Genomic DNA, 102,523 nt, shown 5'->3' on the forward strand with positions numbered 1-102,523 from the left:
GCGTAATAACACAATTAACGTGGTAGTTGGCGCGTAGTAACAAAAATGACGTGGTAGTTGGCGCATAGTAACACCAAATGATGTGGTAGTTGGCGCGTAGTAACACAAATGACGTGGTAATTGGCGCGTAGTAACACCAAATGACGTGGTAGTTGGCGCGTAGTAACACAAATGACGTGGTAGTTGGCGCGTAGTAACACAAATGACGTGGTAGTTGGCGCGTAGTAACACAAATAACGTGGTAGTTGGCGCGTAGTAACACAAATGACGTTTTTTTTGGCGCGTAGTAGGCCTAACACAAATGACGTGGTAGTTGGCGCCTTGTAACACAAAGGACGTGGTAGTTAGAGCGTAGTAACACAAATGACGTGGTGTAGTAACACAAATGACGTAATAAAGACGTAGTGAAAATACCCATGCAATAATTGTCCTTGCAGGGGAACACGATTATTCTGCTCGCAGTTATCAGACGATTTATAAATTTAAAAGTAAATGCAACTAAAAGGAAGAAAGAACGAATGAGGTAAGACATGGAAATTGTTATTTTAGTTGTTGTAGTAGGGGTAGGGCTATGACGTACAAACAAATATGTAGGTACACGTTTACTGCGGTTTCTATGTGGAGATGTTCATGATGTAATGAATGTGAAAACTACAAGCTGGCTATTTTCCTTTTTATTCATATTTTTACAGAACCAGTATTCGTGCAGTGTTGTTGATGCTACCCTTGATGGGACTGACCTGGATATTTGGCTTGGTGGCGTCTTTTGATGATACACATTTCTTTGCATACGTATTCGTCATCTTTAACTCGTCACAAGTAAGCCTTACCCTGACCACCAAATAAAATATTAACAACTGAGCCCGCAACTGAGTATGACGTTTTTACTTGCAGTTTGACTTTTTTGCGTTTTTAGCACTTAAACACAATAAAAAAATTTAATCACAATTTTGTCTTTATAGGGAGTATTCATTTTTTGCCAACTTATTCTGCTGAATGATGAGGTTTGTAGTTTTTATACGATTAATAATAATAAATATTATTTACGACGGCAATAATTGAGAAAATTAAACTTAATAAATGTATGTATTATTTTATCATTTTGTTTTCACAATTTCAGATCCGGAGAATGTTTAATCAGAGATACACGAGGCGAAACGTAACAAGCACGTCACAATTGAGTAAAAGTGAACGAAAACACGTTAATCATGTGCGGCTACACAATTATTTCAAACCATTACGACTATTGCTGAGTATAAAGCTCTGTCTACACTATCAAACTTTATGTGACAAAAATATTTGTGCCCATATATGGACATGATGATGTCATCACTACCATATTTAAGCGTATCACTACGATATTTGGGCACGTCACACTTTTTTTTGTCACATAAATTAGTTTGATAGTGTAGACAGAGCTAGCATTATATACTGACTTGCCATCAAATAACATTTACTAATTTCTTCTTTCAGATTTGTTTGAAGAAACAGTTAAATGAAGGTAGGCTTGCGCATTTTTTCCTTAAGCTTGGTTCCAACTAGGACGTAACGCAAGGACGTACGCGCAGCGCAAGCAATTTGACCAATCACAAGCAATGGATTCGAAAAGTCGCTTGTAATTGGTCAACTAGCCTGCGTTGCGTCCTAGTGGGAACCAAGCTTTAGTGATCAATGAAACAACGTCACATAGTACGAGTAATCAATGCTAACTAATTTAAAAACTACTTAGTTTGCATGGAAGAGCAGAAGACAGGGTCCGTTCGTGTAAATAAAGCCTTACTCTCACATTAAGCTTGATTCCCACTAGGAGGCATGGATGCAACGCAAGGACGTAAACGGGCAGTAATTTGACCAATCATGTCGCAATAGATTTCTTTTTTTTTTATAAACATATTTCTACTGGATGACAATATCAACGTTGTCCCACAAAGGGGACATTGTTGTTTTTCAAAAAGTCCAGCATAAAACCTAACAACATACATGATTATATTCATTCATTCATTCATTCATTCATTTTATTTATACAAAGCAAATTTCAAAATATGTTGACAAAGTATGAATCAAGTTAATATAAATGCATTGTATCTGGAGAAAACACAAATAAGCTCAAAGAGCTTTACGACAGGTTCCACCAAGAAAAAAGTTGTATAAAAAAAAAATTGGATCAACTGTTCATAGACAGAGACAAACAGGGGTTACAGACGGTACATACACTACGCAAGAGACCAAGTATAGACAAAGACAAGACAAACAAACAAATAAATAAATAAGGGTAAAAGAGGTGTTTGAAATAGGTCAAAATTTGGGTGAAATATTAAGTTTGTTTGTATTTTGATATTAGGTATTTTTTGTATTTTGATTTAAATATGATGAAACTATAATCAAATAAAGACTTGTTAAGGGAGTTCCATAGTAAGGGGCCTGTGTGGATAATTGAATTTCGGGAAGAGTTTCGATTTAGGTTAGATTGGACGTATTTGTTTGAATTTCGGGTATTATATTTGTGAAGCTCGTTATTTTTTTGAAAAAAATCTTTTTAAGGTATTAGGAAGTGTGTTATTGGAAAGTCGATACATGAAAAGGGCTGTCTGTAATTTGTTTATGTCAAAGATATTTAGGGTGTTTAGATCATGGAAAAGCGGTTTAGTATGTGAGAGATAATTTGATTGGGTACATATACGGACTGCCTTCTTTTGGAGTTTGAATAGTCTGTCAAGTTTAGTTGTTTCAGTACTAAGCCATGGACAAAGAGTTTGATGCGTTGAATCTGTTGCTGCCCAGACAGTGTTACAATAGAAGAGGTGAGGCAAGATGAGTGTATTGTACAAAGAAGTGATGATTTTAGGAGGTAATGTAGATTTCAGTTTATTTAGTACACCAATGGTTTTGGAGATATTATTGGAGATTTGAGCTATATGAAGCTTCCAGTTTAATTTGTTGTCTATTTGAACACCAAGAAATGATGTGCTTTCAACTTGTTTGATAGGGGTGTGATCGATGTATATATTTGCATTCGGATTGTTATTAGTTTTTTTGTTAGTGGAGAAGTGAATGTAGTTTGTTTTACTGATGTTAAGGGATAACTTATTTAGTTTGAACCAGTTTGAAACATTGCTGATTTCATTGTTGAAGGTTCTTGTTAGAGTGTTGAAATCAGGATGGGAAAGGAAGATATTGGTATCATCAGCAAATTGAACATATTAAAAAGAGTTTGAAGCATGGATTAAGTCATTAACATAGATTAAGAAGAGAAGGGGGCCCAGAATGGATCCTTGAGGAACGCCGCATGTAACAGGAAGGAGTTCAGAAAAGTGGGAGTTATAGGAAGTAAATTGCGTTCTATTATTCAGGTAGTTCGTAAGAAGAGAAAGTGGTATGCCTCGGATGCCATAATATTTAAGTTTAGATAGGAGGATTGTATGGTCAATTGTATCGAATGCCTTAGACAGATCAAGAAATAAGCCAATGGTGTGGTAGTTTTTAGACAAAGCGGAAGAAATTGTGTTTTGGGTATCTAAAAGTGCAAGTTCAGTAGAATGATTAGGCCTGAAGCCGTATTGATTGCTTTGAAGAATGTTGTGAGAAGAGAGGAAGTTGTAGAGTCTGTTATAAATTAGCCGTTCAAGAATTTTAGAAAAACAAGATAATAAAGATATTGGACGGTAGTTGGCAAAATAATGGGGATCGTCCTTTTTGAAGATTGGAATGACTTTGGCAGTTTTAAGAGATGACGGAAATGTACCAGAAGACAAAGAAAGATTGAAAATATGAGAGAGGGGTTTGATAATGAAAGGAGCAATATCTTTGATAACTTTGGGATCGATGTCATCAGGACCGGGGCTTTTTCCGTTTTTAAATTTGGAAGTGATTTCAACAATTTCTTTACAAGATGTAGGTGAGAAAAAGATTGAGTTCTTAATTGGGTTCTTAAGATAGTTTGAAAAGTTACCAGAGTGAGCATGAATATTATATGAAATATATTATATAATACATCGTTTTTTAAAAATAGTAAAAAATGTTAAAATAGATCAAAAGAACAGTCGCTTGCGTTGCGTCTACGTGTAGTTGCGTTGCGTCTACGTGTAGTTGCGTTGCGTCTACGTGTAGTTGCGTTGCGTCTACGTGTAGTTGTGTTGCGTCTACGTGTAGTTGCGTTGCGTCTACGTGTAGTTGCGTTGTGTCAAAGTGGGAACCAAGCTTTATGACACATGCTGTCTGAATACCGTAACATATTCGCAATTTCTTCCTCATTATAGGTAATCTACAAGAGGCATGGTGAAAGTTTCAGATATGGACATTGGATAATCTTTTGCTGTGACTTTCGCCGTTTTTCTGACCGATCATTTGTCCACAACGTGACATGAATGAAAGTGGATGCTTTAAATCTATATAGTTTGTTGTATTGTATATTAGAATCCTGTAATGTAACACATGTATGTGGAGATGATTTTAACAGAAGTTTATTATTAAAACATTGCAAATATGTTATCTATACTGTATTAAGCTCTGTCTACACTCAAACTAGTTTGACAACAAAAAAAGTGCCCAAATATGGTAGTAATATGACATCATCAGACAAAGCTTTAAACCAAAGGCTATATAGCTGATATATCGTTGATTTGTAATCTTATTAAATGTTAGTATTATCGTATTATAGTAATTATGTGTGTGATATATAGAATAAATACAATTCCATTGTATTCACTGCATACTGTTGATTTGTTTATTTTATCATAAGATTTCCAAAACAAAATTATCGTTGTGTATTAGGCCTCAAACTTTATGTGACAAAAAAAATGTGATGTGCCCATATTTGGACATGATGATGGCATATCACTACCATATTTGGGCATATCACTACCATATTTGGGCACTTCACACTTTTTTTTGTCAAACTAGTTTGATAGTGTGAACAGAGCTTTAGATTGCCAATATTTCAAAATATTAAAACCATTGTGGTGTATTCACATTTACAAGTAGCCAGTATGGGCTGTCCTGTGTTTGTATCTGTGCAACACTGTACAAATTTATTATTAAAGAGACAATTATATGATATAATTCTTTTTTATTATCACTGTGTAATTATATTGATGAAAATACAAACATGTTACATTCTCATTAAATTAATTTAACATTAGGTAATGTACACATAAATATACCAAACTATGTCTACATTAACACCAACAAATATCTATTTGTTTATACTGTTAAGAACTAGGTTTGTACAAATGCATGGATAAAAGAAAATTGTCTTTTTTAATTACCTATATACACATTCCAAACTAAAACAACTTTCCGTCTCTTTTGCGATAATTTGTGCATTTATAATTTCATATAATTATGTTGAATTACAATGGTAATTCAAACTGAACGTCTACTGCCGCTTCTTTTGCTAACTCAACAATTGCAGACAACTTGACCACCTACAAAACAAGATCGAGATACTGAGCAAAACCAGAGGAAAATGTTTTCACTAAAATAACAAGATAAATGTATTCACAAACAGAAATTATTATATACATGACATACACTATGTTTAGCCGTCTGGAGAGTCCAAATAAGCCTCAAAGAGATTTGAGACTGGTTCCACCAGGGAGAAAAAGAAAGTTTAGATTGAGCTTTATAGACAGAAACAGATTGGAGTTACAGATGATACATATAATACAGAGATAAAGTATGGACAGATGATACATACAACATCACAATTTGTATAGAGTATTATTCTAAAACACACATAACCAAGTTTCTCTTCAATTAAATTTATCCTCATGATGGATCTTCTCTGGGCCTTTTGACAACCATGAGTTTTACTCAAGATCTCTCTACACTATCAAACTTCATGTGACAAAAAAATGAGATGCGACCATAATGATATTATATCACTTCCAAATTTGGGCACATCACATTTTTTTGTCAAACTAGTTTTGATAGTGTAAACAGAGCTTGATTCAAGAGCAAGATGTTTAGGGCTTTGTAACTCACCATTTTAGCTGCCTCATCAAGGTCATTACAGGCAATAATTCTCATATCACTAGCTGCTATTAGTGCTTTAGCATCTTCAACCTGTGTTCCTATATAAATACAATAAACACATTCAACAGTAGAAGCAAACAAAAGTAAGCTAGCACCAGACAGAATGGCTTTAAAGAAGATACGAAGACTCCAATGACAGTTGGAATTCACCAATCACACTTCAGGCAAAAGGAAATTTATCCCATCTATGTAATTACAGTACCACAAGAGAAATTCATAACTATTATATTAATTTAGTATATCATCTTCTAAATGATATCTTTGATTGTATTCAAATGGTATTTTTGTTAATGTTCTATTGGTTTAATAAATGTTAACAACTCAAATCAAGATACAGTGTGATACAGTGTGATATTAATGAATACTTAAGTAAATGACTTACTTACCTTGTAACCTACATACAATTGGTATTTTAAGACTAAGATCACTGGCAGCTGCTATGATACCTTGAGCAATCACATCACACCGCATAATGCCACCAAATATGTTAACCAATATTGCATTCACCTTCAAAACAAACAAACTCATTTAGTAAGTATGGTAGTGATGTGCCCAAATATGGTAGTGATATGCCCAAATATGGTAGTGTTATGACATCATCATGTCCCATATACGGGCACATCACATGCAAACATGGCAAGCTGTACATTTGACTTATATATATGAAACAATTAAATAAGCTTGGGAATGAGATCAGATGTTACGGTAGATTTTTTACTTTCAGTCATTAGTACTTGCATGCCATTTCGCTTGCCCAATTACTTTACGCTTTGTGATGGAATAGATGCTAGCTTAAATGTTTCTTTTTTGGCAGGGCATATTGGCTAACAATAAATTTAGTCATGGTGATAGATCATTTCTTACATTTGGATCTGATGTAATGAGTTTAAAAGCTTCTTTTACTTGGTCTTTAGTTGCACCTCCTCCAACATCTAAGAAGTTAGCTGGTGAACCTTTGTTAAGTTTGATAATATCCATAGTAGACATAGCCAAACCAGCACCATTCACTGCAAATAGTAAGTCCATACTTAGTAGAGGTTTTGACAATGTTGAGGAATTATGACCATTAAATTCATTCATTCATGTTTATATGACGGCCCCAGGATTATCAGCATATGCTATTTAGTGTTACCTTCTTTAAATAAGGTTTAATAAAAATTAAAATAAATTCATCTAATTATTTTTTCTTTTTAGCATGATAACATATACATCTACAGCAAATGAAAAAGATTAATCTAAAAAATCGTTGTACAGATAAAAAACAAAAAAAGTTAAAAAAAATATATAGTTAAAACAAGAAGGCATTCCACTGTACTGTGCATTTTTGACACAATATAAATGACAGATGTTTTATGTGACACTTACCTAGACAACCTATTGTTCCATCAAGTTGAATGTAGTTCAGATTTGATTTTGATGCTTCTACTTCTCGTGGATCTTCTTGAGTATTGTCTCTCAATTTATGAATATCTTTTTGTCTGTATGACGCATTGTCATCAAAGTTGATTTTACAGTCCATGCATATAACTGAAGAAAGAACCATTTTAATTGATAATCAAGTTAAAACAGATAAGAAAAGAGAACATACATTCATACTACACAGAAACAGTGCTTAAACTCTGTCTACACTATCAAACTAGTTTGACAAAAAAAGTGCGATGTGCCCAAATATGGTAGTGATATGATATCATCATGTCCATATTATGGGCACATCACATTTTTGTCACATAAAGTTTGATAGTGTAGACAGCATTATATCAGATAAAAAGAGATCATACATTCATAATACACCGCAACAGTTTAGTAAAACAAATATTGGAATCTTGTGGCCAGTGGGACCAGTATTAGTTATAGTATGTACAGTAGTAATTCAATTGAAACCTACCTTTGCCTGTATTATCCTCAGCAAGTGGGTTAATCTCCAACATTGTTGCATCGTATTTTATGAGAAGATTATACAGTTTAATAAAGGTATCAGCAGCCTACAAACAAATTAAGTATTTTTGTCATAATCCCAAAATACTATTTCATAGCAGGGTATAGCTTTGTCTACACCATCAAAGTAGTTTGACAAAAAAAGTGTGATGTGCCCAAATATGGTAGTAATAATATGTTTAAATATATAAGTGATATTTTTCAATTCAATTCAAGTTAACATTTATTTCTTTCAAAACAAAATAATATGACATCATCGTGTCCATATTATCTGCACATCACATTTTGTTGTCCCATCAAGTTTGATAGTGTAGACAAAGCTTTAGAACAACTACTGTATTTCAGTCAAATAATAACAATTATACATTACAACATACTTACATCTTCAATACATGCTCCTGAAAAACCTATTCTTTTTGCTACATCTATTGCTACTTCTTTTGATAATCCTAGGAATAATACAAGTGTGCAAAGTGTTAAATTCTACCCTACATTTCCATTGGACTCTAATTTCAAATTATTTACTAATCAGCAGAATGCAGAGAGGGATGAAAACATAGCTTAATATCTGATTGAATGTCAGAATGAATATTAGTAAATACTGTAGATGCAACAGCCTACCTTCATTGATATCAATTCCTTGTTTAACAATAGAATCTGGACTTTCTTGAGCTATTTCTTCAATATTAACTCCTCCTTCTGAACTTGCAATAATTACGGGACCCTACAATAGCAAATAGATATACTGTAATGTTAACTTTTATTACAGCTAGAAGATGAAATGTAGATTTACACCAACTATATTATAAAATAGAAGATCTTGAAAAACATTTAAAAGTAGATGAGAATAATGTTCTGAAAGATTATGAATGTAGTCTATAAACAATCAAACATAGGAACTCAACATTTACAACTCAAACCTACCATATATGATCTATTTAATGTTAGGTGTGAATGCATACTTACCATATATGATCTATCTAATGTTAGGTGTGAATGCATACTTACCATATATGATCTATCTAATGTTAGGTGTGAATGCATACTTACCATATATGATCTATTTAATGTTAGGTGTGAATGCATACTTACCATATATGATCTATTTAATGTTAGGTGTGAATGCATACTTACCATATATGATCTATTTAATGTTAGGTGTGAATGCATACTTACCATATATGATCTATCTAATGTTAGGTGTGAATGCATACTTACCATATATGATCTATTTAATGTTAGGTGTGAATGCATACTTACCATATATGACCTATCTAATGTTAGGTGTGAATGCATACTTACCATATATGACCTATTTAATGTTAGGTGTGAATGCATACTTACCATATATGATCTATCTAATGTTAGGTGTGAATGCATACTTACCATATATGATCTATCTAATGTTAGGTGTGAATGCATACTTACCATATATGATCTATCTAATGTTAGGTGTGAATGCATACTTACCATATATGATCTATCTAATGTTATTGCAAAGTAATATTCACGTCTTGAATACATTCGTTCACACACTAAAACCTGAAATAACAAATAAACTATTATATATTAGCTATCACTGTAGATGAATTATTTACAGAAATTATACAGAGATTTACTACTTACTACTACTTTTAATAACTTACAGAATTGCATGGCCTGCCAATAGCTCCGGTTTGCTTCGTTATTAACTTGTTTCCAATCATCTGAGATGCTAATTCACGTACTTCTGTTGGGCTACACAAAGATTATTTAATAATAACATCTTCAAAATATTTTTTAGAGTTGGAAAATATAAATCACTATTGGATTTAATTTTGTAATTCCAGAAATACCAATTAACTCATTGTTGTAGTATTGATTAAAAAAATGTTGTATAGGTATTATGAACAAAAATACATACGAGAAAGCTAATTTAACACCTCCTTTAAGACCACTCTCAAAGTAACCTTTGCCCCTTCCACCAGCCAGTACTTGTGCTTTGACCACTACATCATTCCCTCCTGTACAAAATAAAAAAATACACATAAAGTTGCAGATCTTAAATACTGTAGATATATTTATTTATTTTCATAACTACGCCGCTTCTAGAGCTCTGTCTACTACACTATCAAACTTTATGTGATAAAAAATGTCATGTCATATCACTACCATGTAAACATACCACTATCATGTAAACATATCACTATCATACTTGGGCACATCATTTTTTTTTGTAACACTAGTTTGATAGTGTAAACAGAGCTTTACAATATAATTTTGACACCAAACATCGTAAACCTTCTTACCAAGATCTGTTGCTGCTTGAAATGCCTCATCTGGTGTCATAGCAACCTTTGACCCAGGGATTGAGACACCTGCTTCTTGCAGTAGGTTGAAACTTAGGTACTCATGAAGCGATAAATGTCTACGCTGCTGTTGTCCACACAGAAACCCATTACCAATGGCTGCAGCGACCTAGGAAAGACAAAGTAAAATGTACAAACGATATAAATTCAATGTCAACTGAATGATTACTCAACAAGAATATGTTTGGTCTATCATCCCTGGTCTATTGCTAATTTTTTTTTCTAATATTAACATTAATTTTAAAGAAATTTATTTAATTAATAATAATATTAATAAATCCAAAGGCAAATTACTGACAAAATTCAGTGGCTGGATCTCAATGGAGATACAAAAAAAAGCTAGGCCTAAATCAAAACGATAAAGTAAACAGCCAGAAAAGTTAGCAGAGCTTTCGGGCAACACTGGCCTACTAGTACTATAGACTAGGCCTAGCCCTTTATCAGAAATTAATAAAAATAAATAATAAATTAATGTGATAAAAATATAAAATAGATAGTAGGCCTATATTGTTTGTCATCACTATTTCAATAAATAGAACTTGAGCCTACCTAATACTGGCTGGTTGTTGCGTGTCCAAATGTGCACTTTCTTAACTTATGTCATAATGACAGGCTAGGCCTAGGCCTCCCTACGCACTTTCTACTTCTCGCGACCGGAGCGAATCCCGTTGTCAGCCAGCTACGATTTGCGGTCATATTAATTTAGGTTAGTATGCCTAGGCCTAGACACTATTTTCACTAAATTTTGTAAAAATAAAATGCAAGAATATTTCCAAAATAATCCTATAATCAGTAAATCATAATCTTACCTTTGTATGATGCTGTAATCCCTGTTTTGCAGCAATCAATCTGCTCCCGAGTCGACATATTGAAGAAGCCATTTTGAATGTTAAGAATGTTTTATCCTCATTCTATAACTTTTAAATGTTAACTGTTTATTTCAGCTAATAAAAAAATATAATACTTTACTTATATATAAAAAAAAACCTAATAACATTTTTCAAGTTTAATTAGTTGTGTATTCAATATTAGAAAAATACAATTTAGAGCAATAAATGATTCATAATTTCAAAGCTAGTTTAAACTTTCAACTCTATGTTTATTTCCGGTCGCCAATTACAAATTCCAGGTACCGAAATTAATTGTCTTCGACTTCTTTTTGTCATGTAAATAAGCACATTTCGTCAGTATTCTGAGTTGTATGAGGTAGATAAGTATTCTATTAAAAACCACGCATTATAAGATTTTAAAAATAATGTGTCTGTAAAATTTATGCCTATTTTTATATCGAGGCCCACGTCGTTGACAATTTTGTTGTTGACTGTCTGTCTCATCATAAGCTCAACTCCATCAGACGTTCTCTCTGTTGACTGTCAAAAATGAGGAATTGATGTAGGCCTAGAGGCTAAACCATGAGTAATAATACGTCGGGGGAGGGCTAATACATTTAGGCCTACTTGTAGCCATGAAGACAGTAGCTCGACCTATAGTATTTGGTTATCATTATGAATACTGATGAGTGATGTTGAGATGATGTGAAAATTAAATAAAAATAAATTTCATTTTATTTTAATGATTTACACTACAGTATTAATAAATATTATATTTTAGGCTATATTAGGCCTATTGCTATATATTTATAAATTTTCTTGCAGGTTTACAAAAATGGCTCATTATTATTGTTAATGAATAATTAATTTCATTTTTAATATTGATAGTATATATAATAAATAATATATTAATTTAATACGTATCATGCCATGGCAATACTCATTCATTTGGTTAATTTTGTTTTTATTTTAATTTTTAATATTTCCAATGCCTTGCCATGTTCTTTATAAAGTATGCTCAGTTACTGATAAGTGTTATATTGGCAATGTGTATAAAATTATACTTCTAATTCTAAATACTAATGATTCTTTTATTTAACTTGAACTTTTCTATTAATATTATTGTTTCTTTTTAAGGAAGTGCACTTGTTGTTTACCATTGTAAACTTATATTGAATCAATGTTATAGTACAAACAAAATTAAATTTTATTTTTTCAGATGATTGCCAAAAATTGGTTTTAATGTTGTGTTTTTCAATCATGAGGTAGAAACAAAAATCATGGGAAAATTAAAGCCACTTCTACGTCTAAAAATCGATGAACTATTTCTACGGTGGTTGAGTGAAGCGGACACGCAAGAAACCTTGCGTGAAAACCTATCACTCATCAAAAAGGGAGAAAACATAGACTACATTCCGTCGTCAGCATTTCAGTATAAGAGCCATGGTAGCCCTGCATCACCCTTACTCAGGGTCTCATCACCAACAACTCCTCCTTGTTCACCAATTCCAAACAGTACTCCAAGTCCTCGGAGACGAAGCACTAACAAACTGTCAACATCATTATCCAAGTCACTCACTGCTAAGGTAAGTAACAAACCACACATTGTATTAATTCTAGTATAGTAATAACCTAACATGATGGTATGAAATTAATACTTATTTTATTAATGCTGCAACAAATCTATGTATTGAAAATGAAAGATGATTGTTGTGCTGTTTACATCCAATCTTGTGTTCATAGAAAATTATTAAAACAGTATTTTGTTTAAATATTAGACTGACTAATTTGAAGGAAATAATTGTAACCCCTAACATAATAATAGAACATTCCAAAATATTTGACCAATCATTAGACAGTATTTAGTGACTTAATTCAATATAACTAATGTAATTTACTAATAGCTCATTTTCTTGAATCGTATTAAATACATAGGAATTTATATAATTATTACTTTGTTCAACCCTAGATAGTTTATTTGGCACTAGATGTTGCATACTCTGGTATACAGTACAATAGTGCCACACATTTGTGAAATTCAAGCTTATTAATTAAAGTTAGTAAGCATTTAATGATTGTTGAGTTATTTGCATTCGTTGATATAAATAAGATATTAAGTTTTCGTGCTAAGTGCTAAGATTAAACTTGCTTCGTCTTTTCAGGCTTGACCCTAAAGAGTTTGATATTGCTCTTTAATTGGCATGATAGGAATTTTACTAGCTTGCAGGCATGTTCTAATCTAGCTCAAATTCCTCAGGCGGCGGTCTTACTTTAAAACAGTTTATATTTATCACCTGCCACAATATTAAACACATAAACGACCAAGTAAATCATTTATTGTAAAAGATGTTCTGTTTATGCTTGTATAAATAAAAGATATTTGACATTTTTAGGATTTCAAGAGAAATGATATTTGATAATGTAATCCATGCTCCATTCCCTACAAATTAAATTCAAGCTAAATTATGACACAAAATCACCAATATTAAATTATTATTATGCTATCTGAGTATAATCCCACCACTAATTTTTTTTCTCTAAATTTCATACTCAGGTCCCCCTGTGGTCTCCCTACTTGACCATACGGACATTTTTTTTTCTTTTTGTAAGATTATTTTGGTAAACTAAATATCGAAAAATGGTTTTTCCTTTTTTCTTGGAAAAACCAGTCACTGCAACATTTTGTTTGTTCTCTCATAGATACTGTACTTAAATAAACGTTATGTTGCTAGTTAAAGATGTATTGTTTCCTGTTTCCACGGAGACAACTTTCAATTACAGTATTTGTCACATGACCCAAAAAGTTGATTGAGGTCAAAGTGATTAACATTCTTACTCACTAACATTACCACATACTGTACTGATCCTACACTCAAATAGCCTCCAATAGTATTAATAATAATAATAATCACTGAACATTATGCACCATTTTTATTACAATTTTTTTTTTTAATATAACACATTAGAGACACTGTTTAATTTTCTATTTATTCAATACTATACTTTGATTAAAATATTGTTAGCAGAATTTCTGGGGATAATTTTATGACACAATAAAGATAATAACAATAATTTGATATCGTGCAATATTAGATAATTGACTGTCTGTCACTGTTATTATTTGATAAATTAGGCTACCACATGCGGAGACAACTGTTAGTTAAAATCTATTAATGACCCGATTTTAAATAGACTATGAAATGAAAGATGATGATGTTACAAATGGTAACCAGATCTAATCACCGACTTCTGTCATAGGCCTCTCATCATGCTTGCTTCCTTATAAGGGCATGCCATCTAGGCCTATACTGTAGCTTTAGCAAGCAGAGTGGATCAGTCCAAATGGTAAATTTTAAGGCCATTGAGATCTTATGAATCAAGTGAAACAGCTGGTACATGAGGCCTACAAAGAGGCATACTGTTAGTATCAGAAGGGAGGACATACTTCAATCATTGATATTTTGTTTTTTTATTGTTGTTGAATCAAAAGTGAATTTGTATTATATTGATGGTGACTACATGGGTACTGCATCAATTAACGTTAACTGTTAGCAACAATGTTTATAATTTTCCAGAGAAGCAAAGACGATTTTGTTGATTTTTTTCTGCAATAGAAAGCTTTTCAATTGATTTGATGTCATCAGCGATGATTGATGTTTTTATTTGTGGTTTTGTACAATGTTGGACTCCAATCCAGGATGTAATTTGTCATGTATGTAAGGTGATGAAATGATTGACACATGGTGTGACTGTTTAGATTCTAAGGAATCACCAATCAATGATTGCATACGCTGTTTATTAGTTGTATGAACTCTTACAATACAAACACTAAATGTAGCTGTTACTCAAAGAACTTGAAATATTTTTTGCAGGCATTTTGTGTCAAAGACTAAAGCCCACTTTGTGTTTCATGTTTCAATTTTGTCCTACACATCGTTATTGCATAAACTAATTGTATCAACGTCATTATGCATTTTAATACCCTACAAACATGTCAACTGTATTGCTGTTATTCTTATAGAATTTTAAAGTTTTTTAATTTGTTTTGTCATTAACATTGTTTTTCTTGATTGTTAATTGTGGTTTTTGCTGCAACCGGACTATTAGTTATTGAACAATAAATAGTCGTTTTCAACGTGTAATTGTGGTGTTTTGTAAATGCCAGCCATTCTTAATATGCAGACATGTCCTCAGCCAGCACCATATCACCTTGTATTTTCATCTCGCAACATTAATGAGAGTTTTTTCATCGATCAACGACCGGTTCGTATTGTTCACCATTTTCATAAGACTTGTCCGTTTCAGAAGCAAGACTCGTCTGGCAAGCCGTGTGACGCCGTTCATTTCGGATTCTGTTCTGATGTTTTTACTTCCAAAGATTTAATTCTGGATGTTAATCAAAATTGTATCATTAGTAAATCTAATAACAATATCAAGGTAGGCATTCATCAAATTTATGATCATGACACAGATGTAGCTCGAGAAATTTAGGGGTGGGTGGCACAATTCAAAACATAAAAAGATAACCTTTCAGCAAGAATTTGAATAGGTCCCCAGCCACACAGTAGTTACATCATTGCATGAGTTTAAATTAGCTTAGTTTTTTCTAACTTATTTAAATGCAATTGATTTTGTAACTGTAGACATCCATTTCTGAAATAAAAGTAAAATGAATGAATGAATTAACTAATTATTAAAGCCCAGTGTACTTTTTGCTTAGCAAAATTTATATAAGATAAGATAAGATAAATCTTTATTGTCATGAACACAACCAGGCGAACATGAAATTGGTTTTCCTTGATGCTTAAAAACACATACAATATATAAAACATTAAAAATATCAATACAATACATTAAAACTATATACAGTAGTAAACAAACTATCTTTGAAATGTTGAGTTGGAAACATGAATAGAGTTGTGGACAAAGAACAGCCTATAGAAAAACAAGAAAAATAGTTCAATAATAACGTCATAAATAACAGTTAACACAAAGAAAATTTTGTATTATTTATAGTAACATGGTCCGAAATATCAACATGTAAATGGCAATATATTTACTTAAGTTATATACAAGTGCTTTTATTATAAAAGTTTTTCAAAGCCAACTACTTCATTAATAATATCATCACATGTAGTGATGTGATGAGTAATGTAATTGTCATGTATGTAGTAAGCCTTTACAAAAGACAAGTTGTAACTCATTAAATATTTATCAAAGAATTTCTCGTGTGAATAGGAATGTTGCTCTCAACATCACAAAGTATGATAGTTAAGTTGTGATACTACATTTTAGAAATTTTTTGTTTTTCTTATTTATTTTTAAACATTTTGATTATTATATTAATAAAAAAAATTATCTTTTGTGTATGGTATTTGTAGTAAATACTATTATTCGGGAAAATCCTGCAATTGTAAGTAATTCTTAATAATAAACAGAATGGTTATAATAATAATGTCCTTGTATGGAGGATAAAAACATGGTACTGTAATATTAGTGACCAGGCACATGGACTAATGTTTTCTAAGTTGAAACTTAAAAAAGATGGTATAATTAGTTCCATGTAATGACTTATTAAGTGATTACAACAAGGTAAGCCACCAGTAGTGACTTATGTGTACATGTGGGATATGAAGGTCAACAAACTTTACAAGGGTTTTATTCCCAGTGTGATCTTATCTGGTGCAATAAGTACCATCCTACCAAACTTAAGAAAGTTAGTGGACAATTAAATGTTCTATCCAAATTCATTAATCTGTAATTGTATTTTTTGCTAGTAGTAAAACCTTAAATTGATAGTAGGAACCAACCGACCAAATTTGAATATGGATATATCTATAAAAAATGTGATGTGCCCAAATATGGTAGTGATATACCCAAATATGGTAGTGATATGACATCATGTTCATATATGGGCACATCACATTTTTTTGTTATAATAAAGTTTGATAGTATAGACAGAGCTTAAGATTTAAGTTTCTAGACACCCTTTAGGAACAATGGGAAGAGATTTGGTTGATACTGTATGTACAAATAAGGAGTGAAATTGCCTGTGCTCCGTCTACAGATCCATACAGCTTAAATCATTTCCTGACAGACACTGTGTGTAACTCTGAGACACACATGGCACCTATTCACTAAATCTCAATGTTGTGATTTTAAACATTTTAAAAAACCTCAAATATATTTTTTTTCTGGGGTTTGAATGGGCCAAGAATTAATTTGTTTACCTATCTCTCATACTGTATGTGTACTGAGTAAATTGTATTGTATTGAAACAGTAATGTTTATTACATGAAAAAAAAGGGTAGCAATCAGATTAAATGCATTTCTAATTAATAATTCTAAAATATAATTGAAAACTTCTTATACAACATATCCTGCAAATAAACTATAATTAGTCCGTGCGAGTTTAAAGTTTAAAGCCAAAAATTCTGTAATATTTATAATTATTAGATATGAATATTCTCATTCATCCAGTTAGTACTAAGTCCAGTGGATTACATTAATATCAAAACAAAAATAAATGTTATGTCATCTATTTTTTTTTTAGCTTTTTGAAGATCGTAAAGCAGCTGAGAGTAACCGGCAACCAGTAAACGTTCCACAGTTTTACTTTCCGTACGGCCGACCGGTTGACGCGGGGGTAAATGAAAAGGTGTTGGAAAAAGTGTCAGAGGTTTTTAGATCATTACAAGTTATTAGAAAACATGAAATGGATGAGTTAACATTGGTATGTTGGTAGGCCTACATTTTCACTTTTATTATAGTTATGCAATTATGGAATTGTGGCTTGGTGGTTATGATGTTTGGCTACCAATCCAATGGTCCTGGGGTCAAGTCCTGTCATGTGTCAGGATTTTTTTCTTTCTAATGACAAGAAACTCCACACCCAAAGACTTGTAATAAGACTTTGTTTATGTAGAGCATCTTGTGTATATGTTTGTATATGACCCAAGATTACCACCGTTAAGAAGGATAGTGAATAAATTTGCTTATGGTTATCCTTGCCTAAATATATTTTTTTAAAGTCAAATTCTAAAGTTTGAGACAGATTTTTTGAATGCTACGACAAAACTGATTTATTTGTAAGGATACATGCATTCAGTTTGCTTTATTGATTTAAAATATTTTTTGTTTTATCGTGTGAATAAAAAATACAAATACAGAAATCATCAGAAGTCATTGACCTCATATTTATTACTACAGTATCATTCATTACAGGCATGTGGCTGCCCTAAATACTGGAGGATGGCCCTCTATCACGCAGCTGGAGGAAAGGATGATGTACCCCTTACACAAGAAATGTTTGTAACAATGTGGCAGAGGTTTGTAATACATTCTTTAATGTACAGTATATTCATTTTTTCAACCAATTGCAGCACCTTTCGATTGCATAAAGTTAAGCTCTGTCTATATTATCAAACTAGTTTGACAAAATAGTGTGATGTGCCCAAATATAGTAGTGATATGACATCACCACATCCATATATGGGCACATCACATTTTTTGTTACATAAAGTTTGATAGTATAGACAGAGCTTTAGAAACTATTTTATTATTTATTTATTAATTATCAATCAACATCATCTTTCTGAATCATCTTTTATTGAGTCTGAACTTAACATTGAAATTTGTTTTTATATTTCTTTTTCCCATTTGTGCATTTAAAAGTTGACCTCTAATTGACCTTATCAGTTTCTGAGCCATCTTTTATATTTATTGCATCTGAACTTAACATTATTTTTTGTAATTTCTCTTACAGAGTGATTTCTGAATGCCATGACGATAGTTCAAGATTATTTCGTCTTTTAGTCAAACCCAAGTGCAATTACATATCAGCTGAAGACTGGTACCCAATGATTCAGGTAAATATTTAAGAATACCCCTTGATACCGGTCTCAATTACATATCAGCTGAGGACTGGTACCCAATGATTCAGGTAAATATTTAAGAATACCCCTTGATACCGGTCTCAATTACATATCAGCTGAGGACTGGTACCCAATGATTCAGGTAAATATTTAAGAATACCCCTTGATACCGGTCTCAATTACATATCAGCTGAGGACTGGTACCCAATGATTCAGGTAAAGAACACCCCTTGATACCGGTCTCAATTACATATCAGCTGATGACTGGTACCCAATGATTCAGGTAAAGAATACCCCTTGATACCGGTCTCAATTACATATCAGCTGAGGACTGGTACCCAATGATTCAGGTAAATATTTAAGAATACCCCTTGATACCGGTCTCAATTACATATCAGCTGAGGACTGGTACCCAATGATTCAGGTAAATATTTAAGAAAACCCCTTGATACCGGTCTCAATTACATATCAGCTGAGGACTGGTACCCAATGATTCAGGTAAAGAACACCCCTTGATACTGGTCTCAATTCAATCACCCCATCGGTAAACAACTCCTTCCAGTTTGTTTGAACCGACCTTTGACCAAAGTTGTTTTAGTGGTCTGTAAAGGAGACTTCATCATTTTTGTCACAGAAGTCTGAATGTGGTTTTAGTTTAAAAGTCATTTAACGTCACTTAAGTGACCAATGTAATGTCATTACCATTGTCATCATCATTTATAATCATCATAATATTTATCATCTTTTATTCTGTTCGTTATCATCAATTACCATTCCATTTTTTGTGAATTTTAAAGAATCAAAAGTACATAAGTGTAGAGTAATAAGTTACTACCGTATATCCTCTGGTATAATCCCACGCCTCTAGAACATGAATTAAATTACTACCGTATATCCTCTGGTATAATCCCACGCCTCTAGAACATGAATTAAATTACTACCGTATATCCTCTGGTATAATCCCACGCCTCTAGAACATGAATTAAATTACTACCGTATATCCTCTGGTATAATCCCACGCCTCTAGAACATGAAGTATACCAGGGAAAGCCTGGTTCAATAAAAAAATTATTGGTAAAGCATTTCTTGTAAAAACTCATATGAACTATCTAGAGAGTGGCCTACATCCAGACCAAAAGTGAATACTGGGACTATACCCACCCAGGGATATGCCTGTTTTTGAAATCAGACATAAAGTAGGGGGTGGGATTATACCTGAGGATATACGGTATTAGCCAATCATTTGCTTTGTTTTGCAGGATGTGGTAAATTCTCATCCTGGATTGTCATTCCTGCAGGATGCTCCTGAATTCCATTCTCGTTATATCCACACGGTAAGTCGAACATTTCTTCCCGTCCTTCCAGATTTTCTAGGATTTGTTTTTGTGTGTCTCACTCTCAATCCTTTATTCAATTTTTATTTTAATCTCAATGCGATTACGATACAAATTAAAATATAAAAAACAACAAAATAAGCAATTATAATGTTCACAAATGTTTATTCAGTTTTGAAAGAATATAAAACATAATTCTTTGGAAGATAAACATTTTTACAGGTAAAAAATGTGATAAAATACTAAAATGCTTGCTGCCCTCTATCGCAACTAATAAATCATTTGGAGGAAATAAATCAGAACATCTACTTGGCAGACATTGTCAAGTTTCGTTTATTTACTTGAAAAACGTAAGAAAATTAGATTATATAAATAAATTGTTAAATACAAAAACTCATCCAGCCAATGGATTGTTTAATAATTTATAGTTTAGAGTTATTTTAAAAGTTTTTTTATAGAGATATCTTGGTCTTTTAGAGTAAAGGTACAAAATAATTCATAATTAAGTGTTATCAAGCAACAAGACCGTTTTTGATATTTAAAAAAACATTATTAGTGCTTGGTGTTAAAATATGTAGGTACCAGGTGTACATTACTATTATAAAATCATTTTTTATAAATTTACTTTTTTTTGATTAATTAAAATAAATATTAAGAAGAATTAAGTGGCAAATTGATTGGTTAGTACGTAGTAATACATATGATTTACATATTGCATTTTATCAATGTTACTTGGAAAAAATTCATCATTTAAAGTGTTTAAACTTTGACCTTTCCACCATTGTTACCGCCCTCATGGACATCCGTATCCTCTGCTTGTTTGTCATCTTCAGGATGAATGGTCTCTGTTGGCAAATCTGTTGAAAGCTCAATGATCACTTCAACCACATCTTCTTCAGCTATCTCTTCCTCTGCTATCTCTTCCTCTGTTTCTTCCACTACCTCCTCGATGACCTCTTCAACGACTTCTTCAACAATTTCTTCAACCATTCCTTCCAGAGCTTCCTCCACTGCCGCTTCAACAGCTTCTTTTACTTGGTCAACGACCTCATCAACGATTCTTTCCTCGATCTCTTCTACCATTGTCGTGGCATCAGTGCTTGAGATTTCAATTTCTTCAGTTTCTTCTGTAGTGGATACCTGATCAATCTCTTCCTCTTCTAATTGTGTAGCTGTTTCTGGTTTTGTTTCTTCACTGTCTGATGTACTTAACAGCAAAGATGTGCGAGGGCGAATCATTTTGTCTTGTGTGGCATCTTCCTGCTCTTCTTCAGATGATGACTCTGAGCTAGATTCTGGTGATGCAATTGTAGCTGTCACATCTTCTGTGTCAACTTCTTCCGACGACTCTTCCGATGATGATGATTCTGAGCTAGATTCTGTTGCTGCAATTGTAGCTGCTGTAGCATCCTTTGTTTCAATCTCCTCTGACTCTTCTGAGCTAGACTCTGTTGATGTGATTGCTGCTGTACCTTCCTTTGTTTCAATCTCCTCTGACTCTTCTGAGCTAGATTCTGTTGATGTGATTGCTGCTGTACCTTCCTTTGTGTCAATCTCCTCTACCTCTTCCTCTGAGCTTGATTCCATTGGTGCATTTGTTGAGTCTTCTACCTCTAGGACCACGGTGACCATTTCTTCCACTTCAGTCATTGTCACTACTTGTTCATTGTGTTCGATTTCAAGCTCGTCGCCTTGTCCTTCCACTATTGCTAGCGTTTCATATTCGTCTGCAGCTAATGTTTCACCAGTTGGTACAGGTAAGCCTCTTGCCACAAACAACAGGCAATTGCTGACGACTATTAACCAAAATGTATTCATGTTTAGAAATCTGCACAAAATTTAAAAAAATAAAAAGTTAATTTATGCTGCAATTCCTTTTGTAAGTAATATTTTAAAGAAATAATAATCTATGATTCATGAATCTAAAACCCTGCCTACACTATCATACTTTATGTGATAAAAAATGGACATAATGTTATATTTGGGCATATTATAATACCATATTTTGGCACATCATACTTGTTTTGTCAAACTAGTTTTATAGTGTGGACAGAGATTTAAGTGTATTTTAATACTGCCCTCTATAGTTTGTCTTATGGAAACTTAACTTAATAAATATAATTCTGATTGGGAACTTGTTTGTGTTCAAAAGAAAATCTATTGAAACTTTTAATTTAAACATGGTCAGGTGATTAGGTCAAATATAAGTCAACAAAGGTCAGGAAATTGACCTGCCTGCCAAACCAATAAACTGAGTTGTTAATTACATGGCTGCACCTTTCATTTTATTGACCTAATTACAAGTTGACTTCTTTGGAAAAACAATTAAAAGGCAGGTGTTAATACAGTAGATGTAAATAATGTCAACAGGTGTTAATAGATGTAAATTAAGCTGTCTGTCTGTCAGGATATTGAAATAATGAGTAGGAGGTTTGCTTTGAACAGAAAACAAAGTTCTGAATTATGAATTCTCTTAATTTGTAAAATTTGTTATTTCACAGCGAAATAACTTGCCAATTACAGGATATATAAACTATTTTATGATTTATCATGCTTTTAAAGGCCAGGTGCGGGCAAAACATTTCTAGTGATCATACATTCCAATAATTATCGATCTATAGTTTCCCCTATGTTTCATAATTTTTGGGATTTTATTTGTGTTACACGAGCTTGTTGAAAATAAGCACTTTCTTATCAGTGGGGGGATAGTTCAAATTACACAGTAAAATCTCTATTCTTTTGTACACAAATTTTGTAAATAGAGAGGCATTAATAAAGCTATGAAAAATAAACGGTGTGGTAAAAAATGTTATCAGATGACTAAATATAGGTAATATAACTTGAATATTACATTTCTGATATTTTTATTCAACTTCAGCTTTTTATTTTCATGCTATAGCAAAAATTATCCACCGTATATCCATCATCTTTTTTCACCGTCTAGGGAGTCAACAGACATGTTATTACATTAGGTTAACTACCTAACTACTGAAAAAAAGTCTTTCTGGTTTTTATGGAAGAATTTTGCCAAATTTTGTATTTGACCATATTAAGGGAAATTCATGTTTTTTCGTCTCGATTTCTGTTACAAATATTTGATTTATGTACAATAAACCAAATATTATATTTAAAATTCATGCCTGTAGCTTAGCTTTAAAGTCTTATTTGATACCAAAAGATTTACTATTTAGATTTTGTTGTTTTTATATTATTCTACCTTCTGTTGCTATTAGCTCATATTTGTTATTGTGCCTTTGTGAGTAGCCTCTCATTGAAATATTGAATACAAAATTTAAGGCTTAGGGAGTGGAGTTGAAAGAGCTGTGAGTTGGTACTACGGTCAGGACCTGAGATTGGAAGGCAAGCACATTAACCACCAAACTATATTGTAAATGTTATATACAGTATGATACCAGAGGTCAAACATGATACCTAAAGGTTAACATTAATGTGTCAAATGAACTGATGAAAGGATTTAATCAATTATAGAAAGTGTTGATGCATCATGTTTTAAATTAGCATAATCAGCTGGTAGCTCCATGTACTATGGTGATAATTAGACCACCTAAGGTCCAAGCTAAACCTATCTAAATAAACACATGTAGTTAATACTCAAGAATTGACATACCATGTCTATTCCTACATACATGATCATGTATGATTAACAATAGAATCAAAACAATGCTCGCATTGTCATATTATTTATTAAGAATTTTAAGGGGTCATGTCAAAATTAAAAGTTACTACTATATTTTGTTTAATTCTTTAACCTGTTTATGAAGTTATTTAGCAAGTGTTTTTTGGATATACACTGTGTACATACAGTGGCGTAACGGCTATGAGCACTTACTGGCTACACCCAGGGACACTGTGTACATACAGTGGCGTAACTGCTATGAGCACTTACTGGCTACACCCATGTACACTGTGTACATACAGTGGCGTAACTGCTATGAGCACTTACTGGCTACACCCAGGTACACTGTGTACATATACAGTGGCGTAACTGCTATGAGCACTTACTGGCTACACCCAGGTACACTGTGTACATACAGTGGCGTAACTGCTATGAGCACTTACTGGCTACACCCAGGTACACTGTGTACATATACAGTGGCGTAACTGCTGTGAGCACTTACTGGCTACACCCAGGTACACTGTGTACATATACAGTGGCGTAACTGCTATGAGCACTTACTGGCTACACCCAGGTACACTGTGTACATATACAGTGGCGTAACTGCTATGAGCACTTACTGGCTACACCCAGGTACACTGTGTACATATACAGTGGCGTAACTGCTATGAGCACTTACTGGCTACACCCAGGTACACTGTGTACATATACAGTGGCGTAACTGCTATGAGCACTTACTGGCTACACCCAGGTACACTGTGTACATATACAGTGGCGTAACTGCTATGAGCACTTACTGGCTACACCCAGGTACACTGTGTACATACAGTGGCGTAACTGCTATGAGCACTTACTGGCTACACCCAGGGGCCCTGGAGCTTATGGGAGCCCCTGAGCAGTGCCCAGAGAAAAAAAAAAGCATTAACTTATGACGAAAAAATTTCATTATGGGGAAATCATAATAAAATCATGTGTTAAAGCTTCAAATTATTAACTTGTGTCGATTGTGTGTTGATAAATAGGTAAATGTTAAATCAATTTAGGAGAACGTTTTTAGTCATCCTCCAAAAAAAATGGGTGTAGACCTGCCTGCAGGCTTCTGTATTAAGTTACCTTTAAACAGTGGCTACTGTATACCTACACTTTACAGTATTTATTTACAGTAATTCAAATACTAGGATATCCCTTGAATGATATCAGATAAAAGTAAAACAAGGGTAACTCCAAATTAAGAGTTGGAAGAAAGTTTGACTAATTGAAGAAAAATTTGATAAATTTTCAAACTCATCAGATTCTTGAACAATGAAAATAAAACTTTAAATTCTCGATTGTGTTCTGTCTAATAGTTGTACTTGTATACCCTTTTATTTTTTTTAATTGCTGCGAAAAGATTTTTTTAGATGCTACACTTTTCCTTGACAACTAAATAATTTAATACTAAAGAAACTAACACTGTAGTGGTAATGTTATATACATGTTGTAGCAGGGAATTGGTTGCAGTTCAACTATTACACAAAAAATATTGAAAAGAAAACAGCCTTATTTTTTAGTCAAAAGTTTAGTAGTATATTTATCTAATTTTTTTTTCAAGCAAAGTCATTAAAAAAATATATTAATACAAACAAAAATAAATACAAAATACAGCATTTAAATAAATATCTTATTATTTACTACTACTATTACTAAGCATTCAAATATAAATATCTTATAATAATATAGTAATATAATTTGTATAGCGCCTTTCCAAATTGATCAAGGCGCTTCACATTCTAATGCCTAGGGAAGTAAGTTTTAAGACCTTTCTTAAATAGATTTATCGACTTTAGTTCCCTTAAGTCTATTGGCAGAGGGTTCCAGATACAGAATTTAAAAACATAATAAAATTATTAAAACATGAATATAAATACTGTACACAATTTTAATACATGTCTTATCTACTATACAATATTATTACATGGCATAAATAATAGTGTATTTCTTACCTGTGATAAATGTGAGATCCAACAGTTGGAAGAAGTGGACCAGTTAACAACTAACAGATGAATGAATTGAGAATGAGTGACAAACAGAGAACAAACAGCCTTATAGCTTACCCTAGACCGTCCCAAGGCCAATGAAAACCAATCAGATTGCATTTTTAGCTTTCTCTTCCAAATCTACTAATTGGAAACTTTCTTTGAGTTTACCAAAAAGTTAATGTTAACCTAATCCCACCCATTTAGTTCATCAACCAATCAGATGATGTGCTTAGTACATTTTAAGTGACTTTTAACCAATCAGATGCTGTGCTTAGTAAATTTTAAGTGACGTTTAACCAATCAGATTCATTTAGTTGGATTGTGTTACCTGATTTGAATTATGATACCATACTGATAATTATTTATTATTTAAGATAAGATATATTTTACAACAATGTTTTTTGCTAAAATTTAATCTTTGTTTTGCCTCAAAAGTTGAATATCTTTATGTGAATTTGCATTGTATATTGTTTCATAATTTTATTATGTGATAGAATTTCAGGGTGGACTTTATCAATAGACATAATACTAGTACTGACTGATATGGTTTAATATTTTGTATATTTTACAATTTTTTTCATGACAAAATGCACGTACTGTAGTTGTTACACTTTCTTATTTCTATCTTGTGATAAATGATGTGTGTCCTTCAGAAAAGAAACTATACTGTAATATCAGACGGCCTAAATTATGTTCGATTCATTATCAATATCAGGGACCTAAAAATTGTGAAATTAAGTGCTGCTCAATTTTTTTCAAATTTAGGGTGTCCGTTCGATCTTTTTTAAAGCTAAGAGAGTAGTTTCTGAACACTCTGGTCTTTATTTGAAGTCCTTTTTACTTTTTTAAAAATTTATTTATTTTTTTATTTATTCAATTTCTGCCATATACAATACATAGAAAAAACAAAACAAATATAAAAGGCAAGGAAAGACCAAACAGATGCTAAACACCTATGAACTTAAAAGCAAGTGCTTATGCCCCTCTGGATGTTTCTTCTCATGTTTTTAAGGCAACGAAATTGGTTTCTGGACATATGGTCTTCAATTGGAGTCGTTTTGAAAAGTGTGTCTTTTACAAGAATACAGTGGTATCTGTATGTGATTGGTTGCTGATATTGATCTGTCTAAAGCCTTTTAGGAAGATAACAAACAAGTTAAACCATTGTATATCCTTGTCTTCAGAGGCACGGTTTGTTTCTTCCTCTCACTAGAACCATTCTGTAACTAATTCTACAACGTTTAAATGGTTTACTTCTTGACTGCCTCAGGTGTCTCTTAGGGATTTTAACAAACGAAACAGAATGCTTAATAAAGTTAGCAGCGAGTTCAGATGGTATTATGATGAGAAGGGCGCTTAGAATTGAATTTTAAATAATGATACAATCTGGGTTGTTGTCATTTCTGTTGTTTAAATGTTCTAAGGCGTTTGATCCGTTGATATAGTTCTTTCCGACCGATTCATGTTCACATTAAATCAGATTAATACGCTAATATCCAAAGCTATCTTTGATTATCTTGGTAGATTAACAAGTTGAGTGCGTCACAGAATACAGGACCTGTCCCAGAATACAGGACCTGTCCCAGAATACAGGACCTGTCCCAGAAACTGAATCATGTCAAAAGTAACATTTAGTTCTCTTCTAACTTCATAAATTATGCAAGAAAATGTTTTTTATTTTTAAATGATTTGGGAAAAAATCTTGTCAAAATCCCACTTACTATTATCGCCTACTCAACTCATTTCTAAGTACTTAATAGTACAATGACTAACACTGTATTCTAATAGGGTCTGTCAGTCACACATTTGGAGTGATGTCTTTCTGTAACTTATTTACTAAGCAATAGCAATTGTTGTAGTTAATAGAGAAAGCACCCAACACTCACTCAATCATGTGGGAAAATGACGTCGTCAACCATAAGGAGAATTGATGATCGTTTCCGACCTACGTATGTCAAGTTGTTGCCCTAGCTATTAAAACAAATTTAATCCCAAAACAAATTTCTTAAGCTCTGTCTACACTGTCAAACTAGACAAAAAAGTGTGATGTGCCCAAATATGGTAGTGATACTGTATGACATCATCATTTCAATATATTTTTTTGTCACAGCTTTAATTAACTTGTATTGAAATAGAACTAGCTTTCCCACTTTTATATAATTTGGATAAACATGATGATGACAGCTATAATATAGTAATCTTACTCTATTTATAAAGCAGTTTTTAGGTACCTATTCTTAGTACAATTTTTTTTAGCCTTCCGTTTAATTTTCTTCCAATTTTTTTCAAATTATTAAGTGATCATGTTCTTATAAATGTGTTCTTATAAATGTGTTCTTAAACTTAAACAAACCTGTAAAACAAATTGAACAAGTTTTAAAATGTATTAAAACTAAGCATTCAGTTCCACTCCCACTGATGCGAGTGGTATAACAGGTATTTTTCTGTAATACCCATTCAATAAACATTAGTTGAACGCCCACCTCATCCCAAACAGGTTTTTCCATTGTATCAATGTCACTATAAAATCTTTATTATGTTAAAAGAGAATACCTGCAGGGTATAGTTATGTGTGTTCCTTTCAAATTGTGTTTAAAACAACCTTGTAGAATTAGTATAGTAGTGTGCATCTTGAGATAAAATTAAACACACATGAAGGAATATCTGAATAAACCAAATACAGTATGATACTTTTTTTAGCAGACTTTAATTTAAGCAGGGAGTTGTAAAATAATTATTTTACAACTCCCTGATTTAAGTATACTTGTCTTAAATTTATTCCAATTTTTTGTCCAAATGAAAATGAACAGAAGACAATAAAATAAATGAAGATGTGAATGGATGCAATATGTGTTGAAATAATATTTTGATAGTTTATTGTACTTAAGAGCTCTGTCTACACTATCAAACTTAATATGACAACAAAAGTGATGTGCCCATAATATGGACATGACAATGTCATATCACTACCACATTTGGGCATAACACTACCATATTTGAGCACATTAATGTCATATCACTACCACATTTGGGCATAACACTACCATATTTGAGCACATTAATGTCATATCACTACCACATTTGGGCATAACACTACCATATTTGAGCACATTAATGTCATATCACTACCACATTTGGGCATAACACTACCATATTTGAGCACATTAATGTCATATCACTACCACATTTGGGCATAACACTACCATATTTGAGCACATTAATGTCATATCACTACCACATTTGGGCATAACACTACCATATTTGAGCACATTATACATTTTTTTGTCAAACTAGTTTGATTGTGTAGACAGAGGTGTAGCTGCAGACGGTCATACATGTTCACATGTAACATTACATGCTATGAAGAAAGTATATATGTTTAGTACAGTAATATATAAACCGTAGTAATGTTAGTTTGATCATACCATACAAAGGGGAATGCTATTGTATGTACAGTATGACATATTATAATGTTTTGTTTCATAACATTAAGAGATAACATAACCTTCAAAGTATCAATGGGAGTCATGCAAAGTTTACTTGATAAGGTATCTTTGCAGCATTTCAGTGAAATTGTAATCCTTTTTTCTGAATGATCAGGAATGAACGTAACACTTATAATTTGTATGCCATCATTTAATCAATAATAATTTCTCAATCAATTGATTGATTGTAATTATTTCAATATACTTTGAAAAAAAATTTCATATCTGTTTCAAATTTCCTATTTGTATTTTATTACCCTAAAAATAAATGTAAACTGCTGTCTACTAGTTTGACAAAAAAATTGTTGTGTACCCAAATATAGTGGTGATATGACATCATCATGTCCATATATGGACACTACACATTTTTTTGTTACATAATGTTTGATAGTGTAGACAGAGCTTTACACTATATTCATCTTATCATCAATATAACAAACTGGTCAGATTATACTAACCAGTTTGTTGCCCAACTGGTCATTATAATTTGATTTTACCAGAAAATGTATTTAAAATTACAACCTGATTGCTCTTCTGTGTGATTTATACAATAAAATGGTTAATAAAACCATATAACTCTTCCCTGATAATAATGATGAAATTGAATAAAACGATGAAAATGTATAAATTGACCAATTACACTAGTAAGTTCAAGGTATTTTGTTGTAGATTCTATGAAAATCAGTTTAAAATTCCCCAGTGTGTTACCACTAATAAGGTAGGCCTACTGACACCATTGACCATATACCTCACATTGGTCATTGGAGAGCATCCTATTGACCACCACCAATAATGTTATTATTGAGTGTGGCTAGGTGATGACATACACCCTGTGGTGATGATGGATAAGATTAATATACAATGTTAGCTACCTGCAAAGTTCACCAGAGGTCATTGACCACAAGAATTCAATTACTACTGATCATTTCTGATAAAAATGTTCATTAAATTAATTTTTCAGAATTAAACTGATGATTTTAATTTGATGATTTCATAAACATTTATAATGGAACCATATTATACTGTACTTGTTCATTATAAAACTAAATTATATGAATTATAGTCAAAAAGAAAAAAAAAATCTACAAGATTGTAGATTACCGAGATTAGTTCATTCATACATTTCCTTTGACTCCACTATTAATATTTTCTTTAATTGTTTATCTTTTTTATAAATCCAACATTAAAAAATGTGATTGGTTCTTGTGAACTTCGTCAATGTATTTTTACGTATTCCAGTCCAGTCTCCCCAGCAATAGGATTTGAGTGATTGATCTGACCTAGTGCAATGTTTTGATCTATAGACTCAATAGGCTTCACCACATAATCCCCTTACACAGCATCTAGTGTATGTGGATCAACAATAACCTAATGCTATAATATTATCCTAAATCCAATAAAAAGCCATGTTTAAACAAATTATTTGTTTAGCGTTCTCCATAAATGGCCCAATATGATTAATTTTTAGTTTTTCATATATTAATTTATTTGGTACAAACATGTTAACATGTTATAATAGGTTTTACACTATAGTTTTATGTACAAATATTGTGTAAAAGTTAGTGAAGATTTTCTCAAGTTAACATGTGTACTTACTTCACAGTAAGTCCTTGATTGTTTTAACAGACTCAAGTAAAATAGAAAATTTCTGGTTTGGAATTATTAAATATCTTGAATGTTTTTGTCATGATGTATTCATTGTAGAAAGTTTTTAAGTTATTAATTACAGTTTTTTGTTTTCAAAAAACATGGCTGTAAAAATACATAAGGCAGCCAAAGTCTATGCTCTTTCTATGCTATCAAACAAAACAATGTATGGGGTCTATATATGGACCTGATGATGTCATATCACTACCATATTTAAGCATATCACTACCATTATGGGCACATCACACTTTTTTTGTCAAACTAGATTGATAGTGTAGACATAGCTTAATACCCCTTTTTTCACATCTGCCTAAATTTTAACAACTCGTAACAATGTTTGATCTCCCAAATTATTACATGTTTTCATACATGCATTACACAAACCTTGTGAAATCTCATGAGAAAGGCATATAGTTGCGCACTATTTGATTGGTAAGTTTAATACCATGGCAATACACACACGCAGAGTAACAACTCAGAACATCTCAGAATAAAAACAGGCCTTTCATAGGTGTGCTTTCACAGAATATTGTCTTCACACTATGCCAACCTCATCATGGTTACAAGTTGTTACTTGTTGCAGGTTTAAAAAGGATATTAAGCTCTGTCTACACTATCAAACTTTATGTGACAAAAAAAATGTGCCCATATAATATGGACATGATGATGTCATATCACTACCATATTTTGGCACATCACACTTTATTTGTCAAACTAGTTTGATAGCGTACTGCAGATAGAGTTTTAGAAATTATGCAACAATTTTTGACTGAGAATATATATTTTCCTTTAATTACCATTTTCTTCCAGATTGTGTTTGATTCGTTTTCTCTATAGTGAAATAAAAATAGATTTTTCATTTCTTTACCTTTAGGTTATAGCAAGAATTATTTATGTTGTTAACCGATCTTGGACGGGAAAGATAACATTACCAGAGTTCCGTCGTTCTAACATTTTGTCTGTGAGTATAATAAACATAAATGTTTACGCTTGCCTTAAGGTGTCTGTCCTCTGGTAAAAGTTATATAGCGGTAGTTTCACATGCTGATCATGATGATATTATTGTGTTTGCTGCACCATATGTGGATGCAGTTTGCAGATGGTTAAGACATGATGCTCACACTTTTGAATGACAACTTTCTGACCATTTGAAAACTATTGAGACTTTTCTCATCTGTTGTTTCAATTTAATTAATTATTAATTACTAAAGTATCTCAATTTCAGTATAGTTATCACCGAGCGGTTTAGAATTAATATTATGTGCCTTGTGTTTATATATTTATATGATATACTGTAAATATTATTTATGTACTTCTGAACTATAGTTGATGCAACAATACCTGGCCTTCAAATGACCTCATTATATTGTCAAAATCATCTCTCACTTAATTTAAAATTACCCAATAACTACCCTAATGTATTTCATACTAAAAATACACATTTTGAAAGCATGATGAGTTGACCCGGTCATGTTTAACTTACTACCAAAACTAAATATTGAGCCAGCAAGTAATTAACTATGAAAAGATTATCAAGATTGATTAACCAAAACAAAGGAACAATTCAGTTTTTGATATATTTAGTATTCGGCCAAAGCTGTTATTATTACCGTTTATATTCTGTATAATTTTAACTTATCTGATGTTTGTGCTTTTAAATTATGTTTGTTCTTTCTCTGAGAAATAAATAAATATGTAAATAAACACTGTATCTGTATCTAAAAAAATATATATATGTACAGCATTGTTAATCTGTTTTTTTTTGGGGGGGGGGGGGGGCGTTCAATCCTCTTTGAATATTACTCCTATATATTATGACAAATATTATTTATGCCAAATTTTGATTTTTTTTAAATATTTTTTGATACTTTTGATAGGTACTACAATTACTTGAGGAGGAAGATGATATCAACCAAATCACAGATTTTTTTTCTTATGAACATTTTTATGTAATTTATTGCAAATTTTGGGAGTTAGATTCCAATCATGATCTATTTATTGACAAGAAGGATTTGAGCAGACACAATGAACATGGTAGGTTAACAAGAAACTTTGACCAATCACAACATGATGGATCATCCAAACTGTGATTGGTTAACTCCCTTGAGCTTCCATCCTTGCGTTGCGTCCTAGTGTGATCCAAGCTTAAGACAGCCATTCAGACGAAGTTCTGATATAAACTTAAATATAAATGGTATAAAAACTATGTTTGTACAATCTTTTCTCTACCTGATTTAAATTGCGGTCTGTCACAGTTATATTTTGATTTACAGTAGCTTGTTCCGCATTTATCGGATTAAAACATATCGGAGATAAATTGGAGTTATATCAGTGGTAAGGCCGTAGCGAGAGATTAAAAACAGACAAGTCAAATATGCTTTAAATATAATTATTACTATAAAATATGGCGATCTGTGCTGGGGAATTGGGGTGGGGGTGAAAATTGAAAATGACAGACTCTATAGTCCCTCCATATCATTTATGTACTTGAAACAAACAAAATAAGCAATAGCAAAGCATGGTCAAGGGCAGTTAAACAATCCAATCACTAGACTAAAAATGTTCAGCTGCCCTTTGAGGATGATAAAGCAATCATAGCGGTCAGCGGTCAGTTTTGTAGCTGTAATTCATTTCAATTTAGTCTATTTACCATCTCAATATCATATCAATAAAAACAAATGAAAAAAGTAGTAGGAGTTTGAAGTCAAAAGTGATGCAAAACAACACATACAAATTAATTACAATGTGGTCCCTTGTATTTGTAAAGTTTTTTTATCAATTATTCACAAGTTGACTACAACACTACACCTAATAATTTATTTTTCCAATCCAACTTTCCACCAATTTTTTTTCAATTAGATCACACATGTTGATAGATCAACCTATACCCCCTATGGGCAACTAGGCAACTATCCCCTATGAGGCACCCCTAGGGGGACAACTATACCCTGTGGGGTACCCCTAGGGGGACAACTATACCCTGTGGGGTACCCCTAGGGGGACAACTGACAAAACAAGTCAACATTATTAATATTTTATCCAAGAAACAGCTGTGAGAAATATAGGATCAACCTAGAAATTGTGCTTTATAGCGATATATCACAACATCTTCATTAATATCACTAATATATCAATTCATTATGATCATCATCCACATCATCATCATCATTATCATCATCATCATTATCATCATTATCATTGACATCATTATTGTCACATCATTATCATTATCATCAACATCATTATCGTCATTATTTTAATGTTAGTAATAATCATCTCTAGTATTCTATATCTAATACTATATTGTATTCTTCCAAGGCTGTATTGGAATACAAGCAGTTTTATTTAATTTATATTCAACAGCGGAGAGCACACCAGTATTACTGCCTCTCAAATTTTATAATTATTACATAAATAAAGTATATTAGTGTAAAATGTATTATAATAAAGTGTTCATGCAATAAAATTGTAAATGTATTAAATATAAATAAAAATTGGCATAATAGAAAATGCCATGTTGACGTTGGTTAGAGTACATCATAATGATGATATTAAATATCTGTAATGTTTGAATACAATATGATTACAATATCATTCATACAAGTGTCCCCTTGTTCATAGCAAAAGTGAAAGATTCCATTGTTAACATTTAAGATAATGTTTCACTTTGTTCAAGATATTTAGTGCATGCCGTATACATGTAGTAAGTACATTGAATTGTAGGTTAGGACGTTCTTTCATTAAATTTAGTTAAATTTTTTGATTTTTAGAAAATGTATTATTTTTAAAGTTATATTGTTTCTCTAAAGCATTGTTCACACTACACTTGAAAATGGTCAATTTAACCCAAATTTACCCAAAGCCTACTACTTTTTTTATTTTATGAGCAGTGAGATTTAAAATTAACACTGAATAATAAGCATTATTCTTGGTTAATTTAACCCAGGCCAGCATTCAGATTGTACTTTTGTTCAATTATGCTGACTCCTGTTTTACTGTTTGTTTTGTTCATTTCACAGCTCTGTCAACCAGGATCATAGATAGTATATTTTCACATGGATCAGTACTAAGGTAAAAGAAATTATTTTCCTAACTTAATTGCATTTCATCCCTAAAATTTAAGACAGTGGAACCGTAATACCTAGCCATAACATTGGCCTGGGTTCGAGCTTCACTTGCTCCATGGTTCTGGTGATGAGTCCTCTTGGATAAGGACTATAAACCGTAGGTCCAGTGTACACATCTAGCTCATGTGCATTTTGAATAACCTAGTACATCTTTCAAGACAAGTTTAAATTTAAATTTACTTTTATTTCTTTTAATCGTTTCAGTTCAAATTCTGTCCAGGAAGGTTTGATGAGTTACACAGAATTCGTCTGGTTCTTGTTATCTGAAGAAGATAAAAAGACACCAATGAGGTATATTTTGTATGTCCTTTTTATTGTAATTGATGGTCTCACAATCGCAAATGACCCCAATCTTGTCAATTCTATGTATGGTGTCACATAAGGGTAAAGTTTAAACACCCTGCTGTTAATTGACTGTATATATGATTGTATGTGGCCAAGTTGTAGTGCAGAGGTGCTGCATGATTGTATGTGGCCAAGTTGTAGTGCAGAGGTGCTGCATGATTGTATGTGGCCATGTTGTAGTGCAGAGGTGCTGCATGATTGTATGTGGCCAAGTTGTAGTGCAGAGGTGCTGCATGATTGTATGTGGCCATGTTGTAGTGCAGAGGTGCTGCATGATTGTATGTGGCCAAGTTGTAGTGCAGAGGTGCTGCATGATTGTATGTGGCCATGTTGTAGTGCAGAGGTGCTGCATGATTGTACAGTAGTGGCATGGTAGCTTTACTTGCCTCACCATCCCAAGCACTTGAAATAAAATAATGGGTTGTTATATCATTTCTTGGCAGCATTGAATACTGGTTCCGTTGCATGGATCTTGATGGCGATGGATATTTATCAATGTACGAGTTACAGTATTTTTATGAAGAGCAACTTGCCAAAATGGAAGGACTCGGAATTGAAACTCTTCCTTTTGAGGATTGCTTATGCCAAGTAAGTTAGAAGAGAGCTGTTCAATCCCAATTGGATTCAAGATGGAGTATTACAAAAAGTGTGATGTGTCCAAATATGGTAGTGGTATGCCCAATTATAGTAGTGGTATGTCCAAATATGGTAGTGATATGCCATCATCATGTCCATATATGGCCACATCACATTTTTGTTGTTACATAAAGTTTGATAGTGTAGACAGATCTATAGAACAGTTGTGTCATAAAACAGTACAACCTTACTAATGCCTTAGTATTCATTGAATACTACTCCCCATTCAACCCATAACCATTCATTTTTTAATAATGCTCTGGCGTTAATCTGATAATAATATTATTTTCTTGCAGATGTTAGATCTTGTAAAGCCTCTAGAGGGCGACAGAATAAGTCTACGTGATCTGAAAGCTTGTAAATTAGCTTATATATTCTTTGATACATTCTTCAATCTGGAGAAGTATCTAGACCATGAACAACGAGATCCTTTTGCAAACATCAGGGTAACAACATTTTTTATTTCATTTTGCACACAAAAAATCAGCAATTTTTCTTTTTCTATGACAAAAAAAAAAGGGAGACACTGTATATATAGTATAATTAATTTATTTTATCTACAAACTACTTGTGTTATTACAAAAACTTTTTAAATGACAGAATGAAGAGACAGATTTAGCTGAGCCATCAGATTGGGAAAAGTATGCTGCAGAGGAATATGAATTGTTGGTAGCTGAGGAGGCAGGCCAAGAGCAGTCTGCTTTAGATGCTACTGATGTGTAAGTCAACCAACATATTCAACATTTTACCTACATATACAATATATAGGCCTATAAAATTATTGTAGAAGTAGATATATATATCAATCATGGAAAGAATTCTGCCCTTCATGATATACTGTATTAAAATTCCAAATACAGAAGAATAAAGACACAGTTAATTTAAGCTAGAACTTTTTTTGACATATTTTATTTTTATCTTGTATTTTTAATCTGTTATAATACTGCACGTTTTTAAATTGTTGCAATATTGTTGTTTTAATCTACCAAGCAAAGTGAATTTCCATTTTTATGGACAAATAAAATTTCTTGAATCTTGAATCTTGAATCTTATACAGGATAAAATATATCAGGTATAGATGTAGCTCCTGTGTTACATTATGGTCCTGTTTTGAGAAATCCCTCTATCTTTACAACTACACTAGTCTAGGTTCTAGACTGTAATTAGTAAAAAGATGAATATGTTGCCAATTATGGCGTTTCATACGTATAATAATTGAGCTCACTTAAGACAAAAATCAAAATAACTACAGGTCTTTGTGAGATAGGTATCTCACTCATAGACTATCACACCACTGTTGGTTTGTGTAACTTGAGACAAGTCTAGTACAACTACACATACAGTATACATTTATGAATTATTTTTATATGCTATTTTGTTCAAATTCAATAGAGAATACCAAGACGATTTTGAGCTTGATGATGAGGATGATGAGGCTATCATGTCAATTGATGAAGCAATGAAGAAATTAGCAGCCTCTGAGCCCCCAGAAAGCAGAACATGGAACCACAATAACAACACTACAATCAGTTGATGACTAATTAGGTGTTACTCTGAGAAACAAAATCAAGGCTTTTGTTGGGAAATCAGAACTATTGTGAGATGTAGTTCCATTGATGTGAGGAGAGTTGACAAGTGTTTGCACTTGAGGTCCATACCTACATCATATGCAAGACTCTTACACGCTCAGCCATCAAATAAATTGTGAAAATCCTGTTGAGTATCTTTGTGTAAATGATAAAGAATAAATAAAATTGAAACACTTTATCTAAAATTTAGGGTGAAAATTAGAAAGAAGAAAGCTGGCAAAGTCACAATCATGGAGATTTAGCTCGGAAAGACTCACATTCCTCATATCATTTGTTGTAAAGCTCTGTCAACACTATATATATGACAAAAAAATGTGATGTTCCCAAATATGGACATGATGTCATATCACTACCATATTTGGGTATATCACTACCATATTTGGGTACAATCACACTTTTTTTATCAAACTAGTTTGATTGTGTAGACAGAGCTTTATATTTGGTTTGATGCATTCCTGCTGCTGATGATGAATGGTTATACATCATATGAATGGTTATACATCATATGAATGGTTATACATCATATGAATGGTTATACATCATATGAATGGTTATACATCATATCTTTTTATCATGGTTATGTCAATGTAATGTTTCCTAAAACAGAACACAATGTATCTTATAATAATAATATTGATCAAATAATCTCATTTTAACAATTTATGATTAGTTTTTTGTAATATAAATTTCATTAGATACAGGTTTAATCTTTGATTTGTAAACTTTGTTTTTATTTGTTAGTTTGGTCCACAACAAGTTGTCTTGAATGAGAGTTTGTCTGTAAGATTGTAACAGGATAACATTTATTGTATTTATATAGTTGCATTTACTGAAGTAAATAGTTGCAGTTAGTTTTACTGCAGTAATCAGTTGCATGCCTGACATGGACCACTTTCATTATTTGTTTTTTATTATTTTTCAATTTTGTTTATATAAAATGAAATATACATTATTTATAATTACTTAATTAATATTATTCGTTAATTGTAAATGAGAATTTATTCCAATAAATAGAAATAATTCCAAAATGCCTTTGACTAAACTACTTTTTAATACATCTTGTCTTTTTTTTATTCCAAAAATTGCCTTCAAGAAATTATTTGTTTTTGAAAAATTCGCAAGTCTGTCGAAAACTCGGATCGGCCCCTTTTATCGGTTGATAAGAACATCATTTAAAAAATTGCAATGATTGCAGTTTCTGTACAAACATTTCGCGATAAGCTGACAGTAAACATTCAACAAGATAATGTTCCTTTATATCTAGCTGCCTTGATTTCTATTTTTTGCAAATAAAGCGTGGTTCCCACTAGCGACGCAACGCAAGGACGTAACGCAACGCAAGTGAATTAACCAATCACAAGCGATGGCTTATTCGCTTGTGATTGCTAACTGCCTATAACTTCGCTTGTCATTGGTTAACACGCTTGCGTTGCGTTTACGTCCTTGCGTTACGTTCTAGTGGGAGCCAAGCTTTAGACTACCACGATGCCGATGTCGGACAAATCATGTTTCGACGTTCAGGAGCATGTTTTTGCAAGAAACTTCCTCCAAATTCTCTGTAACTTTGAGCAATGCGTTGTGCCATCAGTTAAAGTCAACCACTCAGATCATGCATGCTTGTTGGTTTATCTATACTGCTGTACTTACGACTTCATTGTTGTTTTTGTAGGCCTCGATTTTGTTAAAGAAATATGAACTTAAACACGTTCTAATAAACGGATCAGACTTAAATCTATAAACGTGTTTGGTTCTTTTTCATCAGCTAATAGTTGCATCACTAATCTCAGGTGTAATTTCTATAAACAAATTAATAATTATCAACAGAATGTTGATCTGAATTAGTAAACCTTCAAATGGTTATTAGCTATAGCCTAGACATAGCCAATTACACACAAATGGATTCTAATTGAAATCAAATCAATTAAGTTGGTTTGCAATTAAAGAAATTAAAGAAATTGCTCGTTGATGACAATTGGACTAAAGCTTGTCAGTTCTTAAACGTAACGCAATGACGTAGGTGGACCCCATTAATTTGACCAATCACAATTCGCAATGCTAACCCGTTCGCTTTTATGTGATCGGTCGATGTTGCGCGTACGCCATTATTGCGTTGCGTCTAACAAGTGAGAAAACAAAGCTTAAAAATTCTCAAGATGATTAACGGAACTGACTGGATCTTTTGCCAACTTCCAGTAGTGTTCGCTTTGTCGCATTTTATAATCTCAATTTTAGTTTTACTTGCGAATGGCATGACGGTTGCTGCAGTTGTATCAGTAAAAGATCTTCAAAAACCGAATTTTATCATTTTGACTAGCGTTGCGATCGTTGATTTTTCCACGGCTTGCTGGATGCTAACAGGACTTGGTAAATGGACTCAAACTGGACAGTTCTACTACACTGAAGATTACATAGGAAGCCTAGCATTCAACGTCACAACGTTTCACATTTTATTCTCTTACATCCATCACATATATTTGGTATCTGAGAGATATTTAGCGATTTTCTACCCTTACTTCTACGTGGCAAAGATAGACAACAAATCGGTTACAATAGCATTGGTTATCTCCTGGGCTGTGTGGATTGCACTTGCAGTATCCGTAACTCTAGAATATTCCATTGATGAATTCTTCCCGATTATTTTGATATTTTTAGGATTGACTTGTCTTCCTATGTATGGTTCCCATACTCGAATATACCTCGAAGCTGGAAAGGTGTTCCGTGAAATTACGTCAATGAGTATCAGTAACAATCCAGCTGGCAACCATCACCAAAGACAGACAAGAACACAAAACTTCAAAGCGACCAGAACTACCGCCATAATTCTCGGAGCTTTTAGTATTTCAATGATACCGTATTTTCTTCAAATAGTCTATGAGTTAATTACTGGTAAAATAGCCGAAAGGGTTTGCAATATTGGCTTCTATCTTTCATCTTCGTTTGTGTATTTGAATTGTGTCATGAATCCGATCATTTACTATGTAACAAACACAAAATTCCGTAATTTTAACAAAAAAATAATGTGTAAATAAACCTAAATAACTAACTATGATGTTTCATCCTTTTCACGTCTGAGTCAATTGGTGTTATTCTGAGTCAATTGGTGTTATTCTGAGTCAATTTGTGTTATTCTGAGTCAATTGGTGTTATTCTGAGTCAATTGGTGTTATTCTGAGTCAACTGGTGTTATTCTGAGTCAATTGGTGTTATTCTGAGTCAATTGGTGTTATTCTGAGTCAATTGGTGTTATTCTGAGTCAATTGGTGTTATTCTGAGTCAATTGGTGTTATTCTCTGAAGCACAACACAAAAATGGAGGAGGGGGGAAGTGACACAATTATAGGCCTACATGACATATGGGAGGCCTAGGTTGCGTAGTCGCTAGTAGTGGGAACCACGATTTAACCATATTATTAATGATTTATATTGATTGATATTGATTGATAACCATCTGATTATCATTAAGATTGAAACTAGATAGAACATCTGCATTGTTAAAAAAATTGGTTCTAGACGAAGTTTTTAAACTAAAATAGCTAGTTGACATATTTTGTTGAATAATTTAATCTGTCGTGTACTAATTGAAAATGTTTTTATTAAATCCAAATTGATTATTTTTTACAAGCAAGGTGATATATCATTAATCCTTCAGTAATTGCAGTTCTCGACGACGCACATGATGACTTAAGACTTCATTTTTAAAATGATTTCATTCGATTTGCGATTAGATTAGTTAAAGGTCATAAAGAAATACGATTGCTTTTATGTTAAGATAATCAAGTACTTACTTACTTAGACTTAGTTCCTCCTGTTCTCTAAAGAACATTGGGCAGCAACATCTGATCTCCATTTCACTCGGTTTAGCGCTTGTGTCTTGGCATCCATCCTTCCAGTTGAGGACCATTTTCTCGCCACTGTTCTATTTCAAGTACAATTTCTGTAAATTAAGTATTTAGACCTTTTACCATGTTAAAAAGTCTTATTAATTGTGTCAACTTATTTGTAAGAAGTGAAAAAAAAGAGTGGAAATGATAAAGGTTCCCACGAAAGATAAACAAAAAGTTAATCAAGTTCTTTGGGCGTTAATTGACAATATCAATGTTTATCCAAGTTATTACTATTGTTAAATCCAAATTAGAGATTATAGAAAATGCATTATTTCATCAGTTTGTGGATTGCGGTATTATCAATTAATTAATGCCTATTGCTGGTTAGGATTTTATACGCAACACAATGACGTACGGTAGCAAGCGAATTGACCAATAATAAGATAGTTCCAATAATCCGTCGCTTGTGATTGGCCAAAATAATCACTTGCGTTTTTGACTAATCATGGACAAATGAGCAGTCGATCCATCGCGTCATCATTGGTAAAGTGTTTAAAGCTATGTACGTCTACGCTATCAAACTTTATGAAAAAAATGTGATGTGCCCATATGGACACGATTATGTCATATCACTACCATATTTGGACATATCACATTCTTGTTTTTGTCAAATCAGCAGTTTGATAGTGTAGACAAATCTTTATACTGTAGGCCTATTTATGCCTATATGACGATTTTAATTACAAGTTATGAAAAGGATAGGAGGATCGAATGTGAAGATTACATTCGGCCCAATGCCTAAACCATTGCGACACAGTCACCATGTGTTTTCGACAGTATACTACAGTATTATTACGTATCATAAACTCGTACAATCAAATAACACAAGATGCTTAATAGGTTATTTGTACACATTTAATTTTTACAGTACCATCATTAAGCGTGGTCCCCACTAGCGACGCAACACAAGGACGTAACGCAACGCAAGTGAATTGACCAATCACAAGCGATGGCTTATTCGCTTGTGATTGGTAACTGTCTATAACTTCGCTTGTCAGTGGTTAAAACGCTTGCGTTGCGTTTACGTCCTTGCGTTACGTTCTAGTGGGAACCAAGCTTTACATCGCTAAACATAGTAAACACTAAACACAACAGTCATTCCATAAACATCAATTAATTGTATTATAGTGTGTGATTTGGATACATAAGATTATGTTAGACTTAAGCTCTGTCTACACTATCAAACTTTTTTGACAAAAAAAAGTTTGATGTGCCCAAATTTGGTAGTGATATGACATCACCATGTCCGTATATGGGCACATAAAGTTTGATAGTGTAGACAAGGCTTTACAGTCATCTAAATATGAGGATGAGATATATTTCATTTTAACATTTTCATTAGAAATATAATCTTAAAACTAAATAGACACGAATACAAAACGTATACAAATTAAATCAATAACATCATAGCCGCACTTATCGACCGATAACAACTTATTACCAGAAAAAGAGAACTTTATTTTCAACAAATGGATAATATAAAAATACATCATTTACACACTATTCTAACCATTATATAATTCATGACATTCTTCTGTCTATTGCCACTTTTATTAATTGAAACCGATTGAAAACTATTGTGAATTGCTACGGCTCCGACTACTACAAGTTTGCCCGCTTGCACTTGAGTCACCGATTTCACTACTGCCTTTCGAGCTGTCGTCTTTGGATTTACTTATGTTTAATGGGTTGCTACAGCCTCTACACTTGCAGTCTTCACATCCTGCCTCTGCCATAAAACACGGACATCGCCGTCCCTGGCAAGTACTTGACGTCCCCCCTCCCGGTGACCAGGTTCCACAACGGCAACCCTGATGAATAACCAATTTTCTTCCTTCTCTCAATAGTTTAGCCCGTCGACCAGATATGATTAATTTCTTCTGCAGGTTCCTATTCGTTTTGGCGTAATTAATGGCAGCTGATCGCATTGTTTTGTTATCCGTTATGGCCGATTCACTTTTCGTTCTGTATCCTCGAAAGTTTCTGAGTCTCCTTCCACGACCACGTTCTTTCTTGTTCATGAATTTGAGCGACCCTGCAGGAGCCGAGTGTCGTTTATATTTATTTTTACGAAATGATAAACCGTTTTGTTTGTTGTTATCTGATGATGGAAGTTGAGTTTTTTCAACGTCTTCACTACTGCACATATCATCTGACGTTGGCAATTGGTTCCCTGGTGTTGTGACGTCTTCTTGTGTCTTTGGCGAAGTGCCACAATCATTCAAAACTGCTGAAGAACTCTGTTCTGTTTGTTGATTTGTTGTATTCGCAGCCTCTGAGTTTAATTTCACCTTTTTCTTTCGTCCTCTTTTCTTTGGAGTTAAAGTTGAAACACAATTTGATTTTGAGGATTGTAATAGAGCGATTATATCGAAATAAGACGCATTGCCAGTGTCCTCTGATCCATTGACATTGATGGCCATTCCCTCGTACAAGAGCGCAAGGACGTTACTGGTTCCTCCGTTTGTGCCAACAAGATTTCTAGAGATGGGTGTGTCGGCAATATATTCGCACATCTTTTTATAGCATAAGAGAAGAATTCGTAGCTGTTTCTTTTCAACAAATTGTGAGTAATCTGTACACCATCCACAGGCTGGTCGAAGTCTCTTTTTGCCTCCAATGCAACCTTGACATACATGATGTTGACATGTTGGATTCGAAGGTCCCATTGGTCCATTCAGTAGTTTTGTACAAACACAACACGACAAAGACTGACGTAAATACGGAAGCAAACGATACAGGTCGCCACCAGAATTTTCATTATTCAAGTCCGCATTTAAAATATAGCGACATGTTGTGATGTACAGACTTGTAGCGTCCATGACAATAACTGTTATTAAGTAGTTGAAGTCATAAAACTATATAAATTGCGTTAATTTGACATTTTCCACTGCTTTCTGTGTCGTGTACGTCTTCGTAACTAACCGGAAGTTGGACTAATTTTTTTTACTGACTAGCGCCCTCTCTTACGAAAAGTTTACGTTGACATCATACTAGTCTTTAACAGAGTCGTAAATTGTATTTTAACAATGGTTTATAATGCTTTTAGTAATATCTGACCAACTGAACATTACTCAACTTAACTAATTGGTTAAAATCAATTAATCTTATTGTATTGTGACATTTTCATTTAAGCTTTATTAAGTACCCCGAGTTCTAATTTAATTTGACGGCTGGACACAATTTCAAGATGGCTTCCATCATGTGGAGAGTTTCTCGGAGAGCTCTTACCCAAACAAATTTATTAAATAAAAATTTCAATAATTTGTCGGCACGATCATGTAGTCATCAGCTTTTGCAAGATGTAAAATCAAAGATTGAAAGAAAGAGACAACTTGCAAATGAAGGAGGAGGCCAACACCGAATTGATTCACAGCACAAAAAGGTAGGCCTCCCTCGCCTAGAGAGGCCTGGCCCTAGCCTAGGTAGGCTAGCTAGGCCAGGGAGGGTCAGGGAATTATGTTTCAATTCATCGGAGGACGCACACACGGAGAGGACGTTGACGTTGTGGTGGTAAAGTAGATAGTACCTGTACCTCCTAGTAGTACTAGTAGTGGACTAGTTTAGATGTAGCGTAGTAGTAGTATAGAAAGGTGCATGAAATTGTAGAGGATGATGGGTGGCAGCTACAGACAATTGATGAATTAATTTATTGCATTTAGGATACTATTTTATTTATTTATAGGCCTAAATAATTATAATTATAGATAATACTTAAAAGGCTTAGAGGGCCTAGATTAAAATAAATTATTATTAAATATTATTAATATTATTATTTTTATTATTAATCTTGGTAAAAAAAGATTTTTATTTTGAATAAATATTTGCCTCTTATTAGCCTAGGCTAGTTTACTTTTACCTTTAACTTTTTCAAAAATGCACGCAGTTTGGAAATGCATTATATTATAATGCTGTCATTATTATTAATATTATTTATTTTAAAGTGTTTAAATTTCACAGGGTAAGCTGACTGCAAGAGAACGAGTGAATTTGCTGATGGACCCTGGCAGCTTTGTTGAGTTTGATACATTTGTTGAACATCGGTGCACCGACTTTGGAATGGCTGAACCAAAAAACACAGCAAGTATCCAACAACTTAATAATATTAATCAAAGAAATAATAATCATTGCATATTATTTCTTTTACGAAACAATTTACGAAACACAACAAAATTAAATCTTTCAAAATAAATTTATTTTCTAGGCCATATTTTGTTCTCATATTACAACAAGGAAGAAACTTGAATGGATTTTGAACTAAACTATTTTGAACTAAACAAGTTTGTTGTTTATTTTTCAGTTTCCAGGCGATGGAGTTGTGACTGGGCATGGACATATCAATGGAAGAATTGCATTTGTGTTTAGCCAGGTAAGAAGAGCAGCTCAATCCAAGAGTACACCTTTTTCTTTCCCATCCATCCATAAGACAAACATTTCCATCAAATAACTCATATTAATAAACAAAACAAAACAAAAGTAAAAGTCATTTTTGAGGTGAGAAAAAAGTTCATGCTTCAGACATGATATAAAATCAGGAGGGGTCACTATTAAGAATTTGATTAAGAATTTGAATAACATTGTAGAACTGTAACAAAAACATAACTGTTCCTTGTTCATAAAAGGATTTTACCGTTCATGGTGGTAGCCTGTCTAGTGCTAATGCCCAGAAGATTTGTAAAATAATGGACCAAGCAATGATGGTAGGGGCACCTGTTATTGGTCTGAATGATTCAGGGGGTGCAAGAATACAAGAGGGTGTAGAATCACTAGCTGGCTATGCTGATATATTCCAGGTAAGTTAACAGAGAGAGACTCAATAAGTATTCTACATGGTAGCTGTATGGTAGCAAAAACATGTTTATTGTTTGGTGTGTTTTTCCCTTAGAGAAATGTGCTGAGTTCTGGAGTTATACCACAGATTTCACTTATAATGGGCCCATGTGCAGGTAATATATTTATAGGAAAAATACAGTAATTTCTACAAACCAACACCCCATGATATAATATCTTCCTGTTGTCCTCAAATTTAGATCTTCTCTAAAAGTGGCAATACATTCTTCATAAGATATTATTTTTACTTTCATTTCAGGAGGTGCAGTGTACTCACCAGCAATAACAGATTTTGTTTTTATGGTTCAGGTAAAATAAACATATTATTATAATAGTAAATTTTATATTTCTTTTATCACATAGTTTATAAGTTAATGTCTTTTTATTTTCTCTAGGATACCTCATACTTAGTTTATAAGTTAATCTCTTTTTATTTTCTCTAGGATACCTCATACTTAGTTTATAAGTTAATGTCTTTTTATTTTCTCTAGGATACCTCATACTTAGTTTATAAGTTAATGTCTTTTTATTTTCTCTAGGATACCTCATACTTAGTTTATAAGTTAATGTCTTTTTATTTTCTCTAGGATACCTCATACTTAGTTTATAAGTTAATCTCTTTTTATTTTCTCTAGGATACCTCATACTTAGTTTATAAGTTAATGTCTTTTTATTTTCTCTAGGATACCTCATACTTAGTTTATAAGTTAATGTCTTTTTATTTTCTCTAGGATACCTCATACTTAGTTTATAAGTTAATGTCTTTTTATTTTCTCTAGGATACCTCATACTTAGTTTATAAGTTAATGTCTTTTTATTTTCTCTAGGATACCTCATACTTAGTTTATAAGTTAATGTTTTTTTATTTTCTCTAGGATACCTCATACTTAGTTTATAAGGGTCTGTTTCTGCTGAAAAAATCAAAATAATCGATTTTTTCCAGTCACCGCAAACCACAAAAATAATCGCGTTGCAATTGAAAATTGCTACGACTTTAATCGGTTATTCAGGTAATCGGTTTTTAAAATCACGTCATCATTCCCCCACAGCGCAGTTCAAGTTATGAAAGGCCGATGAGAGTTGGTTTGTTTACATCCTATCGCTGCCTAAAACTCTCACATGTAGGATTAAAAATTACTCTTACCTAAAGCTATATTATTTGTAAAATAAACATCTAGGCCTACTACCGTACCACATACAACAGAATAATGATGTTATATTAATAAGGACACGTCGGCGAAAAAAGTACGTTTCGCCGTTCGTTGGTTCTACCTTCGGCCTATATAGGCTATATATTTCTACCGAAACAAGTCAACAGACAACAGGCCTAAACAATGTAAAACATCGTTAGCCTGGACTGGTGGTATGTAACGGGTGTACTTGTAACACAGAATCCTGGAGTCTCTCGGTATAATTCACCCCACAAAATAATAAAAATCAAATGTTTAACATTAATTGATTGTTATTCGGTCTACATCGCGATCGTGGTTTTGCTGATCGTCGTCGATATCGCGCAAATAAACAGCATGCTTTGTGAAGTGAAGTTTGTCATACTCTAAAGGTCAAAGTGAGGTCAATAATCGCTATTTGTGTTGCAGCTCAAAACTGCTCCGCAATAATCGGTTAAAACAAGAAATAATCGATTAAAACACGCAATGGATTGAGTGTTTTTAATCGGTTATTTTTAATCGGTTATTTTATTTTGCGCCGTTTCTGCTGCCCAAAAATAATCAATTAAAAAAATAAACGGTTAATAATCGATTATTTCTGCTCAGCAGAAACAGGCCCTAAGTTAATGTTTTTTTATTTTCTCTAGGATACCTCATACTTAGTTTATAAGTTAATCTCTTTTTATTTTCTCTAGGATACCTCATACTTATTCATAACAGGACCAGATGTCGTAAAGGTTTGTTTGCCGTATTTATAATGTTGACAGTTTTAATTAGATAAAATGTAGTTATTTTTACATTATAAATAAGTGTATATGGTATAATTCCAATAACAGTATGCATTACAGTAATTAATCTTATTAATTATTATATATTTCAAAGGCTGTGAACAATGAAGATGTTACATTTGAAGATTTAGGTGGAGCCACAGCGCATACAAAAAAATCTGGTAATTTTTCACTTTCACTGAATTACAACAATGAATAATTGTTACAATATATTTTTAAGATTGAATAACCGTTATATTAATAAAAATTATTAAAATTGCAATAATGAGATGAATAAATGATTATACAATTCTATTGGTTGTTCCTACAGGCTGTGCACATGGTGCTTTTTCTAATGACATAGAGGCATTACAACATTTAAGAGACTTCTTTAATTATTTACCTCTGAGTAACAAAGATGAAGCACCTATACAGCAGTCTGATGATTCTCCGTAAGTAATCATGCTGGATACAAGTTCTTCTTTTAATTTAGATTAATTCGTTCAGATAATTAGTTTCATACATGAAAGAATTTTATGTTGACAGATTCTTTACAAGTTAATATTTCAATTTTCTTACTATTTTTTTAAAGAGATCGCTTAGTACCAGTATTAAACACAGTAGTACCGTTGGAGTCAAACAAGCCATATGATATAATGGATGTTGTCCTTGCAGTAAGTACAATTCAAAAGTTGTGCCTTTAAAATGACTATAAACATTATTTAATATTGTTTTTCTTCTAAATTATCAAGTGTCTTTATAATGAGAATATTTTCGGAAAAACTGAATTTTACGTAGTTTTGCGACATTTTTTTCTAGACTGTAGATGATCGCAAGTTCTTCCAGATTATGCCAGATTATGCAAAAAATATTGTAGTTGGCTTTGCAAGAATGAACGGAAGAACAGTTGGCATTGTGGGTAATCAGCCTAAAGTTGCATCAGGTGATTATTGGCTCAAATAATTACCATTTGTGAAGTCAGAATTGACATTTGATTTGAAATTTTGCCTCAAAGTATTGTGTTGTTAGCTACCTGTAGTAGAGTATCTATAGCGTAAACATCCTCTATATTACATATTGAAATAATGGTAGTTCCTCTGTTGACCATTTTAGTGACTAGTTGTAGTTTCTTGATTTTCTAGGTTGTCTTGATATAAGTGCATCTGTGAAGGGTGCAAGATTTGTTCGTTTTTGTGATTCATTCAATATCCCCATCATCACATTTGTAGATGTACCTGGATTTTTACCAGGTAAGTTTTAATATTGAGTGAAATTTAATTTATTGATTATACTATACAGTTCCCAAATATTTTTTACTAAATGTTGCTTTATTACACATTTAAGCAAATGATATTATAGTTTAAATTACTAAAATATGTATTAAGTATGTACTTTTTTTCTGTTCCATAAGGTACAAGCCAGGAACATGGCGGGATAATCCGTCATGGAGCCAAGTTACTCTATGCCTATGCCGAGGCCACTGTACCCAAGCTGACTGTGATTACCAGGAAAGCATATGGAGGAGCCTATGACGTCATGAGCTCAAAACATTTACGAGGGGACATAAATTATGCATGGCCTACTGCAGAGGTAGCAGTCATGGGGGCTCAGGCAAGTCTTGCACTTAAAGGGATACACGAATGTGGCCAAAAAAAAACGTTCTTGACACTACTAATGAGGCTAAAGAAAAGATGAACAAATTTACATTTAGAATATTGTCATTTGCAGGGTGCTGTTAAAATTATCTTTAGAGGAGATGATAATGTTGCAGAGGCTGAACAAGAATATATAGAGAAGTTTGCAAACCCTTTCCCAGCAGCTTCTAAAGGTAAGGTAGTGCTGGTGCAGTTGAGTCTATTGGATGGAAAACAAACTATAGTGATAGAGGGGGTGTTCATATTGTTGGGTGGTACATTTTATTGTATAGGATTGTATTGATAGACAGGGTTGTATTGTAAATAAGAGGTAATACTGACAAATATGATCTCAGTTTAGAATATAGTATAGCTAATATATATTAGATAGAAAAAAGGCTATAATGGTAGAGGTACATTGATATGAAGAGGCGCTATTTATAGAAATAACCTCTGCTGATAAAATATATTGGATAAGCTATTTTATAAACAGAGCTACGTTGAATTGTAACAAAAATATGTTCTATTTTTTTACTGTTATGGTCTCGGTTCTCTGTATGCAATCACTGATATTGGGGGGTTACGATTTCTTAAGTTTTCTTTAAATTTTGATATTACCTTCCAACACAATTGCCATCTATAATTCTTGTTTTATTTTTTTCAGGTTTTGTTGATGACATCATTGAACCAAGTACGACCAGGAAACGACTTTGCCGAGACTTGGATTTACTTTCTACAAAACAACTTAGCAATCCATGGAAAAAACATGGAAATATACCACTCTGAATCGGTTACTATTATTTATTTATTTAAGATAAAGGCATTATGGAACCAGAGAGCAACTCCTGGGGCTGGTGTACAAAACCTCTGTATATTATATTGTTGGTTTGCATCAAAATTAAAAATGAATCTATAACTTATCTCGTACTGAGACTTATTTAAAATTGTCAGGGAAATTGTGGTATATTTGGAACTTGCTTTTGATTTTACATCATCTTTTCATATAAAACAGTAATAGTTTTTACATTATATTAAGCAGCAGCAATCACAAGCGATAGTCGACTGGTTGAATTACTTGCGTTGCGTGCTAGTGAGAATCAGGTTTTAGCAGTCTTGTCCTATCAAATATAATTCATCAGTAGCCTAGAGGCTAAGCTAAGCTGGTTATAATTACAATTACAGTATGTGCTTGTTTTAAATATGGGCAAATCAATCTTGGAGTAAAGCTCTGTCTACACTATCAAACTAGTTTGACAAAAAAAATGTGTTCTGCCCAAATATGGTAGTGATATGCTGAAATATATGTTAGTAATATGACATCTTCATAATTATTCATATATGGGCGCATTACGTTTTTTTTTGTCGTAAAGTTTAATAGCTTTAGACCTGTCTTGTATTTTGTTAAGTGAGTTACTGGGAATATTTAATCATGGCGATATGATGGAACTCAACAAAATAGTAAAATAAAGATATATTGTTTATATACAAAGTTTTAAAATATAATGTATCCTTTTTATTGTGCATGTGGTATTATATTTATATAAAATATTGCTTTACATTTAACCAACGGCTTAACGATCCGATTGAAGGACGAGTGAGTATCTACACTGACCCCGGATTCTGTCCGTTTACGGCTCTTTAAACATTTGTTCACGATATTTTATCCGGAATCTTGACTCCATGTGAACACATGGTAAGCCGCTTATGTCACGTCATGTTTATCTTTTGTATGGTATATTCTGTGGTAGGCCTACTGTTTTTATTTCTTCATCCAATGACAGAGCAATTACCAATGTGATTATTACAACATGTTTTCAATCATTGCTATCATTGACTGACGATAAAGGTTTACATCTTTGGTATTCGAAGGAACAAAAATAAGTACAAATGCGATTATGACGTAATTATTGTCCAGAATCGATCGGTATTGATTTATCAAACCGTCCCTGAAATGTAATTCATGTTTTAAATTTCAATCTATAATTGGACTACTGTACGTGATTGAATTTAGATTACTAAAGACTTGTATTGAAGCTATTTCATGGCGATTGGAAACAGTTCCGTTAATTGGTACTCTTAATAAAGGGTTTTATCATTACTTATTGTATTCATCCATACTTGACGATAATTTGATTAAAGCCTATTGGACGAATTGTCTCATTAAAACACACATCCCGGCTTGTTTTCTACAGTGCGTGTCTGGCCGTCAAGACAACAGTTGATAACTTTGCGGAATGTTTATATAGACGGCAATATAATTCATAGAACTCAATGATAATGTTTGTATATCAATAATAAGAATATCAACTGAAGTAGTGCGTTTATAACGCAGTCTGTGTTTGACTACAGAGTCTATAAAAGTTGAGTTTTCATTCAAGATTACAGGTAAGAAAATTAATTATCTTTCTTGCTTTAATTTTCATTTTTTCATTTCATTTCTTTGTTCTAATTCAAAATAACATTAAAAAACAGTACAGGAATGAATTCAGGTTAGCAAAAAAAGTAACCAATAGTCAAACTTATCAGGTATTACAGTAAGAATATGCATTGTGAATAATAATATCATTTTTCTAAATTGTTTTCCGTTTTAAATCGCAGGTAAAATATGTAGCAATGGGCACACGAAATAACCTGAAAATACCACCCTGGTACCAACAATATATTGAAGTCCGACGACATGAAATAGAGTGTTTCCGGGCAGCGAAGACGCTTCGAGATCGGTTGATATCCAATGAGCAGCGGTTCCTTGATTATGCTTCGAACCGATACATGCAGCGCCGTATGGCAGGGCGATCGGTAGTTCAACCACAAGCTGAAACGTTACGAACAAACTTAAAGCAATTGACGTTGAAGGGAACAGATAAGTTAAGAACAAGACGAGGCAGGTTGGTACAATCATATCCAATACAATCAAGGAATAAGAAGTTTACTGACAACGGTTTAAAGTATCCATCATTTTTATTTGAAGACACTATGTTGAAAAAAGATCGTTTGAAGGAACTTCCTCCTCTTGAACCACCAGCTGCACGTCCCCATGAGGAGGACTGTGCACCACCGCCACCACCACGTACGTTCTCGCAAACAGTAGTACAATCACCAACACGCGCGCGCTCGTCAGCCGTCGTACCCGATTTGGTGGTGAACGTTCCAGCACATTCGTGCGCGCAAATAGATCTAGACATTACTGTGCACGTTGCGGATCAAAACCCTTCCAATACGGATTCCTTCACCAATGTTGAAATGAATAAGAATTACGAAAAGCGAAGCAAACGAAAAGAAAAACTGAAGAAAACTCTAAAGAAAAAACACAGAGAGACAAATCTTGACAATATAACGAAAATCATGAAATAAAGTCATCATTATTAGAAATTGAAATGTAGATTAATTTGGTCACTGGTAGGCCTATTACTATCACGAAATGTGACTTGATAAACATACAAATCAGGGGAAGATTCGCCTATTATTACCTATTGGACATTTAAGATGGAAAAGAGAGAACCGGTTGCATTCTCTTACTAGATGAACACCCAACACAATCTTTCAAGAGAAAGTTCAAGTCTATGGATACATTTTCAGTATTGTTTCTAAGCACTTTTGGAATGTTCAATGCGAAAGATATATATAAAGAAGATAAGTTAAAAAGCTGTTTAGGGTCATATTTGATGTACGGTATCAATGTAGTCTGTTTACACCAACACTTGACTTCAGAGTAGTGGTGAACGCATAGGTACAAAGTAGACGCATTATATTGCAGACTTTGATACAACGAGCTGCACAGGATGTTGTACAGGCCTAATATGGTATACAGGATATGTTGATGTATTAATGTTCTGCACGACGATATAATATCTAAAGTAAGTTTGTTCTTCACATTTTGTTTAAACATTAACTTAAAACTTAGAGGCAATTGAAAATTGCTCTGGAAGTTTATGGTACTTTCTTAGACTGTGAAGTCTGCAATTCCCCACTAAATTAATTTGCTTTTTTTTTTGCCAATCGCAACTTACTTAGTCAATTAAATGTATGTGCAAGTTTTTACACCCCAGTTGAGTGATGGTCACTGTTGGCCTAAGTGTCAATGAAGAATGTAACTAATTAGGGCCTAATTCTAATTAGTAATTGAGCACGAATCACTCAATACTATGTTATTTTGTATTGCATGCTATAGGCCTACTGAACTAATGTTATCAGTAGTGATAATGCAATGCACAGATATCATTAACTATTATCTCATATACTCATATTAATATTTACTCATAATATACTCTTAACAATCTATATACCTGTGTTACTACTATGTAATAAGATAAGAAAGGTCAAATAGGTCAACCATTGATTGACTGGCAGAGGGTTTATAGGCCTATACCCCAATCAGATGAGCTTTTATTCAAAACTATTATAATAATTATCAATTTCATTAGAAAGGTCAAATAGGTCAACCATTGAACAGGGTTGATACCAATCATATTTTATTTAAAATATTGTATTTTAATAATTATTTCAATTTTATTATTCCAGACATCCATGTCCGCATACACTCCGTCCGACTTACCAATCTGGTACAATCAGTACTTCGTTGCAAGAGTGAACCAACGGCGCTGTGAGAATGAAGTCAATACGTTGAGGAAGGAACTTATTCCAGCTTACCAACACACTATATCTAGAAGTTTAGAACAATATAAGGAAGAACTTCGAGCGGGAAGATTTACTGTCAACAGCGAAGATCAACGAATACAAGTTCACAAAGTTTCAAGTTTTGGTGCTTTTGCCAAATCACGTGATAGAACTGACGATTCTTCAATAAAGTTTGATAAACGTCATTTGACGTCATCTAAGATAACATTCCCGCCAATAGAAAAAACATTTACGTATGTCTCTACTAAAAAGTCAGACCGACACAAAAGTAGGTCTAATTTTCAAGTCAAAGAGAGTAGAAGTAAAAGCGGGACCTCACATGTAACGATTGAGAGGCCGGTTGATCACAGGTTCGTTGGTTATACACCACCAGAACATATGTGGCCAAGAATGCAAAAACAAATATGGGAAGAAATGTGTAAACCGAAAGGCAACGTAAAGACAACCATACGGAAAAACAGTAACGATGATTTGAATGTAAATAAACTGACTTTAGATATAAAGAAAATCACACCAAAATAAAGCGCGAAAAACGAAGAGCTACTGTACTACATTTCCTCAAAGGACGCAACTCCGTTGGTGACAGTTCCGGGTGATACATCCCGCGCGCGTCGTGATTGGTCAAATTACTTGCTTTACACATGGACGTTGCGTCCTAGTGGGAACCAAGGTTAAAATAATCGAGAAGTTGTATAAAAAAAAATATAAATAATAGATTACAACGATTGATTAAATATAATTAAAGTTTAATTTAAATACACTGTCGATTTTGTCTCATTTCATGAACATCAACATAGAAAATAAATTACTGTTGTGATTTAAAATCATACATACATTTTGAATTACTGAGTATAAAACTTAGCACTCGAGCTTTTAGCTCCGAAAATAATATTTTTTATCAATCGGCGGGAGACTGAAATGTCGATTGCAAAATCGTCATAAGTATAATCGAAGAACGACTGAAACTAAACTATATATTCAAGGTCCTTTTTTTTTGTCCTACGCTACCCATTATCTGTATTTGGCACATTATTTAAACAATTATTCATTCTATAAAATGTCTTTATAAACATTATATAAATAGATAAGATATATTTAAAAATCACGAATTAATTTTGTTTTCAATAAAAATGCCCATAATTAAGAAAATTGCTATAGGCCTAATCTACATAAGCGTACAGTACTGTACACAGAACTATTTTGGAAGTGCTGTACTAGATTCAGTCTAGCGCCCTCTATAATACTACAGAAAGGCAACTTTTACAAGATAGTAAAATTTAAACTCGAATACTAACTACCATATTAATAGCAACAATTCAATTTGTATTGCAAAAATTAAATAACTATCAAAGTGATTAAAAATTAATTTAAAATTAACTTTGCTATGATTTTAGTAACCTATTGATCTCTACCTGAGTTTAGTTGATTTTTACAATAACAGTATTTTGCAACTTTTGGGTACTTATTCACAATACATTTAGGTTGGTCACCATAGAGATTTATTCGACTAATTTCCTCAGTTATTTCATATCGGGTGATGTTCTTCTCGTCATGTGACATTTTTATTGTCGCTTCAAATAAACCTGGCCCAGGAGCTGTTTCCACGGTAACTTGGTAGAGAAGCGACATTTCATGGACGTCAACATTGGCTTCTTTCAAAAATCCTGGTTCTCTTTGGTCAAAATCTACTGTCTTATCAAACTTTAGAATCTAAGATTTTGCCACACAAAAAAAAATGGTATTATTATTAGTATAGAGAAAAGTGAGATTAGAATAATTAAACATTTCTGTTATAAAGAAGCAATTAGAAATGAATACATCAATAGAAACCAACGAAAGATTGCCACAAAATGAATTTTAGACTCAACAGCTGCATAGCCATTGTGGCGCATCATTTTTATTTAGTATTACTGAAGGTCCTAATGTTTACCTCCGAATTTGGAATCATTCTCTGAGCAAACTTTACACTTTTCAGAACAATGTGAGCGCAGTGTTCAATGAAGGGCACCACCAAACGATTCAGCTCTTCTATGACAACCTCGGCTATTGTATTTATCTGATCAAAATAAAAAATAATATATGTCATATTATTATTATTATTTATTATAATACTATTAATGAGTAAACATTTCATCACATAAAAACATCGGGGGACTTATAAAGGAGTGAGGTAAAATGCATCAGTCAGCGCATACTTTTTTAAAAATAATTCTGTGCCACGTTTATCTATAGACCCTATACTTTTATCCACACACTCTGGACTTTAAAGGAATTGTATATTATTACCTCAAGTTGATTTCCATCTGGAACCATTTCCCACTTGAGGCATGCACACCAGTGAGGTGCCACGCCCGCACCTGAACAGCTCCTTGTGAGTGGTATTTCATTAAATAGGTTCAACCCTCGCTGATTTTTATTTCCAACAGAATTATAATTAAGAACGCTCTTAAGTGTTTCGTGAATGTCAAACGGCGTAGTTAACCGATCTGAATTTAATCGGATATTTTTATAAATAGAAGGGTGTTTTTTGCGTATCCATTCTGGGATATAAATAGACATAAAAGGAAGTCGTTCTTCTAGCTTTCCTTGAAGCGTTGCTCTTATCTTCGTATATCGCGCTCCGTGATCACTGAAAATAGCGAGTAGCGTATTATTAAGTAAACCATCAGAATGTACTTTTTTTAGGAATGTGACCAACGCGTCGTCCATTAGGGACAATTTGTTAATATCAGCGTGTGTAAGACCAGTGTATAACATAAAACCAAAGTGTGGAACCTTTCTATAATCAAACATGAAGTCCTGTAGATAATCAAGTAAAACCTTATGGACCGGCTTTGGTCCGAGACATTGACCTTCAATGTTGACCTCTTGCCAAAACGTTCTCATGTAATGGTCAGTCGGTCGATGATCAAATCCTTTTAATCTCCAATTGTACGTAGAAATTTCAGGTGTATCCTCCGCGAATAGGGTTGCATAACCAGCTTTCTTGAAGTCCTTCCACACGAACGGATAAACATCAACGTAAGTGGAGTTAGCGAAACTCCGCCTAGTTTCTGGCAGCTCTTTTTCGTGCTTGCCTGTGAGCATTGGAGTGACCGCTCCATTAGTCGCATCTCCAACTATGTTGTAACCTTTAAGAACCACCGAACCAATTTTTTCAGTCAAGTAACGGTAAGTATTTGGCATTTTACGAATGAAGTTTAATCTTGATGTTGAATCAACTCCAAACATGATGACGTTTAACCCGAGGGATGTTTCCGACACGTGTTTAGACTGAGCATGCTTCATGACCTTATCAATTGGATTGATATGAGCATGAATGTCAACATGCGTTCTTTGGATGTCCATTTCGTATTCCATCAATGATTGGTCATCGTTTTCATTTGCGGAAATGTCAGGATTGTCGCAACCAACGATAATAAAATCAGAATCGACTTTGTACGCAAGTTTGAGGTCTTTACCATCCTGTGCGCGTCCAACTGGTACAATCACTGGATCTGTTATAAAAGATAAAATATCCGAGTCTCTTTCAATGGTTGACACCTGGCATACTTCATACTTTTCTTTAACCAAAGCATCATACCGGACAAAAATACTATTATCTTTTATATAACTGTTCAAATGACCTTTGCACTCTAAAGGTGATGGTTCGTAAAATAAGTGCGAGATTTCAAGATCAAAAGGCTCCAAGTCTGGCATCTTACAAACTTGGTCATTAGTACTGTTAAAGGCTTCTTTAAAAATAACTTTGTTTTCTAAATTTGTTTTTATTTTTACAGGATTAATTGCTTTAGTTTCTTGTCTTGTGATTGAGAATTTACTCAATTTATTAGGAATAAATGTTTTATTTGTAACTTCCGAATAAAGGTCACTTGACTTATTTTTATCTGTCGGATTATCCACAATTTTATTTTTCTGCATACTTAGTAGTTTTTGCAGCCGCCTTTGCTTTTCGGCATTGATAAAACCAATAGATCTAGAATAGTTTGCTTTTCGTAAACGGCCTTTACTTATATGATGGACGGATATTGGCATTGCACCAGTCGTCTTTGTAGTTGATTGAAGGCTACGGAACGAAACAACGAGAAGGATCAGGCTGAAAGTGATGATGGCGTAGAACAAGCAACGCACTCGGTTGTTCGTGATGTTGATCAGTTTTGTCCGTCCCATGGTCAAAGTTTCTTGTCCTTATTTTCATACTTCCAAGCAAGGTCAGGTGACATTAATTATAATTGGCCGTATTTTTTTAAAAATTAGCCTAACTCTAAAAAAAAATTTGTTATTAATATTTCATTCAATATTTGTATTTATATCATAGTTATTATTTGCTCACTTACTTTGAAGCAGTTATGGTTAAACAAAATATGTCATCAAATAAAAAATAATTTGTTTGTAATACTGTAATTCAAATAAATGGGCCGAATCGTCCTGCTACCTCGGAGAGGGTCGCAAGCTAGCTACCAACCAAGACCAATCTTAGTCTCCTCTTCTTGCCTAGCTCTAGGCCAAGGCTAGCTAGGAAAGCTATTTTTGGCGTAAGTAAGGTGTTTCTAACATAATTATCAATATACTACCTTTATATATATATATACTACCTTTATAATTAATTTAAACTACTTAGATATGCAGAATGACTCCATTATGCCTAGCCTCTTGGAAATTAAGGGTCGAGCGGAAACTAATGTAAACATTAATTTGAAGGTGTGGAACGCAAAATGAGCATTTATTTTATATGGGAAGATAACTTTAAAAATGGCATGCATTAAACAATTGTTTAACGTTTTAGCTTAATATGTAAAAAACCTTTATTAAAATAGTAATCATAAGGTTTCTATCACAAACAATCTGCTGCAAATTATTATTTTTTTATATGTAAGATTTGGCAGGCGCTCCCGGCGTTCCATTTTTAATCAAAGTTAATCAAGACTGTAGAATTTATTTGAAAAACCACCCGCGAAGAAATAATTATGTCGTAATTTTAACTAATAATATGGGTGAATTCGAGAGAGAGGCCCAGCGTGCTGGGTAATAATATGTTTCTTAATATTATTAGTTTGTTATTAGATTAGTATATAATGTATTTGTACATTTCATTTGGATAACCGTACCCAAACACCTAGGCCTAGATAAATGTAGGCTGCCTCCAGGCACATTGCTTAGTTAGCCTACTAGCTGGTCGTTTTGTCCATTTTATAATTACCCTACTTTACTGTATCCAGGAACGTCTGAAAACTACTGTATTTTAAAAAGTTTACAATAAAGGGGAAAGAAATCTATCCTAGCCAAGGCATGCCTAATAATTTTAATAATAATCATCAATTATATTATAATAATAATTATTTTTATAATAAATGAGTTTTCACTTTAAATTTTTTTATGTGCAGGTTGTTCAACGGATTCCCGCTATCATCATGTGAAGCTGAGCTGCAGGAATTAATGAGGCAAATAGACATAATGATGGCAGGTCGCAAGAAGGAATGGGAGATGGAGATCCATGCTTTGGAAGCCAGACTAGACATCAAGAGCAAGGAGTTAAATACCTCAAGAAGTCACATAGAAATTAAACATAAAGAGGTGACATCTATGGGGATTTAGGAAGAGATATAAAGGAGGGTGTGAAAAGAAAATTCCCCGGTCATTTTTGATCAAACACATATGGAAACATACTCCCATAATGCAGCTAGTAATCAGCGCAAAGTTGTTTCTTGACCTTTCCTTGTTCACATTTACCTTCTGTAAGCACACTTTTAGTTAATTAATTCAATTTAAATTTTAAAATTCCTAGAATTTATGTCCAGAGAAACATTCCCCTTGTTCCTCCTAGTGTTGTAAAATAGCTAAGCGGTGTACATATTATTACCCCGGTCATTTTTGATCAAACACATATGGAAACATACTCCCATAATGCAGCTAGTAATCAGCGCAAAGTTGTTTCTTGACCTTTCCTTGTTCACATTTACCTTCTGTAAGCACACTTTTAGTTAATTAATTTCATTGATTCTTAATTGCTTTTAACAATCTTTCTCTCAGCTTGGCCAACTACGACATAATTTACAGTTAGCAGAAAGCTCACAACAGAATATTACAAAACAGTACGATGAGCAAGTATCACAGTTACGAAACCAGGTATATAAAATATTTTATCTTAAAAAAAACAAAATATATCAGTTCTATTGGAATATTTTGACAACTCTACTGTGATATTTAAAAGCATTATTTCCTCTATATATAGTACTTAAAATCAATGTAGATTATTAATATTTTATGATGTTTAATTACAGCTTGGTGTTCTGCAAAGAGACTATGAACGACTTCAGAAACATCACAGTAGACAAGCTGCTACGGCACAGAAGACAACAGACGACAAAGTAGAAGAAGCAAGCAGGTTGCAATCGGACTTAATCAATGCCGAATCAACTATTAAAGTATTCTAATTATCTTATTATTAATTTTATAGTTTTTGATTTTGTGTAGGCATCTTTCTCTCCCTTACAACTCAAGTAAGTTAATCTAAACATTTAAGTTAAAATTGATACATGAAAAGGTTCCTTGAATATTTTTTTTTCTGGATTGCAGGAACTTGAAGAAAAGTCAAAAGTTTGGGAAGGTCAAAGGAGAGTTTACAGACATCAGGTTGAAAGTCTTGAATCACAGAGGAAGACTCTTGCCGAGAAAAATCAAGTTCTTCTGGTAAATTAAAGAAATAAGATGTTAAATTCAATGTGGGAATATTAATTTACTGTATTTAATTAACTGCTTACATTCATATTTAAAAATAATAATTAAGATTTTGTTGTCATGTTTGCATGCTGGCTGGGACGTCCCATCGAAAGTGGTTGAGTTCGCTGTTAGAGTCCTCCAGGTCTAGCATGTGTGTTTTATTGTTTATTATTGTATAATCCGGAATACTTTGAATTGAATGTTATTAAAGAAACACATTGTTATTCTAAATTGAAAGCAACAAGCAGATGGCTATCGGTCACAACTGGACAAAACACGGAACATGAGTGAGCAGCAGGATTACAATAGAAAATCCAAACTTGCTTACTGTGAGACCGAATTAAAACGCACTCATGACAAATTGAACGAAAGAAATAACAGGATATTGTCACTAGAGGGCAGCCTAAAAGACAGCATAGCCAAGAGGATGACAGTTTCTGATGAAAACTTGAGATTGAAATCAGAAATAAAGAATGCTAATTTGAATATCCAGGTAGTTTATTTAAATGTATCATTTACATATTATTAACCAACATATTTCACGTAAGACTAGGGTTGTATAAGCACCAGGTTACATTAATTATATATTTTTTTTCTATTTTATTTTTCTTGACAGCGACTTGAGGAAGACTTAAATCAACTACGAGTTGAACTTCAGTCTCGTGATGACCTGTTAAAGGCTAGCGAACATGAAGCACGCTACCAAAGTAGAGATGTAACACAATTACAAGAGAGTCTGGCATTGAAAGAGGACATTATACAGTTAGTAATCAAATTACTTTTGAACTGCCAAATGATTTAAAATTTATGACTTTTTTTAAAGATTATCTTTGTATGAATGCTATTTGCTATTTTCTACATTTATATTGATATTGATTTTAGGACGTTGAAGTCACAGAATAAAATCAACCAATCAGTGGAACAAGGTCATCATGCAAGTCAGATGGCAGATAAAGAAAGAGAAAATGAACAGTTACGACAAAATGAGAAAGGTCTACGAGATGAGGTGCTGCGACTTCAACGTAGGTTAGTGCAACATGGAAATAACGCAGTCGGTGTATCAATGTTGTTCTGAGGATTTTAACATTTCATACATTGTGTTTGTGTTTCAGTGTTGATGATGCAAGCAGAGAATGTGCTCATCTCAATCTGGAATTGGCAAATAAGATAGATGAGTTGAGTCATCTTGAAGGAGTCGAGCTGAAAGAGTTGAATGACAAATACAACAAGGTTAGTTAGTAATTCTTTTCGAAAAAAAACAAAAAAGAAATACCGAAACTAACGTGCTTGACAGTTTAACTGTCCTGCTCGGCAACTTTTTCAGAATAAATGACAAATAAGTCATTAAACAGATTGATGTATAGAGGGCCAATTCTGTCTAATTCTAATGAACATGGTTAGTTATTTATTTTATTTTACATATTTAACAATAGTTGTAGTGTAGTACTGTGTTTCTTACCATAATTTATGTTTTTGTCAAAATAGCTTTCTGAAAAATGTTCAGGCCAGGAGGATTTCTTTCAATCAACATTAGAAGGAATGAAGAAAGAAGTCACATCACTTACAACTAACCTCCATGAAAGAGATAAGACTGTCGCTTACTTAAAGAATAAGATATCTTTATTACAAAATCAAATTACTGATAATAATTCCAAATCGGAAGATGGTGTTAGTGAATTACAGGTGAGATGTAAATAAAACAAAGTTGCTTATCTATATATTATAAAAGACCCATCAAATTAAAGAGACCGACTGCCTAAGTTTAAAGATAACTTAACTAAAAGTTCTCATGTATTTATAATGAAATTCCCTGTACAAAACAAATTTCTGTTTGGCAACACACAGAAGGAGAACAGCCTTTTAAGACAGCACCTAAACACACTACGTCACCAAGTGGAATCAGGAGAACGCAATCTGCAAGAAAGGCTTAGCAGCCAAAAAAGAGAATCTGACTTAGTCATCGCTGACATGAAGGAAGAAGAAGAAAGGTATGTTGTTATTATTATTTAATAATTATTGAAGCTCTGTTTACACTATCATTTGTGCCCAACTATGGTAGTGATACAGTTCTTCTTTCATATAATCAGTTAATATATTCAAAAATATATTATTTAGTTACTTTTTACTTTTTTTTCATAATCTTGTGCTGAATATTATGAATTGGACACAATCTTCATAACCTCTGTTTTTCATTGTTTTTCTCTCATTGTCCTTATTAGGAAGATTGAAGCTTTAAATCTTGAACATCATATAGAAATCCAGGAATTAAAAAATAGGCTGAGCGAGACTGTCAACCAATACGAAGGAGAGTTACATAATGTCAAAGGTCAATCAGGGCATTCTATTCATTTACAACGTATGTAAAGCTCTATGTACACTATCAAACTAGTTTGACAAAAAAAGTGTGATGTGCCCAAATATGGTAGTGATATGCTTAAATATAGCACATCACATTGTTTTGTCTCATAAGGTTTGATAGTCTAGTCAAGGCTTAATACATTTTAGGCACATGTTATTGTGTATTCTGGCGTTAAAAGAGAATTGAATTGAACTTATCACCCTGGTAATGGTAGGCAGGGCACTTACTTATTCCACCACTACATTGTTTTTACAGGCCCAGTTTCTGGAACAGTAACTGCATCAAGTTCTTACGTCCGGTCGCCAAGTCGCAACAAATTCTTCCAGAATCCAAATATATCGCAGGAGTTACTCAGCTTTCCAGAACTTATTTCACAATCGGATTCTTTTCAATATGAGGTAAATATTATAATTTGTATGTATCACTAAGTATTATACTGTAATGAGTAAAATATTATACATTTTAGTTATCACTAAAGCTTGGTTCCCACTAGAACGTAACGCAAGGACGTAAACGCAACGCAAGCGTTTTAACCAATGACAAGCGAAGTTATAGACAGTTAGCAATCACAAGGGAATAAGCCATCGCTTGTGATTGGTCAATTCACTTGCGTTGCGTTACGTCCTTGTGTTGCGACGCTAGTGGGAACCACGCTTAAGTATTATACTGTAATGAGTAAAATATTATACATTTTAGTTATCACTAAGTATTATATTGTAGTATTTAATGTGAGTGTAGTATTTGAAACAAGCTTCCCAGCTTAAAGGGTTCCTCTGCTATACCATAATGTATAATTATTTAGTTTTTGTATGATTTTGTTAATTTCAAACTGTATTGTATTGTGTACATTATGGATAGCAATAAATATTACAAACAAACAAACAATAATAAAATGATATAATAATAAAAATTGTGATAACTTTGGTTTTTTTTTTCAATGTTGTTAGCGTCCAAACTCAAGGGTTTCTGTAACAAGCAGTTTTGTTGCAGAAAACAAGAAACACACAAACGAATTGGAGAAGTTACTGAACCATCACATCACAGATCTTGAGAATAGAACAGATGAGACGATAGGTCGCTACATTCCAACATCCAAGTCCGATACTTAACTTTGTTCAATCGTATTTTTTTTTGTATTATAAAATTAAACATATTTATATTGTATAAATAAATTGTTTTTGTGTATTATAGAAAAAAAAATGTTTTTAAATATAATTAATGTAATTGTTTATTTTGTGTCTGTACTTATTACGTAACACTACTTTGTCTCCCACCCGCTTTCTTCCTTTTGCTCGATAGTTTCGTCATGATCATTAACAAATGAAACCTGCCAATTATTCAGTATAAATCTCTGCCTACATTTTATGTGACAAAAAAATGTGATGTGCCCATATATGGACATGATGATGTCATATCAGTACCATATTTAAGCATATCAATACCATATTTATATTTTGTAAAAAGCAGAGCTATATAATTATCATTGAATGAGATCTCTGTTCAGAATATTATTAGCTGCTGAGCTACCTCTGACGCAAAACACCCCTGTAATAACGATATGCCGACCACACAATGCGTTATTACCTCGAATGTTTCATAGATCATATCACAATTAGTGAGTGTTAATTGTAGCAGGCGACAGTTTTATTGTGTTAATAACTTTTGTGTGATTATCTCGACAATGTGCTAATATTCATAATTTTATTAGGGGCCTACACTTGATCTAGACAATACAACGTTTATTTCAAGAGGAAAAATTTATTGATCCAATGATAAGTAAATAATTGTAATTAGTACAAAAATTACTTACTAACTACGTTTAGCAAACGCTCTATTTGCGTAAAGCCCGTTTTCCATTACCGAATATATCGCGCGAATCGAATATTCTTGAGTTATGATTGGTTGCGCATTTTTCCACGTCACAAAAACTGGATGACAATATTACGCATGCGATTCGCGCGAATAAATTCGCCTAGTGGAAAACCAGCTTTATAAAGTACACTAGTTACACAGCGAAGAACCTACGTCTTTGCGTTGCGTCCTAGTGGGAACCAAGCTTTATAATGTTCTCTGGAATACAGTCATCCTGTAACAAACGTATATTTTTATCAAAATAATTCAGATTTACCGCAAAAACGTTATTTTTATCCGCATATTTTACACCAAATTTGGCCCTAACGTTTATTTGAATTTAGTTTTCCATTCAAAATCACATCCAACCGCGAGAAAAAACCGCAACTTAGATTGGAAATAGTCAAAATATTAACTAACTAAAGTTAAAATTGAAATCATACTGTAGAAAATACAAATAGTGTTATCTTTGTCGTCGTCACATTCTATAAGATAATACTCAACTTGGCAACGATTGATTATTGATTCTTATCGATTCTTGATAGATCAGTCCACATCCGTTGTATTAATTCTCAAAACATAATATTCCTTGGCTAAATTTCCGTTCATTCATTTTAATAATTTCCTCATAAAAATACAATCATTATTTATTTTAGACGATATTTCCTGGCTAAACGTTCTGCTTGTTATTGTCTTCAACCTATTACATACATTAGCAACGCGTTAGTCATAGCTAATTTGCATACAAGTACGCGCTCGCTTTAAGATTTGCATTTTCCCTGAGGATAAATATCTTAAAAACTTGATTTGATACTCAATTAAAGTGTGATCATTTAAAGAGATTACGTCATCGTCTTTGTTCTTCGCGAAGAGGAACTAATTATTGGTAAGACTAATTGTATCATTCTTACTAACATATAACGTATTTATACATCTTGGGAAAATCTTTGTTGTATTGTGTAGACCTAGGCCTACAGCAATTTGATATATTTATATCGATAACTCAAAAATAGTTCGAATTCAGATGGTTACAATTGAATTCAATGTCAACAAAACTAGACAAAAATACACCCAAAAAAGAAAATTACTTTCAATAAATTCAACAAAAATGTCATCATTTAATTTCTCATTATTTCGGACTTCATCTATAGAAAAATAGTAGGCATGCATTTTCCATTTATATTGATAAAAAGCTACCGTACCGAATTTGTATTTTTTTTTTTTCTCTTTTGTGGCGCAAACACCACTTTTATTCACATTCATATTATCTCATATTACATAAAATCGTATTATTTAACTTGTAAATGTCGTTACAGTTCATAAGTAACATTTTTACATATATGAATTCTGTATTACTCCTTTTTTCATTAATTTTCTTATATTTTGTTATACACTTGACAGGATCATCATTATCATCTCTCCCGTTTTAAAATAGTTCACACATTTTCATTTGTTTGTTTTCATTTTACAACCCGGATTATACAATATATTTATATACATGATAAAAAAAACAATAATAGCTCAGTACCACCAGTAACCCGTATCACTGTAATTCTTTTTCAGTTAATCTAGACAAAAATACACCCAAAAAAGAAAATTACTTTCAATAAATTCAACAAAAATGTCATCATTTAATTTCTCATTATTTCGGACTTCATCTATAGAAAAATAGTAGGCATGCATTTTCCATTTATATTGATAAAAAGCTACCGTACCGAATTTGTATTTACGCGTTATTTAATTTTGTCTTTTTTTATTTTATCAATATAAAAATTTAGTTTTCTGCAACTACTATTTTTGATAGAAAATCAATATTACGTTATCGCTTCCCGTTTGAAACTAAGTCGTGTTACACACCTTTTCTGGGATTTTACACATAAATTTGGTGGTTTCTTTATTTTAGTATCGTCGGTTTAGGCCTATGGTTTTGTGGAACATTATTAACCTCATTAAGTGTGGTTGCCCATTTTTCTTCAGATGATGCAGAGAGTTGTTGCGCATTGGCCAATGTGTAATTTTGGGCTGCGCAAGCGTTGCTAGATAGTACGGATGCGCATGAGTAAGGGAAGCGGATGCGGCGACAATATTTGTTACCAATTTATAGAAACTTAGAGTATGGCTGCTTAATATATTTGTTATAAATAGTTTTAAAAACAGTTGAAATGCATTCGTTCCGTTAAAAAATAGAATGGAAGGTGGTTGTACTTTCCAAGAATTTATGTTGCTGATGAGCTAAATATACATACAAAATGTATGCAATATCTAATTCGATACGACGTATAAGTATCACTATTGGAATCAATTAATTATTATCTACTTTAGTTAACATCTTTCGCTGGAGGCAATGACCTTACGATCTAGTTATCGACGCAAAAATGTTGTAAAACTTAATACAGTTTCTTTAAACTGTCATCTTTTGTCGCCGTCGTCGAAAATATTTGTCATCATTCCTGTCATGTTTTAATGGCATTATTGTCACATCCGTCAAAACACAAACGTGTACATTATACAAGACTATCGTTAAAATGCGATGACGATAGAATATAGATTTTCAGCCATAACAAGATTAGTTTACCCATCGATTTTAAAATGCGATGACGTTAGAAAAGTGTAAATCGTTGAATCATTGAATCATTGAACTTACCCACTGCTCCTTACTGCGGCGGCGTGCGCGCGCGTCGGAACTTGCTCAACCAATCGGAATCGAACAGGAAGTGATCCAAGATGTATATTTATGTTGGCAACAAGACGTCAAAGTATCACAACTTAATTGTACAATTCAGCTTGGAAGTGTTTCTAGTATTTTTTAAAATCAATAAATTGGTGTCTCAATTTTTAACGCTTATTACAGAAAAAGAGAACGAATTGGTTGCATTTACTAAATATCAACTTCAGCAAGTTTGTTCCAAAATCTGTTGTTTATCTAAAAATTGGAAAAATTTGTAGAAACTGTTAAAAGGACTGATTTCTCAAATATTATCTTCTGAACATTTGTCAGGACATTAAGATGCTAAAGCTAAGCTTATTCGTATCAACTTTGCTATGTACCTGTAATTTGATATCCAGCCAATTAGATGCTACAATTTTAAACGAGAATGGTAAGTTAAATAATATTGATACAAATGTTAGGTTGTTCAAAAATATTTAATAACTGTTATAACATGGAACTATTTGTAGAGGCTTCTTTCGATACACATATATAATGATACTTACCTATATTTGTGACTATAGGCCTTAATCATACCAGTATTGTATTGTTTAAATGTGTATATTATATTTTTGGAAATGGTCTGACGACAGTGTATTTTCTTGTATTTTCAATACAGTTTTTTCAACATTGTTAATTATATGGAACAATTGGCAATGTCAAGAAGAGTACGTTTTTCGTTTATGTTTGTCTGGAATATCAAGAAATATTATTTATCAAACATTTAGTTTCAATATATTAATTTAGCCAATAAAAAGAAAAAGAAATTTTCTGTGGTTTTAAGTCCCAGTACAAAAAAAAAACAACAAGACGACAACATAATCAAAAATTCAAACATAAGGATTCTCCTTGTTTTTATGAGTTCCCTCTTAGTGTAAGATAGGTGTCATGTTTTTGTTGCTATAAATATCAATAAAATAATTCAATTATAATAATCATTATTTACTATTTCTATATTTAAAAAAAAGCTAAAATCTAGCTATTTGTTTTTGGGAGATGTGTTTTTTATTTTCACCATTAATAATCCGTTGCTAGAATTAAATCAAGAAGAGGATACTAATCCATGTTATCCTAAAAATCAAAATGGAATAGAGAAGAGAGCAACAATAAGCAGACTCAAACGGTGTCTTTGGCCAGGCGGACGAATTCCCTTTGTACTCGATCCGCTATTTGGTGAGTTATAACAGTTGTTTTTTTTAAATAATAATACAACTATTATTATTTATTTCAATACAATTTTTGGCTGACGGTTATTATATTATTATGTACTTTATCAGATGATATGAAGAAAAATAATATACTGGAGGCAATGCGAAATTGGGAAAATCGCACATGTATACGATTCGTCGACCGGGAACCAGAAGACCGGGATTTTGTCAGCTTCAAAGAAACAAAAGCTTCGTAAGTTACAATACGTTATAGCAATTACTGTAATTATTACGTACGCGCGCGCATTTCAAAAGTAAACGCCTTTGTACGCCGCTCGCAAGTTCATATGTTTGATAGTTAATAACGATGTTGAACACGCCCTGATTCATAAGTCTTTTAAATTGAGCATATTTACCACCAATATTTTCTTTTCTTTTAAGAATACTGAATTCATATTTTTGTATCTAGGTGTCAGACAAAAACCGGTCGCGTTGGAAACAAACAATTTACAAAATTAGGTGCATGCGCTAGAAGAGTTGGAAATATTATACATGAACTAGGACATGTTATAGGATTCTACCATGAACAGGTAAACTGTCGCTTATTTACTTTTGTAATAAGGCCCCATAAATATAACTTTTGGCCGATCATAAGCATAATTGCTATTAATATTTTTTATTTTAGAATCGGCCCGATAGAGATAAATACATAAAGGTATTTGATGATCATATTGAACCAAAATTTAAGGACAATTTTGACAAATTTCCGAAATCTGAAACACGGACGATTGGTTATGCGTACGACTATGAGAGTATTATGCACTATGGCACCCTTGCATTTTCCAATGGTGAGGGGCCTAGCTTCAAAATTAGGAAGATTGGAACTGATTTCAAATCTATTGTTGGGCAGCGTAGCAAAATAAGCGATTTAGACGTAGCACAAGCTAGAGACATGTACTCGTGTAATAAGCTACCAGTGAACAGTAAGTATATACTTAATCAACTATTTTATCAATTGGTCTATTGGTCCGTTTCAGGCCTAAGATATTTACCCGAGTAAATTGGTTCCATATGTGCATACTAACTTACCCAGGTAAATAGACTTAGCCAATATTTCGGACTGTACGTCAAACTCCATAAAAACAATGACTAAAAATGAATATTCTTCTTTTTGTTATCCCAATTTTAATTTAGGTTTTTATTTATTTTTTTATATTTTCAGGTGATTGTGTGAAGAATAACGGCACAGAGTATCGTGGCACCCTTGATTATACCGTAAGTGGTGTAACCTGCCAGAGATGGAGCGCAAACTGGCCTCATCGTCACACTTTTTATACAGAATCGAATATAGAGAATAAGGGACTGGGAGATCACAACTTTTGCAGGAACCCTAATAATAGAGCAAGACCGTGGTGTTTTACAACGAAAAAGAGACGTAGATGGCAGTATTGTGATTTGGTTCCATGTCAGAGTTAGACTCCTGCCTGCCATTCGTGGAAGCAATTGCTCCATTACTATACGTCAGTTTCTGGTTGCAACGAACGCGCGGTTTTCAAGCTGTTATAACGCGTTATCAAGAGTATGATGTTTAATTGTTGCATTATGCGCTGGGCGCAAACTTGTAACAAACGATTATTAATGTGAACGCACTCTGAACGCAAACTCTGAAAACGCACATGAATCTAAAGTAAGCTTGTATATGTTATTGTTTCTTTGCTAAAGTGAATGCGAGTTTTAACTTTCTTTGCCATGTAAACCCGTAAAATAAAGCATAAAGCAATGGTTTATGCGCTCAAGATAAGAAGATGAGTTGATTAGCGAGAAAATATAAAGAGAAAATTGTTGCCTCAGCTAAAATTAAAAACAAAATAAGCAGTATCAATCGCAATGGTCATATACATCAATCGCAATGGTCCTATACATGAAGCTTGGTTTTGGTTGTCACTAGAAACGGAGCGCAAGGACGTTCACGCAACGCAAGCGAGTTGACCGATGACAATCCACCGTTCGAATAATCCATCGCTTGTGATTGGTCAAATCACTTACATTGCGTTAGGTCCTTGCGTTGCGTCCCTTGTGGGAATCAAGCTTTAAGGATCACATAGGCCTACGACGGTAGCGAAACTTAATCTGTCTTTTGTTGGTGGTATATCTGTAAATTGTAAGACTACTTAGTGTTTGAATTAATTTAAACGATGTATATAGTAAGTTATTATCATTTATTTTAAAAAACTGTATGTTTTCAAGATAAACTAATTGTTATTTTAAAAGTTGTTAGTTATTTGTTAAATCAAAATCTCACATCAACCGAATCATCAACAGCGCCCCCTATACTATACAAACTGTATTTTCACCGGATTATTGTACCGTTTAATTTGGCGATTAATTCCAATTTCGAAGCAGAGATTTAAACAAAATCCTGATTAACCTCCCTGATTTGAGTAGGCCCTTGGTACGTTCTTTTAAAACAGTCGTATTTTCACCGGGCTGAATTCAGTTGAAAGAGTAAGGTTGTCTGAAAGTGGTTTCTATTCTTCTTAACGCTTTTTTTTTTGTAAACTTGGAACTTTTCATTCATAATTTCTCAAACACTTTTTAGAAAGAAAAAAATACACATTTAGTATACAATTTGGTATCAAGTTTATTCGTAACAAATGTACATAACTTTGACAAATGGTTGTCTCATTTCGAAAAAGCGGGAGACACAACTCCTCACTGCCGTCATGCTAGATCTGATATAGAAATTCTCTAAATAACAAAAAAAAATATATATTTGCATAATTATATTTGGATAATAATACAATTTATATTGCACGTAATCAAACTTCATAGAATATCATAAACGTTCAATTTCCAAGACTATCAGATACTTTCAGGCATTCCAACAAATAATGTTATAAAAAATGACACCAAAAAGTAAAAAAGCATTTATATTAGAAACCCACTATACTGAATAATAGTAACATTTCACAGTAATAGGTTGAAGAGAGTGACGAATACGACTAAGAAGTCTCGCGTGCGCGTACAAACATTGTTAACAGTGTGTTTTGTACGCGCGCGTCAACTTTCCGTTCGTGTCACTGATATCTACATAAACTTTTTTTTTAACATTTAGGGCTAAAGCCATTTTTAACGGATACACATCTTAATTAGTAAATAAATACAAAATACAGATTTTGTTTTTAAAGAAGGCCACAGAGTTTACATCAAGATTATAATCGTAAATTAATGTTGTAGAGTTGTTGTAACCCTACTCCGTTGTGCGTGTCCACACGCTGTTAATAATTCCCCAACAATAATAGAATAATATCGTACGATATAAGAGTGACTCAGTGTGACGTCACATACAATATCAGACGAGATTTTTTAAACGTGGGTACTCATGGATAACATGTCATACAGTAGATATAACTTGGAAGGCTACATTTCAATGCACTATGATAGGCCTATAATAAAGTTAGTTTGCGTTTACATCGTTTATTAATAACTTAAATTAGTACAAAATGTCCAACTCCCTGGGACAAGCACCGCTATAAATGATTGTATTGTTTTTTTCCATTACAGCAAAGACATGAAATGACTATATAAAACAGCACAGTAGTAGAAAAGTTTTATGCTGACTGCACTGGTACAATAATGTTCATATATAACGATCATTTCACTGGGTTAAACTAAACCGCTTTTTACAAACCATGGAGGTAGGAATTATTCGTTTTCTCTAGCATCCGTTCACACACACATCTTGGTATTTCTTATACAGTAAATGTTCTTGGTTTGATGCATTTTTGATCGTCACCCAATTCCTGTTGATACTGACTGGTCAGCTGCTTGGACAAGTCCGTCATTTGCTGTAATGAGTTGTATAGACCAGTAAGATGTTGTTTAAATGCAGAGGCGCATTGGTCGTAGACGGCATCATTATTGCCGTTCGATTCGTCTTCGGATGTTCCTCGTACAAGTTCGGTTTTTACGGCCTTCAACATGGAATAGTAGGAATGCAGTGTTATATTCTGTTGTACAGATTGGATAGCTGGTTTTGAGATGGACTCATCGTCTGATGAAACTTCTGAATCTGTCGTCGAAGAAGACATTGATACGACCGTTGATGAGGATGACGATCGTACGATTGCCGATTCCGTCGGAGCATCAGCTTTCATGTCCTGTAAACGACTCGGAATTAATACGGTTTCGTCCATGTCATTTACGGCTTCGATGAAATCCTTCATGACACCAAGTAATGAGGTCGTCTGAGCCACCTCATTGTCGCTAAGCTTTAGGTCCATAGTACCAGTAGTCATCCTTCTTTAGGCCTAAAGTCAATGCTTAAACTAGCAAAGTGTTATTTAAGTACAGCACCGTCGTCGTATACCTGCTACACGTTGACACCGGTGTTGGCGGATACAGAATCAAAAACGCATAAAATATGAAATATATAACTCAGCCTTCTGTCAAAATTCACAGGGTACCTGCCACTTCATGTATATCCAATAATAGTTACATAAATATACTTTACTTTGTGCTGGTTAATCGTGATGTAAATTTTAAACAAGTAATCCAGCTTTGGCATGTAACGAACTGTTTATAAATGCAAGGGTGTGAACTTGGAATTATGCAAATGAGGGTCATTCATGCTGTGTCCTGATTGGATAAGTAACCGCGTGAGCGGCTCACTTGCTTCATGCATGAACATTCTAATTGGATGATGAAATAATAATTCCAAGGTCAACTTGACCTCAAGACATAACAGGGGATGTCCCTCGTCCTTGGAAACCACTAAAACGCATGCACGCAGCCGGCGGATGGAGGATTATATTACATGAACCCTGGTTAGAACTTATCATAACACATGTTTTACTTCAATCCAGTCACTATTTATTATAGATATCTCTCTTTATCATCTATTTTCATTTATTCTCTGTCCCTTTTTCCCCTTTCCTAAAATACAATTTATATGCACCGATGTTCAAAAATTCCTGGTAGGTAGGCCAGACGTGTTATTACCCGATTTAAATCGACGTGATGTCGCAACATCGTTAGCTGTCAGAATTATTGCACAATGAATTCAAGGTGTATAGTAGGCCTACCAATTATACAGGGAGTTGTAATAATTATATTTTACAACTCCCCCTGTATAATTGTTCGTCTAAAATAATTTTTCATGTGATCTTTCAAGACATGAAAGGTTGTGAACTACATGTGGCAGGTGATACATGTCATCTGCTAATTATTTTGTGGAACTTTTTTTAATTAAGTATTTACTATGGACAATAATGAGGTGTTAATTCCATTGTGAGAACCAGCACATCACATTCTTTTTCACATCAAGTTTGATATTGTAGACTAGCATTAGCATGGCCGCTAATTTATAACAAGTGTTATCATCTATACAATGGCCAACATAATCTCGACCTGATGCATCAATCAGGATTAAAAAAAAACACAACAAAAGATGACGTCACAGCAGGGGAGCTCTCTAATTGAAATTATCATGATCCACTGTTCACAACTTTATTTGAACATTTATAGTTTTATTTTTTGGTATAGGCCTACTAGGATACGAAAATACCAGGTATACAGGTAGGTCGCAGCACTCACTGTTTTCTAATCGGCTTAATATTAATCCGTTAGGCCTACAATAAGTTGCTACCTGTATTTTCTCTAAAGCGTATTTATCATAATGAATAATAATAATAATAATAATAATAATAATAATAATAATAATAATAATAATAATAATATGATAATACGTTAGTTAATGAAAATAATCAATATAAAATATGATGTAATGGGTAAGGTAAATTAAAAACAATACAGGTAAAAAATAATTGAATATGTATTGTATGAACCAGCAAACAGATCAACGATAATTTAGGCCTTGTAACTTTGACGCGTCACACCAGGGAGTTGTTTACAACTCCCTGGTCACACACGTCAACCAACGTGTTTCTCTTAAATTATTTTTACTTCTTCATGGTAGCCACCGATTGGTCGGATTGACTCAATAAAGTTTGGTTGCCATGACGCAACGCAGCGCGTCATAGGCGCAACGCGAATGACTCAAACTATTACAAGTGGGAACCGATATTTTATTATTTCTTTGTACTGTGTGGACAGCGAGCCGTCCGCTTATTATTTTGTCGGATGCGTGATTAAGAAAAAAAACACAACTATGACATCACGTTGCGTTTTTGATATCCGTTTCATAAATTATGCAATTCTTGCAAAAAGCTGTGTCCAAATTCTGGCTCCTTATTTGATTGCGTAATTGAAGCAAGGAAGCCTGTAATTTAAACGACTGATCACACCCACAATGGATTTCCCTCTTTCCTGTCCTTTACCTACGTACAGTTAGTATAACCACCTAGAAATAATGACACCATCAAACTTTAAAATAATTTTTCCAATTTAATACCGACCGTTTGAATCAACATAAGAATGATGTTGACGATTTTTTAAATATATATTTTCGAAGATCGTTAAGAAATAGAATGGATCAGCATCAAAGAAGGAACAAGTGTTGGGGGTTTCCCTTCAAATTAGGCAGTAATGGTCATTTATTTTATCTCCATAAAACGATAATTCGATATTTCTGACATCACACCCTGGACTTTGAGAAAGGAACGTGACAGTATAAGGGCTTACTGGTATGACGTCATTGTTCGTTGTTCGTTGTTTTGACAGTTTGATGGTCAAGCAATTAGTAGTGACCATCGCTTGAATGATGCAATGGATACACACGTGTGATTTGTTTCTGTCTCAGGGACAAGGAAATGTGTTGTTGATACCCGTCAGGGACGTATACCGACCTATTAGTTATTAAGGCTTTTTATTTTCGTACCGTTTGCAATAAAAATTGAATTGTGAATGTGAGTAGATTACGAATATATAACAAATAAATATAAATATAACATTGTAAAACTTTCTAGCAGAAACCATTGATATAAAACAAATCTGCTATTAGTTATATTATTACGACTTCAATGGTAAAATACGTCAAGTCTGTTACTGCGTTTGTTCCATCTTTGTGAACGAATACAATTCTGTAAATAGGGAGCTATAGTACTAAAGCCTTGCCTTGGTTTTAGTACTATTGTATATAACAATACTATCGACGACACAATACACTCGTTTAATGTTAATACCGGACAAATAGACAAACCTAGGAGTTTTGTCATAACACCAGGTACAGTACAACAACCACGGAGGAATAACACCATAATTGAACTCGATCAGCTGTTTCCGGTTGATGTCTTGTCATGTTTCGCAATGTACAGTGCATATTGAGGCCTAATATTATTAAAGTGGATGAATAGATACATTTTAAAGTCGCGACAACGTTCGTTTTATGTTGAAATACTTTATGCAGACAATAAATACGTAAAAACATCCATAATACAGTAAATAATTGCGGGGATTTCCCAAAATTTTAATTGCAGATGTTTTTCTCCTTATAGTTTAGGATTTCATTGGCAACCTGAAGCTCACAGCACCATGGGAGACACTATCAAACGTTATGCGACAACAAAATGTGATGTGCCCATGTATGGACATGATGATGTCATATCACTACCATATTTAAGCATATCACTACTATATTTGGGCACATCACACTTTCTTACCAAACTAGTTTGATAGTGTAGACAGTTACAGTATTATAATGTTTAATTATGGCATCCATTCAAAAAAATAACTCTGTTACAAACAATGTTGCATCATTTCCAATAAGGAAATACATTTATTGAATATATTTTTGTTTTCAATTTTTCATCGATAAAATGGAGGACCTATAACTGTCCAAGTCCTTGATAAAACTAATTGTCGAACATGAATAAAACAAACTTGAAGAAATCTAAAATATTAGTTTAAATACTGAACAACCCTGTTAGGCCTCTAATTAAATAATTTACAATGTAAAATCATGGAACTTACTCCATGATAAAATTAAGGTTTGATGCTATACAGTATAACATACCAATATCACTACACACATCTACTGTACTGTACTGTATTATATAGCATCACTATTCTTCACAATACTCCATGTTAAAAACATTCCAAACATGTACTTTAAAACTAAGAAGTACCGAAAAAATGAATACTTTGATTTAAGTTAGCATAACATTATACACTGTGGACGGGAATGACATTACCTATGTTACACTAACATTACCCTGGAAGAGAACTAAAGGAAAGGTATTAAACAAGGTTAAACAGTGTTATACCTCCATATTCCTACACACTATTACCTATTACATTGTCTACACTGTGGAGCACCATTTTGAAATGTTTACACTATCAAACTAGTTTGACAAAAAAAATACCCATATATGGACATGATAATTTCATCTAACTACCATATTTAAGCATCACTACCATATTTGGGTACACTTTTTTGTCAAACTAGTTTGATAGTGTAAACAGAGCTTTAAGGTGAATACATTTTTAGTTATGCACCAACATGTTACGTGAGCAAAATAAGATAAAACTACTTCATTACTTGGCAGCATCACAAAGTTACTATTGCTAATGGCTAAACATTGCTACATCTATCAATCACACAGAATGAAATGGGTGTTTATTTCAGGGGCATTGAAGACCAATCACACTGACACTATAATACTTTTATTAATGAAAGACTAGTATTACTAAATAGGTTTTATAAGTTATGGTGGGTACAGTCAGCAATGATTATATACTTTATAGCCTTGTACATTCACAGTTTTTTGCGTTCACAGTTTTTGTGCGTTCACAGTTTTTGTGCGTTCGCAGTTTTTTGCGTTCACTGTTTGTGTGCGTTCGCAGTTTTTGTGCGTTCACAGTTTTTGTGCGCTCACAGTTTTTGTGCGTTCGCAGTTTTTAAGCTTCAGTAATTTTCGTTCAGATAGATGGGTGAGTGAGGTGTTGATTTATCACAAACCCCGGTATGATTTCATATTATATTATTCAAAAATTCCCGACCAAGGCCCTTGTGCGGTCTCATCCTCAATATGCGGATGCAAGTTAAAGTTCATCTCATGTGGTAGCGCTGCCCTCTGTGGGTAAAAACTGTGTTGTAACGAGTACGACAACAGGTTGTCTACGGATGATGTGTAAATGTCTGCGAAGCGTGAAAGACGACGGGAGAAATACGTTGGGTTGTGGTACGTGCGAAAGATACTACCAAACTGGCGGTTAAACAATGTTTTTGTTATAACTCTAGAAAAAGAATTGAAAAAAAAAACATTAAGAATATTGACATTGAACATTATTACGAAAATTAATGCAAACATTTATTTGAAATTTATTGAAATTTAATTCTCTTTTAATTATGTTTATTAAAATGCTTAGGAAAAAAGGCCGATAGACATACCTAAGTTGGTGACGCTCTCTCAGCCATTCTTGTAAAACTGCTTGACACTCTGAATTCTCATAAACCTATAATAGAAAAAAACAAATATTCCGCTCAACTGTTTTTTTAAATGTATTGTATATAATTTATTTTTGTTATGCATTAAAGGGGGTGTTGGCAGTCATTTTAATATACCCACAATTTCTATTAAATATGATCAGAAAGTAGAGATCTAGTTTATTGAATTAAAGGCAGTTAAAGGAAGATAGGAAAGATTAAGATTAAATTGGTAACAAAAGAATAATCCTAAGATTAAGAAGGATAAAAGAAAAAAGAGATTACAAAACACTCTAATCTCCTGTGACTTGGTTGAGGTCACTAGGCTCAGACCCAATTTAGTGAAAGGTTTACGATTAAAAAAAAAAAATAAAGAAAAAAATAAATAAATAAAATGTGTTTAGTTATTGTCTTTTTTTAATGTTGTTACTCCACCAGTCAGCATTTTGATTTTTGTTTGCAATTCCAGCTAAAGTATATTTTGTGCCAACTTTTTATCCTTTTACCAATATTAAGTGAATCGCCGTCTAGATCCGGGACTAGAATTCAATGTCTGCAAAGACTGAATTAGTGATTTAGGTCACTGAACAGCTGATTCAATGATAGGATTGAAACAACTGAAAAGGATAAGATTATAATTTGACAAAAAAAAACCAATTTGTATTTGTCGCACATTTTGCCTTTCACAGTTAGTGTATAATTTATCATGGATTACACTCTTCTTTGAGGTTTGTATTGTACAACTGTGTCTGTCAAAGAACAATACCATTGTGCAAATACAATAGCAGTTTTCCTTTCACACTACAGTACAATGCTCCCATTTTAATGTTTTTACACTGACCATGTAGTAACAATAAGACAATGACTTTCTTCTGACCACAAAATAATAAAATCTATTCATCTATATAGTTACGTTACTATTATATTCTGATTATATTTACCAATACTACTCCTGGTAAACAACTTTTACAGCAGTTTTTACTATTATATGTATTTACACTGGCAGTGTTGTTGTACACATCCCCAAAAAAAGAAGATGTTTTTATTTTTGTGATAATTTTGTATATTTTTTCTATTAGTCTTTATTCTATTATATATACATATATAAATCCAAAGGCAAATTACTGAAAAAATGACAATACTGTGGGATACATATACAGTACACATTTAATATTTTAAAACCAGGTTGTATAAGCTATTATTTCATTAACATTTTCAATTGATGTGCTAAAATTAAAAAGTTTGATATAGGAAAAGTAATACAGGATTTGAAAGAGTTCTAAAACGACCAACAATGGAAATAACAAGTCTATTAATAACTGTTAACTACTGCGATAACAATGAACTATGGGTAATATCAGTATGTTATTTGTTTATTATCTAATGTGATATCATTTGACCCCTAAACCACAGGTTAAGCCATTGTCCTTGTCTTCTCAATATTTGTATGTGTTTTTAGGTCTTTCATTTGATATGGATATTTCAATAGATCACTAGACCTCATCAAATATTATTAATCTTAAAATAGTCAGTATGATTGCTTGCTATCAAGACTTCAAAATACACAGAAAATGCTATTCTGGCACAATCCAAATTTAGTACAAATTTGTTTAAATTGTATATTTGACTTTCCTTTATGTAAAGCACATTGACTCTTAACCAACCAACCAAAACTCCTCTCCCCTAGCCAAAATTGAACCGATAATTAACCGATAAAAATTCTCTGATTTGAATGAGATAATTATCGGTTAATTTTTCTTGAGCAGAATCAGTCAAACCCCATTTCCACAAACAGGAAGTTGTATCGGTTAATTATTGTTCTGCGGAAATACGGCCTATGTCACTCTCCAGAGTAGCGTTGCATTGTGGTTTACAAACTTTGACAGATCCAGGATCCAGGGAGGGGTGGGGGCTGACTTATGTATTACCCTATAAATATTTAGAGGGCTGGATGGTCCCTTGTCCGTCAGCTTACCTGATTTTTTTCAATGAGGGCCTGCAGCGTTAACAACCAAACAACAGCTTGCTTGAAAGGTACAGAGTTGCTTGTTGTTATTTCAGACTGAAAAATATAAAACATTGTGATACAAGATTACATCATAGAAAGTATTATAATGTGATGTTCCCATATATGGACATAATCATGTTATCACTACCATATTTGGGCATGTCACTACCATATTTGGGCACATCACACCTTTTTTGTCAAACTAGATTGATAGTGTAGACAGAGTTTTTATATGAGGCAATTGTAGTTTAGTTGTTATATACTGTACACATTGCAATACATTGGTTCAGCCACTGCCAATTAGAATAAAGCAGGACTTATACACATTGCAATACATTGGTTCAGCCACTGCCAATTAGAATAAAGCAGGACTTATACACATTGCAATACATTGGTTCAGCCACTGCCAATTAGAATAAAGCAGGACTTATACACATTGCAATACATTGGTTCAGCCACTGCCAATTAGAATAAAGCAGGACTTATACACATTGCAATACATTGGTTCAGCCACTGCCAATTAGAATAAAGCAGGACTTATACACATTGCAATACATTGGTTCAGCCACTGCCAATTAGAATAAAGCAGGACTTATACACATTGCAATACATTGGTTCAGCCACTGCCAATTAGAATAAAGCAGGACTTATACACATTGCAATACATTGGTTCAGCCACTGCCAATTAGAATAAAGCAGGACTTATACACATTGCAATACATTGGTTCAGCCACTGCCAATTTGAATAAAGCAGGACTTATACACATTGCAATACATTGGTTCAGCCACTGCCAATTAGAATAAAGCAGGACTTATACACATTGCAATACATTGGTTCAGCCACTGCCAATTAGAATAAAGCAGGACTTATACACATTGCAATACATTGGTTCAGCCACTGCCAATTAGAATAAAGCAGGACTTATACACATTGCAATACATTGGTTCAGCCACTGCCAATTAGAATAAAGCAGGACTTATACACATTGCAATACATTGGTTCAGCCACTGCCAATTAGAATAAAGCAGGACTTATACACATTGCAATACATTGGTTCAGCCACTGCCAATTAGAATAAAGCAGGACTTATACACATTGCAATACATTGGTTCAGCCACTGCCAATTAGAATAAAGCAGGACTTGTACACATTGCAATACATTGGTTCAGCCACTGCCAATTAGAATAAAGCAGGACTTATACACATTGCAATACATTGGTTCAGCCACTGCCAATTAGAATAAAGCAGGACTTATACACATTGCAATACATTGGTTCAGCCACTGCCAATTAGAATAAAGCAGGACTTATACACATTGCAATACATTGGTTCAGCCACTGCCAATTAGAATAAAGCAGGACTTATACACATTGCAATACATTGGTTCAGCCACTGCCAATTAGAATAAAGCAGGACTTATACACATTGCAATACATTGGTTCAGCCACTGCCAATTAGAATAAAGCAGGACTTATACACATTGCAATACATTGGTTCAGCCACTGCCAATTAGAATAAAGCAGGACTTATACACATTGCAATACATTGGTTCAGCCACTGCCAATTAGAATAAAGCAGGACTTATACACATTGCAATACATTGGTTCAGCCACTGCCAATTAGAATAAAGCAGGACTTATACACATTGCAATACATTGGTTCAGCCACTGCCAATTAGAATAAAGCAGGACTTATACACATTGCAATACATTGGTTCAGCCACTGCCAATTTGAATAAAGCAGGACTTGTACACATTGCAATACATTGGTTCAGCCACTGCCAATTTGAATAAAGCAGGACTTATACACATTGCAATACATTGGTTCAGCCACTGCCAATTTGAATAAAGCAGGACTTATACACATTGCAATACATTGGTTCAGCCACTGCCAATTTGAATAAAGCAGGACTTATTGTATGATAAACAATATTAAGTTGGATCATTGTAGTTGACATTATTAATGAGCATAGTATCTTGACATTGTTTGACAATAAAGCCTTTATAGTCATATTGAATACTTAACCTCATATTAACAGGATGTATTTCAACTAAAAATCACAAAACATAAACTCAACATTCTTCTATATATCCAGGTCAAAATAGATATAATAATATAAAGAAAAATATAATAAGATAATAAAGCATTCATAACTGCCAAATGGACAATTTAATTAGATCTTCCCTTAACTAGGTTCTAGCCCGTAATTAGTAAAGATTGTGAGTTACAACTCTGGCACTAAGTCAGGATTGAACCCCGGACTTTGTGATTGGAAGGCAAGCACGTTAACCATCAAGCTACAACTTCACTACATTCTGAGTATTTTGTAGATCCATTGACAGTTGTTGGGTAGGCATCTTTCATTAACCATGAAAAATATTCTAATTAACAAAGCCATAAATTATTATATTCATAACTGATGCAACCAGCAGGAATAATAATAGCATAATATATGTCATTTACATGTACGTAATACTTGTAATAAATTGTCAAATTGTTTCTACAGGTAGCAAATAGAGTGAGTGTGTTTACACAGCTGAAACCATGTAGGTGGTAAACAGCAACTCCGGAAAAAGTAACAATTGAATATTATACCAGTAAAAGTTATATAAATATTGCTAATTATTGTTGTAGGAGGCTGTTGACTACTGTATAGAAATATTTTGAATGGTTTTCCATACGTGGAGTGTATGTACTGTACAGAGAATTCTGAAATAAGATGGTGGAAGGGGGTGCCATAAAATTCAAAAGGGGTAGGGCCTTGGGGTGGTGGAAGCGGGTCTGATAAAGCTAAAAAAGGGGTCGGGCCTTGGGCTGGTGGAAGCAGGTGCGATAAAGCTCAAAAGGGGGTAGGGCCTTGGGGTGGTGGAAGCAGGTGAAATAAAGCTAAAAAAGGGTAGGGTCTTGGGGTGGCGGAAGCGGGTGTGATAAAGCTCAAAAAGGGTAGGGCCTTGGGGTGGTGGAAGCAGGTGAAATAAAGCTCAAAAAGGGTAGGGCCTTGGGGTGGTGAAAGCAGGTGAAATAAAGCTCAAAAAGGGTAGGGCCTTGGGGTGGTGGAAGCAAGTGAAATAAAGCTGAAAAGGGGAGCAGGGCCTTGGGGTGGTGAAAGCAGGTGAAATAAAGCTCAAAAGGGGGTAGGGCCTTGGGGTGGTGGAAGCAGGTGAAATAAAGCTCAAAAGGGGAGCAGGGCCTTGGGGTGGTGGAAGCAGGTGAAATAAAGCTCAAAAGGGGAGCAGGTCCTTGGGGTGGTGAAAGCAGGTGAAATAAAGCTCAAAAGGGGGTAGGGCCTTGGGGTGGTGGAAGCAGGTGAAATAAAGCTCAAAAGGGGGTAGGGCCTTGGGGTGGTGAAAGCAGGTGAAATAAAGCTCAAAAAGGGTAGGGCCTTGAAGTGGTGGAAGCAGGTGAAATAAAGCTCAAAAAGGGTAGGGCCTTGGGGTGGTGGAAGCAGGTGAAATAAAGCTGAAAAGGGGAGCAGGGCCTTGGGGTGGTGGAAGCAGGTGAAATAAAGCTGAAAAGGGGAGCAGGGTCTTGGGGTGGTGGAAGCAGGTGAAATAAAGCTCAAAAGGGGGTAGGGCCTTGGGGTGGTGGAAGCAGGTGAAATAAAGCTCAAAAGGGGAGCAGGGCCTTGGGGTGGTGGAAGCAGGTGAAATAAAGCTCAAAAGGGGAGCAGGTCCTTGGGGTGGTGAAAGCAAGTGAAATAAAGCTCAAAAGGGGAGCAGGTCCTTGGGGTGGTGGAAGCAGGTGAAATAAAGCTCAAAAGGGGAGCAGGTCCTTGGGGTGGTGGAAGCAGGTGAAATAAAGCTCAAAAGGGGAGCAGGTCCTTGGGGTGGTGGAAGCAGGTGAAATAAAGCTCAAAAGGGGAGCAGGTCCTTGGGGTGGTGAAAGCAGGTGAAATAAAGCTCAAAAGGGGGTAGGGTCTTGGGGTGGTGGAAACGGGTGTGATAAAGCTCAAAAAGGGTAGGGCCTTGGGGTGGTGAAAGCAGGTGAAATAAAGCTCAAAAAGGGTAGGGCCTTGAAGTGGTGGAAGCAGGTGAAATAAAGCTCAAAAAGGGTAGGGCCTTGGGGTGGTGGAAGCAGGTGAAATAAAGCTGAAAAGGGGAGCAGGGCCTTGGGGTGGTGGAAGCAGGTGAAATAAAGCTCAAAAGGGGAGCAGGGCCTTGGGGTGGTGGAAGCAGGTGAAATAAAGCACAAAAGGGGAGCAGGTCCTTGGGGTGGTGGAAGCAGGTGAAATAAAGCTGAAAAGAGGAGCAGGGCCTTGGGGTGGTGGAAGCAGGTGAAATAAAGCTCAAAAGGGGAGCAGGTCCTTGGGGTGGTGGAAGCAGGTGAAATAAAGCTCAAAAGGGGAGCAGGGCCTTGGGGTGGTGGAAGCAGGTGAAATAAAGCTGAAAAGGGGAGCAGGGCCTTGGGGTGGTGGAAGCAGGTGAAATAAAGCACAAAAGGGGAGCAGGTCCTTGGGGTGGTGGAAGCAGGTGAAATAAAGCTCAAAAGGGGAGCAGGTCCTTGGGGTGGTGGAAGCAGGTGAAATAAAGCTCAAAAGAGGAGCAGGGCCTTGGGGTGGTGGAAGCAGGTGAAATAAAGCTCAAAAGGGGAGCAGGTCCTTGGGGTGGTGGAAACAGGTGACTTTTACGACCTTTAGATTTTTGTAATCCCCTTTCATCGATTGTAGATTTTTTTTCTTTTTGTAGTAATAATTTCTAATAACAATTTAATGCATAACTACTACTGAAAACTTTCAGATCCATGCCGTAGGCTGACTGAGTATTATGAAAATCAAAGATAGTGTAAATGTACTCCCCGTAGAGGGGCTATTGAATTCGCACCTCTAATTCTGGGATGATAGCTCCTGTCCTCCATCCATGTTTAAGTGACGGGTCAGCAAGGTCACTGTACACATGATCTCCAAAATATAACACACCAGATTCGTTCCAATGAATTGAGTTTACAAATTTCTCAATGTTACCCTGCAAGAAAAGGGTGATTTTTTACTCATTCATAAGGATACAAATTAGGAATCAAAGTAGAACTACCATTTATAAAGCTCTGTCTACACTATCAAACTTTATGTGCCCATATGTCATATCACTACCATTTATTTGGGCACATCACATTCTTTTCCACATAAAGTTAGTGTAGAGAGAGCTTTAGTTTTTGGTTTTCGATGTCCCCGACGACAGAGGATGTCAATAAAGTTTGCCTAAAGTAAAAATAAATTTAGGTAAAAACTGTAAATATGTTTGTAAGTTTATCATATGCATTGTAAACATCTTTTCAACTGTTGTGTAATCATATTCATACCTCTAAATAAATCTTGCCCTTTTCTAGGTTGTTGACCTTTGACCAAGCTGGTATACCAAGCTTGGTTGATATACATCTAAAAGGTCTAAAAATACAAAACAAACTTTTTAAAAATACCATAAACAATTTCACTGTAAATGGTATAAAAACTTGACCTGAAGAGGGCAGCATACCTTATATTCATACATAACTACAGATTTTCAAAAGTGATTGAAATAGCTTATAATATTGTCATTATTGTGGATGAGTGAAATGTATTACATTATTGCTTTGGCTTTAGAAAGATTCTGTTGGATAAATTCTATTTCCCAAAAAATATGTTAAAAAATATGTTTTTCTTAACATTTCACATTCAAAATATTGGTTGAGATTTGGTAAACTTCTGAAACTTGGTGTATACCTTGATGTGTCATTGAAGAAGTATGGTTTTCTTGCCTGGGTTACAACAACATCAAACATTTCTCGCCAGTTATGGCCGCATAAATATTGCATTCCTCGATCCCTAAAACATTAAATAATATTGAGTATGCATCTGTTAAATTATGGTCTATATCGTTGGACGATATTTTTGGGAAGATGTAAAGAAACTGACAACTAGTTAAATATGAAAGACTATTTTTGATAAACAAATATTTGTCCAGATAATGTACAACAATTTATAATTTATACTACTGTACTTTCTCTTTAGATAGAGATAAGAGAAAAATATCTGTCTGTTTATAATAAATTCATACATTTTGAAATAATTTTCCATCCTATAGATTCTAATATCTTTATTTTTCTTAATAGTGCCATCTATGCTTTAAGAAAAACTAGATATTTCGTTTTTCCAAGTTTGGAGGTGTGTTTTAATTCATTGCACTCTGTTTAAAAGCCTTTCGTTACAACTGCCAGTGGTGGATCCAGATTTTGATATCCTATCTTTTGCATTACAATTTGCGAAATTTAGGGGGGCCAGGGTCTGACTGCATTATAGCAAAGTTTGTTTACATACACAAAATGGAAGTGACTATTTGTAATGAGAAACAGCTTCTTGCCAGCTGTGTGTAGTCTGCTCAACAGCTTTACAACTTGATGTTCATTCTTTAGGTATTTAGCTGCAAATAAAGGGAAGCAAATATGATAAAATTAAAAGTGTCCAAGAAATAATACTGGTCAAGTTGAGCCAAACTAAAGGGCATATTTGACTAGTCACTCGCAAACAACTTGCACTGAGCTACTCAAACTGCTCACATATATAAACAGTGAGGATTATCTGCTCAAAACAGTCTATCTACACTATCAAACTAGTGATATGCCCAAATATGGTAGTGATATGACATCATTATGTCCATATAATAAGGGCACATCACATTTTTTTGTCAAATAAAGTTTGACAATCATACAAACACAGTACTACAGTCTTAACACAATTCAGACTATGGCCTTGTATCATTTCATTTCGCGATCTCTTATCGAGGGGTAAGATCAAATTGCTATAAATGTTTATTAGTATCACACTACCTGGATTTTCCATGACTTCATTATGCATTTCTCCAGCAAAATGAACTTGTTTGACTGAATTCTATAATGAAAATAAAAATATATTTTTTACACACTTAATCATGTGTATTAAAACGTTGACTAACATAAAAAAGACAAGAACTACAGACTTAATACTTTAATACTATTTAATAAGTTAATCTTATCTTGTTAAGTTCACATACTCACATGAATATCATCAAACAAGTTGGCAGGACAGTAATCAATGTTGTGATTTTCTAAATACTGAAGGAAGAAATGAAAACAACAATATTAATTGTTTTTTAAATACCGTATATACTCGGGTATAATCCCACTCTGGGCCTAATCCCACCCCCTACTTTCAGCTGATTTTACAGGCATATCCCTGGGTGGGTATAGTCCCAGTATTGACTTTTGGTCTGGATGTAGGCCTCTCTCTAGCCAGTTCAGATGCTTACCAATCATTTTTTTCCTGAACCAGGTTTATCCCGGCTATAGTTCCACCACCAAAAGTCGGCCCAATTTTGTGTTCTAGTGGGGTGGGATATACAATATATGATTTATAATCAGAAAGCTGGATGATGATGACACTTGCTGTTGATGAGAAAGTGATGATGCATTGATAATTAATTTAATTAATTAATTTTAAAGTACATTACTTCTATAACGTTTGCGAGTAAAGCCATTTCAGGAATTGAAAATATGTCCATAAGCTGTCGCATATTTTGTCCCTGTAAAGAAAAAATAAATTAAATTTCACTGAATCTGAAAGCTTGCTTGCCTTTTCCTTCATGTTTATTTGTTTAAGGTCAAAGGTTATACTTAATTATGCAAAAGATTTGATTACACACCTTGCCATGAAATGAGCTCATGTACGTTACTGGGATGTGAACACTGTCATATTCCTCAATGACCTCCTCATTGCTTAACTGTCGGTGACCCCTGAAGTAAAATGGTTTAAAAAATCTAAATGAATCTACTATACATATCAATTGAACACACTATCCAAGACCTGCATTAGTGAGTTTATCTAAAAAGACTTCTACGCAATCAGTGGCACAACGGCTAGACCTGCATTAGTGAGTTTATCTAACAAGACTTCTACGCAATCAAGTGGCACAACGGTTAGACCTGCATTAGTGAGTTTATCTAACAAGACTTCTACGCAATCAGTGGCACAACGGCTAGACCTGCATTAGTGAGTTTATCTAACAAGACTTCTACGCAATCAGTGGCACAACGGCTAGACCTGCATTAGTGAGTTTATCTAACAAGACTTCTACGCAATCAGTGGCACAACGGCTAGACCTGCATTAGTGAGTTTATCTAACAAGACTTCTACGCAATCAGTGGCACAACGGCTAGACCTGCATTAGTGAGTTTATTCAACAAGACTTCTACGCAATCAGTGGCACAACGGCTAGACCTGCATTAGTGAGTTTATCTAACAAGACTTCTACGCAATCAGTGGCACAACGGCTATGAGCACTCACTAGCTAAACCCAAGGGCCCGGCCTGAGCAGTGTCCAGAAGATAAAACAGGAATTAAAATATACATCAAAAAAGGCTAAAAACGCCCAAGGCCTCCAGCGTTGGAGGGCTACTTAGGGTTCCTAAAAAAGGGGGCCTCAGGCATCTGTGTTAGACCATCGATTGCAATTCTGTTTTATTTCTTCCCCCCCAAGTCCCAAAAGGTCCACTATTTTCTCTGTTGGTATTTTTTCTTGTCTTGTTTAACTAAAGACAATATTATATATATACAAAATTTACATTATCAATTGTATACAAACAAAAATATGTTAATATAAAATGAAAAAATACGGTAATTAAATTTACGGAATCTGAAATGACTCAAACTTGATGTAAAACATGCGCAGTCGATCATGTGACGACAAGCAATAGCTTAGCGCTTCATGTACGCGGTACGCGGTAAAGTGTTTGCTGGAAATAAATACAGACGTACAACAGGCGGTAAAGATAGGTATAGGTAGCTGTTGCCAAGCTCATATCTTATAACACTACGCGCCCAGTAAATCATCCATGGACGCCATTCGGGCGGACAGGTTATTTAAATTGTGATTTAAATGTAAATGGTTTAAATTTTGCGGTCCGCCTCGAAGTATCTGTGGTTAACCATCTTGATGAATGATTCATGGAAAAGGGAAGAAATTATGTACACAAAGTAAAATAAAAGTTTCTTTGGGATCTGGACACTTTCCGATTAATTCTGTGTGTTTACATTGATACGTTTGGTTAGACAACTTCGTTCTTTAACCGAAACATTGTGGATATTGCCTTGACAACGGCGGAATGGCGTCCATGGATTACAAAGGTCTCACCCAGTTACCTATCTTGCGCCGCGTAGCGGCGCTATACAATCTTTGGTGTCTGGAAATACAGCGAATACGGATACAGCGCCTAAACATGGGAAGGAAGGCCAACTCAGACAGCGTCGTACGACGCTGTCTGAGTTGTTTGTCCTTTAAACATCATGAAAGCGTTAAGTTCTGGTGTCCATCGTTCAACTAGCCCAAGCCACAACAAAGAGTCTTAAATCAGTCTTTAGAACGTCAAATAACGCAAATTTTGCCGGGGCCTTCGGCCCCTGACCGGGGGCCCTTGGCGGCCCCCTGGCCCCCCAGCCATTGTTGCTCGCTTTGCTCGCACCCCCCCCATTATAAATGCTGCATACGGGCCTGATATGGAAAGTAAATTTTCTACCTTTCATGATTTTTTTTTACAAACATTTTTAGCAAAATGAAAAAAATTTAAAATAAGTACTTGAATACAGAACCAAATTGAATTCGATGGAAAGCATCTATCTTCAAAAGTAATCCCTGGGGAAAAAAATATAAATAAAACTATAAATCAAAATCAATTCACTAGTACTGTCAAAAACCAATAGATGCACTGATTATGTTTAAATAATATAGTATAAAACTGACTCCAAATAAAGAGAGGCAAGTCATGATTCAACGTTTCGATCTGTATTTAAAAAATATTACACATACCTTATGGATGTCATAATGCAAGCCTCTTATAGCAAAGGTGGGGTCATAGGGCACATCTTTTATTCCTGGTGGAAACTAATTAAAACAAAATTAATTAAAACAAATAGTAATTTGATATGTATAAAATAGAAAGAATCAAACATGCCAATGTAGAATGGTTTGTGGAAAATAGTGTTCTATCTTTTTATGAATTCTTGAAGCTGACAATTTATAGTTTTCTTTCCTGAATTATGAAAATGAAAAACAAAATGTTAAATTGTATATATGAATATTTATTGTTTGATTCCAAAATGTATTTAAGTGAAGAGAGGCACTATATGTCAACAAATAATTCTTAGTAATTCCATGATGGTTGTCACATAATGCTTTGTATTGTACATTGTACATTATCATTGATTACTTCCATCTTGGTCCTGTCTCAATGATGGTTGTCACATAATGCTTTGTATTGTACATTGTACATCATTGATTACTTCCATCTTGGTCCTGTCTCCATGACGGTTGTCACATAATGCTTTGTATTTCTTGTCTTTTTTATTGTATGTATATGTTTCATATGGACAGTTTGTCTGAAATAAAGTTGAATTGAACATTGCACCACTTCTTTCATCAACCTACCAGTTTTTTCTCCATTAATATCTGTAGTGCCATTTTGTATATAAGTTGATCAAGCTCAACAGTATAGTCAGCCAGTGTGTAATCATAATCAAATCCATAGATGTTAATATCTCCTAGATTCAACTCATTATTTGAAAACACGCCCTTTGGGTTTATGTGATGTAAATCACTTTTTGCTGAAAAAATAAACAAAGTTTGCCCTTTTTAATTGAACAAGAAACTGAAACAAGAAGTGTGTGCCTCACACTTGTTGGGGAATGGTCAAATGATGCCTCATATTTGTGGGGACGGTAACTCGATTTCTTTTTGGATACATTTTGCATGGGATGGCTCACATGCCTCGCACACTGATGTGCCATTTGTAACAAGTCAAGAGAAGCCAGATTAAGTTTGAGGCCTATTTTATTATTATTATGATATATGTTATATGTATTTGTTATATTATCATAATATATGTGTATTCATTATAAACCAATACACGGTAAATCCATCTATTCATTCATTATTTCCTAGGCCTAGGCCTGCATAATTGTATTTCAACCAGTCAGACATGCATCCAGGGACCAGACAATATGATTGCCGCCACACAAAACGAAAAAGACAGGCTAGGCCTAGCATAGCTACCTAGCTTTTCGCAATAATCCTTTGATAATTTATAAAGGCGCCACAGATCACCGCTTGTAGCATTGGAATCTTTGTTCCAAGAATTACTTAAATAATAAGAACGATAACTAAAAAATCTATGAGTATGTCTTGCAAATGTTCTTCTCATGGGCGCCGCCATTATTGTTTTCGTTGATTCATAAACATTTTTATTAACTTACTTTTAGCTTGACAAAAAAATGTATTTGATAGGCTAACAAATAAAATATATTTGTAAGTTTATTATTTATGAATAAAAATGATTTATATTCAAATGTAAAGCAAAATATTAAATATTATCATTAGACGACATATAGTTAACAAGTTCGTGTCAAGTTTAGGGTCAAAACTGACCAATGAAATCACAACACATCAGGTTGCGAATTCGACGTGGTTGTTTTTCGACAACAATTGTGAATGAGGGTTATGTTTTTGTAGTGTTCTTTTCATTTAGTTGAATTCCTTGTCACTACTGCATGGTGTCAGTATCCCAGTACTCTTGAGGAATTTTACAAGATGAAAAACATTTATAATTTTTTATCTTCTTTTCCAATTCTACTAGTAACTATTGGTCTTGGACATGAAAAAGGTAGGCCTAACATAACTTTTAAACGACCAACATTTTCAGTCAGCAGGGCACCACCTGTCACACGTCAGCTTGCTTGTATGTAGTGTAGTGTAGGTGGAAGGGCTTGTCACTGTATGGTGAAAATAGATTACTGTATATATTCATTAGGAATAATTATGTAGGCCTAATGTAGGGGCTTAGCTAGCAAGGCTTGCTTAAGTTACTTAAAAAATTATTTTTGTTTTTTGGAAAATGAATTTCTAATAATAAATATTATAAATAATCTGTTTTACTTTACTTTTTATATATTCAGGCGTATATTGGCTAGTTCAGTATGCCTCCTCGACCTAGCATGGTTGTTTAATATAATAAAAACCAGTGCTTGGTTAGTTTGTATAATAGATAGGCCTATATGTTGGTTATGGTTGGTTATATTTCTCGTTTTATGTCTGTTTTGTGTCTTCTGCTTGTTTACTTCTGTTGTTATTTAATTTAAAATCTGATTCTGGTTGGTGTATGGTGTACTGTGTTACTTGCGAAACCTTAGACCTGGCCGCTGGGGTGATCAAATAAAATAAAACTATACATAGAACACGTTTCTACAATAATAAATAAAAAAGCCTGATCATTTTTTATTATGTTTTACTTCGTAGGAGTTGATGCCACTCAGAAGGATGCCTCGAGGCATATGGAGAATGGTAATGCCTTATTGGCCGCTGGTCAGCTCGCCGAGGCACTGAACCATTACAATTCAGCAATTGGTATGTTTATTCAAGCATAAAAGACAATTTTGTTTTGTTCATGCTTACATTTTACTTGAAATTGTACATTCAAAATGGGGTTTTTTTTCGCTAAAAGTTTTTAGCTAAAATTCACATTCCGTTTTCTTTCTTTTACAGAGAATGACCCAGATAATTTCATGGCATACTACAGGAGGGCAACTGTTTATTTGGCAATGGGCCGTTCCAAGTCGGCGTTACCGGACTTGAAGAAGAGCAGTGTATTAAATAAAGCATTTTCACCCGCTCTTGTTAACCATGGCAACATCCTAATGAAACAAGGTCATTTGGCAGCCGCTAAGAAAGACTACGAAGCAGTTGTAAGTTTATTTGGAGCGAAGGTCATAGTTAAGAGGTCAAACTTTCAGAAAGGTTAAATATATAATATATGTATCAGTGGTGAATCCAGGATTTTGAAACAGAGGGGCCTAGGGCCTAAAAGTGGTGAAATGAAGTTATGAACTTAATTTGATGTCCAATCCTTTGCATTACCATTTGCAAAATTTAAGATTCACCGTGACACCTATGTATGTGATTTAATGAATGGACTACTGTATCGGAATTTGTAAGTGAAAGAAATACTCTGTTTTGTTCTACAGATAGCAAACGATCCAAGCAATAAAGAAGCCAATGAGAAGCTAAGACTGGTTGATCCATTAATTGCGAACATAAAGCAAGGCGACGCCCTCATGAAGTCCAGGAACTTTCAAGAGGCCCTTCAATATTATAATGCTGTTATAGATGTAAGAGATTCAACAATAATTTCGTTTAGAATTTATCAAGATTTTTGCTTTGCACTATCTTATTGTTTTGTTGTTCTCTGTGTGTGTCACTGCCTCAAAAGAAGAATTTTATAAATATGAAATATTGTTTGTACCAATTTTTAAATAGATTTATTAATTGATTTTCTTTCAGCATTGTATATGGTTTCCAGATGTACGAATAAATCGTGCCGAATGTTACCTTCAAGTTGGAGAAGTATATAAAGCAATTGACGACTACAAAGTGATAGTAAAATTGACCAATGACAACACACAAGGTTATTATAAAATGAGCGGACTTCACTATCAAATTGGAGATTTAGACGATGCTTTAGTGTAAGTGTTGTTTATACACAATTGGATGGGAGAACAACATACAGAATAAATATATGTATATGCTTTGTAGGAATATAGGAAATAGCATGTAAGTTTAGGGTTACCCTGGACTAAGTTGTATTATAGTTGGAGAAATAACATGTAAGTTTAGGGTTACCCTGGACTAAGTTGTAATATAGTTGGAGAAATAACATGTAAGTTTAGGGTTAACTTAAAGGCCAGGTGCGGGCAAAAAATTTCTATTGATCATACATTCCAATAATTATCGATCTATAGTTTCCCCTATGTTTCATAATTTTTGGGATTTTCTTTGTGTTACACGAGCTTGTTGAAAATAAGCACTTTCATATCAGTGGGGGGATAGTTCAAATTACACAGTAAAATCTCTATTCTTTTGTACACAAATTTTGTAAATAGAGAGGCATTTTAAAAAGCTATGAAAAATAAATGGTGTGGTAAAAAATGTTATCAGATGACTAAATATAGGTAATATAACTTGAATATTACATTTCTGATATTTTTATTCAACTTCAGATTTTTATTTTATTTTCATGCTATAGCAAAAATTATCCACCGTATATCCACCATCTTTTTTCACCGTCTAGGGAGTCACCAGATATGTTATTACATTAGGTTAACTACCTAACTTCCTGGTTTTTATGGAAGAATTTTGCCAAATTTTGTATTTGACCATATTAAGGGAAATTCATGTTTTTTCGTCTTGATTTCTGTTACAAATATTTGATTTATGTACAATTAACCAAATATTATATTTAAAATTCATGCCTGTACCTGAGCTTTAAAAGTTGTAAGTAATAACTTCAATAATGAAAGGCTTATCAATATGTATAAACCTGTACCGTACATATCATCAGTGAATCATTCATACATTTAATAATTAAATTTATTTTTATTTTCAGTGATATTCGTGAATGTTTGAAGTTAGATCCTGAACACAAAGAATGTTTTCCATTTTACAAAAATATGAAAAAGCTAAACAAACAATTAATGAAAGCAAAAGATTACGAAAATGAAGAAAGGTGAGTCCTTTTTTGTACTCAACATCAATAACGCAAGTGTATTTGCAATAGAAAATATAATAATGGAATAATAAATGGAAAAGTTCCAAATTGTATTTGTATGTATGAAATTCCTAATAAAATATTTTCCTATTAGAGGACGAAATAAAGTTAAATTAAAATCAATAATTGCTACAATGATTTTTAATGGACTGTGGAATATTATTAAAATTGTATTGTATTCATAAAATTCTGTACTATAATTGTTTTTCATAAGGATAAGTACTTTCTCCTTATTAACAATACTAGGCTTTTTATGATGATGGGCATATTAAGATGAAAATATTGTATGCTAATAGACACGTCTTGTTTTTATGATGATAGGCATATTAAGATGAAAATATTGTATGCTAATAGACACGTCTTGTTTTTATGATGATAGGCATATTAAGATGAAAATATTGTATGCTAATAGACACGTCTTGTTTTTATGATGATAGGCATATTAAGATGAAAATATTGTATGCTAATAGACACGTCTTGTTTTTATGATGATAGGCATATTAAGATGAAAATATTGTATGCTAATAGACACGTCTTGTTTTTATGATGATAGGCATATTAAGATGAAAACATTGTATGCTAATAGACACGTCTTGTTTTTATGTACAGCTATGAAGATGCTATAGGAAAATACGAAGCTGCAAAGAAAACTGAACCCAATAATTGGGCATACGTATCAAGAGCAGACAGAGGCATCTGTCATTGTTTAGTAAAATCTTTTAAAACATCAGAAGCTATTACTAAATGTAATGAAGTACTCGCTGATGATGTAGAGAATATTGATGTTTTATTAGATATTGGAGAAGCTTATATACAAAATGAAGAATTCCAAAAAGGTATGATTGCTAACATAGATTATTTGTTTAGCAGATTCTTGTATGGTATCATATCGAGCAACAATAAACCCTGTGCTGTATCGTGTCTCATGGTGGAATACATTACCCAGTATCGTGTCTCCTGACTGCTTAGTTATTGTTTGGCTTGTTATTGTTTGTTTTACTATTATTTTCTTGGAAGTTCATATGGAATATATTTATCAAAATGAAATCTGACATTTACACACATTAATATTGTTATAATTGTATATTTTTTTTCTTGTTAATATTTTAGCCATTGATGAATTTACAAAAGCACATAATATAGAAGACAGTCAACGAACACAGGATGCTTTAAAACGAGGCAATAAATTACTTAAACAATCTCTAAAACGAGATTACTATAAAATTTTAGGAGTTAAAAGGTATGTTAAAATTGAATGTTATAAATAAGAAATGTTAAAAGGAATAAGGTAACACTTTTTAAAGGTTATTTTGAACGCTAAAGCTCTGTCTACACTATCAAACTCAAAAATAAAAAAAAAGTGTGCCCAAATATGGTAATGATATGCCCAAATATGGTAGTGATATGCCCAAATAATATGGTAGTGATATGACATCATTTTGTTCATATATGGTTGCATCCATTTTTTGTTTGATAGTTTTATGGGCAGAGTTCAAGTTACCAGTAGGATGTGTATTCAATGCAAGTAATTTGTTTCTGATGTTTTTATTTTCCACTTTTAGAAATGCAAATAAGAAAGAGATAATAAAGGCATATCGTAGTTTAGCAGTCCAATGGCATCCAGATAAATTTGAGGATGCTGAAGAAAAAGTAAAAGCAGAGAAAAAGTTTATAGATATTGCAGCGGCTAAGGAAGTATTAACAAACCCAGGTAAGGTTGTCACTTGTTGTATTCAAGTTCAAATTTATTGTACCAAAACAATGCAAAATTGAGATATGTAAAAACATTAAAGATTAAAATGGTAAAACATGTTAAAAACTGGACTTGATAAAATTTCACTATGATATAGTTAAGATTTTAAAATAGAGAATACTTACCGTTTAAAATAAGCAATTTGAAAATACTGTAGTCTGATTGCACATGGAAAGAATGAATTATTATGATGCTCAGTCTTGTTAATTGAAGGGATCAACCTACTGGATGAGAAGTTGGTATCTGCTGTGAGAGAGTCAGTCAGTCCAACATTTATTTTAACTATTATAACTAGAACCGATACATGCCTCAGGGTGGGAAATACCATTTTGGCCTCCATTTCAAATGTATTTTAGAACCTTCCCAGGACAGGTCAATTGACACCCCATTTGTGTGTAATATCATCAAACGCTCTCTCTTAAATCGGTTGATTATAATTATTGTAGTTATGTTTTAAACAATTTTTTTTTGTAATTCAGAAATGCGTGAAAAGTTTGACCGTGGTGAGGATCCACTGGACGCAGAAGAACAACAACAGAGTAATCGGGGCAATTGGGGTAGTCCGTTCGGTTTCAACCCATTTGGAGGCGGAGGAGGCCATTCATTTAAATTCCACTATAATTAAATATTTTAAGTTTTTAGTCAAACCGGTAAAATTTTACTTATTCAATAACTTTTCATTACACACTATGAGTACATTTATATTTATGTATTTCTAAAATGGTATAAATAATTACTGCTATGTCAGATCTGTATATTTAGGTATTAAACAACAGGTATTTAGTTAATCTCTGTTTATGAGCCTCATCTACAAAATACCAGCCATAAAAAGTAGATGTTTTTGTTGATACAATACTTTACTTTGATTGGCCAACAATGTGTGGAGTACAAATAGATACGAAACACCATTGCATTCAGTATACTAAGGCATTCCCCTTATACATATAACATTGTTCTAAAGTTTTATAAGGGACTGTAAAACTCCGTCTACACTATCAAACTAGTTTGATTGTGTAGACAGAGTTTAAAGGTAGTGTGCATATATTTATTCCATTTAATGCTATTTTTCTATCGTATCCTCTATTTTTACATAATTTAATAGAACTAATTAACCTTTGACATGTTTGCTTTTATGTTTTCAGTAAAATTATAAAAGTGATCACCTATAATTCTAGTTTTAATTATAATTGATTCAACTCTACAAAATTGAAAATTCATTTATCGCCTCATGTGGTTTAACATTAATGTTTTAACATAAAGAAATACAATTAGTAAAAACAAACAAATAAAATTGTTTGCTAAGAATAAATATTTAATGTTGAATGTCAAAAGCTATGCAATGTGGTACAACATGGTCTGCATATCCGGTTCGGGTCTCAGATATTGTATGTATGTTGCTCTCAAGATGTTTTAAGCCAATTCATTAGCCTAACACTACGTTTAACCCGTCACTAGTTATGATTCTTATAACTAATATGTACGCTAATAATTTAAGTTAATGGTAGTCTATTTTATAAAACTGTACAATAGTGTTGTGGTGCATCCTAGAATGGGAAAGGGAAAAATAGTTTCACATATTGGACTTTTTTGTTTTATTTTAACAAAAGTGTAAAGATATTTTTTTTAAATAAGTTTAATTTAATTGTATGAATCTCTACAAACATGTTTTTTAGCCATAAATATTCTCTTTTTGTAGATGAGGCAAAAAGGTTGTAAGTGTAAGTTTTTATTTTGTATGAGGGAGGTTAGAGAACAAACCAACAATGGTCTCGTTAAAATTCAATTTGTTGCATGTGTTAATTCTAATTGCATCACCTTTACGATGTCATAGGTCATCGTTTGCGTTTGCATAAAAAAATCTTTGTACTTAATACAAATTCTTTTCTCGAAAAATGCCAAAAATATCTTTTTAAAATGCTATTATTATGGCTATATATGCGCATATATTGCTTTGTATCATCTTATAGAGCCATAATAACCAGTTTTGTCGAAAAATAAAAGGGTCAAAATTTTACCATTATTGGATATCGACGTTTTAAAATGCTATTATTATGCAATAATATGGCTATATATGCACATATATTGCTCATCTTATAGAGCCATAGTAACCAGTTTTGTCGAAAAATAAAATGGGTCGAAATTTTGCAATTATTGGAAAAAATCCCTGTACTAGTACAGGGATTTTTCCGAAATATGCCCAAAATATCGAAATTTTGCCATTATTGGATATCGACGTTTTAAAAATAATGCTAATAATATACAAATAATGAATGTTTATGAGTGTAATGGTACAAATAATGGCACGAGGTGAATGATGAAAGGTTATATTTCAACGAGGCGATGAGCCGAGTTGAAATATAACCTTTCATCATTCACCAGACCAGACAGGTGGCGCTGTTGTATTTCACAGTACACAGAGCCATATCATAGGGTAATTTGTGTACTAGATTTTTTTTCATCCGCGAAACGTTTTTTTTTCCGTACACAAATGTTTAAAAGAAAAACGAAACTGAGGCCAGACGACAGGTGGCGCTGTTGTATTTCACAGTACAGAGCCATATCATAAGATAATTTGTGTACTAGTTTTTTTTTTGTACACAAAAATGTTTCAAAAAGTACTATTAAACGATCGTTTAATAGTGCGTACTATTGCACGCCATGTGACCCACAACCGTCCAATCAAATGACAGGAATTTATTTAGGTGTTATATAATTTGCAATAATATTAGACCGGGCGCCCGGAAGATTTATTCATGTGAAAAGATACAAAAGGTTTGATGATGTAGTTAGGTGCGTATTAGGGCGAGATGCAATATTCGACATTGCTGCCGGGTCACAGCCTGTACATGGGGCCTGTGGGGATCATAACATAGGGGGGTAAAAATGCCTTTATTCATGTGAAGCGATACAAGGATAAACTTTTTTGGATATCATTCGCAGTGGGCTACTAATGATTACATCACCAATGACAGCAACTTTATCCTGTACGGGGCGCCAAACAGCAACATTTTAGGGCCACGCCCAAATTGGTTTATTCATGTGAAGCGATACAAGGTTGAATCTTTTTTTAATGGCAGCAGTACATATTGGGGATGACAAAAACACCAATGACAGCAACTTTATCCTGTACATAAGCTCAGACAGCAGCCCTAAAGGTCCGCAGATTCCCCCTATTCGGCTATATACTCGGCGCGTATGTCGTCTTATGGCGTTCAGCTGAGTTAGAAATACGTGATACGGACTCGGACTGACAATAAATACACAGCAGAATGATAAAACAATAAATAAAGAGAGCAGTTGTTTGCTGTACCAAATCATCAAACATCAAACTCTTAGGAACTCGCCCAAAATGGGTTTATCCATGAAGTGTGTAATCATTTTTGAGCAGCTCAAATACCCGAGGCTCCATTCGTGATCAACAATGTTGATAATACAAACACATTCACGATAACGAGTGACTTTTATTTTATAATGGAAATATATTTTTATTTTGGAATAATAAATAACACCAACAAAAACACTTATTCGCCTCTGCGCATGTTTATTATACTATAGTAACCATTTACGTCAAAAAATAAAAAGGGTCGAAAATCGGCCATTTTTCGAAAATTTCCTTCAAAAAATGGCAAATTTTCGACCTTTTTATTTTTCGATAAAACTCGTTACTATAGCACAATTGACATGCGCAGAACTCATTATTCGACTCTGCGCATGTTTATTATACTATAGTAACCATTTATGTCAAAAAATAAAAGGGTCGAAAATCGGCCATTTTTCGACAATTTCTCTGTACAGGGATTTTTTCACAAAAATGGCAAATTTTCGACCTTTTTAATTTTCGATAAAACTGGTTACTATAGCACAATTGACATGCGCAAAACCCATTTTTCGACTCCGCGCATGTTTATTATACGATAGTAACCATTTATGTCAAAAAATAAAAGGATCGAAAATCGGTCATTTTTCGAAAATTTCCCGGTACTATAGTACAGGGATTTTTTTAAAAAAATGGCTAATTTTCGACCTTTTTATTTTTCGATAAAACTCGTTACTATAGCACAATTGACATGCGTAGAACCCATTATTCGCCTCTGCACATGTTTATTATACTATAGTAACCATTTATGTCAAAAGTGGTTACTATAGCACAATTGACATGCGCAGAACCCATTATTCGGCTCTGCGCATGTTTATTATACTATAGTAACCATTTATGTCAAAAATTAAAAAGGGTCGAAAATCGGCCATTTTTCGAAAATTTCCATGTACTATAGCACAGGGACTTTTCAAAAAATGGCAAATTTTCGACCTTTTTATTTTTCGATAAAACTCGTTACTATAGCACAATTGACATGCGCAAAACCCATTATTCGCCTCTGCGCATGTTTATTATACTATAGTAACCATTTATGTTAAAAGTGGTAACTATAGCACAATTGACTCAGAACTCATTATTCGACTCCGCGCATGTTTATTATACGATAGTAACCATTTATGTCAAAAAATAAAAGGATCGAAAATCGGCCATTTTTCGAAAATTGCCCGGTACTATAGTACAGGGATTTTTTTTTAAAAAATGGCTAATTTTCGACCTTTTTATTTTTCGATAAAACTGGTTACTATAGCACAATTGACATGCGTAGAACCCATTATTCGCCTCTGCACATGTTTATTATACTATAGTAACCATTTATGTCAAAAGTGGTTACTATAGCACAATTGACATGCGCAGAACCCATTATTCGGCTCTGTGCATGTTTATTATACTATAGTAACCATTTATGTCAAAAGTGGTTACTATAGCACAATTGACATGCGCAGAGCCTATTATTCGACTCTGCGCATGTTTATTATACTATAGTAACCTGTACTATAGTACAGGGATCTTTTAAAAAAAATAGCATATTTTCGACCTTTTTAATTTTTGATAAAACTGGTTACTATAGCACAATTGACATGTGCAAAACCCATTATTCGCCTCTGCGCATGTTTATTATACTATAGTAACCATTTATGTCAAAAAATAAAAGGGTCGAAAATCGGCCATTTTTCGAAAATTTCCCTGTAGAGGGATTTTTTCAAAAAAATGGCCAATTTTTGACCTTTTTAATTGTCGATAAAACTGGTTACTATGGCACAATTGACATGCGCAGAACCCATTATTTGTCTCTGCGCATGTTTATTATACTATACTAACCATTTATGTCAAAAGTGGTTACTATAGCACAATTGACATGCGC

General features: G+C 33.6%; 12 protein-coding genes and 3 long non-coding RNA genes across 17 annotated transcripts; 9 read left to right on the top strand and 6 right to left on the bottom strand.

Moving 5' to 3' along the window:
* Positions 1 to 300: 300 nt before the first annotated feature.
* Positions 301 to 987, top strand: LOC140048554 (uncharacterized). Its single transcript, XR_011845092.1, has 3 exons — positions 301 to 523; positions 693 to 819; positions 963 to 987. It is a non-coding gene; the product is annotated as an uncharacterized lncRNA (long non-coding RNA).
* Positions 988 to 5,040: 4,053 nt separating this feature from the next.
* LOC140048575 (succinate--CoA ligase [ADP-forming] subunit beta, mitochondrial-like) lies at positions 5,041 to 11,199 on the bottom strand. The gene is made up of 13 exons (XM_072093322.1): positions 11,126 to 11,199; positions 10,257 to 10,425; positions 9,872 to 9,971; positions 9,615 to 9,705; positions 9,439 to 9,510; positions 8,590 to 8,692; positions 8,350 to 8,417; positions 7,919 to 8,015; positions 7,399 to 7,560; positions 6,898 to 7,040; positions 6,420 to 6,540; positions 5,983 to 6,071; positions 5,041 to 5,423 (listed from the first exon to the last, which is right to left on the bottom strand). The coding sequence occupies exons 1-13, from the start codon at positions 11,195 to 11,197 to the stop codon at positions 5,349 to 5,351; spliced, it is 1,362 nt and encodes a 453-aa protein (XP_071949423.1). The 5' UTR covers positions 11,198 to 11,199; the 3' UTR covers positions 5,041 to 5,348.
* Positions 11,200 to 11,421: 222 nt separating this feature from the next.
* LOC140048574 (serine/threonine-protein phosphatase 2A regulatory subunit B'' subunit beta-like) lies at positions 11,422 to 38,839 on the top strand. 2 transcript variants are annotated; one of them, XM_072093319.1, is made up of 14 exons: positions 11,422 to 11,445; positions 12,366 to 12,732; positions 17,700 to 17,879; positions 18,371 to 18,474; positions 18,912 to 19,014; positions 20,280 to 20,354; positions 32,016 to 32,102; positions 33,019 to 33,175; positions 35,161 to 35,212; positions 35,473 to 35,559; positions 36,057 to 36,201; positions 36,546 to 36,695; positions 36,850 to 36,968; positions 37,642 to 38,839. In XM_072093319.1, exons 2-14 carry the CDS (start codon positions 12,427 to 12,429, stop codon positions 37,781 to 37,783), a joined length of 1,707 nt encoding a protein of 568 aa, XP_071949420.1. In that variant the 5' UTR covers positions 11,422 to 11,445; positions 12,366 to 12,426; the 3' UTR covers positions 37,784 to 38,839. The 2 variants fall into 2 exon arrangements, with proteins under 2 accessions (XP_071949420.1, XP_071949421.1); XM_072093320.1 differs by lacking the exons at positions 11,422 to 11,445; positions 12,366 to 12,732 and adding an exon at positions 14,333 to 15,583.
* LOC140048861 (uncharacterized) lies at positions 20,505 to 26,080 on the bottom strand. Its single transcript, XM_072093664.1, has 2 exons — positions 25,974 to 26,080; positions 20,505 to 22,182 (listed from the first exon to the last, which is right to left on the bottom strand). The coding sequence occupies exon 2, from the start codon at positions 22,170 to 22,172 to the stop codon at positions 21,114 to 21,116; it is 1,059 nt and encodes a 352-aa protein (XP_071949765.1). The 5' UTR covers positions 22,173 to 22,182; positions 25,974 to 26,080; the 3' UTR covers positions 20,505 to 21,113.
* Positions 38,840 to 39,991: 1,152 nt separating the features above from the next.
* Positions 39,992 to 40,867, top strand: LOC140048973 (adrenocorticotropic hormone receptor-like). Its single transcript, XM_072093777.1, has one exon. It carries the CDS (start codon positions 39,992 to 39,994, stop codon positions 40,865 to 40,867), a length of 876 nt encoding a protein of 291 aa, XP_071949878.1.
* A 1,691-nt stretch (positions 40,868 to 42,558) lies between these two features.
* LOC140048784 (uncharacterized) lies at positions 42,559 to 44,640 on the bottom strand. The gene has a single exon (XM_072093570.1). The coding sequence runs from the start codon at positions 44,541 to 44,543 to the stop codon at positions 43,296 to 43,298; it is 1,248 nt and encodes a 415-aa protein (XP_071949671.1). The 5' UTR covers positions 44,544 to 44,640; the 3' UTR covers positions 42,559 to 43,295.
* A 234-nt stretch (positions 44,641 to 44,874) lies between these two features.
* LOC140048539 (propionyl-CoA carboxylase beta chain, mitochondrial-like) lies at positions 44,875 to 52,217 on the top strand. The gene is made up of 15 exons (XM_072093278.1): positions 44,875 to 45,106; positions 45,682 to 45,801; positions 46,022 to 46,090; positions 46,344 to 46,514; positions 46,607 to 46,667; positions 46,811 to 46,860; positions 48,416 to 48,457; positions 48,603 to 48,669; positions 48,819 to 48,939; positions 49,080 to 49,161; positions 49,307 to 49,430; positions 49,630 to 49,737; positions 49,899 to 50,098; positions 50,216 to 50,315; positions 50,786 to 52,217. The coding sequence occupies exons 1-15, from the start codon at positions 44,912 to 44,914 to the stop codon at positions 50,905 to 50,907; spliced, it is 1,632 nt and encodes a 543-aa protein (XP_071949379.1). The 5' UTR covers positions 44,875 to 44,911; the 3' UTR covers positions 50,908 to 52,217.
* A 208-nt stretch (positions 52,218 to 52,425) lies between these two features.
* LOC140048540 (uncharacterized) lies at positions 52,426 to 55,492 on the top strand. The gene is made up of 3 exons (XR_011845090.1): positions 52,426 to 52,506; positions 52,720 to 53,975; positions 54,640 to 55,492. It is a non-coding gene; the product is annotated as an uncharacterized lncRNA (long non-coding RNA).
* A 22-nt stretch (positions 55,493 to 55,514) lies between these two features.
* On the bottom strand, positions 55,515 to 59,020 carry LOC140048537 (uncharacterized). Its single transcript, XM_072093277.1, has 3 exons — positions 57,043 to 59,020; positions 56,687 to 56,812; positions 55,515 to 56,466 (listed from the first exon to the last, which is right to left on the bottom strand). The coding sequence occupies exons 1-3, from the start codon at positions 58,924 to 58,926 to the stop codon at positions 56,155 to 56,157; spliced, it is 2,322 nt and encodes a 773-aa protein (XP_071949378.1). The 5' UTR covers positions 58,927 to 59,020; the 3' UTR covers positions 55,515 to 56,154.
* A 662-nt stretch (positions 59,021 to 59,682) lies between these two features.
* Positions 59,683 to 65,064, top strand: LOC140048958 (centrosomal protein of 63 kDa-like). Of its 2 annotated transcripts, none has more exons than XM_072093761.1 (14): positions 59,683 to 59,781; positions 60,141 to 60,330; positions 60,787 to 60,882; positions 61,038 to 61,181; positions 61,333 to 61,446; positions 61,715 to 61,969; positions 62,093 to 62,238; positions 62,359 to 62,502; positions 62,589 to 62,706; positions 62,962 to 63,159; positions 63,322 to 63,464; positions 63,696 to 63,832; positions 64,091 to 64,233; positions 64,783 to 65,064. In XM_072093761.1, exons 1-14 carry the CDS (start codon positions 59,747 to 59,749, stop codon positions 64,942 to 64,944), a joined length of 2,025 nt encoding a protein of 674 aa, XP_071949862.1. In that variant the 5' UTR covers positions 59,683 to 59,746; the 3' UTR covers positions 64,945 to 65,064. The 2 variants fall into 2 exon arrangements, with proteins under 2 accessions (XP_071949862.1, XP_071949863.1); XM_072093762.1 differs by having other exon boundaries at positions 63,696 to 63,802.
* Positions 65,065 to 68,736: 3,672 nt separating this feature from the next.
* LOC140049203 (uncharacterized) lies at positions 68,737 to 69,790 on the top strand. The gene is made up of 3 exons (XR_011845213.1): positions 68,737 to 68,784; positions 69,429 to 69,566; positions 69,671 to 69,790. It is a non-coding gene; the product is annotated as an uncharacterized lncRNA (long non-coding RNA).
* Positions 69,791 to 69,908: 118 nt separating this feature from the next.
* Positions 69,909 to 71,115, top strand: LOC140048974 (zinc metalloproteinase nas-4-like). Its single transcript, XM_072093778.1, has 4 exons — positions 69,909 to 69,919; positions 70,011 to 70,131; positions 70,227 to 70,524; positions 70,764 to 71,115. The coding sequence occupies exons 1-4, from the start codon at positions 69,909 to 69,911 to the stop codon at positions 71,015 to 71,017; spliced, it is 684 nt and encodes a 227-aa protein (XP_071949879.1). The 3' UTR covers positions 71,018 to 71,115.
* A 1,049-nt stretch (positions 71,116 to 72,164) lies between these two features.
* LOC140048649 (mid1-interacting protein 1A-like) lies at positions 72,165 to 74,128 on the bottom strand. Its single transcript, XM_072093416.1, has one exon. The coding sequence runs from the start codon at positions 73,837 to 73,839 to the stop codon at positions 73,294 to 73,296; it is 546 nt and encodes a 181-aa protein (XP_071949517.1). The 5' UTR covers positions 73,840 to 74,128; the 3' UTR covers positions 72,165 to 73,293.
* Positions 74,129 to 77,248: 3,120 nt separating this feature from the next.
* LOC140048557 (5'-nucleotidase domain-containing protein 3-like) lies at positions 77,249 to 92,137 on the bottom strand. The gene is made up of 15 exons (XM_072093298.1): positions 91,987 to 92,137; positions 91,363 to 91,538; positions 90,745 to 90,819; positions 90,515 to 90,570; positions 88,585 to 88,675; positions 88,393 to 88,464; positions 87,941 to 87,997; positions 87,734 to 87,794; positions 87,225 to 87,327; positions 86,631 to 86,732; positions 86,231 to 86,315; positions 85,756 to 85,896; positions 80,902 to 80,988; positions 78,891 to 78,955; positions 77,249 to 78,736 (listed from the first exon to the last, which is right to left on the bottom strand). Exons 1-15 carry the CDS (start codon positions 92,132 to 92,134, stop codon positions 78,481 to 78,483), a joined length of 1,575 nt encoding a protein of 524 aa, XP_071949399.1. The 5' UTR covers positions 92,135 to 92,137; the 3' UTR covers positions 77,249 to 78,480.
* A 248-nt stretch (positions 92,138 to 92,385) lies between these two features.
* On the top strand, positions 92,386 to 99,610 carry LOC140048558 (dnaJ homolog subfamily C member 3-like). The gene is made up of 10 exons (XM_072093300.1): positions 92,386 to 92,593; positions 93,226 to 93,333; positions 93,472 to 93,671; positions 93,951 to 94,094; positions 94,267 to 94,448; positions 95,369 to 95,488; positions 96,140 to 96,366; positions 96,641 to 96,770; positions 97,093 to 97,241; positions 97,763 to 99,610. Exons 1-10 carry the CDS (start codon positions 92,521 to 92,523, stop codon positions 97,906 to 97,908), a joined length of 1,479 nt encoding a protein of 492 aa, XP_071949401.1. The 5' UTR covers positions 92,386 to 92,520; the 3' UTR covers positions 97,909 to 99,610.
* Positions 99,611 to 102,523: the final 2,913 nt, after the last annotated feature.

This window comes from Antedon mediterranea, chromosome 5, assembly GCF_964355755.1.
Source record: "Antedon mediterranea chromosome 5, ecAntMedi1.1, whole genome shotgun sequence".
NCBI lineage: Eukaryota > Metazoa > Echinodermata > Crinoidea > Comatulida > Antedonidae > Antedon > Antedon mediterranea.

Bases quoted from the DNA above. Each gene is read 5' to 3' on its own strand.
- LOC140048575 (XM_072093322.1), bottom strand. From the start codon at position 11,197: ATGGCTTCTTCAATATGTCGACTCGGGAGCAGATTGATTGCTGCAAAA. The intron at 8,693-9,438 runs GTAAGTATGCAT...TTGCTATTGTAG, and splicing joins CATTAGATAGATCATATATG to GGTCCCGTAATTATTGCAAG. The intron at 8,418-8,589 runs GTAGGCTGTTGC...TATTATTCCTAG, and splicing joins AGGAATTGATATCAATGAAG to GATTATCAAAAGAAGTAGCA.
- LOC140048574 (XM_072093319.1), top strand. From the start codon at position 12,427: ATGGGAAAATTAAAGCCACTTCTACGTCTAAAAATCGATGAACTATTT. The intron at 12,733-17,699 runs GTAAGTAACAAA...TTTTTTTTTTAG, and splicing joins CCAAGTCACTCACTGCTAAG to CTTTTTGAAGATCGTAAAGC. The intron at 20,355-32,015 runs GTAAGTCGAACA...CTTTACCTTTAG, and splicing joins ATTCTCGTTATATCCACACG to GTTATAGCAAGAATTATTTA.
- LOC140048861 (XM_072093664.1), bottom strand. From the start codon at position 22,172: ATGAATACATTTTGGTTAATAGTCGTCAGCAATTGCCTGTTGTTTGTG.
- LOC140048973 (XM_072093777.1), top strand. From the start codon at position 39,992: ATGATTAACGGAACTGACTGGATCTTTTGCCAACTTCCAGTAGTGTTC.
- LOC140048784 (XM_072093570.1), bottom strand. From the start codon at position 44,543: ATGGACGCTACAAGTCTGTACATCACAACATGTCGCTATATTTTAAAT.
- LOC140048539 (XM_072093278.1), top strand. From the start codon at position 44,912: ATGGCTTCCATCATGTGGAGAGTTTCTCGGAGAGCTCTTACCCAAACA. The intron at 48,670-48,818 runs GTAATTTTTCAC...TTGTTCCTACAG, and splicing joins AGCGCATACAAAAAAATCTG to GCTGTGCACATGGTGCTTTT. The intron at 50,316-50,785 runs GTAAGGTAGTGC...TATTTTTTTCAG, and splicing joins TTTCCCAGCAGCTTCTAAAG to GTTTTGTTGATGACATCATT.
- LOC140048537 (XM_072093277.1), bottom strand. From the start codon at position 58,926: ATGGGACGGACAAAACTGATCAACATCACGAACAACCGAGTGCGTTGC. The intron at 56,813-57,042 runs GTAATAATATAC...TATTTTGATCAG, and splicing joins CAGATGGAAATCAACTTGAG to ATAAATACAATAGCCGAGGT. The intron at 56,467-56,686 runs GTAAACATTAGG...GCAAAATCTTAG, and splicing joins GAATGATTCCAAATTCGGAG to ATTCTAAAGTTTGATAAGAC.
- LOC140048958 (XM_072093761.1), top strand. From the start codon at position 59,747: ATGGGTGAATTCGAGAGAGAGGCCCAGCGTGCTGG. The intron at 60,331-60,786 runs GTGACATCTATG...TCTTTCTCTCAG, and splicing joins TAGAAATTAAACATAAAGAG to CTTGGCCAACTACGACATAA. The intron at 63,160-63,321 runs GTGAGATGTAAA...GGCAACACACAG, and splicing joins ATGGTGTTAGTGAATTACAG to AAGGAGAACAGCCTTTTAAG.
- LOC140048974 (XM_072093778.1), top strand. The intron at 70,132-70,226 runs GTAAACTGTCGC...TTTTTATTTTAG, and splicing joins TAGGATTCTACCATGAACAG to AATCGGCCCGATAGAGATAA. The intron at 70,525-70,763 runs GTAAGTATATAC...TTATATTTTCAG, and splicing joins TAATAAGCTACCAGTGAACA to GTGATTGTGTGAAGAATAAC.
- LOC140048649 (XM_072093416.1), bottom strand. From the start codon at position 73,839: ATGACTACTGGTACTATGGACCTAAAGCTTAGCGACAATGAGGTGGCT.
- LOC140048557 (XM_072093298.1), bottom strand. From the start codon at position 92,134: ATGAGAAGAACATTTGCAAGACATACTCATAGATTTTTTAGTTATCGT. The intron at 88,465-88,584 runs GTGTGTAATCAA...TTTTCTTTACAG, and splicing joins TGAGCTCATTTCATGGCAAG to GGACAAAATATGCGACAGCT. The intron at 87,795-87,940 runs GTGAGTATGTGA...TTTTCATTATAG, and splicing joins ACTTGTTTGATGATATTCAT to AATTCAGTCAAACAAGTTCA.
- LOC140048558 (XM_072093300.1), top strand. From the start codon at position 92,521: ATGAAAAACATTTATAATTTTTTATCTTCTTTTCCAATTCTACTAGTA. The intron at 92,594-93,225 runs GTAGGCCTAACA...TTTACTTCGTAG, and splicing joins TGGTCTTGGACATGAAAAAG to GAGTTGATGCCACTCAGAAG. The intron at 93,334-93,471 runs GTATGTTTATTC...TTTCTTTTACAG, and splicing joins CCATTACAATTCAGCAATTG to AGAATGACCCAGATAATTTC.